This window comes from Pan troglodytes, chromosome 9 (assembly GCF_028858775.2).
Source record: "Pan troglodytes isolate AG18354 chromosome 9, NHGRI_mPanTro3-v2.0_pri, whole genome shotgun sequence".
NCBI classification, from domain to species: Eukaryota; Metazoa; Chordata; class Mammalia; order Primates; family Hominidae; genus Pan; species Pan troglodytes.
Genome location: NC_072407.2, coordinates 69,307,322 through 69,413,415, shown reverse-complemented (window position 1 = coordinate 69,413,415; position 106,094 = coordinate 69,307,322). Strand labels below are relative to the sequence as shown.

The window sequence follows — 106,094 nt, the reverse complement described above, 5'->3', positions numbered from 1 at the left end:
GATCCGCCCGCCTTGGCCTCCCAAAGTGCGGGGATTACAGGCCTGAGCCACCGCGCCGCCCGGCCAAGTTTTCTTTTTTTTTAAAAAATTATTATTATTTTTTGGGATGGAGTCTCACTCTGTCATCCAGGCCGGAGTGCAGTGGCTTAGTCTTGGCTCACTGCAACCTCTGCCTCCCGGGTTCAAGCAATTCTCCTGCCTCAGTCTCCTGAGTAGCTGGGATTACAGGTGCCCACCACCATGCCCAGCTAATTTTTGGTATTTTTAGTAGAGACAGGGTTTCACCATGTTGGCCAGGCTAGTCTCAAACTCCTGACCTCAGGTGATCCACCCGCCTCAGCCTCCCAGAATGCTGGGTTACAGGCATAAGCCACTATGCCTGGCCCTGGTTACCTTTTCATATAAAAATCAAGTTGTCGGCCAGGTGCGGTGGCTCACGCCTGTAATCCTAGCACTCTGGGAGGCCGAGGCAGGCAGATCACGAAGTCAGGAGTTCGATACCAGCCTGACCAACGTCGTGAAACCTTCTTTCTACTAAAAATACAAAAATTAGCTGGGCATGGTGGCTAACCCCTGTAATCCCAGCTACTCGGGAGGGTGAGACAGGAGAATTGCTTGAACCCGGGAGGCGGAGGTTGCAGTGAGCCAAGATCAAGCCACTGCACTCCAGCCTGGGTAACAGAGCGAGACACCGTCTTGGAGGAAAAAAAAAAAATACCCAGCTTGGCGGGCGTGGTGGCTCATGCCTCTAATCCCAGCACCTTGGGAGGCCGAGGTGGGTGGAGAAACCCCATCTCTACTAAAAATACAAACATTAGCCAGTGTGGTGGTGCATGCCTGTTATCTCAGCTAGTCCAGAGCTGATACAAGAGAATCGCTTGAGCCCGGGAGGCGGAGGTTGCAGTGAGCTGAGATCCCGCCACTGCACTCCAGCCTGGGTTACAGAGCAAGAATCCATCTCAAAAAACAAAACAAAAGAATAACAACAAAAAACAACCAGCTTATTGGGGTTTGTTTTGTTTTTGTTGTTGTTTTAGACGAAGTTTCCCTCTTGTTGCCCAGGCTGGAGCGCGATGGCGCGATCTCCGCTTATGGCAACCACTGCCTCCCAGGTTCAAGTGATTTTCCTAATTATCGCCACTGGGTTGGCCATAATGATCTGATCTTGATCAGACAATGAATCAATGTATCTAAAACCAGGGGTGTCATTGGAAAATTCAGTAAGTTTTTTTTTGTAAAACCTTTGTCCTGGTCCGGGCGTGGTGGCTCACACCTGTAATCCCAAAACTTTGGGAAGCCAAGGGGGGCAGATCACTTGACGGCAGGAATTTGAGACCAGCCTAGCCAACCTGGGGAAGCCCTGTCCCTACCAAAAATAAAAAAATCAGCCAGGTGTGGTGGTGTGTGCCTGTAGTCTCAGCTACTCTGGAGGCTGAGGTGGAAAATCACTTGAACCCGGGGGGTGGAGGTTGCAGCGAGCTGAGATCGCGCCACTGCACTCCAGCCTGGGCGACAGAGACCCTGTCTCAAAACACAAAAGAATATTTTAAATTTTTTAAATAAAAATAAAAATAACTGGGCGCGGTGGCTCACGCCTATAATCTCAGCATTTTGGGAGGCCGAGTCGGGCAGATCACTTGAGGCCAGGAGTTTGAGACCAGCCTGGCCAACAAGGCAAAATCCTGTCTCTACTAAAAATATAAATAAATTAGCCAGGTATGGTGGTGGGTGCCTGTAATCTCATCTACTTGGGAGGCTGAGGTGGGAGAATTGCTTGAACCTGGGAGGCGGAGGTTGCAGTGAGCCGAGATAGCGCCACTGCACTTCAGCCTGGGCGACAGAGCAAGACTCCCTCTCAAAACAACAACATCAACAAAATAAATAAACAAACAAACCTTTGTCCTGGATCCCCTTTAACAATTCTGAGACCAAATGTAGTGGATCACGCCTATAATCCCAGCACTTTGGGAGACCAAGGTGGGAGGATTGCTTGAGGCTAGCAGTTTGAGACCAGCCTGGGCAATATGATCTCTACAAATTTTTTGTTTTTTAGACATAGTCTCGCTCTGTCACTCAGGCTGGAGTGCTTGATCTTGGCTCACTGCAACCTCCGCCTCCTGGAGTCAAGCGATTCTCGTGCCTCAACCACCCAAATAGCTAGGATTACAGGCACACGCCACCACACTGGGCTAATTTTTATATTTTTAGTAGAGATTGGGTTTCTGCATGTTGGCCAGGCTGGTCTGGAACTCCTGGCCTCGAGGGGGATGTGCCTGCCTCAGCCTTCCAAAGTGCTGGGATTGCAGGTGTGAGCCACCATACCCAGCCTACAAAAAAAAATTTTTTTTAATTAGTTGGGTGGACGGGCGCGGTGGCTCACACCTGTAATCCCAGCACTTTGGGAGGCCAAGGCGGGTGGATAACTTGAGGTCAGTAGTTTAAGACCAGCTTGGCCAACATGGTGAAACCTCATCTCTACTAAAAATACAAAAATTAGCTGAGCGTGGTGGCACTTGCCTGTAATCCCAGACTCCATCTAAAAACAAACAAACAAACAAACAAATGGCCGGGTGCAGGGGCTCACACCTGTAATCCCAACACTTTGGGAGGCTGAGGCGGGTGAGTCACCTGAAGAGTTCAAGCCCAAAATGGCAAAACCCTGTGTCTACCAAAAAGACAAAAATTAGCTGGGCGTGGTGGTGGGTGCCTGTAATCCCAGCTACTCAGGAGACTGAGGCAGAAGAATCACTTGAACTTGGAAGGCAGAGATTGCAGTGAGTCGAGATCACACTACTGCACTCCAGCGTGGGCAACAGAGCAAGACTCTGTCTAAAATATATATATATATATATATATATATATATATATACTATTTTTAAATGTTTTGCAGTTTTTCTCTTACTTCTTTTTTTTTTTTTTTTTTTTTTGAGATGGAGTCTTGCCCTGTCACCCAGGCTGGAGCACAGTGGCGCGATCTCGGCTCACTGCAAGCTCCACCTCCCAGGTTCACGCCATTCTCCTGCCTCAGCCTCCCGAGTAGCTGGGACTACAGTCGCCCACCACCACGCCCAGCTAATTTTTTGTATTTTTAGTAGAGACGGGGTTTCACCGTGTTAGCCAGGATGGTCTTGATCTCCTGACCTCGTGATCCACCCGCCTTGGCCTCCCAAAGTGCGGGGATTACAGGCATGATGCACTGCGCCCGGCCTCTCTTACTTTTATTTATTTATTTATTTATTTATTTATTTATTTATTTATTTTTTTGAGACGGAGTCTTGCTCTGTCGCCAGGCTGGAGTGCAGTGGCGCGGTCTCGGCTCACTGCAACCTCTGCCTCCTGGGTTCAAGCAATTCTCCTGCCTCAGCCTCCCGAGTAGCTGGGATTACAGGCACGCACCACCATGCCCGGCTATTTTTGTATTTTTAGTAGAGATGGGGTTTCACCATGTTGGCCAGGCTGGTCTTGAACTCCTGACCTTGTGATCCGCCCGCCTCGGCCTCCCAAAGTGCTAGGATTACAGGCTTGAGCCACCGCGCCCGCCCTTTTCTTTTGTTTTTAAATGACAGGATCTTAGTCTGTCACCCAGGCTGGAGTATAGTAGCGCAATCATAGTTCATTATAACCTTGAATTCCTGGGCTCAAGTGATCCTCTCACCTCAGCCTCCCGAGTAGCTGGTACTACAGACACGTGCCACCCTGCCTGGCTGATTTTTAAAAAAATATTTTGTACAGATGGGGGTCTCCCTATGTGTCTACACTGGTCTCCAATTCCTGGCCTCAAGCGATCCTCCTGCTTTGGCCTCCCAAAGGGCTGGGATTATGGGCATGCCCCGCCATGCCTGACCTGAATTTCTGTTTAATATAGGATCTGAACCAATGAGAGCTCTTAAGAAGCTTCAGACATCAAAAAGGGCTTGTTAATTTCAGCAGAAAAGAGCCTTGTGGGAAGGCTATCTGATCACTCTGAGTCAGTGACAGGGCTGGGAGCAGGCCCCCACAGCCTGGGTTACAGACCACTGGACACTGTGGACCTGCTGTCCCCATCCATGGCCTGAACACATTGTTCGTTCTGGGACCATCCAGACTGGATTCAAATCCTAAATGTCCCTTGTCAGCTTGTGATTTTTGGACAAATTTTTTAACCCCTCTGCCCCTCAGCAGTTTTCTCATCTGTAAAATGGGGCTGCTGATAACTGTACCTACGTTGCAGGGTGGACATGAAGGTTTAATGAGTTAGTATTCGAAGTGTTGTTGCAGAAGAAATGAGGGTTAAAAATAATTTTTTTTTGAGTTGGAATTTTGCTCTTGTTGCCAGGCTGGAGTGCAGTGGCAGGATCTCGGCTCACGGCAAACTCCACCTCCTGGGTTCAAGCGATTCTTCTGCCTCAGCCTCCCGAGTAGCTGGAATTACAGTCACGCGCCACTATGCTCAGCTAATTTTTGTATTTTTAGTAGAGACGGGATTTTCCCATATTGGCCAGTCTGGTTTCAAACTCCTGACCTCAGGTGATCCACCCTTGGCCTCTGAAAGTGATGGGATTACAGGCGGGAGCCACCGCACCCAGCCTATTTATTTATTTATTTATTTACTCATTTATTTATTGAGACAGAGTCTTGCTCTGTCGCCCAGGCTGGAGTGCAGTGGTGCAATCTTGGCTCACTGCAACCTCTGCCTCCTGGGTTCAAGCGATTCTCCTGCCTCAGCCTCCCAAGTAGCTAGGATTACAGGCACACACCACCACGCCCAGGTAATTTTTGTATTTTTAGTAGAGACAGGGTTTCACCATGTTGGCCAGGCTGACCTCAGGCAATCCGCCTGCCTCGGCCTCCCGAAGTGCTGGGATTACAGGCGAGCACCACCACGCCCGGCTTTTGTTTTATTTGTTGAGATGGAGTCTCACTCTGTCACCCAGGCCGGAGTGCAATGGCGCCATCTCATCTCACTGCAACCTCCACCTCCCGGGTTCAAGCGATTCTCCTGCCTCAACTTCCCGAGTAGTGGGGATTATAGGCATGTGCCACCACGCCCGGCTGGTTTTTGTATTTTTTGTAGAGACGGGGTTTCACCATGATGGCCAGGCTGGTGTCGAACTCCTGACCTAAAGTGATCCTCCTGCCTCAGCCTCCCAAAGTGTTGGGATTACAGGCATGAGCCACCACACCCGGACTAAATATTATATTTAAAAAAAAAAAAAGTGTTGCACGGGGGCTCATGCCTATAATCTCAACACTTTGGGAGGCTGAGGCAGGAGGATTGCTTGAGTCCAGGAATTTGAGACCAGCCTGGGCAACACAGTGAGTCCTTGTCTCTCAAAAAAAAAAAAAAAAAAATTAGCCAGGCATGGTGGTATGCTCCTCTAAGTCCAAGCTACTCAGGATGCTGAGGTGAGAGGACCACTTGAGCCCAGGAGGTTGGGACTTCAGTGAGCTGTGATTGAACCACTGCACTCCATCCTGGACAACAGAGTGAGATCCTGTCTCAAAAAAGTGGCAGACATGTAGTAAGCGCTATATATTTTTTTTCTTGAGACAGAGTTTCACTCTTGTCGCCCAGACTGGAGTGCAGTGGCACCATCTCAGTTCACTGCAACCTCCGCCTCCCAGGTTGAAGGGATTCTCCTGCCTCAGCTTCCCGAGTAGCTGGGATTACAGGCACAGGACACCATTCCCGGTTAATGTTTTGCATTTTTTAGTAGAGATGAGGTTTCAGGCCTCGTCTTGCCCAGGCTAGTGTCGAACTCCTGACCTCAGGTGATCCACCCACTTCAGCCTCCCAAAGTGCTGAGATTACAGGCGTGAGCCACCGTGCCTGGCAGGAGATTCATTTTTACCACAAATCTTAGCAACTTCAGCTTTCGATTTTTTTGTTTCTTTAAGTTGAGAACTTTCACCTTTTCAGTGAAAGGAAGCTCTCTACAGTTTCTCTTTGGCATATCAGAATTGCCAGCATCACTACTCTTGTGCCCTGGGGCCACTGTTAAATACAGTAAGGGTTACTTGAAACCAGCACTGCCATACCACAGTGGATCCCAACCAAGCCAGCTACTAAGTAACTGATGTAATGATTCCACACTAACTAATAGGTAGTGTCTACCAGGAAGGATGGAGTGGGAATTGGGGAGATGTCATCACGCTACTCAGAATGGTGTACAGTTAAACTTACGGCCAGGCTTGGTGGCTCACGCCTGCAATCCCAGCACTTTGGAGGCCGAGGTGGGGGGATCACCTGAGGTCAGGAGTTTAAGATCAGCCTGGCCAACATGGCAAAACCCTGTCTCTACTAAAAATACAAAAAGTAGCTGGCCGTGGTGGCACATGCCTGTAATCCCAGCTACTTGGGAGGCTGAGGCAGAAGAATCGCTTGAACCCGGGAGGCAGAGGTTGCAGTGAGTGGAGATCACACCACTGCACTCCAGCCTGGGCGACAGAGTGAGACTGTGTCTCAAAAAAAAAAAAAATGAATTGTTTATTTCTAGAATTTTCCATTTAATAGTTTTGGGCCAAGGTTAACCATGGGTAAATAAAACTGTGGAAAAGGAAGGATAATTCATTTAGGAGGAGATCCCGGGTAGGAGGAGTGAGGGAGGGAGGGGGAGAAGGAAATGGGGAAAGAGAAGCTCACGTATTCTGTTAATGCCCTAGGTGAAGGCTGCGCGTGGACTCTGCTGAGACCCTCCAAGATGTGATCAGAGTGGTATGACTTCCTCCTGGATGGTGGGCCTGAGGACAGGGGGGAGGGGAGGATGTAGGTGAGGGGATTGGGAACTTTCAGGGAGATGGTCCTGGGGGATGTGATGAGTGACAAAGGTATAAAATATTCTTGGCAGGCCGAGCGTGGTGGCACACGTCTGTAATACCAGCTACTCCAGAGGCTGAGACAGGAGAATCGCTTGAACCGGGAAGGCAGAGGTTGCAGTGAGCCAAGATCTCAACACTGCACTCCAGCCTGGGCGACAGAGCAAGACTCTGTTTCAAAAAAGGAAAGAAAAAAATTCTTGGCCGAGCGAGGTGGCTCATGCCTGTAATCCCAGCACTTTGGGAGGCCGAGGTGGGTGGATCTCCTGAGGTCAGGAGTTCGAGACCAGCCTGGACAACATGGTGAAACCCCATCTCTACTAAAAATACAAAAATTAGCCGGGCATGGTGGCATGTGCCTATAATCCCAGCTACTGGGGAGGCTGAGGCAGGAGAATCTCTTGAACCCAGGAGGCGGAGGTTGCGATGAGCTGAGGTCGCACCACTGCACTCCAGCCTGGGCAACAAGAGCGAAACTGTCTTAAAAAAAGAAAAAAAAAAATTAGCCAGGCATGTTGGCACACGCCTGTGGTCCCAGCTATTCAGGAAGCTGAGGCGGGAGGATCGCTGCAGCCCGGGGAGTTCGAGGTTATAGTGAGCTAGGATAGCGCCACTGCACTCCACCCTGGGTGACAGAGTGAGATTCTGTCGCTAAAAATAAAAAATTCTTTATCAGGCCATTTCTTTTTTGATTCTCAACAGAGGTGTTGGGGTGGGGAAGTGAAAAGAACTGGAGAGCTGGGAGTGTCTGAAGAGGCTGGGCTGGGCCAGACAGAAGCTCCTGAGAGGTGTCACCTCTTGGCATTGTGGAGGCAGCAGCCCTTCGCTGTTGGGAGGACGAGGAGGAGTTCACAGCTCCGAAATGTTTCCCAGTGCCCCACACGGGGGCTGGGTCTCTGCATGGGTTTGTTCTCCAGCAGGAAGGTCCCGCCGGCCATCCAGCCTGCCCCGAAAGGTCCTCCAGCTCCACCCCTTCTCTGGCAACCCTCCAGGATTATTCTGGCCACACGCAGTGGGGTGTGCCCCCTGGTGCCTGCCCATAGCACCTCTCTTTCTGGGATCCCTCTCTCGGGGTTCCTTAACACTCTTAAGTATTTTGATCATCTCCCTGAACTGCGTTGCAAATTCTGGGGTGGGGTCAGGAGAGAACAGCAGTGGTGCTCTTACTGCGCTTCCCACGTTTGATCTCACTCCAGCCAGGCCCGCCTGACGCTTGACAAGAATCCTGCCAGTTGGTAGGTGCAGGGGAGGGATTCAAACCCGCATCTCTCTGACCTTAGAACCACAACTGATTCAGGAGAGCATGATTCTCTTTTGGGTCTTTCTAGACTAACTGAATGGTCAACTTACTCAGCCACTCTGAGCCCCAGTTTTATTTCTGTAAAATGTTGGTGGGGCGGGCAGGGCTCAGTGGGTGGGGCTGGTGGCACTTGTGTGTTGCTAAACATGCCCCAGGCAGGAGCGATGGGGCAGATCGCCACACCTTTCCCGTGGGCCTCGCGAGCAGTGGGGAAGGCACCTCTCCTTGGGCCCTGCTGCCCTCTGGTGGTCGAGGTCCAGCACCTGGACAGTACCCAGGGGAGGCCAGGAGCTGAGGCTGAGAGTTGGGGTCCTGTGTCCAAGCGCCCAGCTTTGCCACTCACTGCTTTTGATCCTGCCTTTTATCTTTCTTATTTTTTTCTGTTCCACTAATTTTTTTTTTTTTTTTGAGACAGAGTCTCACTCTGTCACCCAGGCTGGAGTGCAGTGGTGCAATCTTGGCTCACTGCAACCTCCACCTCCCAGGTTCAAGCAATTTTCCTGCCTCGGCCTCCCAAGTAGCTGGGATTACAGGTGTGCGCCACCACACCCGGCTAAGTTTTGTATTTTTAGTAGAGGTGGGGTTTCACCATGTTGGTCAGGCTGGTCTGGAACTCCTGACCTTGTGATCTGCCCGCCTTGGCCTCCCAGAGTGCTAGGATTACAGGCATGAGCCACCGCTCCCAGCCTGTTCCACTAATTTTTTAAAAATGTACCAGCCTTGGCAACATAGTGGACCCTATCTCTACAAAAAAAATTTTAAAATTAGCCAGCTGGAGGCCGGACACGGTGGCTCATGCCTGTAATCCCAGCACTTTGGGAGGCTGAGGCGGGCGGATCACGAGGTCAGGAGATCGAGACCATGCTGGCTAACACGGTGAAACCCTGTCTCTACTAAAAATACAAAAAATTAGCCGGGCGTGGTGGCGGGTGCCTGTAGTCCCAGCTACTTGGGAGGCTGAGGCAGGAGGATGGCGTGAACCCAGGAGGCAGAGCTTGCAGCGAGTTGCCGAGATCATACCACTGCACTCCAGCCTGGGCGACAGAGCGAGACTCCATCTCAAAAAAAAAAAAGAAAAAAAAAAAAGCCTGCTGTGGTGGTCTGAGCCTGTGATCCCAGCTACTCAGGTGGCTGAGGCGGGAGGATCGCTTGAGCCCAGGAGGTCGTGGCTGCAGTGAGCAGCGACCCTGCCACTGCACTCCAGCCTGGATGACCGAATGAGACCTTGTCTCAAAAATAAAAAATACTTTGTGTGTGTGTGTGTGTGTGTGTGTGTGTGTGTGTGTGTGTGTGTGGAGATAGTGTCTTCCTATGTTGCCCAGGCTGGTCTCAAATTCCTGGGCTCAAGCAATCCTCCCACCTTGGCCTCCCAAAGTGCCAGGATTACAGGCATGAGCCACTGTGCCTGGCCTAACCCTGTTTTAGCTGAACTCCTCCTGTTTGTCTCAATGGCAGGAGCTGGCACCCACACTTGTGGGCTGCTGAGTGAATGTTGCACACTCCCCTCCCCTGCTGGTTGTATCCACATCTGAGCTCCCACGGAGGATGGAAGATGGAAGCTTGGAAGGCAAGGACCACATCCTGCTCACCTCACCTCTGCACCCTGCATCCTGCGCTTGGTGCTCAGTAGACAGTGCCTAGAGCAGGGCCTGTGGTGGCATGCGCTGTGTAGTCCCAGCTACTTGGGAGGCAGAGGCAGGAGGATCACTTGAGCCCAGGAGGTTGAGGCTTCAGTGAGCAGAGACTGTGCCACTGCACTCCAGCCTGGATGACAGAGTGAGACCCTGGCTCAAAAAGAAGTAAAGGCTGGGTGTGGTGGCTCACGCCTGTAATCCCAGCACTTTGGGAGGCCGAGGCAGGTGGATCACCTGAGGTCAGGAGTTCTAGACCAGCCTGGCCAACATGGTGAAATCCCAACTCTACTAAAAATACAAAAGTTAGCTGGGAGTGGTGGTGGGTGCCTGTAATCCCAGCTACTTGGGAGGCTGAAGCAGGAGAATCGCTTGAACCTGGGAGGCAGAGATTGCAGTGAGCTGAGATCACACCATTGCAGCCTGGGCAACAAAAGCGAAACTCGGTCTCAAAAAAACAAAAACAAAAAACCATAAATAAATAAAAATTAAAAATTTTTTTGGTAGGAGCTGATACTACACATTTCCTAATCAGATGTATTCACATTGTCAGCCCTGGGCTGAGCACTGCTCAGTTTGGTGTGTCCCGTGCAAATAGGAGCCCTGGAGGAAATTCCAGCCCCATCCTCCCTGGCTCTGCTGAGGGTCCAGCCCGCTCCTGCAGGCCTGCAAACAGCAGTCGGCCTCATGTTCCATTCCGTCTCCTTGATGAAGCTTCCCTCTCTTCTCCTCCCAGGCTTGGTGACCCAGATTGGGAAGAAGAGGCCAGCATCAAACACATACATGCTTGTTTCTGCTTCACAGGCCCTGCAACAACCCGGCACAGTAAACAATTATCCTCATTTCATAGTTAATAGCTCTAGTTAGGAGTTAGCACTGAGGGAGTGAATAAGCACTATTTGCTCATTGAATCCAACCAATGTAGGAGGTCAGAACTACTCATACCCACATTTGACAAATAAAGAAACTGACACATAAGAAAGCCCTAGTGTCTCCTTCAAGGTCACACAGCTGGTAAGTTGAAGAGCCAGGATTTGAGCCCAGGAAAGTCCCCTTCTAGTCACAATCTGACCTTTTTTTTTTTTGAGATGGAGTCTCTGTCGTGCCTAGGCTGGAGTGCAGTGGTGCGATCTTGGCTCAGTGCAATCTCTGTCTTCTTGTTTCAAGCGATTCTCCTGCCTCAGCCTCCTGAGTAGCTGGGATTACAGGCGTCTGCCACCATGCCTGGCTAATTTTTTGTATTTTTAGTAGAGACAGATTTTACCATGTTGGTCAGGCAGGTCTCAAACTCCTGACCTCAGGTGATCCGCCCACCTTGGCCTTCCAAAGTACTGGGATTACAGGCGTGAGTCACCACGCCCAGCAATCTGGACCTATTAATCAGCAGCATTACCGTGGAGATTACGCCCTTGAATGCACGGGTGGGCGGTCAGCCATTCCACTCATTCGATGCTTACTGCCCTCAGCCTGGCCATATGCTTTGTCGGTTTCCTAACCAGCGGCTGAGCGATGACTTCCTGGGGGCTCTGAGTGGTTATCCTCCAAAGGACAGGACCCCAGGAGGAAAAGGAGGCTGGAGAGCAGAGGGTGGCCTGGAGTAGGGTGATCTGCTGGCCACCATCCTCTCCCTGTGTCTAGACATGGGATGGGGCCCAGAGTGCTGCCCCGGCACAGGGGGAGAGGGAAGCTCTGTGACTCACAGACAGTGTGTGCCTCACCCTCCTCCTCACCCTGAGGGTGTCAGGGAGTGGCCTGTCCTGGAGGAGATGACTTGAGGTCCCCACCCCTGCCCTCTGCCTTCCCAGCAGACAACCCCAAGGCTGGGCGGAGGCGGCATGGGGAAACGAAGACGGTGGTTTGTGGCTCTTGGCTTGCGCTGGCCTCCAGGCTGGGCCTTCCCCAGCTCCCACCCGTCTGGCCGTGCCTGCCCTACCAGGCTGGGTAGTGAGGAATTGAAAGAGGGGATTGTTGGGGGGAGAAGGAGGAGGAGAATAGTAATAACTCTGGCTCCTCACAGGTGTCTCCAAGGACCCCCCTGCCCCCCGCCCCCGTGCCCTCCTTGGACACTTTGGAGAGCTGTGTGTGGCGGGCTAGGCAGGATGGAGCCTGAAACAGGCGGGGCAGAGGGAGAGAGGCCAGAGTGAGAAAGCGGCCACCCAACTAAGGTCCCCGCCTCTCCCAGTGCCGGGTCTGGGAGAAGTGCTCGCCCTCCCCACATTCCTCCTGCCCCCCCCACCCCGACCCCAGGTGGGAGAGGCGTGCGTTCTTCCCTCCCTCCCAACGTCCCCACCCTTCCCAAAGTCCACCCTTGGTGCTACAGCTTCCAGCCCAGAAGTCACCAAGCCTTGACTTGTGGTGGCTTGTTTCTTGTGTCTGGACATCTGCAGCTCCCCAGCTGGTCTCCAGGCTCCCGCCTCCCTCCTCCCAGATAGCCCACCTGGTCCCACCACCAGACCTGTCATCTTAGGGAGTCTAACCTGGCCCTTCCCACAGCACAGGAAGAAAAGCCCAGTTCCTTAGCCAAGGGGCCCCGTGAAGAGAGATTTGGTGCGCACAGGCAGGCGTGCAGTGAAGAGGGAGAGAGGCGGCAGGCCCGGCCCACAAGCTTCCTGGAGAGGGTGGTGTCCCAGCTGGACCCTGAAGGATTTGGGGGAGGAGGGGAGGTTTGAACAGGCGGTGACTGGGAGGCAGGGCTTGCCGAGGTGGGGAAGCAGTCTGAGCGAAGGCTAGGAGGTTGGTGCTCCTTGGATGTGGCCCCTGGGTGTGGCCGGAGTGGGTGTGGGGAGGTGTCCTGGGGATAAGGCCCGGATCAAGGTGGGCTAGGGCCAGATACTGGAGAGCCCCAGGCCCCAACTGTGGACTCTGGCCCTTCTTCTCTGGGCAGAGGGGGCTGCTGAAGGCTTCTGTGCAGGGAGGCACTTATGCTTTGGAGGATGGCTCTGCCAGGGTGAGGAGGATGGAGGAGGCCGAGAGCCTGCAGGCTGGGAGACTTATGTGATGGTCCAAGCCCGAATGGATGAGGGTCTGAATGGAGCACGGATTCATGGCATTCATTAATTCATTCACTCATTTCTCACCTATGTATTTGGTGTTTACTCTATGCTAGGCATTGTTTGAGGCACAGGGGATTTCTTTCTTTCTTTCTTTCTTTTTTTTTGAGACAGAGTCTCGCTCTGTTGCCCAGGCTGGAGTGCAATGGCGCAATCTCAGCTCACTGCAACCTCCGCCTCTGGGGTTCAAGAAATTCTCCTGCCTCAGCCTCCCGAGTAGCTGGGACTACAGGCGCCTGCCACAATGCTCGGCTAATTTTTTCTATTTTTAGTAGATAGGGGATTTCACCATGTTGGCCAGGCTGGTCTCGAACTCCTGACCTCAGGTGATCCACCCGCCTCGGCCTCCCAAAGTGCTGAGATTACAGACATGAGCCACTGCGCCCGGCTGGCACAGGAGATTGCAACAAGCCCAGCCTGTGCTCTCAGAGAGCTGGCATGACCACGGGGAGACAGACAGGACCATTTCAGGTGGTGATGAGCTCTCAAAGAAGGAGAGGAGGGCAGCCCTTGGCAGGGAAGGAAAGTCCGATGTGTGTGCTCCTGAGTCCCACTGTCTCTCCCAGGAACTCTCTCCCCCGCACAGCAGGCAGGTGCCGACTTCCCTCCTCTTATTTGGTGGCCCCAGATGCCTCTCCCCAACTTCTGCACACCACTGGATCTTTCAGCTCCCCAGACCATCCTGTTTCTCTTTTGCCCACAGAGCTTGGTTCCTCACTGACCTTGATCTCCCAGCACGTGTCCTCAGTGAAGTGCCATGAGAGGCTGAGCTGAAGTTCAGCCCTACCTCTGGCCACATGACCCTACACAGACCACTCTCCTGCTTTGAGCCTTATTTTCTTCTCTGAAATGGGTCTAATAATGGCATCTCATCAATCAAGCGTCTGGCATGGGGTGGGAACCCAATAAATCCCAGCACCTGTTCCTTCTGCTGGGATCCTCAGGTGCTGCTCAGCCTGCTTCAGCGGGACTTCTGTGAGCTGTAGCTCTGCTGGTGTCTGGGTCAAACCACGTGGTCTTCACAGCCTTGCACCTGCCATGTTGCCCCCAATCCCTGAAAGACAATTCTAGGCCTTCTTGTCTCTGTAAACTCTGAGCTCCTTGGGGTCTGGAAATACTGGTACAAAGCAGGGGTCCAGGGCTGGGGGTCTGGGGAAGAGGTGACTCAGGACAGGGGTCCAGTGTAGTGGCTGACAGCCAAGATTCTGGACAGTCAGACTGTCCTGGGCTTAAACCTTGGCCCTGCTACTTCTTCTTCTTCTTCTTTTTTTTTTTTTTAGAGACGGAGTCTTGCTCTGTCACCCACGTTGGAGTGCAATGGCACAGTCTAGGCTCACTGCAACCTCTGCTTCCCAGGTTCAAGTGATTCTGCCTCAGCCTCCCGAGTAGCTGGGATTACAGGCACACACCGCCACACCTGGCTATTTTTGTATTTTTTGTAGAGACAGGGTTTCACCATGTTGGCCAGGCTGGTCTCAAACCCCTGACCTCGTGATCCACCCGCCTTGGCCTCCCAAAGTGCTGGGATTACAGCCTTGAGCCACCACGTCCAGCTGCGGCCCTGCTACTTCTTGAGGTCATGAGCATTTGACCGAGCCCTCTGTGCTTCCGCCTCCTCATCTGTGAGGTGGGTGTGTACCTGGTCCTAGCTCACTGGGGCCTGTGACTACTAAATGGGATACTTCATGGAAAATGACTAAGCACAGCACTAAGCACATAAGTGGGTCTTTTATTTATTTATTTATTTATTTATTTATTTATTTGAGACAGAGTCTCGCTCTGTTGCCCAGGGGGAGTGCAATGGCGTGATCCTGGTTCACTGCAACCTCCACCTCCCGGATTGAAGCAATTCTCATGCCTCAGCCTCCCTAGAAGCTGGGATTACAGGCACGTGCCACCACACACTGCTTATTTTTGTATTTTTAGTAGAGATGGGGTTTCACCATATGGGCCAGGCTGGTCTTGAACTCCTGACCTCAGGTGATCCACCTGCCTTGGCCTCTCAAAGTTCTGGGATTACAGGCATGAGCAGCCACGCCCAGCCTCAGTGAGTCTTAAGTCAATGTGAACTTATTAAAACCAATTCAGTGACAAGCCCACCCCATGATCTGCTCTCCTCTGTAGCACTTAGAACCCTGCAGGGGGATTAGCCAGGTGTGGTGGGCAACTGTAGTCCCAGCTACTCGGGAGGCTGAGGCAGGAGGATTGCTTGAGCCCAGGAGGTTGAGGCTGCAGTGAGCTATGATTGCACCACTGCACTCCAGCCTGGGCAACAGAGCAAGACCCTGTCTGTAAAAAAAAAAAAAAAAAAAAGAATCCTGCCGGGGCTTGAGGGGGAGGTCATTCCTAAGAGAGATCTTGGGGTGTCCTGAATCAGATGAAGTTTGAGCACCCCCACTGTCTACCCATCTGGCCAAGCCACAAGGTGAGCAGGGCACTTATGACTCCCCCACCACAGCTTCATTTCTGGCCTGAATGAGTAACTTTCTTATGCTCGGAGGCTCGATCTGAACCAAACCATGAACCAGCAGCCAAAGCTGCACTAAGCTACTCTATGGCCATGTGCTCTGGACTCAAACCCAAATATTCTCCAACTGTACTGTGAGCCTAATTAAAGCTCTTGGGAAGTTCCAAAACCAAACATGTATTTTCTTTTTTTTGAGACGGAGTCTCACTCTGTCATCCAGGCTGGAGGGTAGTGGTGTGTTCTCAGCTCACTGCAACCACTGCGTCGCAGGTTCAAACAACTCTCCTGCCTCAGCCTCCTGAGTAGCTGGGACTACAGGTGCGTGCTACCACACCTGGCTAATTTTTGTGTTTTTTATAGAGACAGGGTTTCACTATGTTAGCCAGGCTGGTCTTGAACTCTTGGCCTCAAGCAATCTACCTGCCTTGGCCTCCCAAAGTGTTGGGATTACAGGTGTGAGCCACCGCACCCAGCCGAACTGGACCATTTCTTTTGCGCTGATACACATGATCCTTAATGAGAACCAGCTGCTGACACCTGTCCCGGAAGTTTCATCAGAAACAGCTCCAGGTGAGGGACTGCTTCAGCAACGTGGGGCCTCACACCTCAGATTACAGGGCCGAGCTGCCGCAAGTGAAATAGTGTTAGGGGCCAACGTGGAAAACCCTACCTAGATTCCAGTCCCCACTGTGAGGTTTCTTTTTTAAAAATTTTTATTATTTATATATTTTATTTTTAAATTATTATTATTTATTAATTTATTGTTATGGTTCTTTTTTGAGACAGAGTTTTGCTCTTGTTGCCCAGGCTGGAGTGCAGTGGCATGATCTCGGCTTACTGCAACCTCCGCCTCCCGGGTTCAAGTGATTCTCCTTCCTCAGCCTCCTGAGTAGCTGGGTTTACAGGTGCCCACCACCATGCCCAGCTAATTTTTTTGTATTTTTAGTAGAGATGGGGTTTCAACATGTTGTCCAGGCTGGTCTCGAACTCCTGACCTCAGGTGATCTACCCTTCTCAGCCTCCCAAAGTGCTGGGATTACAGGCGCGAGCCACCACACCAGGCCCCACTGAACTTTTAATCTCACCTGCTCAGGGATGGGAAACAACTTTTCCCAGCTTCCATTTCCAGCCTGATTGCTCTTCCCCTAAGCATACCCTGCACCCAGAATATTCTTCCCTATTCTCCCCAAGCCTAGTGAGCTTAACCTAGCTCAGACAGCTCTCCTCTGTAACTTCCCTGTGTTCTTGGAGCCCTTGATGGGTTTTTTTGCTGTTATGCTTTTTATGCAGACTTCTTGCAGATTTTTCTTCTTGCACAAGCCTCAACTGCTCTGAGGTCAGAAATCAAGATCCTTTTTTTTTTTTTTTTTTTTTGACAGAGTCTCGCTCTGTCACCCAGGCTGGAGGGCAGTGGCGTGATCTCAGCTCACTGCAACTTCCACTTCCCGGATTCAAGTGATTCTCCAGCCTCAGCCTCCCAAGTAGCTGGGATTACAGGGACGTACCACCACATCCAACTAATTTTTATATTTTTAGTAGAGACCGGGTTTCACCATGTGACCACCAGGCTGGTCTCGAACTCCTGACCTCAGGTGATCCATCCGCCTCAGCCTCCCAAAGTGTTGGAATTACAGGCGTAAGCCAACACACCCGACCACTTTTTTTTCTTTTTTCTTTTTTTTTCTGCTTTGTAGCCCAAGCTGGAGTGCACTGGTACAATCGTGGCTGGGACAGGTGTGCCACAGCACCTGGCTACACCTTTTTTTTTTTTTTTTGAGAAGGAGTCTCGTTGTGTTGCCTGGGCTGGAGTGCAGTGGTGTGATCTCGGCTCACTGCAACCTATTCTCCTGCCTCAGCCTCTGGAGTAGCTGGGATTACAGGTGTGGGCCACCACGCCTGGCTAATTTTTGTATTTTTAGTAGAGACGGGGGTTTCACCATGTTGGTCAGGCTGGTCTCAAACTCCTGACCTTGTGATCCACCCACGTCGGCCTCCCAAAGTGCTGGGATTACAGGCATGAGTCACTGTGCTCGGCCCTGGCCGAACCTTTTGTGAGCACTTACTGCGTGCTAGGCACCTACTAAGCTCTTTGCGTGTGTTGGTCCTCATGACCCTCTTACTCATCCAAAAGTTCCATGGCTTAGTCTGTGATCCATTTCACAGGTGAGGAAGCTGAGGCCCAGAAGAACTTGCCCAAGGTCGTGGAAGCAATAAAGCTGGTTTGGATCCAAGCAGTCCCATCCCAGTGCCTAGATGGGGTGGGCTTTTACCTACCTTGGAACGTGTGTGTAAAGCCACCTTGAAACAAGAGGCATAGGCCGGGCGTGGTGGCTCACGGCTGTAATCCCAGCACTTTGGGAGGCCGAGGTGGGTGGATCATGAGGTCAGTTCGAGACCAGCCTGACCAACATGGTGAAACCCCGTCTCTACTAAAGAAAATACAAAAATTATCCGGGTGTGGTGGCGCGCGCCTGTAATCCCAGCTACTCAGGAGGCTGAGACAGGAGAATCGCTTGAACCCAGGAGGCACAGGTTGCAGTGAGCTGAAATGCGCCACTGCACTCCAGCCTGGGCGATAGAACGAGACTCCGTCTCAAAAAAAAGAAAACAGAAAAAAGAGGCAAGACACAATGATAAGTGATGTCGTTTTTCTTGTTACAGTTACCAGTATGACAGGTGGGAAGGGGCCGGGTGTGGGTTCTGGCCAGAGGGACCTAAGAACATTAGGTCCTGGCAGGTGCAGCCCTGGGAGCAGCCACGAGGGGGCATCAGGCTGCACAGGCGGCTCCAGGATGTTGGTCCGGGACCGGGCATAGGGGTTAGCGAGTGATTCTCGGGCACCGCAGGACGAGCCCTACACAGAGCAGGTGGGCCCAGGAACCCCCTTTCTCAGTCCAGGACTCCCAGGCCTCAGGGCCTGGCTTTGGTGGCGCCCGTCTGTTGCGGTGCAGTTCGGCGGTCACAGCCTAGGGACCGGGTCCAGCCCAGCCAGCTCAGCAGCAGGTCAGCGCCCTGCCCCTACCCGCGTCGCTGGGACGCCCCGAGCCGCTCAGGTCACCACGCAAAAGCCCTGGGTAATCCGCCGCCAGAAGTTGCGACCGCGGCTGCTGAGGGCCACCTCGGCGGCCTCCTGGAAGACGGCGTGGACGTTGTCATGGAGCCGAGCCGAGCACTCGAGGTAGGCCACCGCGCCCACGGACCTCGCCATCTCCTGGCCCTAGAGGGAGAGGTGGATGGGGCTGCGGTGAAGGGGGCACTGGGCAGGCCTCACGTTCTCGCTTCCTTTTCCCGGACAAGAGTGGAAGGTGGGGTCGGCGGAGCACCCACGGCTCCCGTATCCCTGCTTGCCCAAGCGCCCTCATGTACTTCATCATGTTTCTTTTTCTTTTCTTTATTTTTATTATTATTTTTTTTTTGAGACGGAGTCTTGCTCTGTCGTCCAGGCTGGAGTGCAGTGGTGCGATCTCAGCTCACTGCAGCTCCTCCAACCGGGTTCAAGTGATTCTCCTGCCTCTGCCTCCAGAGTAGCTAGGACTACAGGCACCCGCCACCACACCACTTGGCTAATTTTTTGTATTTTTGGTAGAGACAGGGTCTCGCTATTTTGCCCTGGCTGGTCTCGAACTCCTGACTTCAAGTGATCCACCCACCTCGGCCTCCCAAGTGCTGGGATTACAGGCGTGAGCCCCTGCGCCCTGCCAGCCTTCGTTGTTTTTAACCTCCGTTCTGGGCCTCTTTGCCTCTCAAGGCACCAAGAAATGAACTTCCCATGAACCCAGGCGTGTAGCGGAGAGGGACCCACGGTCTGAATATGTGGGTGCCTGCCTGGGCCCCCTCTCTGGGTCTCAGGCTGGTGGTGGAACTGACTCTGATATGCCTACTTCCTTGTTCTCCCTTTTGCCGGTGGAGGCTCCCAGAATATTCTAGGGACCATTTCCAAGTGCTGGAAGTTTCTGACCTCTGACAGCCTCTAAGACGACCCCAGCTCTGACCTACACCCTGAGCGTTCTGGACACCTGGTGCCACTGAGAGGCATCCAGAGGTCCCCTCACCCAGTCCTCCCCAACTCCCACCTCGGGCTGGGTTTCCTACCCTGTGGTAGGTCACAGGCTCCAATCCGTTTCTTCGGAGCTTGTTCACCAGTGATTTGTCCTTGCGCAGGTCAGTCTTGCAGCCCACGACGATGATGGGTACCTTCTTGCAGAAATGATTCACTTCTGGGTACCACTGCAGGGGGGCGAGGGGGCGTGTGGGGGGCATGTGTGAGCCCTGGAGAGTTCTGGCCCTCTCAGTGGACCACTCTCTTGCTCCCCAGCCTGAGCTCTGATATGGATAATCAGCAAAGCCAGCACCTAGTGAGAAACTATTTGGTACCAGACTCTCATCTAAGAATTTACACGTATGGACCCATTAATTCCCCGAGGCCCCGGCAGCAAGTTCACAACCAATCCCACTGTACAGGTGCGGTAACTGAGGCACAGAAAGGCGATGTAACTTGGCCTTGGCTGGAAATGGCAGGATTTGAGCCTGGGGGTGGGGCTCAGAGCCCTGCTCCTGCCCTTCTAGAATCTTTCCTCTCTGCAGGGTAAGGGCCCTCATGGACACCCACCAAACTAAGCAAAACATATAAGGAAGTAAGGGATCCTTTAAAAACAAATCTGGGCCAGGTGTGGTGGCTCACGCCTGTAATCCCAGCACTTTGGGAGCCTGAGGCGGGTGGAGCACCTGAGGTCAGGAGTTTGAGACCAGCCTGGCCAACAGTGAAACCCTGTCTCTAGTAAAAATACAAAATTTAGGTGGGCATGATGGCGGGTGCCTGTAATCCCAGCTGCTCGGGAGGCTGAGGCAGGAGAATGGCATGAACCTGGGAGGCGGAGGTTGCAGGGAGCTGAGATCGTGCCACTGCATTCCAGCCTGGGCGACAGAGTGAAACTCCATCTCAAAATAAATAAATAAATCAATTAAAAAGATAAAAATAAATCAATCAATCCATGCCGGGCTTGGTGGCTCACGCCTGTAATCCCAGCACTTTGGGAGGCTGAGGGCAGGCAGATCACCTGAGGTCAGGAGTTCGAGACCAGCCTGGCCAACAAGGGGAAGCCCCATCTCTACTAAAAATACAAAAATTAGCCGGGCGTGGTGGCGTGCACCTGTAGTCCCAGCTACTCTGGAGGCTGAGGCAGGAGAATCACTTGAACCTGGGAGGCGGAGGTTGCAGTGAGCTGAGATGGAGCCACTGCACTCCAGCCTGGGCTACAGAGTGAGACTCTGTCTCAAAAAAATAATAAATAAATAAATCTGCTCACAAAATGGTTGCAGCAGCTGTCTGCCTCAACTGCTTGCCTGGTGGAGGGAGGGCTGCTCTGCAGAATGTGAGGCCACCAGGGCCGAGTTCTTTCAGCCTGGACTACAGCTGGGGAGCCGGAGATCCCGGGAGGGGGCTTCCTATCTCCAGGAGCACTAAGTCGGGTGGTTCGGGCATCAAACTTGCCTGATAAAAATTGGCATCAGCCGGGCTTGGTGGCTCAAGCCTGCAATCCTAGCTACTCGGGAGGCTGAGGCAGGAGAATCGCTTGAACCCAGGAGGTGGAGGTTGCAGTGAGCCCAGATTGTACCACTGCACTCCAGCCTGGGAGACAGAGTGAGACTCTGTCTCAAAACAAACAAACAAACAAACAAAGAAAAATTGGCATCAAACTACCTCATTCCTGGAAGCAAATGGGGCCTTTGTGGGGTCCCTGGCAGATTCCCCACACCCCCGCATCCACCGAAACTGCCCATGAGAAAGGTTTCCTTGGTGGCTCCCACTGAACCCAGCAGTGAATCCTCTCTTTTTTGAGACAGTCTCGCTCTGTCGCCCAGACTGGAGTGCAGTGGTGCAATCTTGGCTCACTGCAACCTCCGCCTCCCGGGTTCAAGCAATTCTCCTGCCTCAGCCTCCCAAGTAGCTGGGTTATAGGCATGTGCCACCACGCCCGGCTAATTTTTGTATTTTTAGTAGCAACGGGGTTTCACCATGTTGGTCAGGCTGGTCTCAAACTCCTCAAATAATCCACCCTCCTCAGCCTCCCAAAGTGCTGGGATTACAAGGCGTGAGCTACCGCACCCGGCCACCATCAGAGAATCCTTAGCCCTGCTCCTACCGATCCCTCGATAACCCCGACCCTGGGCATCACTCCCTCCTACCTGACTGAGCCTGCACTTCACCCCAGGACCCCACTCTCCTGGCTCTCCTAGGTCTTATGGGGCCTTGCCCTCCTCCTCCTCTCCCTGGGGTTCAGCCTGTGGTCTTTCCTCTCCTCTAGCTGCTCTCCCTTCCTGGGCAGCCTCCCCCAGGCTTTACTGCACCCGTAGCTTCTAAATATGCAGCTGCATTTAGGCTGCCCAGCTGGACTGCCTGCTTGGAGGAACTGCAGACGCATGCATCGCACTGCCTGCCGGACACCTCCACTAGGATGTCCCACTCCCGAACCCAGCTTGCTCCTTGTCATCTTGGCCAAGGGCAACTCCACCTTCCAGCTGCTCTGGTAAAAACTCCTCCCAGGCTAGGCGCGGTGGCTCATGCCTGTAATCCCAGCACTTTGGGAGGCCGAGGCGGGCGGATCACGAGGTCAGGAGATCGAGACCATCCTGGCTAACATGGTGAAACCCCGTCTCTACTAAAAATACAAAAAATTAGCCGGGCGTGGTGGCGGGCGCCTGTAGTCCCAGCTACTCGGGAGGCTGAGGCAGGAGAATGGCATCAACCTGGGAGGCAGAGCTTGCAGTGAGCCGAGATGGCGCCACTGCACTCCAGCCTGAGTGACAGAGCAAGACTCCGTTTCAAAAAACAAACAAACAAACAAAAAAACTCCTCCCTCCCACCCACATCCAATCCAACAAGAAACTCCGATCATCAGCAAACTCCGCCTTCTAGACCGATTCAGAATCAGCCCCCTTCTCGTCACCCCCACTGCTAGCACCCTGGCCCCAGGCACCACCATCTCTCCTGGTACCCAATGCCCAGAACAGCACCAGAACGAATGTGCTCAATCATTCGTTCTGAATGAATGGGCGGAGCAGCCTGCCTGGGTTCAAATCCCAGTGTTACCACTTTAATAGATGTGTATCTTTGGATGAGTGACTGGATCTGGGAATAATAATACTCCATAAGGTTGGCTGAGGGAGTAAATGAGTAAATACATGCAAGTACCAAGAACACTGCCTGGCACGTGGTCAGTCCTTAAAATTGTCACTGTTGTTGTTGCTGTTGCAAATACTGTCATGGGCTGTACCCTGCGGAAACTTGGAGGCCCTGGCAGCAGTGGGTGAGGGGCTGTGCCATGGCTAAAGGCAGCTGGAGCAGAGGAATTCAAGGGGCCACATCCCTGATGCCCATGAGCAGCCTCTGAGAACCAGCAGCCACGCAGAGCTGCTGGACTCTGACTTGACGGTTCATGCACCTTGGGCGGGCACAGGCTGGGGAGATGCAGCAGCCTCTGGCTCACCCAGCAACCTCAGGCAGAGACGCCGTGGAAAGAGCCACAGTGTTCAGAGTCTGCAGCATAGGGTAGGCAAGGAGCACTGTACTGGGAGTCAGAAGGGCAGATGCTGCCACCAAATCCCTGTGCCAGCAACCCTGGGCAAGCCACTGCCCCACTCTGGGCCTCAGTTTCCCCATATATACGCCAAAAGCTCTGGAATCAATATCATTTCGGGCCTGCCAAGCTCTGACAGTCAGCTGGGTCAAGGGTGGGTGGCAGAGTGGAGTGGCCTGGCTATGGGGGCTATGCCTCCCTGCCCCCCAGTACCTACCCGGTTAAAGATGTTGTCAAAGCTGTTCGGGCTGGTGACATCGAAGCAAAGCAGCAGGACGCTGGCATCAGGGTAGAACAGGGGCCGCAGGCGGTCATAGTCATCTTGCCCTGGGCAGAGTGGAGGTGGTCACTGCCTTCAGGGCTCCTGGCCCCTGTCAGCACTGCCCCAATGTCAGGAGGTCACCTCATCAGATGGGGAGCTTCTGGGGACAGGGCCTAGTTTTTTGCCTCAGAGTTTGGCACAAATTTGGCTCTGAGGTGGCTACTCCATGTGAGTGCCCCCTTGGGGCAGTGCTCACCTCTGCCTGTGGGATGTCTGGAAGGGATGACGGGCAAGGCAGAGGCCAGTCCTGGCACCGCCTGGAGGAACTGGGGCCAATTGCTCAGAAGCCAGCTTTGCCCTGAGCTTAGGAGTGAGAAATAAGGGGTAGGTGGGAACCTGGCAAAGACATCTTAGCCCGTCCAACTAAGAGGGCTGCTAGGAGGCCCTGAGTTTAGCTTAGAGCTCACCCTGGTATAGGCAAGGTCAGGAGGCTGGAGGGCAGAGGCCACGGACAGACAGATCCTACAGAAACTAAAAGCAGAGTGGAGTGCTCAGAAGGCCAGGAACAGTCCTGAAAGCAAACTGCTGGACTCCCGCTTGCCTCCAGGACGTAGCGGGCGACCCTGGGGTGCTGGGGGTGCAGGAGACACTGCTGCAGAGGCAAGGAGGGCTCAGACTCCTGGGCCCACTCCTGGTCCACACCTGTCCCTTGGAGACTGGCTGGCCTCCCTGGTTCAGAAGGAAGCAGAGCGGAATCTGTCCCAGGCATCAGGGGCCCACGGAAGCCCCTCCCACCCTGCCCCACCCCTGCACACCCACCTGCTGTGTCCCAGATGTGGAGGTGCACAGGTTTGCCTTTCACTTGCAGGTTGACCATGTACCGCTCAAACACCGTGGGGGTGTAGCTCTGAGGAGAAGCAGGGCGGGGGAGGGTGTGAGGAGGCTTCGGAGAGGCACTGGGGACTTGGTCTGTCCACAGCGCTGCTCCCTCCTTGGGGGTCAGTGGAGTGTAGTTGTTTGTGAGAAGCCTCCTCCTTGGCCTGCCTGGGGTGGCGGCCTAGAGCCTGTCTGCTTTTGCAAAGTCCTGAACCTCCCCAGCTTTGTTCTCAGTTGTGAAATGGGAATATTAAAAGTCCCTACCAGCCAGGCACCATAGCTCACCCTGTAATCCCAGCACTTTGGGAGGTTGAGGTGGGCCTTGAGGCCAGGAGTTCGAGACCAGCCTGGCCAACATGGTGAAACCGTCTCTACTAAAAATACAAAAATTAGCTGGGAATGGTGGGCCTGCCTGTAATCCCACTACTTAAGAGGCTGAGGCACGAGAATTGCTTGGGACTGAGGTTGCAGTGAGACGAGATCGCACCACTGTACTCCATCCTAGGTGACAGAGCAAGACTCTGTCTCAAAACAACAACAACAATGAAAAGGCCGGGTGTGGTGGCTCACGCCTGTAATCCCAGCACTTTGGGAGGCCGAAGTGGGCGGATCATGAGGTCAGGAGTTTGAGACCAGGCTGACCAACACGGTGAAACCCTGTCTCTACTAAAAATACAAAAATTAGCCAGGCGTGGTGGCACATGCCTGTAATCCTAGCTACTTGGGAGGCTGAGGCAGGGGAATAGCTTGAACCCGGGAGGTGGACGTTGCAGTGAGCTGAGATCGCGCCATTGCATTCCAGTCTGGGTGACACAGTGAGACTCCGTCTCAAAAAAAAAAAAAAAAGTCCCTACTGCAGTGCCGCTATAAGGATTCAGTGAGATATTCCATGCGGAGCCCTTAGCTCAGGGCCTGGCATAAAATAAGCACATCTACATGCCAGCTACTGTTATTTTTATCATTGCCCTCTGGATGGGGGCAGGGGACTCCTGTTTTTCTTTTTTTTCACAGACAGGGTCTCCCTGTGTTTCCCAGGCTGGAGTGCAGCAGCTATTCACAGGCACCACAGCTCACTGCAACCCCAAACTCCTGGGCTCAAGCAATCCTCCTGCCTCTGCCTCCCAAGAGCTGGGACCACCGGCACACACCGCTGGGACTCCCATTTCTGAGCCTTCATTCATGTTGTCCCCCCTTCCTAGAACAACATTAACCTACATGTTTATTCATTCCTTGCTTTGTTCATTTGTTCATTCACCTACTCATTCAGCAGCATTAGCACCTTCTCTAGGCCCAGTTCTGGACACTGGGAAGCAGGCACCAAAGACTCAATACCTGCTCTGGGGAACTCGCAGCTTTGTGGGGTTCCTCCTTTGCCTCTCAACCTCTCACAATCCAAACAAGACCACTATTAAATGCTACCTTCACCTTTCTGGGATGCCTTTCCTGATCCCTTACCAGAATGCCCCAATGCGCCCCTCCACCGTTTTTTTTCTTTCTCTTTTTCCTTTTTTTTTTTTTTTTTTGAGAGGGAGTCTCACTCTGTCACCCAGGCTGCAGTGCAATGGCATGATCTGGCTCACTGCAACCTCCGCCTCCCGGGTTCACGCCATTCTCCTGCCTCAGCCTCCTGAGTAGCTGGGACTACAGGCACCCGCCACCACGCCCGGCTAATTTTTTGTATTTTTAGTAGAGACGGGGTTTCACCGTGTTAGCCAGGATGGTCTCGATCTCCTGACCTCGTGATCCGCCCGCCTCGGCCTCCCAAAGTGCTGGGATTACAGGCGTGAGCCACCGCGCCCGGCCTTTTTTTTTTTTTTTTTGAGACGGAGTCTCACTCTGTCACCCAGGCTGCAGTGCAGTGGCGTGATCTAGGCTCACTGCAACCTCCGCCTTCTGGGTTCAAGGGATTCTCCTGCCTCAGCCTCCCGAGTAGCTGGCATTACAGACATGTGCCACCATACCCGGCTAATTTTTATATTTTTAGTAGAGACGGGGTTTCACCATGTTGGTCAGGCTGGTCTCGAACTCCTGACCTCGTGATCCGCCCACCTTGGCCTCCCAAAGTGCTGGGATTACAGGCATGAGCCAGTGTACCCGGGCTTTTTATTTTTTATTTTTATTTTTGAGAGAGAGAGTCCTGCTCTGTCACCCAGGCTGGAGTGCAATGGTGTGATCTCTTGAGTCAATGCAACTTCTGCCTCCTGGGTTCAAGTGATTCTTCTGCCTCAGCCTTGTGAGTAGCTGGGATTACAAGCACATGCCAGCACACCTGGCTAATTTTTTGTACTTTTAGTAGAGATGGGGTTTCACCATATTAGCCAGGTTGGTCTTGAACTCCCGACCTCAAGTGATCCACCCGCCTCGGCCTCTCAAAGTGCTGGGATTACAGGCATGAGCCACCACGCCTGGCCTTTTTTTTTTTTAAAAAAAAAAGATAGGGTCTCACTCTGTCACCCAGGCCTGAGTGCAGTGGTGCGATCTTGACTCACTGCAACCTCTGTCTCCCAGGCTCAAGTGATTCTCCTACCTCAGCCTCCCGAGTAGCTGGGATTACAGGTGTGGGCCACCATGCCTGGCTAATTTTTCTTCTTTTTTCATAGAGACAGGGTTTTGCCATGTTGCCCAGGCTGGTCTTGAACTCCTGAACTCAAGCAATCCACCCACCTTGGCCTCCCAAAGTAATTTTTTGTATTTTTTGCAAAGATGGGGTCTTGCTATGTTGCCCAGGCTGGTCTTGAACTCCTGGACTCACACGATCCACCTGCCTTGGCCTCCCAAAGTGCTGGGATTACAGGTGAGCCACCATGCCCAGCCCAGTGCCCCATGTTTGGGCCTTTCTTCTTTGTCCTGCCTGGGCTTGGGAGGAGGTCACCCAGGACAGAGGCCCCTTACTCCAGCCCTGCCCAGCCTAAGCTCACTGCTGCCTTTCCATGAAGGTGAGATGAACGGGCAGCAGGCCAGGTTTTGTACACAGATGAAAACGCAGGAATGAAGAGGGAGCTTTTGTAAGATGGGTTTGCAAAACTCTGCCACAACCTGTGCCCTCTGCTCTGAGGGGATGCTGGGCCGCCTGCTCTTGGGTCCCTAAGCCTCGACTGCCTGCTCAGGGCTGGTTGATGGGGCCATAGTCTGGGGGGCCCCTATCCTCTTCCCTTCCCATGCCGGGTGCGGCCCACACCTGCCCGTGACTCAGGAGAATTTCACGCCTGCCTGCCCGCTGGCCCTCTGAGTCAGGCCCTGGCCAGCTGGGAGGGGCAGCACCTGAGCAGTGGGTCAGCACCGTCCTCCAGGGAAGCTGCAGGGAGTGGGGTGGGGAGAAAGGCAGGTCCCAGAGTGGGCAGCTGAGGAAGATGGAGAAGTCTGGATAGCCTTGAGGTAAGGGCTGGCCCCACCCCAGACTCTAGACATGCTGTCACTCCCTCTACCAAAAGGAACCAACAGGAACAGACAAGGGCCTCACCTACCTCTCCATCCCCCCTTGCCTGCTCAGGGTGCCCTCCCTCAGGCCCTTTGCCTTTGCCAGGGCAGTGTGATCTGGTAGCTAGGAGCACTAGCTTTAGGTTTAGATATGCCTGGCTTAAGACCGGGCTCCAGCACTCACCTGCTATGTGTCCTTAGGACAGTCTCCTCACTGGTTAAAGGGGGAGAGTGTCATGCCATGATGTGGGAGGGAGGATGGACTGGCAGGTGAGGCCCCAGCATAAATGCTCACCACCAGGGAAGCTGGTGGCCAGGGGCAGTGTCCACACGAGCCCCCATCCATCCTTCCAGGTGGTGACACTTTCTCCAGTGATATGGATTGGCTGTGTCCCCAAGCAAATCTCATCTCGAATTGTAATCCCCACGTGTCAAGGGAAGGACCTGGTGGGAGGTGATTGAATCATGAAGGCGGTTTCCCCCATGCTGTTCTTGTGATAGTGAGGGAGATTGTTTTTTTTCGACGGAGTCAGGCTGGAGCGCAGTAGTGCAATCTTGCTCACTGCAGCCTCTGCCTCCTGGGTTCAAGTGATTCTCCTGCCTCAGCCTCCTGAGTAGCTGGGATTACAGGTGTGTCACCACGCCTGGCATATGTGTGTATATATATATATATATATATATATATATATTTTTTTTTTTTTTTTTTTTTTTTTTTTAGACAGGGTCTCGCTCTGTCGCCCAGGCTGGAGTGCAGTGGCCTGATCTTGGCTCACTGCAAGGTCCGCCTCCCGGGTTTGATTTTTTTTTTTTTTTTTTTGAGACAGAGTTTCGCTCTTGTTGCCCAGGTTGGAGTGCAATGGCACGATCTCAGCTCCCCACAACATCTGCCTCCCAGGTTCAAGCGATTCTCCTGCCTCAGCCTCCTGAGTAACTGGGATTACAGGCATGTGCCACCACACCCAGCTAATTTTGTATTTTTAGTAGAGATGGGGTTTCTCCATGTTGGTCAGGCTGGTCTCGAACTTCCGACCTCAGGTGATCCACCCGCCTCGGCCTCCCGAAGTGCTGGGATTACAGGTGTGAGCCACCACGCCTGGCCAATAGTGAGGAAGTTCTTACGAGATCTGATGGTTTAAAAGTGTGGTGCTTCCCCCTTCTCTCTTTCTCTCTCCTGCTGCCACATAGGAAGTGCCTTGCTTCCACTTCACCTTCCACAATGATTGTAAGTTTCCTGAGGCCTCCCCAGCCATGCAGAACTGTGAGTCAATTAAACCTCTTTTCTTTATAAATTACCCAGTCTCGGGTAGTTCTTTATAGCAATGTGAAAATGGACTAATACACCCAGCCCCTCCGCAGCTTCTGACCTTTGTCCTAGAGTAGGGGCCTGTCATTGTGAAGGGCACTGGTGCCCTTGCATCTGAGCTCCCAGCTTGACCACCCACTCAGTCACCTTCTTGATCTGAGCTGCAGCACAGCCTGCTGGAAATCTCTTGGGAGACATGTTTCAGTGCTTTGCAAATGCCCATGGTAATGACACCATCACCCACCATTCTCTAAGGATCTTCTGTGTGTGGCTGTGTACTGGCACCATCTCCGATCCTTGCAAGCTCGGAACGTCAGTACAACCTTCACTTTCTGATGATGCCCAGAGAGAGGAAATGACTTGTTCAAGGTGACACACTGAACAGCTGGCTAGTGACAGAGCCAGGTCTTTGTGGCTGCAGAGACCAGGCCTTGTCCTCAGCCACCTGCCTTTCCTGAGGTTACCAACTCCAGTTCCCGGAGACGGAAAGGGGCTGGGTTTCCCCTCTGGCTTATAACTGTCACAGCCCTTTCCCCCACTCGGGACGTCATCCTAGAGACTCTGTCTGTACCTTTTGTTGTGTTGTTCTTTGACCCCCAGGCAGGGTCACCCTCTGTCCATGGGATCAATGGCACCTAATCTTATCTGTTAAGCCGTCCTCAGCCAGAAAAGAAGGACTGGGCCTGTGCTGGACCAGGACGGAGATGACTCAGGCTCAGGTCTGCCCTCCAGGGGCTCACAGACAGAAAATGGATCATTACCAAGATGGGGGACCTGGCTCAAGAGGGAGTGTCGGGGCATCCCTGGTTAGGACACCCATGGGAGTCCAAGTGCGAACCAGGAAGGACCCAGGGGGCTCTAGCCAGCAGGGCCGGGTGCTCCCTGCCACCTCCTATCCCCATGCTGGTGTGGGGGCTGCTAGGCTTTGAACCTGTGGGAATGGTTGCAGCCACAAATGCCAGCCAGGACTGGGCAGAGGCTGGCACCCCAGCCTGGGGCTTCCCCCTGTCCTAGGAGCTCTCTCCACCTTGCCCTCCCCTGCTGCCCTGAATCCAGGGTTGGGTCACAGCCAGATGAGGGTCACTGAGGTCCCTCCAAATCCTCAGGCTGCTCTCAGCCCTTTGCTGTGTGCAGGAAGTCTGGGAGATGGGACTCCAGCCTCCTGGCTGCTGGCCCCTTGGGCTTCGAGGGCTGCCTAGAGGAAGAGTCTGGTGCTAGGGACAGGGGCAGGAGGAGGCTGGGTCCAGCAGGCAGAGCACTGGGGGCTGTGGAGAAGGCCCTGGTCGGGAGGGGGAAGACGTGGGCTCTAGATCAGTGCTGCCACTGCCGGGCCATGTGCCCCCAGGTAAGCCTCTGGGTTCTGGACTCAGTTTTCCCATCTGCAAAATGAAGCCTTTCCAACTCTTACACGTTGTGGGTTCTTTTAATTAATTTATTTAATTACATATATATATATATATATTTTGAGACAGAGTCTCGCTCTGTTGTCCCCGAGCTGGAGTGCAATGGCGCGATCTCGGTTCACTGCAACCTCTGCCTCCTGGGTTCAAGCGATTCTCCTGCCTCAGCTTCCCGAGTAGCTGGGATTACAGGCGCCTGCCACTATGCCTGGGTAATTTTTTTTGTATTTTCGGTAGACATGGGGTTTCACCATGTTGGCCAGGCTGGTCTTGAATTCCTGACCTCAGGTGATCCACCCGCCTTGGCCTCCCAGAGAGCTGGGATTACAGGTGTGGGCCATTACGCCCAGCCCATTGTGGGTTCTTTAAATGAAGAGGACTCTCCTGCTCCAGGGAACTCAGAGCCCCCAGACGGGAGGAGCCTGGACAAATCCAGCCCATTTTCCTGGTGATAAGCATGCCCTCCCCCCATTTCTGGCCAGCCCCAGCATGTCCTCCCCCCATTTCTGGCCAGCCCCAGCATGTCCCTCAAAGCATTCACATCTTATCAACTGGAAGAGGCCCATTTCCACGTCATAACTCCTCTGAAGTTGGGATGGTCTCGCCATCAAGGACATCTCAGAGCTGGTGGTGAGGCATCAGCCCTCCAGCCCCCGCCCATCAGGTGCCTTCCCCTGGGCCTGGGCCACCTGTCCCTGTGTGGTGCTCTTCCCCGGGTGCCCTCATTGTTGGGTTCCCATGGGAAGCATCTAGGGGCCCAGAAACATGTTTCCCCCAACTTAAAAAAATGTATGACTGGTCAAAGGAGGTGACACCAGCTCCACAAGCTACTAAACAAAAGTGGCTCAATGCCACTGCAGCAGAAAGCACATGGGCCAAGGGTGGGAGACAGGCAGACAGACATCATCCTGATAAGAACTACAGTGTGATAAGAACCAGGGTAGGCCCGACCGTCCTGCTTGTGCTCAGATGCCCCAGCACCTATACAACCCCAGGGGCTTAGAGGATGCTGGGAAGAAAAGGAGGAAGAATGCCAGTTGCGGTGGCTCAGGCCAGTAATCCTAGCACTTTGGGAGGCCGAGGCGGGCAGATCGCTTGAGGCCAGGAGTTCGAGACCAGCCTGACCAACATGGCAAAACTCCATCTCTACTAAAAATAAAAAAATTGGCTGGGTGTGGTGGCTCACACCTGTAATCCCAGCATTTTGGGAGGTCGAGGCGGGCGGATCACCAGGTCAAGTGATCGAGACCATTCTGGTCAACATGGCAAAACCCTGTCTCTACTAAAAATATACAAAAATTAGCTGGGCACGGTGGCACGCGCCTGTAGTCCCAGCTACTCGGGAGGCTGAGGCGGGAGAATCGCTTGAACCTGGGAGGCAGAGGTTACAGTGAGCCGAGATTGTGCCACTGCACTCTAGCCTGGCGACAGAGCGAGACTCCGTCTCAAAAATAAAATAAAATAAAATAATTTAAAAAATTAGCCAGGCGTGGTGGTGGGCGCCTGTAATCCCAGCTACTTAGGAGGCTGAGGCAAGAGAATTGCTTGAACCCGGGAGGCGGAGGTTGCAGTGAGCTGAGATTGTGCCAATATCACTCCAGCCTGGGTGACAGAGTGAGACTCTTCTCAAAAAAAATAAAAATAAAAAAAAGAAGAGATGCTGGAAGCAACTCCATGGACTCCCAGGACAACAGGGCTGAGAGGCGGCAGAGCAGGGGCCGCCTGGTGCCCGTGGAGTCTGCCTGGGCAGTCAGTGAGCATGTCAGGAAGGATTAACGGTGGGCATGCCTACAGCGCCAAGGACATGCCAGCTACCGCACGGGAGCTGCCTGTCAGCCTCCCCTGGGCTCCACCTCACCACTGCCCTACAGTCCCTCTACCCCATGGGGTTGTTGTGAGGAAACTGAGGCTCAGAGAAGCTAAGCAGGTTACAAAAGGGCACGGGGCTCAGAGGAGAGCAGAGACACGGGCCCAGCAGCTGAGGCTACAGCTGGCGTGCTCCCACCCTCCAAGGCAGAGCCCATGGCATGTGCATTCCAGCGGCAAGAGCTGGAGGGGAGACAATGTTTCCCAGGAGCGACATGTGCCAACTCTCCGTGAGTCCTTCCTGTGCACCGGCCGGGGCTGAGTGCTTGAGGTCTATTAACTCTCTGTCACAGTGACCCTGTGCGGTGGGCACTGTCACTCACCTGTGATGTAGTGAGGGACACAGGCACAGCAGGGTTAGGGGACTTGCCCAAGGGCACACAGCTATAAGAGGCAAAGCCATAATTTGAACCTCGGCAGTCTGGCTTCCAAGCTCTCAGGCCCTCAGCGGAATTGTGTGGCCAAGTGCTGTCTTAGGATCCTGTGTGCACCCAGGTCGCCTCACTCAGTCCTTGTGACACCTCTCCCCGGTAGATGCCATTCCTCCGGCTTTACAGATCACATCACTGAGGCCTTCATTCCCAAAGGCTGGGGCGGAAGAACTCTGCCCTGGACCCCAGGCCCCGCTGGGACACCCCTCGGAGGCCGGGTTAGGCGCACAGCCTGGGCCGCTCCGGCACGGACCTGTACACCCGGGCGCGCGAGCGGAACCGGGCGAGGCGGAGGCGCGGGGCACTCACCTCGGGGAAGGCCCCATCGGCGAAGACCATCAGCAGCGACGTCTTCCCGCAGCCGCCGTCGCCCACCAGGACCACCTTGACGGACCGCACGCCTGGTGGCGCCTCCTCACCCGCGGCCTGGGCCGCCGTCATCCCGGGGCCGGGCGCTGAGCGGGCGGGCGGGCGGCTGCGGCGCAGAGACCCAGACTGCGCGGGGCAGGCCCGGCGGGGCAGGAATGTGGAAGGGGCGGGGCGGCGGGAGGAAGTGCGAGCCGGGCGCCCCGAGAGCCAGGTGAGAGGCCCGGGCGGCTGGGCTGGGGCCCTTCCTCTCCAGGCCGTCTAGGTCCCTGAAGAAACGCTGCCCGAGCACCTACGGTGAGCGGGCCGCGCTGGGGCCACGGGAGGTCGGAAGGGAGAAGACAAACAGCGGGACCATGACAGTGGGGGCGGGGGTGTGCTCAGGGGCTGGGTCCCAGATCTCAGGCAGGAGCCAGTGACCTTTAGTGAATGAATGAATGAATGAATGAATGGTGCATTTCCCCAGGGGTCTCAGGACGCAGCACAACACAGGCGTTTCATGCCAGGTGGGAAGGGGATGACCCCCTTCACTGGCCCCACCAGGCCTGGCCTGCCCCCTCCGGCAGCACCAGGAAGCTCTGCTGCAGGTGGGCAGCCACCTGACACCGTGGCTGGCCACGATCTAGGGAAAGCGATAGAACCTTCCCTCTGTAAAGTGTGAGTGTTTCTTATTATTGCACCATGAGATGTCCCCCTGGTGCCCAAGGGCCCGGGGACCCTGAACTGTTTAAGACAAAATCCAGGCCCTGCCTTGAGAAGCCCACGGCTTAGAATGGTAGACACGCAGGACATCAGTGTGATCAGAACTACAACGGGAGTAGGGACAGGCAGCGGGACGGGAGTAGGGGAAAAGAGCTCCTCGCCCACGTTGAGGGAGTCAGGAAACCTTTCAGAGTCTTGAGGAAAAAGTGAGACACAGTCAGATGGGGGAGGGAAAAGGTGTTCCACCGGAGACAGCGGCACATGCGAAGCTGCGGAGGCCGGAGCGGAATGCTGCCCCCCCACCCCGCCCCCGCAGAGGGTGAGGCTCGCTTGCACAGTGGTGCAGCATGAGGAGCTGGTGCTTGCCCAGTGGAGCACGTTGGATGCCAGCAGTAAATCCAGCATTGAACTGGGAACTCATTGTCACCTGATCTCTCCACTTCTCCTAATGGCCAGAGTTGAAATCTTTTAAAAATGGGCACAAGGGTCTTCCCAGATCTTGGACTGAGTGTTTCTATTGAAGCTTAAAAGAACAAGGGGCAGACGTCATTAGGTTCCCCCTAATTTATGCTGGTCATGACATCCCCCCTCATGGAGTTCCAAGTCAGGCAGGTGAAAAAGCACCTTCAACCTCCTTTAAACTCACTGTGGTCTAAAGAGGCAGCCAGGGCAGGAGTCACTAGGTGGAGAGGCAGAGCCCAGCTCCTTGACTCCTCTGCCCAGCTCCCGCTCCGGGCTGTGGTCTACAGGCTGGATGGAGCCCCACTTGGAGGGAAGGATCCTCCCCAGCACAGCTCTGCCTTTCCAGGTGCCCCTTCCTCCCCCAAACTGCCACAGGGCTCGGCAGTGACTTGACACTGGGCTGGGCAGGTAGCTCCAGAGCAGGGCTCCCCGCCCCAAGGAGTGGTGAGAGGGGCCCCACCCCCTCGGATCAGCTGTCAGCATCTTCCTCCCAACTGCTGCTGTCATCAGGCCTTGGGTGGCAAGGCTGGAAGGCAGGTGGGGCCAGACTGGGGGTGGAGGGAGCCGAGAGTCAGGCAGAGGCGTTTGGCCTTGGTTGCTATAGGGATAATCTCTGTAATGACACACTTGATGTTTGTCATGCTATACAGTTTCACTGAACATTTCCTAATAATAACAACACCCATTAGTGGATTGCAAGCCACGTGTAGGCACTGTTCCCTAGGAGGTAGGGACTCTTAGCTCCATTTCACAGATGAGGAGCCTGAGGTCCAGAGAGGCTAAGTTGTTGACTAACATCCACAGCTAGTAAGAGGCTGAACTAGAATTTGGATCCAGGCGTGACCCCAAAGCCAAGTGGTCTCCCTCCATCATGCCTCATCTGCACAATTGCAATTTCATTTAGCTCTCAGACCACGAGGTAGACCAAGCAGATGACCTGCTTCCTCCCATTTTACAGATTTGGGAACTGAGCCTCAGAGAGAGGCAGAGGGGTGTCTTAGACCAGCAGGACACAGCAAGGATTCAATCTCCTGACGTCAAGCCCCAGCCTCCGCTCCCCCACCATGCTTACGCTCCTGCGAGAGGGAGCTTAGTCACCAGGCCACAGAAATCGGCTCTGGTTGGCAGGGAATGTCCCTGAATCTCAGACATTGCTGGACCTGGGACCATACTGTTTTCCTGGAATTTATTTTTAGAGTGGTGGCCCAGGTCACACAGTCTGCCTGGCCAGGGTACTGTTTACTGTTTTAGTGTTTACTGAGGCTTCTCAGGACTTGCAGCCTGTGGGAGACTTAGGCCCCTCGAGGCCCCACCAACCCCAGGCCCAGATCTGTGGGGAGCCCAGCACCGTGGCCTACTGCCCTGAACCCTTCAAGGGCAGGGGCCAAGGCTCACCGTATCCCCTAGAGGAGTGCCTCTCTCAGGCTGGCACCCAGCTGTGGCTCAGGACGGTATGTCCAGTTGATCTCCTGGCCAGACAAACCAAAGGGACAAGAAAGAAAAAAACAGAGTGAGAAAGAGAGGAAGGAAAGAAGGAAGGATGGACGGAAGAGGGGCTGGCTTACAAGAATAAACAAACTGAAGAAATGAATAAAGGAACAAATGCTTGCATGGATGACGAATACCACATGTGACATGAATGGGGAGTCTGTGGACAGGCAACCACTCTCCAGCCTCCGCCTACTCCAAGGCCCCCTGGCCTCACCCCTCTCCCCATTTTCTCACATCCCACCCCCATCCTAAGGCCAAATCCTATGCGGTCCTGATCGAGTCTCCACTGCCCTCATGTGGTCGCTCAGCTCCCTGCACAGTCATCACCTGGGGCTGCCTCCCTGCTTGGGGTTCCTGGCTTGGGGGTGTGGGGTGTTTGTGGATGGCTGAATGAAGGGGAGAGATACAGTCTTTCCCCTTGGAGTGGCTTGGCAGGGTGCACGGGCCCTGGTGTGTAGCTCCCGAAGCTCTTGGTTCCGCGTGCATCCCCTGTCCTCTGCTCTCTCTCTTTTTTTTTTTTTCCATGGGGAGTCTTGCCCAGGATGGAGTGCAGTGATGTGATCTCGGCTCACTGCAACCTCCGCCTTCCGGGTTCAGGCAATTCTCCTGTCTTAGCCTCCTGAGTAGCTGGGATTAGAGGCACCTGCCACCACGCCCAGCTAATTTTTGTATTTTTAGTGGAGACGGGGTTTCACCATGTTGGCCAGGCTAGTCTCAAGCTCCTGACCTCAGGTGATCCACCCGCCTCGGCCTCCCATAGTGCTGGGATTATAGGCGTGAACCACCGCGCCCATCCCTGGCCCACATTCATCTGAAATACTGGATCCTAAGAGCCTTTGCCCTCAGCCTGAACTCCTCCACCCAAAGCCTTGACCTCGCATTTACTGAGCACCTACCTGTGCCGGACACTTGGCACATGTCATTTCATGCCATCCTATGAAGTATGTTCAATTCTTATCCTCCTTTGACAAGTGAGGAAACTGAGGCCCAAAGAGGTTGGATAATTTGCCCAAGGTCCCGCAGCTAGTAAGCAGAGAAGCTGGGATTTGGACCCAGGCCCTTGGGCTCCGGAGTCCATACACACAGAATCTCCAAAAGTCAGAGGTACAGGGCTCTTTAGAGGCCATCTTATCCAACACCCCCATTCTTCAGATGGGGAAACTGAGGCCTGAGAAGGGAAGGAACTTACACAGCAAGTGAGCAGCAGACTCAGCTTTACGCCAGGTGGAAACCAGAGGGCCTCTGCTCCCAAGTTTCTTTTTGTCTAGCCTGCCCAGACAGCTCCAGCCTGGCTGCCATCTAACTGGAGCCCCAGGCCACGGGGACGTGCCCTCCTGCCCTGGCCTCCTCTCCCTGCCAAACCATTATTGATCTTTCAGGTTGGGACGGAAGGGCTGATAATAGGGTGGGAGGGGTGGAGAGAGAGGAAGTCTGGTGGCCCCATCCTGGTGCTTATTAAGCCTTTTGATTTGTCCCTTTTGGGGGTCTGCAGGCACAGACAGATGGGAGAGAGGAAGGGAAGTTTGGAGCTTAGAGCTGCTGCTGACCGTGATGCAGTGGCTTGCTCTGCTTCTCCCACATGCAGGCCTAGCCCAGGCAATGCTGCTGGGCAGGTCAGAGACCTCCACACCTGTCCTCTTCGGTGGGGCTCCCAGACAGAGGGGGCCTGGGACCCTGGAGGTGTGTCCTTGGGCCCAGGGCTGGAGGAGGGGAGATGAAGGGGTGGGGAGAGATGGGACCCTGGATGTGGGGTGGCCTGAGAAAGGAGGGAAATAGGTTGGGAAGATTACAAGAGAGAAGAAGGAGGCAAGACAGCTTCTCAGAGCCTGGGTTGTCCCAGCTTCTCTCCAGGATGGCACCTCAGTTTGAGTCCTGCTGAATGAACCCAAACCTAAAGGCAGCTCAGAGGCCTCCTGCCTGCCCCTCCTGCCACTCACTGGCGAGGGTAACATTCACTGATGTCCCTCTGTGTCACCTCCAAAGCTTCTTAGAGTGACCCCTCCCTCCCTTGGACCTGCTCCCGCTCAAGACCCCACCATGGCTCCCCACTGCCAGCAGGACAAGGAGCTTCTCCCTGAGCTTGGACACACAGCCTCCACAGCCCAACCCCACCTGGCCTCTCAAGCCTCAGCCCAGCTGTGTCTCCCCAGACACTGTGACACCTTTGCTCAGGCAGTTTGAGACCCCTCTCCCTCCTCCATGTGTACAGTCCCCCTGCTGCAAAGCCAGCTCTCATGCTTCTACCTCCTCCAGGAAGCCCTCCCTGGTCTCTGCCCCTCTTACCGGCTCCTGCCACAGCCCGTCTCATTGGTTGCCTCAGAAGCTCTTCGGAGTCAGTCCCTGTGGTGGACAGGCCTCCCAGGAGCTGCTGGGAATTCTCCATCAGCTCATCCTTATCCATGCTGGATGTGCCACGCTTGTGATCTTCCAGGGGTGGGGAGGGGAAGGCAGCAGCCTGGGACCCAGCGGGGGTTTCTCTTATGCCCTCAGCCTTACATTCAAGGAGCTGGGGAAGGGGGCGTTGTTGCTGAGTGATCCAGAGCACTGGCTCTGTAGCAAAGACAGGCCGAGCTTGAGTCCCAGCTCTGTGACTTTCTGGCTGTGTGGCCTTGGGCTAGTTACCTAACCTCTCTGAGCTCTTTTCCACATCTGCAAAAAAGGGGATAGCAGCAGCACTTACTTTGAAGTGTTGCAGGCTGGACACCAGCACTCGCTGAATGTGGAAGACCCTTCTACCCTTCAGAACTCCCCCTTGGCTCCCTTCTTCCCACCCTGCTCACTCCCTCCACCATCCCCCACTTTATTCTGGCCAAATGGATACACTGGCCAAGTTTTCGCCCCCTTGTGCCCTTTTGTATATGGGGTTCCCTGCTAGGAATGCTTCTCCTGCCGTGTCTACCTGATCTCCTCCTTCTGGCCCTGAAGCCTCAGCTGGGTGTCACCACCAGGAAGCCTTCCTTGATACTCCCCATCATCCTACTCTCTCCTGCCAGAGCTGGCTCAGTGGCCCCTCCTCTGAGCTTCCCAAGGAGTCTGATGCATTGGTCCTTCCTTTTTTTTTTTTTGAGACCTTTTTTTGAGTCTTGCTCTGTCGCCCAGGCTTGAGTGCAGTGGCGCGATTTCAGCTCACTGGAGCCCCCGCCTCCCAGGTTCAAGCGATTCTCCTGCCTCAGCCTCCCGAGTAGCTGAGATTACAGGCACATGCCACCACACCTGGCTAATTTTTGTATTTTTAGTAGAGATGCGGTTTCGCCGTGTTGGCCAGGCTGGTCTTGAACTCCTGACCTCAAGTGATCTGCCCACCTCAGCTTCCTAAAGTGCTTAAATTACAGGTGTGAGCCACCATGCCCAGCATGCATTGGTCCCTGTGATGGTCTCCCCAGCAGAGAGAGGCCTCACTCCCCTCTGGGCACCCGGTAGCAGGAAGGAAGGTGCACAGTAACACATAGGAGGCCTGAGTCCCTGATTCCTAGAGAAGAGACGAAGGTGATTCAGGGCCGAGCAGGGCTCCCTGGAAGCCCCCTCTTCCTGCCCCAGCTTTATTTTGGTTCTAGAATCATTCCAGTTGGCATACCCGGTCCCCACCACGGCTGTCCTGGGCACACAGTTAACATGTCATGCAGTTAGGGGGAGGGAGAGAGGGGAGAGGGCAGGGGGGGAGTCAGTGGCCTGAACCGCACAGCCACTGGATTAGAGAAAGTCGGGGTCTCCCAGGCTGCAAAGCCTTGTCCAGCCATGTGTCTCCTGGCCCTGGGCTGACCTCCTGCTGTGGCCATAGGGTAGACAGCCTGGCCTTGGGGCTGGGCCATGGCTGTGTCAGGTGGGGAAAGCCACCATCCTGCCTCCAGTCCCCTGGGCCCTTGTTCTAGCCCCTCCTCCCCCCATATCACTGGGGATAATTTGTTGGCCTGGGTCTCCATAGCTCACCAGTTATGGACCAAGGAACAGGGGCAGCCAGCCTGAGGGTCCATGCTGTCACCTGTGGGTGGCCCCACTGAGCAGATGATACCCCACCTGCTGGTCTGGGTGAGCTCAGCCCTTCCCAGCACTCAGCCATGAAGGCAAGAAGCGGCTTCCTGGGACTGCGGGACACCAGGCTGGGGATGACAAGCTCTGCCTGCTGTCCTCCTACTGGGGCTGGGGGGTCACCAAAGACTGATGCCAGTAGAGGTGCAACAGCCCAGCCCCTCTGCTTCTGGGTGGGAGCCCCCAGGGTGCCCCTCGCACTCCAGGCCCCTGCCCCCACAGCGATCAGGCCAAGGCAATGGATCTTGAAGCCACACTTGCGTGGCTTCCTCCATCCAGCCTGAGCTCCCTTTCTTGATCTGGTAAGTTTCTCTGAGAACACTCACCCGCAAGAAGCTACTTGCCCCAGAATCCCCCTCTCAGATTCCGCTTCTAGGGAACTCAAGCTAGGAGACCCGGTGTCGGGGGCACCCACCCCGTGATCGAGAGCCGCCTCCTTCCTAGCCTGGCATTCAGTCTTCTCCTGGCGTCCCTCAAGCCGCCCTTCCACCCTGGCCTTCCCCGGCTTCCCATCAGGCCTCAGCCACCTGGGCTGTCCTTCCGCTGCCACCCCTCCAAGGCCCAGCCGGAGAGCCTCCTTGTCCACCACATCTTCGCAGGCACGTGCAGCCCACCAAGACCTCTGCTGTCAGTATTCTCTCTGCCCCACCCCTGCCACCCCCAGGCTGAGACCTGCCTGAGGCATCTTTCTCCCAGTGGGCCTGCAAGGGCATCAACAAATGCTTGCAGGGTCCGGGCCTGGTTTGCGCAGGACTGAGCACAAGGACCTGGGTCTGGGCCTCTTTGGACCTCTGGTTCTTGCCATGGTTGAGGTCCGGGGAGTAGATTTGACAGAGAATAACTCCGGAGCCAGTGTTCCACGTGGCCGGTAGGCTGCTGCCCGGGCCTGGTCTCTTGGTCTCTTCTCCGGCCCCGAGAAAGGCCCTTCCTTGTATCCACTGCAGTGGGCTGAGGACTGCATTTGCGATGGGGAAGTTCACATCCTGCCATTGCTCAGGCTGGGCCCGCTGCCTGCGACATGCTCAGTTCTTTTCCTGCCCCTCCAAGCACAGCTCCTACCTTGTCAAAGAGACCCTTCCTGTTTCCCTAGCCCTCAGAGCCCCCTGAGTCCACACAGCTGGGCTGCCATCAGCACTGAGCAGATCCTCCGGGGCAGGGGAGCTAGTCTTCCTGATGCCCTGAGGGCCGGGTCTTCTTCGTGTTACCCTTGCTGGTGCCTAGCACAGTGCCTGGCCCCCAAGATTCACTGGGTTCCAGAACATAGCCCGGCTCGGCAGCTGGCCTGCCAGGAGGAGCAGGGTTGAGTCCTCTGTCCTGGCCCAGCCACAGCTGGTCCTCAGCAGGAGCAGACCCTGGGGCCCTGGACACAGAGCCACGCCCACTCCTCTGCTGCAATCTGGACAGAGAGACCAGGATGGGTCATGAGGACTCTGCCAGGGGACCCCAGTGTTCACGGCTCCAGCTGGGCTATGGAGAGGGCATCAGACAGAGCTGAGTGGGTACCGGGCTCCAGCAGCTCCATTGCCCAACTGGCCCGCCCTGGTTGCTAGTTTCGCCGGACAGCGTGCCACATGGACACGGGCCTGCGCAGCGTGGCCAACATCTGGTTCCAATGTGTGGTTCCCATGCCACTGGCTGACGGCCCAATGATGACATGGCCCACGTTGTCCCCACGGCCGTCGCTGCTGCTCTCAGCCACCGTCACGCGGAGAGACAGGTCCTGAGGAAGAGACAACATGGGTGCTGAGGACCAGGAGCAGTCAGAGGTACTTCTTGGCCTCTGGGTTCAAGGTTACAAATGTCAGGCCCCAGTGGGGTGCCAGGCACAGCTCCCTGAATCCTCACCTCTGATCTAAGAGGTGAGGAGACTTGCCCCAGGTCACTCAGCAAATAAATGGCAGGCAAGAGTTTGAACTAGGCCTGCCTAGGCCCTCAGGTTTCTCTTGCTGCCTCCCTCCACAGTGGCAGCACCTGCCTGCCAGGTTTCAAATGCTGGCCTCCCCAATTCCCCCTGATCCTTTTTTTTTTTTTTTGAGACAGTCTCACTCTGTTACCCAGGCTGGAGTACAGGGGCATGATCTCAGCTCACTGCAACCTCCGCCTCCCAGGTTCAAGCAATTCTCCTGCTTCAGCCTCCCAAGTAGCTGGGATTACAGGCGCCTGCCACCATGCCTGGCTAATTTTTGTATTTTTAGTAGAGATGGGGGTTTCGGCCGGGCACGGTGGCTCACGCCTGTAATCCCAGCACTTTGGGAGGCCGAGGCGGGCGGATCACGAGGTCAGGAGGTCGAGACCATCCTGGCTAACACGGTGAAACCCCGTCTCTACTAAAAATACAAAAAAAAAATTAGCCCGGCCTGGTGGCGGGCACCTGTAGTCCCAGCTACTTGGGAGGCTGAGGCAGGAGAATGGCGTGAACCTGGGAGGCGGAGCTTGCAGTGAGCCAAGATAGCGCCACTGCAGTCCAGCCTGGGCGAAAGAGCGAGACTCCGTCTCAAAAAAAAAAAAAAAAAAAAAAAAGAGATGGGGGTTTCATCATGTTGGCCAGGCTGGTCTTGAACTCCTGACCTCAGGTGATCCTCCCACCTCAGCCTCCCAAAGTGCTGGGATTACAGGCATGAGCCACCATGCCTGGCCTCCACTTCCTTGCTGTGTGACCTTGGGCAGTGACTTGGGCTCTTGCTACCTCAGCTTCTCCATCTGTGAAATGGTGATGATAATATTTGTTCTGGCTGGGCATGGTGGCTCACATCTGTAATCCTAGCACTTTGGGAGGCCGAGGCAGGCAGATCACCTGAAGCTGGGAGTTCGAGACCAGCCTGGCCAACATGGTGAAACCCTGTCTCTACCAAAAATACAAAACTTAGCCAGGCATGATGGTGCGTGCCTGTAATCCCAGCTACTCGGGAGGCTGAGGCAGGAGAATCACTTGAACCTGGGAAGTGGAGGTTGCAGTGAGCCAAGATCACTCCACTGCACTCCAGCCTGGGTGACAGAGCAAGACTCTGTCTCAAAAAAAAAAAAAAAAAAAAAAAATTGGGGGTGGGCACAGTGGCTCACACCTGTAATCCCAGCACTTTGGAAGGCCGAAGTGGGCGGATCACCTAAGGTTGGGAGTTTAAGACCAGCCTGGCCAGCGTGGTGAAACCCCATCTCTACTAAAAATACAAAAATTAGCCAGGTGTGGTGGCAGGTGCCTGTAATCCCAGCTACTCAGGAAGCTGAGGCAGAAGAATCATTTGAACCCAGGAGGCGGAGGTTGCAGTGAGCTGAGTTCACACCATTGCACTCCAGCTTGGGCAACAGAGTGAGACTCTGTCTCAAAAAAAAAAAAATTGGTTTCTATCTCATAGGGCTGTTTCAGGAACAAAAAGAGTGAACTGTGTAGAACGGCACCTGCGCACAGTCAGAACATGCTAGAGGTTGCGTTGCTATTACTAATATCACCACGTTGCACTCACAACTGAGGACGGGAGAGACTGCTTGAGATGAGAGCGGGAGCTGAAACTCAAACCCAGCCCGATCTCTCTCCTCCCCCACTTCCCCCATGGTCCCAAGAAGTCTCTTGCTTTTAGAGGCTGTGGAGAAGTGGCACTATGACACCCAGGGAGAGGCAGAGGACACATGGGCAGCCTGCTCCACGAGGGTGGCAGGTGAAGGCTACGATACCCAGGATGGGCCAGAGATGCTGGGGTGTGCCTGGGTTAGGAACACTCAGAGTGAGGCAGATTCTGGGCCTTTACATGCTGGCGGGGTCCCCGGGTTGGGGGAGATTAGGCGGGTTCTGTACAGCCCTGGGGCTATGGAGGCAGGTTTTGGCTCAAGGCACAAAGGACTTTCTCATTGTCAGGAGTGCCGAGGAGGGCTAGAGATAGTGAGGGAAGGTGGTGCGAGCCCCATCCTCCGAGGCATGCAAGCAGGGCCCAAGCCCTATCTTCTGCAGTAGGATGCAGAAGATAGGCCCAAGCCCTATCTTCAAGCCCCACCCATGGTCTGTGATGTCCCTGCTGGGAGAGGTCTCCCTGGAGCATGTCACCTTCTGAAGACCACACGAACTTGGGGAGTTCAGCAGAACCCTGAAATAGAGCTTGGGAGATTCAGAGCAGGAACTCTGGGTGCCTGGCTCACCCCAGCTCCTCTCCAACCCTCTGCAGTTCCCTCCACCAGGAATGGTCCTCCCTCAGAGCTGGGTATCCCCTCCTGCAGGAATCCCCCCTCACCTGAGGACACTCTTAGTGGATTAGGGACTCTCCTGCCTGTCCCTTGTGAGCACCGAGAAAGCCGTGCCTGTGTCCCCAGCACCCACCCTAGGGCTGGCCCCAGTGGCACTCAATAACTGCTAGAAAGTGATGGCTGGAGGCAAACCACTACCCCTGCAGGGGCCCTGAGAAGTGAAGGTGGAGAGATGCGGCAGCCCCAGAGCCCTGGGGTGACCTGGCCCCTTCCCATCCCCCAGCCCCCCTCACCTGGAGCACAATGGCTGGCACCGAGAAGATCATGGCTTCGTTGAACACCGGGTTGGGGTCGTCCCTCTTCACGGCTGTCTTCTTTTTGCTCATCTTCCTCCCATCCTGCAGCAGGTACACCTTGACGAAGGGGTCTGTGGGCAGGCGGACAGGTGAGGGCCAGCGTCACACTCACTCACCACAGCCCTGCCCAGTTTGGCTCCACCCACCGACTCCAAACTCCCCAATGCTTAACTGTTGCTGTGACCTCCTGCAGCCCTGCCATTCGTCCTTTATTATTTTTCCCATTTCACAGATGAGAAAACTGAGGCTCACACAGCACGTCAGGTGAGGGCTGGGCTTTGTGCTCAGGCAGCTGCCTCACAGCCCACGCGCTCCCCTCCTAGGATGCTCTGGGGAACTCAGCAGCCCCACCGTGTTCCTTCTATAAATGGCCCGAGTGCAGACGTCAGCCCTGAGTCACCGGGCACCCGCACAGCAGAGCCTGACTCAACCGTGTGCGGCTCTGAAATAACAACTTGCCGTCTGCCTATCACCTATTGCCCACGGGGTGTCCTTGCCGCACCTGCCTGGAGCTGCCCCCCCCACCTACCCCCGCCCCAAGGCTTGCAACTCCCAATAGATCAGGCTCCCCCAGCCCCTGGTCTTCAGTTCTCTAGAATACAGCTGCCTCCACGGTCACTGCTTTGAGAGGGACTGGGGACTCCTGCAGACCTAAGGCATCGGGTCCTGCCTAGCACCCACCCCAACCCCATGGCCCTGGTCCCTTTTTGGAGTCTGGGATACTGCCCTGTCTCTGGGAATGGAGTCTCCACCATGAATTCCAGTTCCAGGGAACAGATGCCCACCTTGGTTCCCTGCCCAGTGCCCCCAGCCCTGAGTGCGGCCTCCTGCCCTGAGACCCCCGCATCACTCTGACCCCCTTCACTCTGCCCTCACAGGGGCCCCTGCCACCCTCCAGGGATCTCATGTTTCCCCGGCTGGATTAATTGTCCCCATGCCACCCCCTACCCATCTGCATGACTTCTGGGCTCAACAAAGCTGAGGGGGACCTTGGCACTGTGTCTCACACCTGCCGATGCCTCCAGGTGCCCACAGCACAGCAGCTGGGCCACAGCTTCCACTGAGCCACGTGGAGGAGCCGGGCTGCCGGTTGGGCCTTACCCGCTGTGGTCTTGTCGTTGGTCCAGATGAGGTTCTTGGCCTTAACCACGACCACGGTGAGGCGCTCGGCTGTGGGGAGGTAGCTGAGGGAGAGCAGGATCTCCCCTACAGCATCGGCGGCCTGGGGGATAGACAGGTGGCTCAGAGGGCTTCTCCCCACCCAACTTGAGGGGTCCAGGGAAAGCCTTGGTTGCCAGGGAAAGGCTGGGGCTTCCTTCTCCATAGAGAAGTGGCTGCACTGGGGGCCCCTTACCACAGGGCTCCAGGCAGGCAGGGACAGCCTGGAGAAAGGGACAGCCACCCACCCCCCGCCACTGCATGGAGCATGCCCCACTCCTCCCTTCCACCGGGAGGGTCCTGCCTGGGGCAGAGGGTCAGAGGCGGCCTGTCAAATGTAGCTATCAAATGTAGTTTCGTTCCCTCATTGCAGGCCAAGGAAAACACTGCGGTAGTAATACACAGCGATCAGAGTGGAATGGAATTAGATTCTTTGATTAAACAACAATGATGTTCTGTGAGCATTCCTACAATTATAAAACTAAAGTGCAGCTTGGCGTCTGTCTGAAATCATCCCCTCTAAGGCTAGAGGAATGTTTCTCTAGCAGAAGCTCAGTAGGGGTAGAACCTCTGAAGCTTTGGTGGCAAAGCAGCAGACGAGCTGTAAACAGTGGTCGGGATGTTTTTGAAATTTGCCTGCAGCAAGCAGTTTCCTCGGATGTGGCTCAGGTCTTCTTCTCTGCTCTCCTAATGATGATGGGGCTCAGGCTATTGCAGAGGATGATGAGGATGATGGAGTCCCTTCCTGGAAGTGTATGTGTGTGCACGCTCTTCCGAGGTGGACGAGCAGGCAAGTCACTTACCTTGTTCTGGTCCTGTAAATAGAGCCAGCCACTGAAGGGCTGCAGCGGGAGGTCAAGCACAGAAAGCTTCAGCTCCACCACCCCCGTGCTGACGTTGCGCTCATCCTCATCAATGCCAAATACAGAAAACCGCAGGCTCTTCTCCAGGGCTGTGGGATCCAGGGGGATGGAGAACTTCTCATCAAAGAAGATGGAGTAGGCATTTCTCTGGATCTGCAGGAGAAAAGGCCATGGAGGGCGCTAGGGGCCTGAGAGGCCACAGCAGGGAGACAGCACTGGACAGGGAGTCCAGAGGCCCAGGCTAGAGTCCTGGCTCTGTTGTCTTGACACCCTCAATGCCAATCTTTCCTTTGGTGGCTCAGCCTTGAAGGTTTAAAAGCCTCCTGTCCTCTCCTCAGTGGCGGCCAATCTAGTGGCCTGGCGTTTTAAGCTCCCACAATCTGATCCCAACTAATTTCCGTCCTCAGTGCCCATGGCACCCCAGAACCCTCAAGATGCCCTGGACGAGCTGGTCTCCATCTTTCTTGCATCTGCTCGAGTCTAGCCCTAGGCCAGGCAAGCAGTGGAGTGGGACAGTTGCCTGTGGAGTCACGAGCCACTGACGTCCCAGGTTCCTGCAGAGCCTGGCCCAGGACTGTTTGAACACCGTAGGCTGGATGGGTGGATGGAAGGGAGGACTAGGCGAGGTTGGGCCAACTCGGTTTCCAAGCCCAGTCCTGCCTGGTGGGCACCACTGGCCTCCTCCCAGGAAGTCGTGGGCAGGCCCTCTGGAAAGGTGCATTGCGGGCACTGTCTCTGGGGAATAAGGGGGATGCTTTAGTCACTGCCTGGTGATATTTAAAGAAAGGCGCTCTCATCCCTGGACCCTGCCTGAGGCTGGGGGGCTGCCTAGCCTGGGGGCAGCACCCCCTGGTGGGATTGCCCAGGCTGTTAAGCTGGGAAGCTTGCCTTCCCTGGAATAAATCCCCCAGCGCCACCGGCCACCATGACCACGCTCTTCTGTCACTGCCTGGGTGTGGGAAGGCTCCTCGCACAGTGCTCACGTTCCCTACACAATCCCCTGCTCTTGAAGGGCTCCTTGCCCCCAAGGGATAAAGCCCACCTGGCCTCCTGACCTCGGCATTTAGGCTCTTCATGATCTGGCTCTGCCTCTCCCTCCTTCGGCTAAATTAGCCTCTCAGCTGTCCCCTGCTCATGGGGGCCTGGGCTCCCCAACCAGCCATTCTCTGAGCGTGTGCTTTATGTGCACATGGGTGGAGGAGGATGGAACCCTGGGTTCGAGTCCTGGACCTCCTGCTTCCTTACTGGCGTTGTCTTGGGCAAAGCACTTTCCTGAGCCTCGGTTTCCTCATCTGTAAGATGCCCTAACAATCCATCCTGTTGGCGTCAGGGGCTAATGAGAGAATCATGGATGCACTGGGCTCTGTGAACCAGGTTCTCAGCACACATCAGGCTGTGGTGGCTGCTGTCTGCCAATGTCTCTCCTCAAGGAATGCATCCCCAAACCACAGGCAACATGGCTGGGCACAACAGGAGCTCTGCACAGTCCTGAGAGCCAACCTGCTAGGCACTGATCCAGGCTGGGCTAAGAACTTCACATACATTAACCCATCTCTTCCTCAATAACCATGATGCCCATTTGACAGATGGGGAAACGGAGTCATGGGGTACTAAACTGACTTATCCAAGATCATACTGCTAGGAAGAGGTGGAACAAGGATTTGAACCCAGGCAGTCAGGCCCCAGGGTCCTGCTCCTAATCGCCCACTATACTGCCTCTCAGAAGCTGGGCCACCCCAACTTGATGCCCTAAACACGCCCTCCTCGCACTCTGCTCACAGGCTATCCCCACCCTTCAGCCCAGATGTGGCTCTGTTGGCTTGGTTCTGTGAGTTACAGCGATGTGTGGAGGGTAGCCTAAGGGACTGGGCACCTTCCCTGCCCCTCACGCTTTATTCTTCACCCTTCCCCACTCTGCTCTGGCCCTGAGAGTTGACCTCCATGGGCTGTGTCAACAGGTTCCCTTGGCCTTTGGCTTCTGGTTGGGTCAGCCAGTGGAGGTCACCAGAAGGAAACTGGAGGGGGAGGGAAGTCCCTCTCTGCAGTATTGTTGCAGGATGACCATGTCCCTTGGCCAAAGGGCAGAGCTTCCACCAAGGTAGCCCTCTCCACACAAGGTGGCCCTCTATCCTTTTGGGCCCAGTAACCTCACCTTCCCCTCACCCCTTCAGATCTAGAGTGGGACAGCCCCTCCTGTTATGCCCTTCCAGGGTACCATGCCATCCCTGAGGCTGCCCCACACCCCATCTGCGCCACTCTAAATGGTCTTATTATTTTCATTTTTAAAATTTATTTATTTATTTATTATTTTTGAGACGGAGTCTCACTCTGTTGCCCAGGCTGGAGTGCAGTGGCATGATCTCGGCTCATTGCAACCTCTGCCTCCTGAGTTCATGCAATTCTCCTGCCTCAGCCACCTCAATAGCTGGGATTAGAGGTGTGCACCACATGCCCTGCTAATTTTTGTATTTTTAGTAGAGATGGGGTTTCACCATATTGGCCAGGCTGGTCTCAAACACCTGACCTCAGGTGATCCACCTGCCTCAGCCTCCAAAGGGCTGGGATTACAGGTGTGAGCCACTGCACCTGGCCCTATTTTTATTTTTTGAGATAGGGTCTCATTCTGTCACCCAGGCTGGAGTGCAGTGGTGCAATCGTGGCTCATTGCAGCCTCAACCTCCTGGGCTCAAGTGATCCTCCCATCTCAGCCTCCCAAGTAGCTGGGACTATAAATTAGCTGGCACTACCACAGCCAGCTAATTTATTTTATTTTATTTTATTTTTTTTGGTAGAGAAGGAGTTTTGCCATGTTGCCTAGGCTGGCCTTGAACTCCTGGTTAGGCTCAAGCAATCCTCCCACCTTGGCCTCCCAAAGTGCTGGGATTACAGGCATGAATCACTGTACCTGGACAGTCCTGTTTTATTTTTATTTTTATTTATTTTTTTTGAGAGAGTCTCGCTCTGTCGCCCAGGCTGGAGTGCAGTGGCACGATCTCGGCTCACTGCAAGCTCTGCCTCCCGGGTTCACGCCATTCTCCTGCCTCAGCCTCCCGAGTAGCTAGGACTACAGGCGCCTGCCACCACGCCCGGCTAATTTTTTGTATTTTAGTAGAGATGGGGTTTCACCGTGTTAGGCAGGATGGTCTCGATCTCCTGACCTCATGATCTGCCCGCCTCGGCCTCCCAAAGTGCTGAGATTACAGGCATGAGCCACCACAACCAGCCCCAGTCCTGTTATTAAGCCCTCCCCAAATTAGCCTTCTTAAGCATGTCATCCCTTTTCTGCCGGGACCCCATGTTGACACAGGGCAGATGTGGACAACGACAGTTGCCACATTCTGTATTCACCTGGTGGGACCGCTAAGAACTCCACACAATGGGAGCCTTCAGGTGGAGCCCCCCACCTCCCAGCTCTGTACAGAGCTCCCTCTACAGTCTGAAGCTTCAGCTCTGGGATCAGCATCCATACTTGCACTCTAGTGCCTTTCTGGGATCCTGCCGGGCCCCACCGCCCTGCCTGCCTGGGAGGCATCTAGTGAGCCCAGAGCACCCTTCTGCCCCGCCCTGAGCCCCACTTACCCGAGAAATGCCCACGATCTGCTCGTCCGGCAGCAGGCTGACGCGCATGAAGCAGGACTCGAAGCTGGCCTCCTCCCGCTCCAGGAGGTCCTTGCCCTGCATCACCGCCACATGCAGCGTGTGGGAGGCAGTGTGGTACTCCATGCTCACCTCCACCTGGCCCAGTGTGAAGTCCTGCCCAAAGGTGTTGCTCACGGAGGAGATGGAGTTCAGGGAGTCGGCCGACTGGGACTTCCGGAGGGTCCCATAGGGGGCCAGGTCCAACTCCCGGCCCATCAGCTCCAGAGGCCCCAGTTCACTGATGCTCTCAAAGGTGTCCTCAATGCTGAGACTGCCTTTGCGGCTGGGTGGTCCCCGCGTGCTGGCCCGCTGGGCATTCCAGGCAGGCACTCTCTAGGGGTGAGAAAGAGGGACGTGGGAGCATCATGGGGGCCATAGGCAAGGTCACTGGGAGACGGCAAAGAGATGAGTAAGGCCTGTTCATTCTCGAATCTCCAAGTTCCCCTTTCACAGAAGCCCTGCATCCCTTAGCTAGGAAGGTCGCTGTTTAATATTATTTCATGTCACTTATTTATTTACTCATTTTTTTGAGATGGAGTTTTGCTCTTGTTGCCCAGGCTGGAGTGCAATGGCGTGATCTCGGCTCACTGCAACCTCTGCCTCCAGGGTTCAAGTGATTCTCCTGCTTCAGCCTCCTGAGTAGCTGGGATTACAGGTGCGCGCCACCATGTCTGGCTAATTTTGTATTTTTAGTAGAGATGGGGTTTCTCCATGTTGGTCAGGCTAGTCTCGAACTCCCAATCTCAGGTGATCTGCCCACCTACCTCGGCCTCCCAAAGTGCTGGGATTACAGGCGTGAGCCACCGTGCCCAGCCTAGGGGTATATGAAACATTTCTTTTTTTTGAGAGAGTCTCACTCTGTCACCAGGCTGGAGTGCAGTGGCGCGATCTCCATTCACTGCAACCTCCACCTCCCGGGTTCAAGCAATTCTCCTGCCTCAGCCTCCTGAGGACCCGGGATTACAGGTGCACACCACCACGCCCGGCTAATTTTGTATTTTTAGTAGAGACAGGGTTTCTCCATGTTGGCCAGGCTGGTCTGGAACTCCCGACCTCAGGTGATCTAGCTGCCTCGGCCTCCCAAAGTGCTGGGATTACAGGTGCGAGCCACCACGCCTGGCCAACTATTTATTTATTTATTTATTTATTTATTTTTTGAGACACAGTCTCGCTGCATCGCCCAGCCTGGAGTGCAGTGGCATGATCTTGCCTCACTGCAACCTCTGCCTCCTGGGTTCAAGCAATTCTCCTGCCTCAGCCTCCCAAGTAGCTGGGACTACAGGCGCCTGCCACCACACCCAGCTAATTTTTGTATTTTTAGTAGAGACAGGGTTTCAGTATGTTGGCCAGGCTGGTCTTGAACTCCTGACCTTGTGATCCGCCTGCCTCAGCCTCCCAAAGTGCTGAGATTACAGGCGTGAGCCACCATGCCCAGCCCTTCAACTTTTTCTTAATATGTATATTTGTAGGGACAGAATTCCATACATCAAGTTGTCAATTGCAGTGATGTTTAGAAAAAGGAAAAGCAGCTAGCAATCTAAGTGTCCCAGAAGAAGAATGGGTAAGAATATCAGAAGCCAGCTACTCAAGAGATGATGGAGCAGCCACAAGGGAAGTTTACAACACAGGAAGCTTTCATGTTGGGTGACACTCACCCAAATATTAATTTTTTTTTTCCCTTGGCCAGGCACGGTGGCTCATGCCTGTAAAACCAGCACTTTGGGAGGCTGAGGTGGCGGATCGCCTGAGGTCAGGAGTTCAAGACCAGCCTGGCCAACATGGTGAAACCCTGTCTCTACTAAAACTACAAAAATTAGCCGGGTATGGCGGCATGCACCTATAATCTCAGCTACTCAGGAGGCTGAGGCAGGAGAACTGCTTGAATCCAGGAGGCGGAGGTTGCAGTGAGCTGAGATTGCGCCGCTGCACTCCAGACTGGGCGACAGGGTGAGACTCTGTCTCAAAAATAAATAAATAAATAAATAAACAAATAAATAAATAAATATTTTTATTTTCCCTAAATTGACCTTGGGATTTGAGAAAACAAGAACCTTTTATTCCATAAGCATCTTCCATGCCTTCATTACCATAATCTTTTTTTTTTTTTGAGACAGGGTCTCACTTGCCCAGGGTGGAGTGCGATCACAGCTCTCTGCTGCCTCAACCTTCTGGACCCAAGCGATCCTCCCCCCTCACTCTCCCAAGTGTCCGGGACCACAGGTGTGACCTACTACACCTGGCTTTTTTTTTTTTTCTTTCTTTCTTTTTTTCTGAGGGGGAGCCTCGCTCGGTCGCCCAGGCTGGAGTAGAGTGGTGTGATCTCTGCTCACTGCAAGCTCCACCTCCTGGGTTCAAGCGATTCTCCTGCTTCAGCCTTCTGAGTAGCTGGGATTACAGGCATGTGCCACCACGCCCAGCTAATTTTTTGTATTTTTAGTAGAGACGGCATTTCTCCATGTTGGTCAGGCTGGTCTCGAACTCCCAACCTCAGGTGATGCCCACCTCAGCTTCCCAAAGTGCTGAGATTACAGGCATGAGCACTGTGCCCATCCACACCTAGCTAATTTTATTTATTTATTTATTTATTTATTTATTTATTTATTTATTTTGGTAGAGATGAGATCTTGCTTTGTTGCCCAGGCTGGTCTCCAACTCCTGGGCTCAAGCGATCCTTCTGCCTTGGCTACCCAAAGTGCTGGGATCACAGACATGAGCCACTGCACCTGGCTGCTTACCATAATTTTCATGGTTCCCCAATTTTCCATTGAGCAGATAATCATAATTTAATTTACCCTTCCCCACCGTTGGACATTTATGTTGCTTGTACTTTTTCAGAAATACAAATACTGCAGTACTGAATAGTCTTCTTAAAATCCTGGCTCAGAGGACACAGTCCCTTGAAGGTTTTTTGTTTTTGTTTTTGATGGAGTCTCACTCTGTTGCCCAGGCTAGAGTGCACTGCCACGATCTCAGCTCCTAGGTTCAAGCAATTCTTGCGTTTCAGCCTGCTGAGTAGCTGGGATTACAGGCGCCTGCCACCATGCTCAGCTAATTTTTTTGTTTTGTTTTGTTTTGTTTTATTTTGTTTGAGACAGAGTTTTGCTCTTGTTGCCCAGGCTTGGAGTGCAATGGCATGATCTCAGCTCACTGCAACCTCCACCTTCTGGGTTCAAGCCATTCTCCTGCCTCAGCCTCCCGAGTAGCTGGGATTACAGGCATGCGCCACCACACTTGGCTAATTTTGTATTTTTAGTAGAGACCAGGTTTCTCCATGTTGGTCAGGCTGGTCTCGAACTCACGGCCTCAGGTGATCCACCAGTCTTAGCCTCTCAAAGTGCTGGGATTACAGGCATAAGCCACTGTGCCCGGTCAATTTTTGTATTTTTTTTAGTAGAGACAGGGTTTCACCATGTTGGCCAGGCTGGTCTTGAACTCCTGACCTCAAGAGATCTGCCCGCCTCGGCCTCCCAAAGTGCTGGGATTACAGGCGTGAGCCACCACACCAGGCCTGGAAAAATTTTTTCAAATTTACATTCCCCCAACAGTGTGTGAGATAGTCCCCCCAGACACCCTAAGTGAGTGAACATGAGGGACTCTAATCTGGTAATAGATTCTGGCTGTGCTCTCTGGAACTCTACCTGACATTCGGAAAACTCTCTGCCATGTGTTAAATGATAAAACTTTCAGCAAGGTATAGTGAGAGCCCTAAGAATGTGTGTGCCCCCAATACAGCAGTATCCAAAGCACACTATCCCAAATGAAGACAAAGTTTTACCTACAGAACATCCACTGCATTATTTATCATGACATTTAGTCAATCATGGCACATGTACAAAAAAGAATCTCATACAGCCATTAAAATAATGTTTATGATGTGTGTTCAACAGTATGTCAAAATGCTTCAGCTACAAGGGAGGTGAAAAGAGAAGGACCTGGCACGGTGGTGCATGCCTGTAATCCTAGCACTTTGGGAGGCCAAGGCGGGCAGATCTCTTAGCCCAGGAGTTCGAGGCCAGCCTGGCCAACATGGTGAAACCCCGTCTCTACAAAAAATAAAAAAAAAAAATTAGCTAGGCATGGTGGCTTGGGCCTATAATCCCAGCTACTCAGGAGGCTGAGGTGGGAGGATTGCTTGAACCCAGGAGGTGTAGGTTGCAGTGAACTGAGATTGTGCCAGAGCACTCCAGCCTGGCTGACAGAGTGAGACCCTGTCTCAAAAGAAAGAAAAGAAAGAAAGGAAGGAAGGAAGGAAGGAAGGAAGGAAGGAAGGAAGGAAGGAGGGAGGGAGGGAGGGAGGGAGGGAGGGAGAGAGAGAGAGAGAGAAAGAAAGAAAGAAAGAAAAGAAAGAAAGGAAGGGCCGGGCGCGGTGGCTCACGCCTGTAATCCCAGTACTTTGGGAGGCCGAGGTGGGCGGATCACGAGGTCAGGAGATCGAGACCATCCTGGCTAACATGGTGAAACCCCGTCTCTACTAAAAATACAAAAAATTAGCTGGGCATGGTGGCGGGTGCCTGTAGTCCCAGCTACTCAGGAGGCTGAGGCAGGAGAATGGCATGAACCCGGGAGGCGGAGCTTGCAGTGAGCCGAGATTGCCCCACTGCACTCCAGCCTGGGTGACAGAGGGAGACTCCGTCTCAAAAAAAAAAAAAAAAAAAAAAAAAAAGAAAAAGAAAAAGAAAAAAAAGAAAGTAAGAAGAAAAATATATCAGGTTACTCTGGGCACTTGGCCTATGGGGTAGCCCTGCTCTGCAAGGAGCATTTTGAAAAAAAAAAAAAAGAAAGAAAGAAAACGTTAGTAGTTAAAAAGCAGGCCAGGTGTGGTGACTCATGCCAGCACTTTGGAAGGTCGAGGCAGGTGGATCACCTGAGGTCAGGAGTTCGACACCAGCCTGACCAACATGGTGAAACCCCGTATCTACTAAAAATATGAAATTGGCCAGGCATGGTGGTGCACGCTTATAATCCCAGCTACTTGGGAAGCTGAAGCAGGATAATCGCTTGAACCCAGGAGGCAGAGGTTGCAGTGAGCCCAGATCATGCCATTGCACTCCAGCCTGGGCAACAAGAGGGAAACTCTATCTCAAAAAAAAAAAAAAAAAAAAGTTGAAGATGTGAAAGGGGAAGAGGGAGAGAGGGAGGTCTACTCCCCTTTCAAAGGAGGACATTAACCAGGAGGAGGCGGTGACGGAGGGAGAGGGGCTGAAGACTGATCTGAGTGGATGGTAGGGGCATGGGGTTGCACTCGCTGTGCACCTGCAGGAGCAGAAGCCTCACCTTCTCCCTGGCCTCTGCGCAGCTCTCGCCGTACTTCTGCTGAAGGTACCTGTAGTCGTAATTGGGGAACGGAGAGGGGCTGGGGAAGCTCCCCGACGTCCAGAGCTTCCACAGGCTCACAGCTGCGATTCCCAGCAGGGCCAGGGCCCCTGCAGCATAGACACCCACCTCCCAGCCAGGGGGGCTCTTGATGACTGCAAGGCAAGGGCAGCCTCTCATTAGGGCTTCCTAGTGGATACAGACCCCCACCCGGGGAGCAGCACCGACTTCTTCATTGAATGGATATTTATTGAATGCCTACTATGTGCTAGGTGCTGGAGATCCCATGTCGAACAAGACATACACTTTCCTGTGTTGCTTGGGACCAGAAGTGTTTTGGGTTTCAGATTTTTTCTGATTTGGGGATATTTACATTACACTTATAGGCTGAGCATTCCTAATCCAAAAATCTGAAATCCAAAATGCTCCAATAGACATTTCTTTCAGCATTATGTCGGCCCGCAAAATATTTCAGATTTTGGATTTTGGATTTTTGGATTTAGGATGATCAGCCTGTGTACATAATATCCAGAAAAGGCAAATCTATGTAGACAGAATTGACACCAGTCTATACAGTAGATTAGTGACTGTCAGGGGCTGGAAAGTTGGGAGAAATAGGGTTTCTTTGGGGGATGATGAAAATGTTCTAAAAATAGATCGTGTGGTTGGTTGCACAATATACTAAAAACCATTGAATTGTACACTTTAAGTGGGTAAATTGCTTGGTATGTGAATCTTCTCTCTCTGTGAATCTCTTACCAAAACAAACAAACAACTCAGCCACAAGTGAGAGGTGGCTGCAGGCTGTGCAGGGCTTGGAGACAAATCCAGATGCTCAGAGGCTTTTGCTCTGCTGATGAGTCAATAACCTTCTCTCTCTGAGCCTTGCTGCCCCCGAAAACGGAAATTAACAACCTCCTCAACTGTGGCAGGCGAGTCCTCCCCAGCATCGCGCTTGGCACGCGGCAGGACCATACACGTTCCAAGGTTTTGCCTCCCTCTCCCAGGAAACCTGGCTCTGCTTCCCCAAAGGAAGCCAAGGAGACACTGGGATTCATTGTGCAGGTCACAGTGCTGGCAAATACAGTTCTCTAAACTGTTCTTAGTACTGCGTCTGTCTCAATTCAAGTGAGGAAACTGAGGCACAGAAAGGCTAAAGAACTTGCCCAAGGTCACAGAGCCCAGAAGGGGTGGTGCTGGGACCCCAACTCTAGCAGCCAGACCCCAAAGCAAGTGGGGTAACCACTGCCCCACCCGGCCTCAACCCCGCACAGTTCCCTCGAAGCAAGGTGGGGAGAGGTGCGAAGAGCACCTCAGGGCTGGAGATTCATCACTGCACATCCATTGAGCACCCATCCTGGTGTGCCAGCAGCCTATGGGCATGGGTAGCCAGGGTTGAGTCAGCCCCAGGCCAAGTCCCTGTCCTTAAGTAGCTGGCAGTCTAGGGGTGGGGTGGGGCAGGCAAATAAATAGACAGATCAGGGTACTGGGAATGGGAGCAGCCCAGGAAGGCCTCCTGGAAGAGGGACATGTAAGCTGAGATATGAGGAGGGGCAAGAAGTGTGCCAGGCCACGGCAACAGGAGCTGGAAGTCAAGGGCGGGAAGAATAGAGGGGTATAAAAAGCCCAGAGTGGGCAGAGTGGCCGGGGGAGGGAGGGAGGGGACCCGGGGCTAGAGGAGTTCCTCATCACTGCTGCCCTGAAGCCCGGCCACACAGGAATGGATCACACAGTGGGGCAGCCCCTCTAGCCTGCCCTGCTGTCTGCTGAGCTGCCTTTGGCCAGAGTCCACAGCACTGACTCACTGGCCTCCAGCCCTGACGCCCTCCCAGCACTGAGCACCCTGTAAGGCTCTACTTTCTTTTCTTTTCTTTCTTTTTCTTTTTTTTTTTTGAGATGGAGTTTCACTCTTGTTGCCCAGGCTGGAGTGCAATGGCACGATCTCGGCTCACTGCAACCTCTGCCTCCCGGGTTCAAGCGATTCTCCTGCCTCAGCCTCCCGAGTAGCTGGAATTACAGGCGTCCACCACCATGCCCAGCTAATTTTTTGTATTTCTAGTAGAGACGGGGTTCCACCATATTGGCCAGGCTGGTCTCAAACTCCTGACCTCAGGTGATCCACTCGCCTTGGCCTCCCAAAGTGCTGGGATTACAGGCGTGAGCCACCGCCCCTGGCCAAGGCCCTACTTTCTAAAAGAGGAAAACTGAGACCAAGGAAGGGTAATGAGCACATCTGTTTCTCCACTCAAGGCCAGCGGTGAGAAACGGCAGAGCCGGGCACCGGTACCTTGGCTTCCAGGCAAGTCACCCAGCACCTCTGGGCTTCATACTCCGTTTGGAAAATGCGGATGACAAGAACATCCCCCATCCAGCGGTCCCACTCTGGTGAATTTATTCTAAAGGGAAAATCCCAACAGGTTTTGTGTCTGGGATGAGTCATCGAGGCTGTATTTATAACAGCAGAAATCTGGAGACAGCCTGAAGGTCCCACCGAGGGGGCCAGTGAGGGCTGGTGGCTCTGTCTTGGGAGGAAATGTCACTGGCCTTCGAGAATGACAATTGAGGTCATTAGGATGGCACTGTGGCAATGCAGAGACACATTTCTGGCTTTGTTAAGAGAGGAAAAAAATGAATCCCCAACATGGTCTAATCACGCAATTGTGTGACGTGCGCAAAAGTCACGCAGCACATAGTCACGGGCTGGGCAGACCAGGGAAAAACAGAAGGAATGGGTAACGACGGTGGAAGGGCTGTGAAGAAACCCTCCTTCCTCCTGCCGCTGTTGACAGAATGTCACCTGTGGGCTACGTATGCCCATAACAAAGAGATCCATGGAGGCTCCCGGGCCCCGCCCTGCCAAGGCTTGGCGTATTCTGGGAGTCCTGGGAACAGGGTCACAGCAGGGCTGGGTGGTAGCCGGGGGTTGGCTAGAGGGCAGGACCAGAGGCCCAAGGTCTCTAAGCAGGCTGTGGGCACAGCCAGGTGGCAAAGCAGGTTCAGGCTCCCCTGTGCCTGAGGCTCTTTGGGAGCTGAAGGGTGGAGCCCATGCCCGGGGTGGCAGAAAAGGGGGCAGGGCTGGGGGCACAGAAGGAAAAGCCCCAGGAAGGTGACATGAAATGACAATTCGCATTCGTTTATTGATTTTATGGAATACCAGTCTTGGGGTGATATTGGAAGTGGGGTCTAGGCGAAGACCAGAAACGAGTGGGATGAGGAGGAGGAGGAATAGCTCCCCTTATGAAGCACTTACTATTTATGATTTGCCAGGCCCTGTTCTAAGCACGTCACGTATATTAACCCATCAAGTCAAGGCAATCCTGTGAGGTTAGTTCTACTGTTTTCCCCATTTTACAGATGAGGAAGCTGAGGGACGGAGGAGAGATCTGCCTCCAGACAGACTGGGTCCAGATCTGCACCTATAACCCCACCACCAGGCGCCAGGACTCAGGCAGGCAGTGGCAGAGGCAGGGAAGGACTCCAGGACAGGGGAACAGCGTGTGCAAAGCGCTGCCACTGAAAGAGTGGCGTTTGCACCATGCTGGGCGCTGCACAACCATCAGCTCTCTAAATCTTCCCAACAGCCCTGAGGCAAGCCTCATCTTTTGCATTTTACAGATAAGTAAGTAGAAGTTCCGGTTTCACCACTTGCCCAAGGCCATACGGGTAGGGGGCAGGGTGGGGGGGGGGGGCAAGACCTGTGAGCCTGAGGGTGAAAAGTGCGGCTCCCTGGCTCACTTTTGGGAAAAAGTGATGGGAAAGGTGATTCCCGGGCACACCCTTCAGATCAGCCCTGGGCTCCCCAGGGGCTGCGTTAGGGTAGGGGCTAGAGTGATGGGGAGCACGGGGCTGGGAGTCAAGAGACCTGAGTGCACATCCTGACCCCGTTACTCTCTAAGCCTCACTTCTCCCATCTGTGAATGAGGAGAGGAACAAAGGGAGAAAAGACGGCTGGTATGTTTCTTCTCTGACCCCATCTTCTCTGACGCTGTCCATGGGGAGGGCTGCAGGAGTATGTCTGGAGTCTCGAGGCATCTCCCAGCCAGCTCCCATCTCCCTGCTGAGGCATAGGGTGACAAGGTGGGAGCCATGGCCCTGGACTGGGTGGCCTCTTTTTTTTTCTGATGAGACGGAGTCTCACTCTGTCGCCCAGGCTGGAAAGCTGGAGTGCAGTGGTGTGATCTCAGCTCACTATAACCTCTGCCTCTGGACTGGGTGGTCTCTGAGTTTAACGCCCCATGAATCTAACCTTGACCTTCCTGGGTTTATTTTCCCTTGGCTACTTGACAGTCTCCACAGAAGGCCTCGGTGAGTGGATTCCGAGTCACAGGCTCATCCCCAGGGTGCAGCAGGATGAGGGTCTCCCCGGGGACCCTTTCAAGTGAAAGAGAGAAAGTCACTTTAACAAGAAGGAGCCACTTGAGTGGCAAGATGAGGAGACCCCAGACTGGGCCAAGCTTGATGTCCCCAGGGCTGTCTGACCTTGGGCAAGTCACTGACTGTCCTTGACAGTGAAGACATTAATGGCAAGGACTAATTATTCATGTCCCACAGACACCTCCCACCCAGGCCTGGTGTAAGGGTCTCGCAGGCGTGATCCAGGAGGGGTTTGCCCTGGGCACTCACCGCTCAGATGATATTCTGCCACATCCACAGCCATGATGTCTGCTGCGGTGACTGTGACTGGAAGGGAAAAGAGAGTGAGAGGAGAGGGCTGCAGAGAGTCAGCGTCCCGCTCCTAGGTCCTGGCCTCCTGGCACCCACGTGCCTGTCATCCAGAGCTTACACTCAGCTATAAGGGGAGTGCCACCAAAGGGAGGCTTGGCATTTTAAGAAATGATGTTTAAAGCTCTTTTCAAGCATTCTAAGACTCTTCTCAGGATTGCCAGATAAAACACAGGATGCCCAGTGGCATGTGAATTTCAGATTTTGTTTTGTTTTGTTTTGTTTTGTTTTGTTTTTTCAGATGGAGTCTCTCTTTGTTGCCCAGACTAGAGTGCAGTGGCGCGATCTCGGCTCACTGCAGCCTCTGCCCCTGGGTTCAAGTGATCTCCTGCCTCAGCCTCCCAAGTAGCTGGGATGACAGGCATGTGCCACCCCACCCGGCTAATTTTTGTATTTTTTGTAGAGATGCGGTTTCACCATGTTGGCCAGGTTGATATCGAACTCCTGGCCTCAGGTGATCCACCAGCCTTGGTCTCCCAAAGTGCTGAGATTACAGGTGTGAGCCACAGCGCCTGGCCAAATTTCAAATACGTTTTTAATATGTGTGTCCCAAATATTCCACAGGACATACTTACGCCAAAATCTTTTCCATTGTTCATCCAAAACATCAATGCTCCTGGGTGTCCTGTTTTTGTATTTGCCAAATCTGGCAACCCCAGCTCATTTCCATCCTAACAACATCAGGCTGACCAGCGGCGACGCAGTAGGTGACTCAATAGAGCAAGGCCCCCCTGGTTTGAGCCAGAGCCTTCCTTCAAATGCTTCCATTTCGATTGGGAAGGAAAGGCTGCGTGTCTGCAATATTCTATTATCAGTCCTTTCACTGCTTGGCATGGTTTCTTCCCCACCCCATCCTCCACCCCCAGCTTTTAGGAACGACTGAGGCTTAAGTTGTTCTAGAAAGGTCTGGGAGCTCCTACAACCCATTACCTGAACCTAGGTGACTGCTCATTGTTTTATTAGTGTGCTAAGAAGTAAATCTGGCTCACAGATGTGTTCTAAGTGGGTGTATGTGGGAGTCCTGGAAAAAGGAATTTGGGATGGGCTGCACTGATCTCAGGTCAAGGGCACCGAGGGCCAGGATAATGCCCACCCCAATTTCTGGATTCCCTTGTAGTTCAGAGAGGTGGTTACACATAGTAAGCCTGCAGGCCTGGTGCAGGGTGATAGGGCAAGGGGAGGGGGAGGTAAGAACTGCAGAGTGATGGCCTGGCCCAAGGGCAGCTGCATTTTTGCCCCAGCAGGAATGCCAACCACCGTGGCTTGATCTTCTGGCACTTTAAAGAAAAGCCAGATACCTGAATTTTTTATGTGCCATTTCCTGAGTTTTAAAGGTAGCAACCAATTTGCAAAAAAATGCAAACACCATTCAGGCGCAGTATAAAAAGTCCTTGGGGAGTGTGACCCACCAATTCCCAACCCCTCGGAGCATCCTGTAGGTTCCCTTTGGGACTGGGGTCGAATCAGAGGGTAAAGCTAAGGCCCTCCACATTTTCAAGAATTCCGGGGTTCTCCCCAGTCTGTGGCTTTGGAGTCAAGAAGCTGGGGTGCCATGCTCCAGTCAGGGTTATCCAGCACATTTGGGGTGCCATAAGTCCTAGTCTACCCCCTTAAGTCCTGGAGGTGCCCAGGAGCCTCTAGAAGCAGGTCAGATAAGGTGCACAGCCAGCTCCTGGCTCCCAGTTCTCCTGATGCTGCCCCCACTCCCACAAGGAGATGTGCGTTGTCATGGTGATGGAAGGGTGGTGCTAAGCCAGGAAGGGCTTCACCCATCCTGACTAGAGTGGAAGCTCATTCCTGGGCCTGGGCTGGAGATAATGATAGTAATAGAGAACCTTGCCAAGCCCTTCTTACACATCAAGCGCCATTCTAAGCACTTTGCATTTATCTGACCTCATTTAATTTGCCTAACAGCCCCATGAGGTAGGTACTATTATTATCTCTGGTTTGCGGGTGAGAGTCCCAGGGCGTAATTTGCCCCAGGCCACACAGCTAATAAACTGTTCAACCCAGGCCAACTGGCTCCATGCTCCTAACCACTGTGTCTCACTGCAAGTGGGCATATGGTTTCCAAAAAGTTTCCTAAGAATCTGCAGGTCAAATGGGTCACCATGTACCTGCCCAAGGTGGTCCTAGCTCCTGGCGGAAGCTGGTCTGGATACGCTGAAACACATGCTAATGTACACACACGCACCTCCCAGCCTGCTTCTGCCTTGCCGGGAATCAGATAAGCCATCGGCTTTTTCCTGCTTACCTGGCACAAGCTGACTTTGCAAGAGTGGGGCCAAGCTGGGACAGCCAATGCCAGCAGCACGCGAGCAAGGTATGCATGGCAAAGTACACCCCACAGCACAACAGGCGTGGTACGGGACAAAGCCTCAAGCTGCATCTGGCCTCTGGCTGTCGGGGGCCCCATCACCTCCATGGCTGGCCCAGCTCAGACCCCAGACTCCCACGCTGTCTGTTCTTTCCTCTCCCTTTAACACGACATCCTTTCCCAGGGAGCTGAGATTTCAGTGAGGGTGTGAATGACTGCTAGGCACACCCCAGACAGAAGTTCCTTTTTTTTTTTTTTTTTTTTTTTGAGACAGAGCCTCACTGTGTCACCCAGGCTTGAATGCAATGGCGCGATCTCAGCTCACTGCAACCTCTGCCTCCTGGGTTCAAGTGATTCTCCTGCCTCAGCCTCCCAAGTAGCTGGGATTACAGGCATGAGCCACCATGCCCAGTTAGTTTTTGTATTTTCAGTAGAGACGGGGTTTCATCATGTTGGCCAGGATGGTCTTGAACTCCTGACCTCAATGATCCTCCCACCTTGGCCTCCCAAAGTGCTAGGATTACAGGCGTGAGCTACCGCCCCTGGCCTCCAGACAGATGTTCCAGCCTGGTGCCCTGTGAAGGCAGAGCTCATTTGCCTGAGTGGAGGGAGAAGAGAACTGGGAGAGAGGTCGAGGCTCCTAGAGGGTGTCATCCTGAGCACAGGGTTTGTAGTCAGCTGCACCCAGCTCTGACTCCCATACCTGCCCCTGGCTAGCTGCAGTGGCCTTGGGTAATTTTCTTAGTCTCTTAGAGCCTCAGTTCCCCACCTGTAAAGCAGATGTGAGGCTGCCAGGAGGGTGGAATGAGAAGGTACGTGTAGTCAGGCTTGGCACATATTGGTTGCTGTGGTTAGCAGCCTGGTGATGGCCCATACAGACCCCCTAACCCCTAGTCTGGGCAGTGTGGGCAGCACTGCCAGCCTACAGATGTGTTTATTTGTCTTACATTTAAGTGAGTTGCCAACATTTTAAAATTGAAAAATTTAGCTGGGTGCAGTGGGTCGTGCCTGTAGTCCCAGCTACTGGGGAGGCTGATGTGGGAGGATCTCTTGAGCCCAGGAGTTCAAAACCAGTCTGGACAACATAGTGAGACTGTGCCTCAAAAAAAAGTGTGTGTGTGTGGGGGGGGAATTTCCCATTAAAAATTGATTAAAAAAGGATTTCCAGCTTCCCTTTGAAAATTAGAAGATCTGGCCGTGCGCGGTGGCTCAGGCCTGTAATCCCAGCACTTTGGGAGGCCGAGGCAGGCGGATCACCTGAGTTCGGGAGTTTGAGACCAGCCTGACCCACACGGAGAAACCCCATCTCTACTAAAAATACAAAATTAGCTGGGCTTGGTGGCACATGCCTGTAATCCCAGCTACTTGGGAAGGCTGAGGCAGAAGAATCGCTTGAACCTAGGAGGTAGAGGTTGCAGTGAGCCAAGATCGCACCATTGCACTCCAGCCTGGGCAACAAGAGCAAAACTCCATCTCAAAAAAAAAAAAAAAGAAAAGAAAAGAAAAGAAAAAAAGAAAGTTAGAAGATATGGGGACAATGGGTTTGCATCCCCCGACTCCAACAGGAGTTGGAGCTAAGTCGGCATTGCCCCTTCCCTGGCTGCTCCCATCCTTCCATTCACTGCTAGAACCTGTTGAGCCCTGGAAGCATCCCTGCTCATAAGCCTGGTAAAGTGGACTTTGAATGAGCTACTTTTTTTTTTTTTTAAATTAATTTATTTTTTTGAGACGGAGTTTCGCTCTTTCACCCAGGCTGGAATGAAGTGGTGTGATCTCACCACGCCCAGCAAAGTTGTGGGAGATTAAGAGAGGTTAAGTGACTTGCCCAAAGCCACACAGCCAGCGGTGGTAGAGCTGGGCCTGGCAGTCATTCCTGTAGCCCAGTCCAGCCCCTCTTCCATTAGCAGTGACAACCCTCATGCCATCTTCCCCATCACCCGTAAGACCCATGGGGCAAACCCTGTTACTACCCCCTCCTCCACGGAGGAGGAGAGGGAGGCTCAGAGAAGGGCAGTGAATTGGCCCGAGGTCACCCAACCAGTGAGGAGGAAGCTCAGACCAAGCCGCAAGTGCTGCTGTGTAGCCAGTGCCCTTCTCAAGGGCTTTGCTCACTATCCCCGAGACCCCCTGACTCTGTCTCACCTGGGACCACCTCAGTGGGCTCCCGCTGGCAGCCTGGAGGTCTGCCAGGCAGAAGGACTGTGGCTTTGGCTAGAAGAGGATAGCAATGAGGTACAGTGGGACCAGGGCAGCCTGTGACCAGAGCATCCCCGGTGTCCAGACACACAGCAAAGAGCATAACATGGGGGACCAGAGTGGCTCCAGACCCTCACTGAGCTCCCAGACTGCACATCCCTACCTCTGCAGCACCTCTCCCCATCTGACCAATTCGTTCAGTCCCAAATCCCCAGACCCTAAACTGCACAGAGCTTACTCATTGAAAACAGCTCTAGGTTCAAATTCCAGCTCGATCATACCTACCTAGCAATATCTCCTTACTGCTGCATGCATGTGGACATAACATGTGCTAAGTGCTTAGCACTGTGCCTGGTTGTAGTAGGTACACAATGTGGACATGATGATTCAATGGATTAATGGATCCCCCTTTTATAGATGAGGAAGCTGGGGCCCCAGGTCACCTAGCATACAAGTAGCAACACTGGGATTGGTGCCAGGGTGCAATGGATCTGGGCCTGGGCTCTTGGCCACCATGCTGACTCCTGAACAGGCAGGCCTTTTGGGGTGGGGAGTTGGAAGAGCCCCCCACTTCCCCCAGCTTTGCTGGAATCAGACCATGGCAGAGGCCCCTCCTGGGCTTGTCAGAGAATTGGCTTTCCATGAACGTTGTGCCTCGGCAGGGGAGAGGGGCCCTCTGTCCCTGCCTTCTGCTCCACCCCACCTCCTTGCCCAGTGTCCTCACATCATTCTCTGGCTAGCAAGGCAATGGGAAGGGTCGGGAGTTGGGCCAAGGAGAGCCTCATCCTTCAACCTGTGAGCCTCTTCAGGATCTTTAGGTTGAAACCTTTTCAAGTACCCCTCCTCCGCTTTCTGAGATAACCACATCCTGCTGCCATCCCCCAAACAGCCCACAGAAACCGCAGGACAGACTGGCTGGGAGGTGCTGGCTGGCATTTCTTGGGCACCTACTGTGTGACTTGCCCTGTGTTATCTCAGCACCGCAGCCCTCTGAGGGGGCTGCTACCCTGCTCCTTGTACTGGAGAGGAAACTGAGGTGCAGTGTGGGCAGCGCTGCCAGCCTACAGATGTGTTTTATTTGTCAGTCAGTCACCAGAGCTGACAAGTGGCAGAGTCCGGGTTTGAAACCCAGGCTGGGAGCCCCCACTCTGCAGAGCTGCTTAGGAAAGCTTTCAGACTTCAGAGTAGGGAGGCTGGGGGCTTGGGGACTTGTCCTAACCCTTCTTCACACTGGCTGTGGTAACTTCGGTGGGTCTCCTGCCCTCTCTGAGCCTCAATTTCCCCATTTCTAATAGGAAGCACTATTGCTGCTGCTCTCTAAAACTGTCATCCCCTGACGGGGAGAAGGAGCTGACATTCCATGGTGCAGCTTTCCCAGGCTTTTGGGAATGGAGGAGGGTGCACACAGTCTCTCTGCAGCCCCTGGAAGAGGGCTCCCAGGATGGCCAGCTCAGGGCCTTCCACCCACAGGCCAGGCTCCCGGCCCCCCACCTCCCTCCCCCAACTTCAGCCCAAATCTACAGCCTTGAGGCCCTGAGTCTGGGCAAGCTTCCTCCCCTGCCCCGCCATACCCCTCTCCTAAGCTCTGGAAAGCCCCCCACTCAGGCTGGTGCCACCGGCGGCTGAGGGTCATATCTGGCTCTTCACACGGCCAGGGCCTCCTCGGGCTGGGGTGCAACGTTCCCCTCCAGATTGGTACGGTTCCTGCAGACCCAGCGCTCCTGCCTCGGGAACCTCCAGGGTGTATGGGGACCGGAGTGTCGGGAGGGGGTGCGAAGCCAGAGCAGGGACAGTGAGGACAGTCAGGGCGCTGAATGCGAAAGTGAGGGGCGTGTGTGCAGCGTGGGCGCGGGGAGGCGTGTAAATGGCGGGGTGAGCCGCGTGTGTGCACATGCGGGGCGTGCGATGCGATGCGCACTGCGCGGAGTGGCCGGGCCGGGTAAGGGCGCCCAGCGTGCGCGGTGCCCGGCATTCGTTCGTGTGCAAGCGCGGCGCGGAGGTGCAGGCGCGCGGAGTGCGCGGGGCTCTGGGGTCCCGGGCCCAGGGCCCGAGGAGGGGGCTGCGTGCGTCCGCGATCAGGGTGCGATCCCGGCCGCGCCCGGGGGTCGGCAGGGTGCGTACTCACCCGGGCTCCGCGGAGGGGCCGCCGCTCCGGCTGGGCTCCAGCTGCCGGCCCGCCTCCCGCAGCGCGCACGCACCTGCGCTTAGCCCGGCCGCCGGCGGCAACGCCACCCCTGCAGTGTCGCCGGGCTCCCGCCTCCGAGGAGCGCGGCGCGGGCCGGGGGCTCGGCCGGGCCGGGGCGGCGGACCGGAGCTGCGCCGCAGTCCGGGCACGCTCCCAGGAGCCCGCCGCGCGCTCCCTCGCGCTCGCCCGCTTGCCCGCCCGCTCCCTCTTGAATTTAAAGTGACAAGCTCGAGCGCTGTCTCTGCTCCTGGGGTCCGAGCCGGAGATCCCCAGGCGAGTCCGGGATCCAGGGACGCCCTGAGGCCAAGCCCAACCCCTCGCTCCCACGCCTGGGGACAGGGGTGGGTGGGGACGTGCCCACAGGCCTCTGAGAGGCAGGCCAAGCACTGGACTCAGAGCCAGCTGGCCTGGGTTCTAGCCCCAGCCTCCGCGCCCTGGGTTATCCTGTTCCCTTTCTAGGCCTCAGTTTCTTTACCTTAAAAACGGACCCGATACTGCGCACCTCCGGGAGCCAAAGAAAACAGCGACAGGAGGCGCAGCGGAAAGTTTCCCCTTTTCTGAATGGATAATTACTCCCTCCCACCACGATTGAGCTGTAGGTCAGCTCTGTGCTGGTGCCTTACAACATCATCTCAGTCCTCACCGTGGCCTAATCTGGTCGTGGTGACTCCATTTTTTACATGAAGAAACAGGCTCAGAGAGGTGACCAAGGTCACAGAGCCAAAGGTCAGAGCCAGAATTGAACCCAGGTCTGTGTGACTTCAAACTCCATACCTTTAACCACTAAGGGGTCATGCTTTCTCTCCCAAAGGAATGAATGAATCATTCAGGAGATATTTATGACGCCCCCGCAGGGGCTGGGCACAGTGCCAGGTGTGGGCGATCTTCCATCTTCCGGGAACAGGGGACAGGTCCCTCCCTGCCCGCGCAGTCTGGCAGTGAGGCACGGCTTGCACTGGGAGGGGCTGGGTGCGGGGGAAGGTGCCACATGTTGTGGGCACAGTAACCAGGGGAGCAGGCTGGGTGGACACCTGGGGAGACCTCTCCAACGGTCTGGGGTAGGGGAGGAAGAGGGGCGAGGATCCCAGATGGGGAGCAAGTGTGCAAGGGTGGCAGTGCTTCCTGGCTCATCTACACTCTGGGCCTTTAGAGCTGAGGGCAGCCTGTGGGCACTGACCTCTCAGTGGAGGCTGGGTCTGTGCTGGCTTGGTGCAGTGTGGGCATCCTTGGTCTAGAAGACAGGATGCTGGGGAGCCCTAGAAAGAGAGTTGCATCTGGCTAACACGGTGAAACCCCGTCTCTACTAAAAATACAAAAAAATTAGCCAGGTGTGGTGGCGGGCGCCTGTAGTCCCAGCTACTCGGGAGGCTGAGGCAAGAGAATGGCGTGAACCCAGGAGGCGGAGCTTGCAGTGAGATCGCGGCGACTCCGTCTCAAAAAAAAAAAAAGAAAAGAAAAAGAAAAAGAAAAAAAGAAAGAGAGCTGCATCTTACCTTCACCCACAGGGGGCGCTTTTGTCTTCATTTCATTTCCTGGACCTGGAACAGAACAAAGAGAAAGGGCATTATCATGGGGCGGGGGGCCTGGGTAATGGGCCCTGAGCTTTCACTGCCATTTCCCATTTAACTCAACCTTCACAGCCAGCTGCAGCTTTGGTACGATTGAGTCCATTTGAGTCCATTTTCTTCGCAGGACACCCAGGCCTGGGGAATGAATGGCCGAGTTTCTGGTTTGGAAGGGAGTTGGGAGTCAGACACATCATCAGGGCGTAAAAGGGGCCAGACTCTAATAGGGTATTCTACCCAAGCAACAAAAGACAAAGTTGAGGCCAGGCACAGTGGCTCAAGCCTGCAATCCCAGCACTTTAGGAGGCTGAGGTAGGGCGGATCACTTGAGGCCAGGAGTTCGAGACCAGCCTGGCCAACATGGTGAAACCCTGTCTCCACTAAAAATGCCTGTAGTCCCAGCTACTCAGGAGGCTGAGGGAAGAGAACTGCTTGAACCTGGGAGCATAGGCTACAGTGAGCCGAGGTTGGCCTGGGCAGCAGAGCAAGACTCCTTCTCAAAAAAAAAAAAAAAAGCAAAGTTGAGGCTGGTCCAGTTCTGGTGTCACACTGGGGAGCTGATGCAGGGGCGGGAGTGAGCTTGAAATGAAATGAGAGATCTTGTCAATTTCATGTTGAACACCCTTCAATGATCAGAAAAGCGTACACGGGTGCACCAAAAGACAAGGATAGAATGTTGACAGTAGCCCCAAACAGGAGACCACAAATGCCCATTATGAATCAAATGCACAGATGCATTGTGGTGTAGTGACACAATGGAAGACTGTGCCACTAAGAAGAGAAGCAAAACTACAACCACTGATGAAAGGCGAGTGAATCCACCTTTCAGGCTCACGCCTGTAATCCTAGCACTTTGGGAGGCCGAGGCAGGTAGATTGCCTGAGCTCAGGAGTTCGAGACCAGCCTGGGTAACAAGGTGAAAGGCCGTCTGTACTAAAACATACAAAATTAGCTGGGCGTGGTGGTATGCACCTATAATCCCAGCTACTCGGGAGGCTGAGGCAGGAGAATCGCTTGAACCCAGGAGGTGGAGGTTGCAGTGAGCTGAGATCACGCCACTGCACTCCAGCCTGGGCGACAGAGACTCCGTCTAAAAAAAAAATGGTGGGTGAATCTCACAAACGTACTGCTGAGCAACAGAAGCTGGACACAGAGAACGCTGCTGATGGGTGCATTTATAGGAGGTTCAAAGACAAGCAAAACTACTCTGTGCATGGGACTCTGGTCCCCATGGGGGTGGTGACTAGAGGGGCCTACGGGAGGATGCTGGGGTGCTGGTCACATTCTGGTTTTGATCTCAGTGCCCATCTCCTGGGTGTGTTCACTTTGTGAAAATTCATGGCATTGTACACTGATGATTTGTACACTTTTGTGCATGTGTGATATGCTTCTGTACAATTTACAAAAACAAACACATCTCATGTGGCTGCATGCTGCACTGGAAATGGAAGCCAAACTCCTTTCTGGGGCCTACAGACCCTGCTGGCCTCTCTGAACTTTCATGCCACCATCCCTGTCACCTGCTGAGCTCCTGCCTCCTGGGCCTTCTGGCCTTCCTGACGCCTGCCAAGCCATTTTCCGCCTCAGGGACTCTCCCTTGCTGGTCCCTTTGCTTGGAGTGTTTTCCCTGCTCTCACCAACAGCTTCCTCCGTCTTCTGTGCATCACACCCTACAGAAGTCACCTTCTCCGAGCAAAGCCCCTACTCATTCTTCCTTGACCTCTGGGACCTTTGGGACCAGTTCCTGAAGAGCAGTGCGCCTCAGGGGAGGCCCCACCCTGAGGTTGGCCTGAAGGATGCTCCATCTGAGCATCACAGAGATGCTGTGCGTGGAGTCAGTGACACTTAAAGGTGAAGAGACTAGAAAGAAAAGGCGCCCAAGGCCACACAGCTGGGCCCCAAGACTAGTGCTCCAGCAAGCGGCTCGCCACTTTTTTTTTTTTTTTTTTTGAGACAGGGTCTCACTCTTTCACCCAGGCTGGAGTGCAGTGGCACAAAGACGGCTTACTGCAGCCTTGACCACCCAGGCTCAGGTGATCCTCCCACCTCAGCCTCCTGAGTAGCTGGGTTACAGGCTCATGCCACCACGCATGGCTAATTTTTTGTTTTGTAGAGACAGGGTTTTGCCACGTTGCCCAGGTTGGTCATGAACTCCTGGGCTCAAGTGATCCCCCCTCCTCGGCCTCCCAAAGTGTTGGTGATACGGTTTGGCTGTGTCCTCACCCAAATCTCATCTTGGATTGTAGTTCCCATAATTCCCACGTGTTTTAGGAGGGACCCAGTGGGAGATAATTGAATCGTGGGGGGCGGTTTCCCCCGTACTGTTCTCGTGGTAGTAAGTCTCATGAGATCTGATTTTTTTTTTTTTTTGAGATGGAGTTTCGCTCTTGTTGCCCAGGCTGGAGTGCAATGGCACGATCTTGGCTCACTGCAACCTCCGCCTCCCAGGTTCAAGCGATTCTCCTGCCTGAATCTCCCGAGTAGCTGGGATTACAGGCATGCACCAACATGCCCGGCTAATTTTGTATTTTTAGTAGAGATGGGGTTTCTCCATGTTGATCAGGCTGGTCTCGAGCTTCCGACCTCAGGTGATGTACCCACCTCAGCCTCCCAAAGTGCTGGGATTACAGGCATGAGTCACCACGCCCGGCGATCTGATGGTATTATAAGGGGAAACCCCTTTCACTTGGCTCTCATTTTCTCTCGTCTGCCACCATGTAAGACGTGCTTTTCGCCTTCTGCCGTGATTGTGAAGCCTCCCCAGCCATGAGGAACTGTGAGTCCTTTAAACCTCTCTTTCTTTATAAATTGCCCAGTCTTGGGTATGTCTTTATCAGCAGCATGAAAATCGATGAATACAGTTGGAAGAGTAGGCGTTGAGCCACTGCACTTGGCCTCAGTTCTCTGCTTTCCAGGCCCCGGCTCAGCTCATGAGGCACCAGCCACTTGTCTGCCCTGTGCACCCCACAGGCCCAACTCTTTCACTTTTGCACTTTTGTTTTCTTTTTCTTTTTTTTTTTGAGATGGAGTCTCGCTCTGTCGCCCAGGCTGGAGTGCAACGGCGTCATCTCAGCTCACTGCAAGCTCCGCCTCCCAGGTTAATGCCATTCTCCTGCCTCAGCCTCCCGAGTAGCTGGGACTACAGGTGCTCACCACCATGCCCGACTAATATTTTTGTATTTTTAGTAGAGACAGGGTTTCACCATGTTAGCCAGGATGGTCTCGATCTCTTGACCTCATGATCCGCCTGCCTCGGCCTCCCAAAGTGCTGGGATTACAGGCTTGAGCCACCGCGCCCGGCCTCTTTTTCTTTTTTAAGAGACAGAGTCTTGCTCTGTCACCCAGGCTGAAATGTGGTGGTAAGATCATGGCTCATTGCAGACTTGAATTACAGGGCTCAAGCCACCCTTCCACCTCAGCCTCCTAAAGAGCTGGGACTACAGGCACATGTCACCATGCCCAGCTATTTTTTTTTTCTTTTTCTTTTTTGGTACTGCTCCTTGTGGAGCAGGGCTACCCCACAGGCAGTGTACCCAGAGTAGCCAGCCCAGTTATTTTAAAAAAAAATTTTTTTTTTTTGAGACAGAGTTTCGCTCTTGTCCCCCAGGCTGGAGTGCAGTGGCACGATCTCAGCTCACTGCAACCTCTGCCTCCCAAATTCAAGAGATTCTCCTGCCTCAGTCTCCCAAGTAGTTGGGATTACAGGCACATGCCACCACGCCTGGCTAATTTTTGTATTTTTTAGTAGAGACGGGGTTTCACCATGTTGGCCAGGCTGGTCTCGAACTTCTGACCTTAAGTGATCCACCTGCTTCGGCCTCCCAAAGCATTGGGATTACATGTGTGAGCCACCGCGCCCGGCCTTTAAAATTTTTTTTTCTTTGATATGTAGCCTCACTCTTGTCCTCCAGGCTGGAGTGCAATGGTGTGATCTCAGCTTACTGCAACCTCCGCCTCCTGGGTTCAAGTGATTCTCCTGTCTCAGCCTCCTGAGTAGCTGGGATTACAAGCGCCTGCCAACACACCCAGCTAATTTTTGTATTTTTAGTAAAGACGGGGTTTCACCATGTTGGCCAGGCTGGTCTCGAACTCCTGACCTCAGGTGATCCACCCGTCTTGGCCTCCCAAAGTGCTGGGATTACAGGTGTCAGCCACTGCGCCTGGCCTTTAAAATTTTTTGTTGTGGCTGGGCGAGGTGGCTCACTCCTGTAATCCCAGCACTCTGGGAGGCTGAGGCAGGCAGATCACAAGGTCAGGAGTTCGAGACCAGCCTGGCCAACATGGGGAAACCCCATCTCTACTGAAAATATGAAAAATTAGCCGGGCGTGGTGGCAGGCATCTGTAATCCCAGCTACTCAGGAGGCTGAGACAGAAGAATCACTTGAACCTAGGAGGTGGAGGTTGCAGTGAGCCTAATTCGCACTACTGCACTCCAGCCTGGGCGACAGAGCAAGACTCCGTCTCAAAAAAAAAAAAAAAAAAAAAAAAATTGTAGAAATGGGGTCTCCCTATGTTACCCGGGCTGGTCTTGAACTCCTGGGCTCAAATGATCTTTCTGCCTCCGCCTCCCAAAGTATATGGATTACAGGTGTGAGCCACCATACCCGGCCTCAACTCTTTCACTTTTAGAGAGGCTCAGCCTAATGCTATGGGGTCAGGAAGACATGAACTTGAATTACCATTCTGGACCAATGGCTTTCCTTCCCTGAGCTAAATGCCTTTCATCTGTAAAATGGGGATGAAGCTGTTCTCACTCATGAGGTTGGAGGACGATTAAAGGAGCTCATGCCTGGTATAGAGCAAGTCATCAGCAAATGAGAGCTGCAGCTATGACCCTCCTCACATCTTTTCTTTGAAATAACAATAATTACAGAATTTACGTAATATTTGACATTGTGCAAAGTGCTTTCTTATTTACGACCTCATGTAATCCTCACAGCGCTGGTGGTGTTGAGGCAGATGATCCCACTTTATGAGACAACTGAGGCTGGCCACAGAGAACTTTCCTGAGCTCCCAGGCAGAGCTGAAGGTTCCTCTGGGGCAGTGCTGGCTTCTAGGGGGAAGTGTGAAGAGCTGAGGGCCTCTTGGGAATGGCTGCATGGGCACGAGCATAGCTCCCAGACACCCTCAGCTGAGACCCACAGTTCCAGAGCTGGGTCTTGCAGCACCGCGTCCCATCATGCCAACTTCTACTAGGCTCACAGAATAGGGCATACGGTTTCAGAACAAGACCACCTTGGAAAGCTTTTGGGAAACTCTTTTTTTGGATAATATACACACTTTCAGGCTCTGTTTTAGCATATTTAAAGAAACACCAGTCTAGCATGTAAACTGGCCGAGAAGTGATTTACATCTTTCTGAAGCCTCTCTAGAAAATGCCAAAGAAGTGCATTCATAACCCCTGGCAAGCATCCTTTCTTCCCATAGTCTCTTACCCATGTCTGCTGCTCCCCAAATTTCTCTCTGCCCCAGCTCCAAGCTCCTTCCCAGGCCCTCAGTTCACGCCTTCTCAGCAGCCCACTTCCCTCCCGCAACATCTTTTATTTATTTATTTATTTATTTTCTTAATGAGACAGAAATCTCACTCTGTCGCCCAGGCTGGAGTGCAGCGGTGCGATCTCGGCTCACTGCAACCTTCATCTCCTGGGTTCAAGCTATTCTCATGCCTCAGCCTCCCAAGTAGCTGGGATTACAGGTGTGTGCCACCACTCCCGGCTAATTTTTGTATTCTTAGTAAAGATGGGGTTTCACCATGTTGGTCAGGCTGGTCTCGAACTCCTGACCTCAGGTGATCTGCCCACCCCAGCCTCCCGAAGTGCTGGAATTACAGGCGTGAGCCACCATGCCTGGCCCTCCCATCATCTTTTCGTGTATGATATTTTTCTCTAGCATGAGCCCACTGGCCTTCCCAGTGTGACCTGGCCAGGCCTCTGGCTTCTCAAACCCCCTTCCTCCTGCTCCCAGCCTCCTGAGATCCAGAGTCCTCCTTTCCAGCAAGGGAGGAGGGAGAGGCTGTGGACCCTCCTGCACTCACATGGCTTCTGGCTATGAACGTGAAGGAGCTTTACGAAGATCCCAGAGTTTACCATATGAAAGGATTTTAGCAGTGAAAGCCACAACAGCTGGGAAGTGTCACACATGTCCCAAACCCTCTCCATATTCATTACCTCCTTGACGCCATGAAGGCGATGCTGTTTCTAACTCTTATTGCTAAGGAGGAATCCACGTCCAGGACAGCGAAAATCCCTGGGCCTGGCCATGTGCAGCCCACCAGTCCTGGCTCCAAGTCCTGAGCGCTTTTCTCTCCCGAGGAGAGAAAGCCCTTCCCTTTCCCTTCCCTTTGTTCCCAGCTGGGACTCCCATCATGCCACAACCCCCCACCACCGCCTCCACACCAGGGTAAAGATGTGGCCCCTGGAAGCAGTTGTCCATAGCACAGATCATTGGAGAGCAGCCTGTGGGGTGCAGAGAGGATGCTGAGGAGCTGGGCCTGCATTGGGGGCCAGCACTCATGGGGCCAGGCTGAGGCCAGCAGGGGTGGCAGGGACTTGCTCTCCCAGCACTGGCCTTGGCCTCCCTGCCCTCCTGTTGCGACCCCCTGCCCAGGGACTACTGGTCTCTACTTCCACAAGACACCTGCGCTGCCTTTCCACCTGTCACCGGGATCCCCTTGGTTGGGGGAAGCTTAAGAAGGAGCCGCAGCTCTGGATGCAAGGCAGGGATCTCCCATTGTTGTGGGAAAGTAAGGGGCCAGAGAGACCGAATTGGGTGAAGGAGTTTATTTAAGGTGTACACCGGCTCAGTGGACTTGCATCTAGAAAGTTTGGCACTAGACAAAGAAAGCAGCTGTCTTTTAAGTAGTTTGTGGCGGGAGCTACATGATGCAGGAACATTTTACTGTGAAAAATAATTTTTTTTTTTTTTACTTCATTCCAGCCACCCTGCATATACCCAAGGCAGCCTGACTGCCACCAGCCTCCAGGGAGCATCGAGAGTGGCAGTGAGGAGGCCACGAGGATCCCTGCTGCCCTGGAGGGCAGGACAGGGAACCTGGCCAGGTATGTGGGCCACGGACAGCCAGCCAGGGCACCTAGGCCCCTCTGGGTTCTCAGACCCCCATGCCATGCCTCAAGGCTGCCTCCATATCAGTCAAAACAGCCTTGGGGCCTGCCTGCTACCCCCACCTCCACCCCAGTCCTACCTCCACTGTGATCCCTCAGCCCCTTATTGTCCAGTCTGGGTCTCGCCCACAAGGCCCCAAGCTCCCAGTTGCTGGGTCCCCTGCCTGGCTCACAGACCGGCCTCAGTGCCTGGCAGAGGGCAGCCCGGCAGGAGCCGCTTCTCCAACCCTCTCCAGAGAAGCTGGTGCTGGGTGCGTCAGGGAAGCCAGCCCTTGGATCTGTGGGTCCTCGCCTGTTCCCCGCCCTCATACTCAGCTACCCCAGGCATCTGCTCTGGGCGTGCTGCTTGGATTCACAGTCATCAAACCCATTAACAAGATCTTCACTCCTTCCAATGAGCACTTTCCATGGGATGTGGAGGTGAAGGGACACCCTCCCTGATCCCGGACACATCTACACACATCTAGGCTGATGGGATGGTTGCAGCGAGTTGACTTGTGACCCCCCCAAAAAGATACATCTGAGTCCTAACACCTAGCACTTGCGAATGTCATCTTTTTTGAAAATAGGGTCTTTGCAGATGTAATTAAGTGAAGGATCTCAAGCTGTAATCACTTTAGATTTACAGTGGGTCCTACATGCGATGGGTGGTGTCCTTATAAGAAAGAAAACAGGGACATCTCAGCCATGAAGGCACAGAGAGAAGAAGGCCACGTGGAGACAGAGGCAGGGGCTGGAGTTATGAAACCCTCAGCCAAGGAATATCAAGGGTTGCTGGCAGCCCCCGGAAGCTGGGAGAGAGGCCTGGGATGGATTCTCCCGGAGAGCGTCTGGAGGGAACCAGCCCTGCCAACACCTTGATTCTGGGCTCTGGCCTCCAGAACTATGAGAGAATTAATTTCTGGTTTTGTAAGCTGCCAAATTTGCAGTAATGTGTCATGGCAGCCCCAGGAAACGAATGCAGACGGCATTAGCCCCAGCCTGTGCTAAGGGCGCTGAGCAGACTGCAGCCAAGTGGAGGGCAGGGAGGCCCTGCGCCGGGGGCCACACTTGACAGGGGCCTGTAACCTCCTGAGAAGACACACAGACAGGGGAGGATCCATTCAGTAACAAGGTAACTGGCTGGTGGGATCCCGGCCCAGGGAGGGGGCTTGTGGGCCAGGAGCCTCGAAGGGTGAATGGGATGGGCTCAAGGACTAAAGGCCTTGACTGTCAGGGTTGGGGGCTGGGACAAAGAGGAGAGAGGCAGGAGCCCTGGCTGAAGACGAGAAAGGCCCAGACGCTCACTCAGCTCCTGGAAGGGCTGCAGGGAGAAAGGGGAGAAGGTGCAACCCTGCCAGGCCCTGAGCACCAGCGCCCTGAGGACCAGCAGCCTGAGGAAGCTGCAGGGAGGCAGGTATCAGCTCGGCAGACACAAGAGCTTGCATGGCCAGGGCCCCCACAGTGAAAATGACCCCGAGTTGGGGCAAGCTCCCCATCAAGGGAGATAAGTAAATAAAAGTGCCTGGTAGGGATCCTAGCCCCAACTAAGTTATGTTATGGGTGGTCCCTGAAGACCCCTTTGCAACCCGAGACACTACATATTGCCTGGCTGAGCTGCTCCTCCCCACTCTGTGTGTCAATTACACTGAATTGATCCGGCTCAAGCCACTTATACCCACTTTCCTTCCGGACTCTGGGGCCTGCACCTGTGAGGACAGGGACTCACTCCTGGAGATCCGGAACTCAGGAATGACGGGCAGATTCCCAACCTCCTCCCAAAGGAAAGGATGACCCCCCAGGTTTCAAAAGCCTTCTCTCTTCACAGTCCCCTCCATTTGAAGGAAGAAACACAACAGCCCCCTTTCAGTGCGTGGTTACTTCATGCTAAATCTCTGACACAGCACGTGTGGTTAAGAACACTAAAGTCACTGTGTGATCTTGGATTAGTTTCTTACCTTCTCTGTGCCTCAGTTTCTTCAACTGCAAAATGTAGTTAATAACCGTGCCAACCTCCTAGACGAGTGAGACGCTGAAATGAGACCCTGAAATGTGACAGCTCTTAGCATTTTAAGGTGGATACAGAACCAGCCCCAGTGCTGACTTCAAGGTTCTTTTGCCTCGTTTCCCTGCTGATATTTATAAGCACTTACATTTTAAGAGGGATGCTGGTCTGAGGGCCAATGAATGAGACAGACCCTACCCTCTTGGACTCATAATCTGATGGAAGAGGCCAACTCGTAGCCAAGAAGTTACAAGGCAGTGTGATGTGGCAGCACAAAGTTGGGATAGCTCAGTCAGTCTGAGGTGGGAGAGCTTCAGAGAGGGTTTCTTGGAGGAGGTGACTTTTATTTATTTATTATTATTTTTAAAAATTTTTTGAGATGGAGCCTCACTCTATCACCCAGGCTGGAGTGCAGTGATGCAATCTCAGCTCACTGCAACCTCCGCCTCCCGGGTTCAAGCGATTCTCCTGCCTCAGCCTCCCCAGTAGCTGGGATTACAGGCACACACCACCACGCCTGGCTAATTTTTGTATTTTTAGTAGAGACAGGGTTTCGCCATGTTGGCCAGGCTGGTCTCGAATTCCTGACCTCAGGTGATCCGCCCGCCTCGGCCTCCCAAAGTGCTGGGATTATAGGCGTGAGCCACCATGCCTGGCTGGAGGCGACTTTTAAACCAAGACCTGGCCCGGGCGCAGTGGCTCACACCTGTAATCCCAGCACTTTGGGAGGCCGAGGGGGGTGGATCACAAGGTCAGGAGTTTGAGACCAGTCTGGCTAACATGGTGAAACCCTGTCTCTACTAAAAATAAAAAATTAGCCAGACGTGGTGGTGGGCACCATTAATCCCACCTACTCGGGAGGCTGAGACAGGAGAATCGCTTGAACCCGGGAGGCAGAGGTTGCAGTGAGCCGAGATTGTGCCACTGCACTCCAGTCTGGGCGACAGAGCAAGACTCTGTCTCAAAAAAACAAAACAAAAACCAAACAACAAACAAAAAACAAAACCAAGACCTGAAAGATGATCAGGCATCAGCCAGGCAAGGTGGGTGGGAAAAGACAGTCCAAGCAGAGGAAACTGGGCAGATACCAAGAGCCTCTGTGGAAGCGTTTTCATAGCCTACTGCCTCAGACCCAGTGTGGAAAGAGCCGGCAATGCCTGCCATCTGGGGACAATGATTGGCTTCCAAATAAGAAAAGAAAATCAGGCCGGGCGCAGTGGCTCACGCCTGTAATCCCAGCACTTTGGGAGGCCCAGGCGGGCCGATCACCTGAGGTCAGGAGTTCGAGATCAGCCTGACCAACATGGTGAGACCTCATCTCTACTAAAAATACAAAAATTAGCCGGATATGGTGGCACGCGCCTGTAATCCCAGCTGCTCAAGAGGCTGAGGTAGGAGAATTGCTTGAACCCAGGAGGTGGAGATTGCAGTGAGCCAAGATCGTGCCATTGCATTCCAACCTGGGTGACAAGACCAAAAGTCCATCTCAAAAAAAAAAAAGAAAAGAAAATCAAAGTTAATATACATACACTTTATTATTTCATTTCATTTTGTTAGAGATGGGGGTCTCATTATGTTGCCCAGGCTGGATTCAAACTCTTGAGCTCAGATGACCCTCCCCCTCAGCCTCCCAAGAAGCTGGGGCTACAGGTAGGTTCTACTGCACCTAGCTAAAGTTAATATTGACCGTGCACAAATATGTTGTCAACTAGAATACTGCACCTGAATATAGTGTGATAAAGAATTCTACTTACTGTGAAATATGATGTGTGTTTGTGTGTTATGTGACATATTTGTGTGGCGTGCTGTGGGTTGAGGCCTTTAGGAGAAAGAAGACCCAGGCCCTAGGCAAAGTCTTAAACGGCTCTGACCCCAAAATTCTTTCTCCACTTTCCCAGGTCTGGAATTCCTTTGGTTCAACTTGTTCTAGGAGTCAAGACAAAAAAAGGTGTGGGCACCATCAGCGACAGACGCCTGTTCACACAGGACAACCAGAAGAACCACAGGAACGCATCTCCTGACCCCTCCCCAGGCTCTGAGCCACATCTGGAAGCTGCCCTTTCCCAGGCTGCCTAGGGACAGGTCCCAGGGCCTCACTGGCATAAGCAGGATGTAGGGCAGCCACAGAAGGCATTTGGAGGTGGTGGCAGGTGTCACCAGCAGGGTACTGGGCAGCCAGTTAACACGCAGCTGGAACAGGCCTGGCAAGATGAAGGGGCATGAGCTCAGGGTTGGGCACAGAGCCCAGGGAGGGGTGGGGGGACCCGAGGGTTACTGGGGCTTGGCTACATCATGCTGTCCACTGTCTGGACACTACCCCTGTCTTGGCTGCAATCTCTCCTGCCTGGCCCTTGGGGCCCAGCATGTTAGAGCTGGAGCCTGGACCTGGGCAAGGTGGCTCGCTCCAGAAGTCACACTGTCACCACCCGGCTCACCATGAGGGAGTCTGGGAGAGAAATGGCACAGATGTTGCTGTGGGGCAGAGTGGATGAGTGGAGATGCTGCTTCAGGGTAATCCCTAGGACTCAGTTCTGTCTTTTTCTAGCCTGGGAGGGACAAAACCTTTTCTCTACATGTCTCCGTAAAGCCAGAAATCAAAGGTCAGATGGTTTCAGTGTTTTCTCACCTGTCACTTCAGCTTCTTGTCCGGCTGTCACTGTCCACGGGCCATACACTTTAAGCTTCTGCCACCACCATGCCCTACTCACTGTTTCTCAAACACACCAAGCCCTTTCTTGCCTCCATGCTTTTACTCGATGCAGTTCCTTTTGCCTGGAATGCCTTCTATTTGCTTCTTTCCAGAGGATGTAAACTCTTCATCCTTTCAAACTCTCTCCCATGGAGCTGAGATCGCGCCACTGCACTCCAGCCTGGGCGACAGAGCGAGACTCCGTCTCAAAACAAACAAACAAACAAACAAAAAACTCTCCCATGAAGACTTCCATAAATGCTCCAGCAAGCCACTCACTCCCCTTTCCCACAATAGCTGGACTCTCCTTCTAACACATTTATAGTGTCTGTCCTGGAATTATTTGTTCCTGTGCCTGTTCCTACTAGATGCTGGGAACTTGAAGCAGACATGAGGTGTCTTACTCATCTCTCTAGCCTTCAGGCCCAGCATATAGCAGGTGCTTTGTCAGTATTTAAATCAAGGGCTGGGGCTGGGCACAATGGCTCCCGCTTATAATCCCAGCACTTTCGGAGGCTGTGGTGGGTGGATCACTTTAGGCCAGGAGTTCGAGACCAGCCTGGCCAACATGGTGAAACCCAGTCTCTACTAAAAATACAAAAATTAGCCAGGTGTGGGGGCACATACCTGTAGTCCTAGCTACTTGGGAGGCTGAGGCATGAGAATTGCTTGAGCCTGGGAGGTACTGGTTGCAGAGCCAAGATCGAGCCACTGCCCTCCAGCCTTTTTCAAAAAAAAGAAAAAAAAATCAATCAAGGTCGGGGCACAGTGGCTCACGCCTGTAACCCCAGCACTTCAGGAGGCCAAGGCATGGGGATCACTTAAGCGCAGGAGTTCAGGACCAGCCTAGACAACAAAGTGAGACCCCATCTTTACAAAAAATACAAAAATTAGCTAGGCGTGGTAGCACATGCCTGCGGTCTCAGCTACTCGGGAGGCTGAGGTGGAGGATCGCTTGGGCCTGGGAGGGCGAGGTTGCAGGGAGCCAAGATGCACTGTACTCTAGCCTGGGCGACAGAGCCAGACCTTGTCTCAAAACAACAACAAAAGCCCCAAGAACCCACATGCATGAAGTCCTTATATACCTGGCACCATTCTCAGTGCATTACACATATTGGCTCATTCAATCCTCCCAGGACTCTTTATCACCAAGGTTCCTTTATCAGCCCACAGGTTACACATTCGGAACCTGAGGTACAGAGAGGTTAAGAAATGTAGCCAGGCTGGGTGCAGTGGCTCACGCCTGTAATCCCAGCACTTTGAGAGGCTGAGGCGGGCGGATCACATGAGGTCAGGAGTTCATGACCAACATGGTTGAAACCCCGTCTCTACAAAAATACAAAAATTAGCCGGGCATGATGCCGCATGCCTGTAATTCCAGCTACTCAGGAGGCTGAGGTGGGAGAATCACTTGAACCCAGGAGGTGGAGGTTGCAGTGAGCCAAACTCATGCCATTGCACTCTAGCCTGGGCAACAGGGTGAGACTCTGTCTCAAAAAGAAAAAAAAAGAGAGATGTAGCCATCTCACACCTGTAGTCCTAGATACTCTGGAGGCCAAGGTGGGAGGATCACTTGAGCACAGGAGGTTGAGGCTGCAAAGAGCTATGATCACGACACTGCACTTAGCCTGGGCAACAGAGCAAGAACTTGTCTCTAAAAAAAAGAAGAAATGTAGCCAAGAATAAACACCAGCAGGTGACAGAGGTGGGATTCAAACCAATAGTAACAAGTAATAGTAAAGAGTTGATGAAGTAGCAGTGAATAAAAGAACTGAAAGGAGGAAAAATCAGATTAAGAAGGGCTTCCTGGCCGGGTGCGATGGCTCAAGCCTGTAATCTCAGCACTTTGGGATGCTGAGGCAGGCGGATCACGTGAGTTCAGGAGTTCAAGACCAGGCTGGCAAACATGGCGAAACCCTGTCTCTACTAAAAATACAAAAATTAGCCGGGCGTGGTGGCACGCGCCTCTAGTCCCAGCTACTCGGGAGGCTGAGGCAGGAGAACCGCTTGAACCCGGGAGGCGGAGGTTGCACTGAGCCGAGATCAGGCCATTGCACTCCAGCCTGGGTGACAGAGCGAGACTCTGTCTTAAAAAAAAAAAAAAAGTTAGGGCTTCCTCAGGATCAGGAAGGAAGTGCTCCTTGTCAAAAATGAAAAGGAAAAAACCCTCTTTCCAAATCCACTTTTTAAAAAATAGGCCCGGGTGCAGTGGCTCACACTGTAATCCCAGCACTTCGGGAGGCCAAGGAGGGTGGATCACCTGAGTTCAGGAGTTCAAGACCAGGCTGGCCAATGTAGGGAAACCCCGTCTCTACTAAAAATACAAAATTAGCCGGGCATGGTGGCACATGTCTGTAAGCCCAGCTACTCTGGAGGCTGAGGCAGGAGAATCGCTTGAACCCGGGAGGCGGAGGTTGCAGTGAGCCGAGGCCGCCCTGTTGCACTCCAGCCCGGGCAACAACAGTGAAACTCTGTCTCAAAATAAACAAATAAATAAATAAAAAAGAAAAGAAATATACGAATTCCTCCTCCCCACCCACTCCCTTTTATTATTGCCTCCCACTCAGGAACTGAGAACTCCGCAGATAAAAATAGCAAACCTGAAGGAGTTTGAAGGAAGTGTTCAGTGGAGCACCCCACACAGCTGTGACCCCTGGGTCCTGCAGAGCCTGAGAGGGAGGCCCCTGGGTAAGGCTGGGGACAGGCCATGGTGCAGTCCCTGGGAAGGCCCTTCGCCCACGAGCCCGACGCAGGGTATGGGAGTTCCTCAGTCTCAGGCTTCCCTTAGGGATGAGTGTCTTCTGGGCTTCCCGTCCCAGCCCCTCTGGGCCAGGAGATCTGGAGCCCTGCTGTGGTTCCTTCGGCCTCCTACTCACTGGGTAGCCTACCCTGCCTCTCCATCACCCCAGGTCTTGGCCTCAACTTGCCTCCCAGGTGTTCAGGCGCCCTTAACCCCATCAGGAAGTCCACTCCCTCACCATGAGGCCCACTCCCGTAACTTGCTCATCCTTCAGGACCTGACTCATTTTCCCTTTGTCGGCTAAGCCTTCCCAACCCCTAGCAAGTAACAGAAACCCGCTCAAGCTGGCTGAAGCAACAGAGGTGGCTTTAACAAAAAGATAAAGCATTGCAAGGCACCTCAAGGCAGCAGCGCTGCCAAATGTCCATAAAGGACAGGATCAGGGTTGGAGAGACCATTATGAGCCCAAGTGCCCTTCAGCTTCCTTTTTCCTTCTCTGCCAGCCACAGCTCCCCCAATTAACATTTTCTAGAACTTCAACCTGAGCCAGTGTCAGGAGAGAGCTCTGATTGGCTGACTTGGGTCAGGTGATCAGCCCTCCTCCAACCCACAGTGACCGAGAGAGGGGGTCACGTGATACATACGAACATGGCTGCCGAAGCCTGCCCTTGACAAGGGGTAGAGTGAGGGATAGTGACAGCTAAGAATGCATCTCTGATGGCTGCTCATTCTTCACTTCGCTTTTCCTGTCTCTGCTTGTGTTCTGCTTGCTGTTTGAACTGGTTATATGCGTGCCTACCTCTGTGCATGAGCACATATGAGGACTCCAGCCTGCATTACGCACGGACCCCTGACCTCTGTATCTAGTTCAAGGCCTCCATCCTGAACCTCTCTTTAGGGTTGGCTTCACAGGTGTAAAACCTGAGCTTGCACACAGGGCCCAGTACATGGTTAATGCTCTGCTGTTGCTGTCTTAAAATTCTCTCTCTCTCTTTTTTTTTTTTTTTTTTTTTTTGTCGAGACAGGATCTATCTCTGTTGCTCTAGGCTAGAGTTGAGTGGCGCAATCACCGCCCATGGTGTTACCGGATATGGGTCCTAGTCCAGACCCCAAGAGAACGTTCTTGGATCTTGCACAAGAAAGAATTTGGGATGAGTCTATAAAGTGAAAGCAAGTTTATTAAGAAAGTAAAGAAACAAAAGCATGGCTACTTCATATGCAGAGCAGCCCCAAGGGCTGCTGGTTGCCCATTTTTACGGTCCTTTTTTTTTTTTTTTTTTTTTTTTTGAGAAGGAGTCTCACTATGTCATCCAGGCTAGAATGCAGTGTCACGATCTCGGCTCACCGCAACCTCCGCCTCCCGGGTTCAAGCAATTCTCCTGTCTCAGCCTCCTGCGTAGCTGGATTACAGGTGTGCACCACCATACCTGGCTAATTTTTTGTATTTTCAGTAGCAACAGGGTTTCACCATGTTGGCCAGGCTGGTCTCGAACTCCTGATCTCAAGTGATCTGGCTGCCTCGGCCTCCCAAAGTGCTGAGATTACAGGCATGAGATTAGTTCTTGATTATATGCTAAACAAGAGGTGGATTACTCATGCCTCCCCTTTTTAGACCACATAGGGTAACTTCCTGGCATTGCCATGGCATTTGTAAACTGTCACGGCGCTGATGGGAGCGTAGCAGTGAGGACGACCAGAGGCCACTCTCATCGCCATCTTGGTTTTGGTGGGTTTTTGCCGGCTTCTTTACTGCAACCTGTTTTATCAACAAGGTCTTTATGACCCGTATCTCGTTCCGACCTCCTGTCTCATCCTGTGACTAAGAATGCCTTAACCTCCTGCGAATGCAGCCCAGTAAGTCTCAGCCTTATTTTACCAAGCCCCTACTCAAGATGGAGTTGCTCTGGTTCAAACACCTCTGACAATTGCAGTCTCAACCTTCTGGGTTCAAGGGATCCTCCTGCCTCAGCCTCCTGAGTAGCTGGGACAACAGGTGCGTGTCACCACACCCAGCTAATTAAAAAAATTTTTGTAGAGATGAGATCTCACTGTGTTACTCAGGCTGGTCTCAAACTCCTGGGCTCAAGTGATCCTCCTGCCTCAGCCTCCCAAAGTGCCTTGAAATTCTCAATAATTTTTGAACAGGGAGTCCAGCGTTTTCATTTGGCACGAGGCCCTGCAAATTATATACCTGGTCCTGCCTTTCTCCTTGAGCCATCTTGAGTCATTATTCCCAACCTGACAATATTAGTCTGCTGGGGCTGCCATAACAAAACAGCGTGGACTGGATGGCTTACACAGCAAAAATCTATTTTCTCACAGCTCTGGAGACTGGAAATCTAAGATCAAGATGCCATCAGGGTTGGTTTCTGCCCTCTTCCTAGCTTGTAGAGGGCTGCCCTCCCCTATGTCCTCACCTGGCCTTTTTCTCTTTGCCTCGTGGAGCCTCTTCCTCTTTTTTTTCTTTTCTTTTCTTTTCTTTCTTTCTTTTTTTTTTTTTTTTTTTGAGACAGAGTCTTGCTGTGTTGCCAGGCTGGAGTGCAGTGGTGCGATCTCGGCTCACTGCAACCTCCGCCTCCCTGGTTCAAGTGATTCTCCTGCCTCAGCTTCTTGAGTAGCTGGGATTACAGGCACGAGCCACCATGCCCAGCTAATTTTTGTATTTTTAGTAGAAACGGGGTTTCACCATGTTGGCCAGGATGATCTCGATCTCCTGACCTTGTGATCCGCCCGCCTCGGCCTCCCAAAGTGCTGGGATTACAGGCGTGAGCCACCGCGCCCGGCCGCCTCTTCCTCTTATAAGGACACCAGTCTTGTTGGATTACAGCCCCACTCTTATGACCTTGTTTAACCTTAATTACCTCTGAAAAGCCTTATTTCCAAAAATAGTCACATTGGGGTAGAGCTTTAACGTGGATTTTGGGGGACACATGAAGTCCTAACACCGACCTTGTACCCTGTGCCTCGCCCGGTGCCCATGCCTTGGATCTCCCTGTTGGCACTGCCCTTTGGGGTTGACCTCTGGTTACCTTGCTTTGGACACTTGCCTGCCCTACCCAGTCTATCATGGACCTTGTTTGACACAGCATTTTAGGGCAAGCCTGGAGGAGGATGGGGCTACACCCTGTACTCCACTGGACAGGGAGATCTCATGCCCTCCAGAACTTTGTCATCTGCCTCGATAGTGCTTTCCCCATCTGCCTAACTCATACTCAACTCGGCTGAGACCCCTCTTCATCTCACATGCCATTCCTACCCACTGCCCGTTGCCCCCATGGCTGGGTTCAGAGTCCTTTATATATGCCTTTATCTTAACCAATTAGAGCTCCTACCATCCCCTATCACAATGGCCAACCTTGTGCCTGTTGGAACCACTAGTCCATTTTTGATGTCAGGGGCATTCAGTAACATTATTTATTTATTTATTCGTTTATTTATTTTGAGACAGTCTTGCTCTGTCATTCAGACTGGAGTGCAGTGGCGTGATCTCAGCTCACTGCAACCTCTGCCTCCCGAATTCAAGCAGTTCTGTGCCTTGGCTCCCGGAGTAGCTGGGATTACAGGCACCTGCCACCACTCCTGGCTAATTATTTTTGCATTTTTAGTAGAGACAGGGTTTCGCCATGTTGGTCAGGCTGGTCTCGAACTCCTGACTTCAGGTGATCTGTCCACTTTGGCCTCCCAAAGTGCTGGGATTACAGGTGTGAGCCACCGAACAAGGCCAGTAACATTTTTAAATTACAGAAGTAATACACTTATATCCTCACTGTGCCAAAAATCAAACAAATGGCTGTAGTTTAAGATCCTAAAGATAAGAATTGGTATGAAAAACGTAACCTTTCTAACTCTCTAATAACCAAACTCATCTCACCAGCCTGACCTACACAGAGACTTTTTGTAGTCTTTGAGAAAATTTTTCCCATATTTTTGGCCTTGACTAACAGTGGGAAATCCAGTGCACTTTGAAACCAGCACAACATTTAATCAATAATCATGTAGCAAAAGTTTCATAAAGTAATACTCTGTTACTTGACTTGATTCTATTGTATTTTGTCAACCCACTGAATTTCATGAAACCAGTTTTTCTCCCTGCCCCTTATCCTCTTGTCCCAGGGCAGAGCCAAGCACCGCAGGTTTAAGTTGGTCCTAGCATTAGGAAGGGGGCACCTAGTCCCCACACCTTTCTCTGTCCTTCCCCTGAGGGCCTCTTGCCTCTCAGCTCCTGGACATTGGCCTTTGTCCCTGCTGGCCAGGGTCTGACGAGACCTCTGTTAACAGGTAGGCAGGCCACATGAGGGCGGGCAGCGGCCTCCCCTCCTGGTGCCAGGTCCTCTAGTCCTGCAACCCTCTCCCATACTTATGAGGCTCGAGAAACATTTAGAAGCCCTTCCGTCTCCATGGGATACAAGGGTGGTGGCAGGGGTCCCCCTGCAGTTTCCTGAGGCCTGAGGACCCAGACTCAGCCTCCTGACCTTTCTGGTTTTATTTTTTTATTTCTGGTTTTTCGGGCATGGCTAAGTTATTCTCCCAGGGGCTTGAAGGCACTCAGCACTCCCGGGGGCAGGGCCCGGGGAGGTGAGCATGGAGAGAATGTCGGGTTGGGGCAAGGCCTCAGGCTACCTCAGAAACAGGAAAATGTGCCTACCTGCCCCCAGCTTCTTCTATTCCTATGTGGCTGCTGTACACCTTTGGCTGTGAGCCTGTAGCTCTTTTCTCAACAAACCTCTTCTCCCTCAACAGCCCAGCCATGAAAGGCTCCTACATGGGAGGCTTGTTCTCAAGGCCATTGTTCCTGCTGTGGGCTTTGAAAAAGTCTAATTTGAAACGCATAGCTTAGCAACGACTTCTTTGTTCCCCTGCATCCGCCCTCCCAGGAGGTAGTGCTGGGAGAGCTGGTCCAGTGGCCAGTGTCTCTGTGCTGCGGGTGGGGCAGCTGCAGGGAAGAGAGGAATGAAAGGAAAAACACAAAAAAACCCCACAGAATCAAAATAATACTCGTTCATGCAGATCCGGTCAAAGTCTTATCCACTCCCCCATCCTCCCGCTTTGCCCTGGAAAGGTAAGATGCTTATCAGGTTGCTGGGCTGTGGAGACCTTTCAGGTGTTGTTTATGTATTTGCATATATGTAAGCATATGCACACGGATTTGAGTGGGTACGTGTGTGTGGGTACGTGTGTGTGAGTACGTGTGTGTGTGTGTGTGTGAGTGTATATAGTTGGTGGTCGTGGTTTTTATTTTTATTTTTGTGAGACAGGGCCTCACTCCATCACCCTGGTTGGAGTGCAGTGGCGTGATGATAGCTCACTGTAGCCTCGAACTCCTGTGTTCAAAGGATCCTCCCTCCTTAGCCTCCCAAGTAGCTGGGACTACAGGCATGTGCTACCATGCTCGGCTAATTTTTTTTTTTTTTTTTTTTTTTGTAGAGACAATGTCTTGCTATGTTGCCCAGGCTGGTCTCAACCTTCCAGGCTCAAGAGATCCTTCTGCCTCGGGCTTCCAAGTAGCTGCGACTACAGGTGTGTACCACCATGTCCAGCTAATTAAAAAAAAATTTTTTTTTTGGTAGAGATGGGTGTCTCACCATATTGCCCAGGCTAGTTTTGAACTCCTGGACTCAAGGGGTCCTCCCACCTTGGCCTCCCAAAGTGTTGAGATTACAGGCCTCAGCCACTGCACCCAGCCTGTTGTTGTTTAAGCAGCTTACTTGGGTTCAAATCCTCACTCTGCTATTTATTAAGTGTGCAATCTTGAAAAAGTTACTTAACCCCTCTCTGCCTCAGTTTTTCTCATCTGTAAAATGGGGATAATAATAGTAATTAACTCACAGAGTTGTGAAAATTACATTTTGAGAGAGGCTGGCACATGAGTGCTGCACAGTGTTAACGGGGATCATTGCTCTATTTGCACTGTAAACGCACCTCAGGCTTTTTTGTCATTCGCAGAGTATTTCATTGTGTATGTGCATCCTAGTCTCCTATTGATGGACTAAGGTTGTTTCTGGTTTTTGTTATTACAAATAATGCAGCAAGGAACACACTGGGTATGTGCATTTTTATCTTAAAAGTCATAGGCTGGGCGTGATGGCTCATGCCTGTAATCCCAGCACTTTGGGAGGCTGAGGCAGGTGGATCACGAGGTCAGGAGAGCGAGACCAGCCTGGTCAACACAGTGAAACCCCGTCTGTATTAAAAATACGAAAATTAGCCAGGCATGGTGCAGATCAGGTCAAACCCAAAGCTGAGCAATGATTTCTTTGGTCCCCTTGTTGCTTGGTGGCACACTCCTATAGTCCCAGCTACTTCAGAGGCTGAAGCATGAGAATTGCTTGAACCAGGGAGGCAGAGGTTGCAGTGAGCCAAGATCGTGCCACTGCACTCCAGCCTGGGCAACAGAGCAAGACTCTGTCTCACAAAAAAAAAAAAAGAAAAAAGAAAAAAGAAAAAGAAAAGAAAACTTATAGCCAAATTGCCTCCTCCAAAGGTGGTACCATTTTATCTGCCTACACCACTCATCTCCCCACGCCCTCTTCAACACGGGACGTCATCAATTTTCTCTAACTTTTACCAATCTCATTGGGAGAAATGATGGTTTATTGTTGTTTTCATTTGCATTCTTTGATGACAGGGTGGTCAGGCATCTCTTCATGTGTGTATTGACCTGTTTGTCTTCTCCTCTGTGAACTTGCCATTTCCCTCCTTTGCCCATTTTCCTGCTGGATTGTTTTCTACTGGGTTAAAAAAAAAAATTATAGGCCGGGCGCAGTGGCTCACGCTTGTAATCCCAGCACTTTGGGAGGCCGAGGTGGGTGGATCATGACTCAAGAGATTGAGACCATCCTGGCCAACATGGTGAAACCCCGTCTCTACTAACAATACAAAATTTAGCTGGGCGTGGTGGCGGGTGTCTGTAATCCCAGTTACTCGGAAGGCTGAGGCAGGAGAATCGCTTGAACCCAGGAGGCGGAGGTTGCAGTGAGCCGAGATCGTGCCACTGGACTCCAGCCTGGCGACAAAGCGAGACTCCATCTGAAAAAAAAAAATTATAGGCATTCTTATGTTTTCTGCCTATAAATGCTCTCCTCACTGCAGCCTCAACCTCCTGAACTCAAGGGATCCTCCCACCTCAGCCTTCTAAGTAGGTGGGACTCTAGGCGGATGCCACCACGCCCGGCTAATTTTGTTTATTTTTTGTATAGATGAAGTGTCCTTGTATTTTCTCCCAGGCTGTCTCTTGTCTGTTTTCTTTTTTAGTATATTATTTAATTTAGAATAGTTTTAGATTGACAGAAAAATCACAAAGATAGTAGACAGTTCCCATATAGCCCACACCCAGCTTCCTCTATTATTATTTTGTTATTATTATACATTTGTCACAGTTAATGAACCAATATTGATACATTATTGCTAAGTCCGTAACTTATTCTGATTTCCTTAGTTTTTACCTACTGTCCTGTCGTGCCTGACCCCTATTGATGCCAATAGCGATGGCACTGTGTCCAAGAGGCTGAAGAAGAGACCTGGAGGCAGGGAACGAGACATAGGGTTTATTTATTTATTTATTTATTTATTTATTTTTATTTATTTTTTTGAGACAAGGTCTTGCTCTGTTGCCCAACCTGGAGTGCAGTGGCATGATCACTGCTCACGGCAGCCTCATCCTCCTGGACTCAAGTGATCCTCCCATCTCAGCCTCCCGAGTAGCTAGAACTACATGTGCATGCCACTACACCCAGCTAAGTTTTTAAATTTTTTGTAGAGATGGAGTCTCACTGAGTTTCCAGGGCTGGTCTTGAACTCCTAGGCTGAAGCAATCCTCCCACTCAGCCTCCCAAAGTGCTGGGATTATAGGTGCGAGCCACCATACCTGGCTGAGACACAGGGCTGATTGAGGGGGACTTACATACGAGGACAGTCCAGTGGCAGCAGGCTGGACAAGAGAACTGCTACTGTTTATAAACGGCATGCAGTTTATATAGCATTTTTACTTAGCAACCTCCACCTAACTCAAAGCAAAAGGGCCTTGACCCTGTACATGACCTGAGTTCCAAGGGATGGGCCAAGGGTTCTTCATAGATAAGGGGTGAATCTCTAGAGTGGCCACTCTCAGATTCCTTAGCTCAGGACCGTCACGTGTGTTTCTTACGTCTTTCTCAGGGTATGCTTACATTATTGGCGTCAGATGCATCTACCACACATGTCCTTTTTCTGTCCCAGGGTCCCCCCCAGGACACCACATTACATTTACTCATCATGTCTCCTTAAGCTCCTCTTGGTTGTGACAGTTTTTCGGCTATCCTCATTTAAAACCTTTTTTTGGTTTTGTTTTTTGTTTTGGGTTTTGTTTTTTGTTGTTGTTGTGTTTTTGAGACGGATTCTCCCTGTGTCGCCCAGGCTGGAGGGTAGTGTCACAGTCTCAGCTCACTGCAACTTCCACCTCCTGAGTTCAAGCGATTCTCCTGCCTCAGCCTCCCGAGTAGCTGGGATTACAGGTGTGCACCACCATGTCTGGCTAATTTTTGTATTTTTGGTAGCAACGGGGTTTCACCATGTTGGCCAGGCTGGTCTCAAACTCCTGACCTCAGGTGATCTGCCTGCCTGGGCATCCCAAAGTGCTAGGATTACAGGCGTGAGCAACCACACCCAGCTTTGGGTTTTTTTTTTTTTGAGATGGAGTCTTGCTCTGATGCCCGGGCTGGAGTGTAGTGGGGTGATCTCGGCTCACTGCAAATTCTGCCTCCTGGGTTCCATCAATTCTCCTGCCTTAGCCTCCTGAATAGCTCGGATTACAGGCGCCCACGACCACGCCAGGTTAATTTCTGTATTTTTAGTAGAAACGGGGTTTCACCATGTTGGCCAGGCTGGCCTCGAGCTCTTGGCCTCAAGTGATCGGCCCACCTCAGCCTCCCAAAGTGCTGGGATTACAGGCATGAGCCACCGGGCCAAGTCTAAAACCATTTTAAAATTTTACTTATTTTTTATAGATGAGGTTTTGCTATGTTGCCCAGGCTGGTCTCAAACTCCCAGGCTTAAGTGATCTTCCCACCTTGGCCTCCTGAGTAGCTGGGATTACAGGTTTCCTTGTTTGTTTTTTAAATGACCTTGACAGTTTTGAGAAGGACGGCCATCTGTTTTGCAGAATGTCCCTCAATTGGCATTTGTCTTTCTCATGATTAGGGAAGGCTTATGGGTTTTAGGTGAAAAGATCATAGAGGGAAAGTGCCTCTTTCATCGTAACCCTCATGTTGCTGGTGTCGGCCTTAGTCACCTGGCTGAGCTAGTATTTGTCAGGCTTCTCCACTGTATTTTTATTTTTTTTCGAGTGGGAGTCTTGCTCTGTCACCCAGGCTGGAGTGCAGTGGCACAATCTTGGCTCACTGCAACCTCCACCTCCTGGGTTAAAGCGATTCTCCTGCCTCAGCCTCCCAAGTAGCTGGGATTACAAGCGCCCGCCACCACGCCCAGCTAACTTTTGTATTTTTAGTAGAGACCTGGTTTCACCATGTTGGCCAGGCTGGTCTTGAACTCCTGACCTCAAGTGATCTGCCTGCCTCAGCCTCTCAAAGTGCTGAGATTACAGGCGTGAGCCACCGCGCCCGGACTTCTCTACTGTAAGTTACTCTTTTATTCCCTTGTCTCTTGTCTTTTACTGTGTTTATGGTGCCTTTCATACAGAAATTTGACATATTCAGTCTTGTTAGAACTGGACATCTGTCGTCTAAAAGACAGCAGCTGTGGCGGTGGCAGCCCCTAGGTTTCAAGTGCTCCTGGCACACCTAGCCCTGTGCTAAGAGCTTCCAAACGTCACCTCACTGATCCCTCAGGACAACCCATAAGCTTGGTCCCGACATTGTCGTAGATGAGACATTTTCAAAGATGAGAACACAGGATCTTCCAGCCATGAGCCACACTGGAGCTGGCAAGTGGCAAAGTCAAGATTCATACCCGGGTCTGTGTGACCCTGCACATAACAGCTGAAATGTAGAATCAAAGCCCAGAGATGCTTGTCCAAGCTTTGCCCAGGGCCCTCCCTATGGCCAGGCCACCTCTGGCACCACTGAGTCTGCAGTTAGTTCTCACCCACCACGCCCTGCCTGACCTCAGTGTCTGCTTCAGGCTGCCCATTCCTGACCCTCCTCCAGCTTGTGTCCTTCGGCTGCCATGGCTTCCAGCAGCCCCAGGGGAAGAGACCCAGACTTCCCAGCAAATAAACACCGCCCACAGATGTCCAAATATACAGAGATAAGTGCTCCCTCTTGCCACAGCTGAGACTGGCTGGAATTCTAAACATCTCATTTAGCTTCTGCTTCTCCTGGTGATGGCTCTGGGTCCTGAGTTCTCATTGGAACAGCACGTGGCCTCTTCTGTATGGTGGAGGTGATACCTGCACCATGAGGCATAGTCACCATCAACAACGGCAGTAATAGGAACTAACAGCCACAGTCCTGGTTTGGATGCATTTTATATTTATTTATTTATTTATTTTTAGGGACAGGGTCTTCCTCTGTCACCCAGGCATGAATGCAGTGGGACCTTGTTTTGTTATTGTTATTATTGTTGTTTAAGGCAGGGTCTTGCTCTGTCGCCCAGGCTGGAGTGCAGTGACGCGATCTCAGCTCTCTGCAGCCTTGACCTCCCAGGCTCAAGTGATCCTCCTACCTCAGTCTCCCAAGTAGCTAGGACTACAGGCATGCACCACAATGCCGGGCTACATTTTTTGTATTTTTTGATGGGTTTCGCCATATTGCCTGTGCTGGAAGTGCCACCTTCTTAGCTCACTGCAGCTTCGAACTCCTGGGCTCAAGCAATGCTCCAGCCTCAGCCCCCATCCATGAGTAGCTACGTTTTATAGAACAATTGTGAGCAAAGTCTTCACAGACATCTTGGAAGCATCTTCACCATCAGATGGAGCCCCTTTGTGAGTTTTGGAACAAGGCTGTTGTTCCTCTAGTCCCAGCTACTCAGGAGGCTGAGGCAGGAGAATTGCTGGAACCCGGGAAGCAGAGGTTGCAGTGAGCAGAGATCACACCACTGCACTCCAGCCTGGGTGACAGAGTGAGACTCCGTCTCAAAAAACAAAAACAAACAAAAAAACCCACTCTATTTTGAACATATACAAAATTAGATACTCCCAGCCCCACCCAGCACCCAAGCTGATCTTGCTTCATGTACATTCTCGTCCATTTCCCTCACCTTTGAAGCAAATCCCAGACATTAGATTATTCCATTCATCACAAGGAAAATAATCTAAAAGATGAGGAGTCTTTTATCAGCGTAACTTTTTTTTTTTTTTTTTTTTTTTTGAGACGGAGTCTCGCTCTGTCACCCAGGCTGGAGTGCAGTGGCGCGATCTCGGCTCACTGCAACCTCTGCCTCCTGGGTTCGAGCGATTCTTCTGCCTCAGCCTCCTGAGTAACTGGGACTACAGGCGCTTGCCACCACACCCGGCTAATTTTTGTATTTTTAGTAGAAATGGGGTTTCACCATATTGGCCAGGCTGGTCTTGAATTCCCGGCCTCATGATCCGTTCGCCTTGGGCTCCCAAAGTGCTAGGATTACAGACATCAGCCACCGTGCCTGGCCTCAGCATAACTATTATACCAAGCAAAAATAATTTTTTTAGGAATAAATAAGGACTGTACTTTCAAGGATCATTTCTATAGTTTATTACTAAAGAAGTTTCTCTGAACATATAAAGCAAAACATTTTTTAAGAAGAAAAAATAGACCAGATGCTGTGGCTGACACTTGTAGTCCCAGCACTTGGGTAGGCTGAGGTAGGTGGATCACTTGAGGTCAGGAGTTTGAGAACTGCCTGGGCAACATGGTGAACCCTGTCTCTACTAAAAATACAAAAATTAGGCCAGGCGCGGTGGCTCACGCCTGTAATCCCAGCACTTTGGGAGGCCAAAGTGGGTGGATCACGAGGTCAGAAGTTCAAGACCAGCCTGGCCAACATGGTGAGACCCTGTCTCTACAGAAAATCCAAAAATTAGCTGGGCTTGGTGGCACGTGCCTGTAGTTCCAGCTACTCAGGAGGCTGAGGGAGAATTGCTTGAACCTGGGAGACAGAGGTTGCAGTGAGCCAAGATCGCGCCACTGCACTCCAGCCTGGGTGACAGAGCGAGACTCTGTCTCAAAAAAAAAAAAAAAGTTAGCCGGGCATGGTGATGCACACCTGTAATCCCAGCTACTTGGGAGGCTGAAGCACGAGACTCGCTTGAACCCAAGAGATGCAGGTTAGTGAGCCGAGATCGTGCTACTGCACTCCAGCCTGGATGACAGAGTGAGTGAGACTCCATCTCAAAAGAAAAAATAAATTGTTATATCATTTTTGCTCCTAAAAAAAGGAATAGTTCTATAATATCAAATATCTGGTCAATTTCTAGTTAATGTTCAAAGTTCCAAATGTCTCATAAATATTTTCTTTATTTTTTTTTTTTTTGCAGTTTGTTTGAATTAATATCCAAATAGAAATAATGCAATTGGTTAATAGGTCAGGTTTCTTTTCATCTAGAGCTTTCCCATCTCTCTTTTTTCTTCATAATTTATTTGTTGAAATAAAGTGGCCGGGCGTGGTGGCTCATGCCCATAATCCCAGCACTCTGGGAGGCTGAGACAGGTGGATCACCAGATGTCAGGAGTTCGAGATCAGCCTGGCCAACATAGCGAAACCCCGTCTCTACTAAAAATACAAAAATTAGCCAGGTATGGTGGCGGGCACCTGTAGTCCCAGCTACTCGGGAGGCTGAGGCAGGAGAATCGCTTGAACCCGGAAAGTGGAAGTCACAGTGAGCCGAGATTGTGCTGCTGCACTCCAACCTGGGTGACAGAGCGAGCGAGAGTGAGACTCTGTCTCAAAAAAAAAAAAGTTGGGCTGTTTGTCCTGTAGGGATCCCCACACCTGCATTTTGCTGGTTGCAGCCCCATGGTGTGATTTGATATGTTTATCCATCGCCAGGGGTTCTTGTAAATTGGGGTTGGATCTAGAAGCTTGATAAAATGCAGCCTTGACTTATTTGGGCAAGCATGTTTTATAGATAGTACTGTTGCTCCCATCAGGAGGTACATACTGTCTGGCTACCTCTCTTTTTGTGATATTATCATATTGCTTTATTTTCTTAATTTCTTATTTTGTTTTGTTTTTTTGTTTTTCTGAGACAGGGTCTCCCTCTGTGGCCCAGGCTGGAGTGCAGTGGTGCAATCTTGGCTCACTGCAACTTCTGCCTCCCAGGTTCAAGTGATTCTCCTGCCTTAGCCTCCTGGTTAGCTGAGATTACAGGCGCATGCCACCACACTCCGTTAATTTTTATATTTTTAGTAGAGATGGGGTTTCACCATATTGGTCAGGCTGGTCTCGAACTCCCGGCCTCAGGTGATCCACTCACCTTGGTCTCCCAAAGTGCTGGGATTACAGACATGAGCCACTGCGCCCGGACTTATTTTGAAAAAAATTTATACCTACGGAAAGTTGCAAGGGTAGTACAATGTATGCTCATATACCCTTCAGCTTGATCCACCAATTTTTGCCACATTTGTTTTATTGTTCACATTCTTTTATATGAATATGTAATATGTGTATATGTGTATATATTTCCTTAAAATCATTTGAGAATAGGTTGTAAACATTATGTCCCTCACCCCTAAAAACTTCATTCAGCATGCATCTCGTAAGAACTCCCTTACATAACCATCAAATTTGGGAAATGTAATGGTGATACCATTCCATTCTTTAATATCTAGATCATATTGCAATTTTGCCAATTATCCTGTGTTGCTTTTTTTCTTTTAAGACGCAGTCCTGCTCAGTTCCCCAGGCTGGAGTTCACTGGCATAATAATCGCTCACTGCAGCTCCATCTCCCAGGCTTAAGCAATCCTCCTGTCTCAGCCTCCCCAGTAGCTGAGACTACAGACATGCACCACCATGCCCAGCTAATTATTTTTTTAGCAGTAGACATGAGGTCTTGTTATGTTGCCCAGGCTGGTCTCAAACTCCTGAGCATGCCTGTAATCCCAGCATTTTGGGAGGCCGAGGTGGGCAGATCACAAGGTCAGGAGTTCGAGACCAGCTTGGCCAACATGGTGAAACCCCGTCTGTACTAAAAATACAAAAAATTAGCCAAGCGTGGTGGCAGGTACCTGTAATCCCAGCTACTTGGGAGGCTGAGGGAGGAGAATCGCTTGAACCTGGGAGGCAGAGGTTGCAGTGAGCCGAGACTGAGCCACTGCTCTCCAGCCTGGGCAACAGAGCGAGACTCAATTTCAAAAAAAAAAAAACAAACAACTCCTGAGCTCAAGTGATCCTCCTGCTTTAGCCTCCCAAAGTGCTAGGATTACAGGTATGAGCCGCCATGCCCAGCCCTGTGTTGCCTTTTGAAATGAACTTTAAAAGACTTATTTCCAAAACATCTAATTCTGGCAGCCACAAATTCATGGCCTCATAAGTAATTTATAAATCTATGTTAAATCTATTATTTTATTTTATTTTATTTTATTTTTTTTATTTTTATTTTTTTTTTGAGACAGAGTTTCACTCTTGTTGCCTAGGCTGGAGTACAATGGCGTGATCTTGGCTAACTGCAACTTCCGCCTCCTGGGCTCAAGCAATTCTCTTGCCTCAGCCTCCTGGGTAGCTGGGACTACAGGTGTTAGCCACCACGCCTGGCTAATTTTTGTATTTTTAGTAGAGACGAGGTTTCGCAACGTTGACCAGGCTGGTCTTGATCTCCCGACCTCAGGTGATCCACCCGCCTCAGTCTCCCAAAGTCCTGGGATTACAGGTGTGAGCCTCTGAGCCTAGCCTGATTTAAATTTTTATCAAAGCAACCTATGTGCTTAGTTTACAAAATCAAATAGTTGAATTCAACCTGGGAAAGCTGATTTCCAAAAAAAAAATCAAATAGTTGAAGACTTAAGAAAACCAGCAACACTTGGCCCTATCCCATGCCACCCCCAGGGCAGCTGCTCTGGGAGGTGTTTCCTCTGAGATTTACCTCTGTATTTCTAGATTATATGCTTGCATTGCAATTTCTAGGGTTTTCAAATTTGGACACTATCTATTGACTTCCTACTATGGAAGATGAGAGCTTAGCTCTTCTATCTCCCTCCCACTCCCCACATACATACACACCTATCCTTTCTTCTGGCCCTCCCAACAGAGTTCCGTCGTGATTTTTGGTTAAATAAGTATTTGTTGATTACATTATTTTTACTATGTAACTATCATTTACAGCTGAGCCGCTTAGTGTTCTAAGTGTTCATTTCCATTCTTGTATTTGTTTTTTTTTTTTCATAGCTACAAGGCTGGGGCTTGATTGTTCTGGGCTCCCAGAGTCCTACCCAGAGCAGAAGTTGGTACACATTTGCTGAATGAGCGAATGAGGCTTGAGAGCTGAGCATGGTGGCTCATGCCCATAATCCCAGCATTCTGGGAGACAGAGGCAGGAGGATCACTTGAGCCCAGAAGTTCGAGATTAGCCTGGGCAATATAGCAAGACCTCATCTCTACTTTTTATTGAAAAAAAAAAAAAAACAACTGGGGGCTGCGCGCCATGGCTCATGCCTGTAATCCCAGCACTGTGGGAGGCTGAGGTGGATGGATTACCTGAGGTCAGGAGTTTGAGGCCAGCCTGGCCAACATGGTGAAATGCTGTCTATACTAAATATACAAAAATTAGCTGGGCATGGTGGTGCATCCCTGTAATCCCAGCTACTTGGGAGGCTGAGGCCACTCACTTGAACCCAGGAGGCAGAGGTTGCAGTGAGCTGAGATCACGCCACTGCACTCCAGCCTGGGCGACAGAGCAAAACTCTATCTAAAAAACATAAAAATAAAAATATAAATAAAAAATATTTTTTTTGAAAAGAGAGTCAGGGCAGACATGTGCCAGTAAATTCAAAAGATTAGAGAGGGAACCCCAAATTCTCAAGTTCCGCTACCTGACCCAAGTAAGCCTCCTTCCATGAAGTTTCCTAAACTCTTTTGGATGCTGAAACCTCATTCAATAAGTCATTCATTCATTCAAGTCAGTTAACAACTTTTTTTTTTTTTGAGGTGGAGTCTCACTCTGTTGCCCAGGCTGGAGTGCAATGGCATGATCTCGGCTCACCGCAACCTCCACTTCCCAGGTTCAAGCGATTCTCTTGCCTCAGCCTCCCAAGTACCTGAGATTACAGGCATGCACCACCACAACTGGCTAATTTTTATATTTTTAGTAGAGATGGGGTTTCTCCATGTTGGTCAGACTGTTCTCAAACTCCCGACCTCAGGTTATCCGCCCACCTCAGCCTCTCAAAATGCTGGGATTATAGGTCTGAGCCACCATGCCCGGCCTCAGTTAACAGCTATTAAATGAGCATCTATTAAGCACCAGGTATTGGGAATACAGCAGGACACAAAACATATCAAATTCCTGTCTCATGGAGCTGACATTCTGGTGGGGGAGACGATAAGTAAATGTCAGCCAGAATAAACAGGTAAGGAACAGAGAGAAAGGATGGGTTGGGGAGAGCTGGGTTTGTTGTTGTTGTTGTTGGAGACTGAGTCTCGCTCTGTGGCCCAGGCTGGAGTGCAGTGGCACAATCTTGGCTGACTGCAACCCCACCTCCCGGGTTCAAGCAATTCTCCTGCCTCAGCCTCCCAAGTAGCTAGGAATACTGGAGTGTGCCACCATGCCAGGCTAATTTTTGTATTTTTAGTAGAGATAGGGTTTCGCCATGTTGTGCAGGCTGGTCTCGAACTCCTGGCCTCAAGTGTTCCATCCGCCTCAGACTCCAAGAGTGCTGGGATTGCATCTGGAATTGGTGGGTTCTTGGTCTCACTGACTTCAAGAATGAAGCCGCAGACCCTCGCAGTGAGTGTTACAGCTCTTAAGGTGGTGCTTCTGGAGTTTGTTCCTTCTGATGTTCAGATGTGTTCGGAGTTTCTTCCTTCTGGTGAGTTCGTGGTCTCGCTGGCTCAGGAGTGAAGCTACAGACCTTCGTGGTGAGCTCCTAAGGCGGTGCGCCTGGAGTTGTTCGTTCCCCCCGATGGGCTCATGGTCTCGCTGGCTTCAGGAGTGAAGCTGTAGACCTTCGAGGTGAGTGTTACAGCTTATAAAAGCAGTGTGGACCCAAAGAGTGAGCAGTAGCAAGATTTATTGCAAAGAGCAAAAGAACAAAGCTTCCACAGTGCGGCAGGCGACCCGAATGGGTTGCCGCAGCTAGCTCCTGCAGCCTGCTTTTATTCTCTTATCTGGCCCCACCCACATCCTGCTGATTGGTAGAGCCCAGTGGTCTGTTTTGACAGGGCGCTGATTGGTGCCTTTACAATCCCTGAGCTAGATACAAAGGTTCTCCACGTCCCCATCAGATTAGTTAGATACAGTTTCGACACATAGGTTCTCCAAGGCCCCACCAGAGCAGCTAGATAGAGTGTCAATTGGTGCATTTACAAACCTTGAGCTAAACACAGGGTGCTGATTGGTGTGTTTACAAACCTTGAGTTAGATACAGAGTGCCGATTGGTGTATTTACAATCCCTGAGCTAGACATAAAGGTTCTCCAAGGCCCCACCAGAGCAGCTAGATACAGAGTGTCCATTGGTGCACTCACAAACCTTGAGCTAAACACAGGGTGCTGATTGGTGTATTTACAATCCCTGAGCTAGACATAAAGACTCTCCACGTCCCCACCAGACTCAGGAGCCCAGCTGGCTTCACCTAGTGGATCCCGCACCGGGGCTGCAGGTGGAGCTGCCTGCCAGTCCCGCGCCGTGCGCTCGCACTCCTCAGCCCTTGGGTGGTCGATGGGACTGGGCGCCTTGGAGCAGGGGGTGGTGCTCGTCGGGGAGGCTGGGCCGCACAGGAGCCCACGGAGGGGGTGGCAGGCTCAGGCATGGCGGGCTGCAGGTCCCGAGCCCTGCCCCGCGGGAAGGCAGCTAAGGCTCGTGAGAAATCGAGCGCAGCGCCGGTGGGCTGGCACTGCTGGGGGACCCAGTACACCCTCCGCAGCCGCTGGCCCGGGTGCTAAGTCCCTCATTGCTCGAGGCCAGCAGGGCTGGCCGGCTGCTCCGAGTGCGGGGCCCGCCAAGCCCACGCCCACCCGGAACTCCAGCTGGCCCACAAGCGCCGCGCACGCAGCCCCGTTCCCGCTCGCGCCTCTCCCTCCACACCTCCCTGCAAGCTGAGGGAGTGGGCTCCAGCCTTGGCCAGCCCAGAAAGGGGCTCCCACAGTGCAGTGGTGGGCTGAAGGGCTCCTCAAATGCCGCCAAAGTGGGAGCCCAGGCAGAGGAGGTGCCGAGAGCAAGCGAGGGCTCTGAGGACTGCCAGCACGCTGTCACCTCTCAGGATTACAGGGATGAGCCACCTCGCCCAGCCAAGACCTGTTTTTGGTAGAGGTCAAGGAAGGCCTCTGTGATGAGGCAATTAATGAGCAGAGAGGCAAGGAAGTGAGGCAGGCATTTCGGGGAAGGTATTTCAGGTAGACGGAAGGGCAAGTGCAAAGGTCCTGAGGTGGGATGTGTGTTGGGTTCCGGGAACAACAAGGGGCCAGGGTGAGTGGAGCTGAGGGAGAGGCCTCCTGATGAATTTGGAGGCACCCAGAGGGTAGAGTGTCATGGGCCGTGGAATTTACTCTGCATGAACAGGGAAGCCATTTCTGAATTTTGATCAGAGAAGTGCCTGGACCTGACTTTTGTTTTGGACCTTGTGTGGTAAGTAAATGGCAGAGGGTGAAGCTGAACATGGGCCACCAGCTAGGAGGCTGCAGAAATTATCCCAGTGAGAGATGACGGTGGCTCAGCCCAGGGCTGTGTTGCTGAGGGTGAGGGGAGGAGCTCAGAGTGTGGATATATTTTATTTTGAAGATGGGGCTGACAAGGTTAGCTGGTGGATGTGGATGTACAGTGCCAGGAAAAGCGTTCCCTGCTTGCTTCGCTGCTTCCTCCATTAGTGCAACCGAGCAGCCCCATTTTCCCTGCAAGATGTTTATTTCCATCTCTCAGGCCTTGTCCTCGCAGGAAGCTCACGGGAAGCTGAGGAAGGTGTCTGGTCAGGCCGAGAGTCACACTGGTTTAGGAAGTGGGGCCTCCGTTTAATCTCCCTCATCTCACTGCCCCAGTTAGCACTTAACTCTGTTCTGCTTCGTGGCAGAGCAACCAGTCTGGAAAGAGTCACCGACCATGGAGGTTTCCATCCTTCCAACTGTCTCTTGTCTGTGGACATTTAATGTCATCACACTAACTAGACATTGTCTGTTGTCTATGTTCAGGAGGTGACAACCATGAGAGTGAGGGTGGGGAGGTGGGACCTGTGGCTCCAGCTTGGGCGCGGGGACAGAGCAGGGAAAGGCCCAGGAGGCGTCCCACACAGGCTCAGGCAGAAGCAGGGGCGCAGGCATGCCACCAACCATCATTGACACATCCGCCTCCTGCTGTCAGGGCTGATGGCCTTGGCGGGGGAGGGGAGGCCCAAGTGCTCCTGGCCTCTGGGAGCAGCTACTGGGGGAGGTGGAACTCGGGCAGGGGGAAACAAGACAGAAGGTAAAGCTATGCCAAGGAGGCCAGATGGGGTGTTGGGTATAGGGCACTCAGCTGTGTGTGGCCCAGTTAAGCCCGCCCCTCCCTCTGAGCCTCTGTCTGCACTCCTCCCAGTGGACCCCACCCAACCTCTGTGCTCACATGACCACAAGGAATCTTTCTAAGCTGCTGCTCTCCCTCTTCTACTGAACACTCTGCAATGGCTCACTCGTGCTCCTCAGGCCAAGTTCAAACTCTTGTTCTTGTCTTCCCAGTCTTTTTTTTTTTTTTTTTTTTCCTTTTTTGGGACAGCATCTGGCTCTCTCTCTCAGGCTGGAGTACAATGTCGGCTCACTGCAACCTCTGCCTCCTTGGCTCAAGCGATCCTCCCACCTCAGCCTCCCAAGTAGCTGGGACCACAGGTGTGCACAAGCATGCCCAGCTAAATTTTTTTTTTTTTTTTTTGAGAGGGAGTCTCGCTCTGTCCCCCAAGTTGGAGTGCAGCGGCATGATCTCGGCTCACTGCAACCTCCGCCTCCCAAGTTCAAGTGATTCTGCCTCAGCCTCCTGAGTAAGTGGGATTACAGGTGTGTGCCACCGCGCCTGGCTGATTTTTGTATTTTTAGTAGAGATGGAAGTTTCACCATGTTAGCCAGGCTGGTCTTGAACTCCTGGCCTCAGGTGATCCACCCACCTTGGCCTCCCAAAGTGCTGGGATTACAGGCGTGAGCCACCACGCCAGGCCCTTCCTGGTCCTTTGAGCTCTGTCCCTTGCCAAACTCTCTGTCCTCACATCCCCCAGTTCCACCTTTTCCCCAGGAAACTGAGTTTGCCTTGTTCTCCCAATATTCCAGCTGTTCCATATCTGCATGCCTTTGCACCTGCTGTTCCCTCTGCCTCATGTGCCTTTCCAACTCTTCCACTGGGGTAGCCCACACTCAGCTCTGCCGGCCCCTCCTCAGGAGGCTGTCTCTGGTGCCCACCCTCCAAGAGCTAACCTTGCCTTTCCCAGGGCACCTTTGTGCTGGGATGTGGGCTCTACCTGGCTGGACTTCAGTGCGCAGGCGTGACTCATCTTTGCTGAAGTCCTCGCCCTAGCAGGGCCCTGAGTGAGCCTTGCCAACTATTGACTAACTGACTGCTTGTACCTGAAGCTCAGAGAAGGGAGACATGGCCTGGCTGGGGTGGGACAGGGAGGGTTCTTTGGCAGCCACAGTGGGAGTAGGGGGCCGGGAGAAAGCTCCTTCCTCCCAAACCCACGACCATGCAGGTCACTAAAGGACAGCCTACCTCCTGGGAGGCCCCAGGGTGGCCATCTGGTCTGGGGCTGGACCCACTTTCCCAGATCCTGATGGCCCTTCCCTGCTGCCCATGGGCCTGCCAAGGCCAAGACCAGCCAAGGTGAGCTGAGGACACACTGGGCTCCAAATGCCAGGCTTCCGAGGCACTCATTGAGCCGGCGCTTCTGTGGGCTGGCCCTGGGCTCAGCACAGTGTGTGCCTTGGCCCTGCTCCATCCTCCAGGTCGCCTCCAGCCAGGTGCTATTATTAACATCCCCATTTTTCAGAGGAGGCTGCTGAGGCTCAGAGATGAGACCTGCCCTGGGTTGCACGGGGAGAACATCCTGGAACTGGCTCCTAAGAACCAAGGACCAACTGCTCCACGTGTTTTACATGTATTAACTCAACAATCTTGTAAAGAGGGACAGCCAATTCGAGGGACAGAGAGGTTAAGTGGCTTGCCTGATGTCACCCAGCTAGCAAGTGGCAGAGCCAGGATTCAAACCCGGGCAGTTTGACCACAGAGCTTTTACTCTCTAACATGATGAAGAAGGTGGTGAGGAGCGGGTGATGGTGGTGTTGCCTCTCTGGACAAAGCATCTGCAATTTGCAAAGCGTTTACAACACTCGGCATCTCATCTGCCCTTCAGCCCAAGGGAGAAACAAAGATCAGGATCCCATTTTACGGAGGAGAAAATGAAGACCAGTGGTGTCCCCAGGGTCACTCAGCAGGCTAGTTGCAGGGTGGAGGCTTGGACTCAGACTTCCACCCGAGCCTGAGCCCCTCCTGGCTCTCCTGACTGGCTGGGCACCCTGAGTTTGGTGCCTCCCGGGGAAGGGGGCTTTGGATACCCAGTGCAGGCAGAGAACTCTGGGCTGGGAGGTAGGAGTTCTGGAAGGGGACCCCCAGCATTGCCTCTGGTTTGCTGTGGGAGCCTCAGTTTCCTCATCTGTAAAATAAATGGGCTGCATCTGTTGGACTCCTAGGGCCCTTCCAGCCTGAGTTTGCAGTCTTCACTCAGAGGTGGGTGGGGGCACAGTGTTCCCTGCTTGCTTCGCCGCCTCCCCTATTAGTGCAGCCGAGCAGGCCCATTGCCCCTGCAAGATGGTTTTTTTCTACCTCTCGAAGGCTTTGCCCTCACAGGAAGCTTGCAGGAAGCTGGGGAAGATGTCTGGCCAGGCCCAGGATGTCACACTGGTTCAGGAATGGGGACCTCTGTGTGACCTTCACCTTGCTGCCCCAGTGAACACTTACTCCATTCTGCCTCGTAGCAGAGCAGTCAGTTATGTGTCTGTCGGTCTGTCTGCCTCTCCAGCCACAGTGAGCATCTTGAGGGAAGGGGTCATATGCGCAGATCAAAGCCTGGTAAGTAGTGAGCTCCCCAGCCTGGGAGTGTGAGGAGAGGCTGGGTGAGGGATGTTGGGATGTTGAGCAGGAGAGAGTGGAGCTTGGTGGGGTGGGACTGAGGGGGTCACAGGCTTCTCCAGATCCTGTCTGTAGGACCCCATGAGGAGTACCTGAGACCATATGGCATGGGAGAGGACTGGATTGCTCTGCCCACTGGGGGCAGCTGAAATAGAACATAGAAATGGACTCGACTGCCAGGCGCTGTGGCTCACGCTTGTAATCCCAGCACTTTGGGAGGCCGAGACGGGCGGATCATGAGGTCAGGAGATCGAGACCATCCTTGCTAACACGGTGAAACCCCGTCTCTACTAAAAATACAAAAAATTAGGTGGGTGTGGTGGCGGGCGCCTGTAGTCCCAGCTACTCAGGAGGCTGAGGCAGGAGAATGGCGTGAACCCGGGAGGCGGAGCTTGCAGTGAGCCGAGATCGCGCCACTGCACTCCAGCCTGGGCGCTTCCTCTCACCAGGTTTGAACCCAGCCCTGCCATGGCTCTGGCCCAGCTCAGTGCGTTCCACGCCTCCTCCAGTCACCTCACCCCGCCCTAAGAGCTGGCAAGGAAATTTATCATCTCCCTTTGACAGAGGAGGAAATGGAAGCCCAAGGGCATGAGTGTGTGGGTGGCAGTTCCACAGCCTGGCCTGAGGCCCAGTCAGTGTCTTTCCCAGCCACCCACCTGCCCCATGACCGTGAAGTTCTTATGTGCAGACAAAACCAGGATGGGCAAGACCTGAAGAAGTCTTGAATGGGGCAGGGAGCAGGGAGAGGAGATGGGGAATCATTTGCAGCAAACGTGTGCAGAGCCTGGGCCAGGGGGCATCTGCTGTGTCCTAGACCACGGAATGGGTTGGCACTTCCCAGGTGAACTCTGTTCTCTCCAGCCTCTGGACCTTTCCCATGCCGCTCCACCTTTCCCTTCACATGAAAGATTGATCCCCTCCCTTTATCTGGCCAACTCCTGCTCATTCTCCAGGTCTCAGCCTCAATGCATTCAACAAATGCTTCTTCCTACAATGTGGCGGCCACTGTGCAGGGTGGGCTGCTCATGGTGAGTGGGAGACATGGTCCTGCCCTCAAGGAGTTTCCAGTCTCCTGAGGGAGCCACGTGTTACTAACATGGAATGAGTCAGGGTAGGCTCATGACTATAAAGAGCAGCCCCCAAATCAGTGGCTTAACATGATGAAGGCCTATTTTGTACCCAAGACATAGTCCAAATGGGAGGCAGGGGACTCTGTTCCAGGTGAATTCTACAAACACACCTTGTGAGTTTCCTGTGGCTGCTGTAACAAATGACACCAAATCCAGCGGCTGAAAGCAACAGAAATGGGTTCTCTTGCAGTTCTGGGGAACAGCAGCCTGAGGTCAAGGTCAAGGTGCCAATGGGGCCACACTCCCTCTCGAGGCTCTAGAGGAGGGTCCTCCCTTGCCTTTTGCAGCTTCTGTGGTGTTGGCAATCCTTGGCTTCCAAG

At 52.9% G+C, this 106,094-nt stretch overlaps 2 protein-coding genes and 1 pseudogene across 8 annotated transcripts; 1 reads left to right on the top strand and 2 right to left on the bottom strand.

Moving 5' to 3' along the window:
• Window positions 1–17,877: 17,877 nt before the first annotated feature.
• RHOD (ras homolog family member D) lies at window positions 17,878–32,899 on the bottom strand. Of its 2 annotated transcripts, XM_508584.7 has the most exons (5): window positions 32,685–32,899; window positions 23,902–23,989; window positions 23,038–23,147; window positions 19,336–19,470; window positions 17,878–18,460 (listed from the first exon to the last, which is right to left on the bottom strand). In XM_508584.7, the coding sequence occupies exons 1-5, from the start codon at window positions 32,814–32,816 to the stop codon at window positions 18,293–18,295; spliced, it is 633 nt and encodes a 210-aa protein (XP_508584.2). In that variant the 5' UTR covers window positions 32,817–32,899; the 3' UTR covers window positions 17,878–18,292. The 2 variants fall into 2 exon arrangements, with proteins under 2 accessions (XP_508584.2, XP_009421823.1); XM_009423548.3 differs by lacking the exons at window positions 23,038–23,147; window positions 23,902–23,989 and having other exon boundaries at window positions 32,685–32,893.
• A 5,983-nt stretch (window positions 32,900–38,882) lies between these two features.
• Window positions 38,883–82,947, bottom strand: SYT12 (synaptotagmin 12). Of its 6 annotated transcripts, XM_016921331.3 has the most exons (10): window positions 82,306–82,947; window positions 79,643–79,886; window positions 67,838–67,882; window positions 59,548–59,604; window positions 54,886–55,079; window positions 49,552–49,944; window positions 45,913–46,125; window positions 45,053–45,173; window positions 43,889–44,022; window positions 38,883–41,142 (listed from the first exon to the last, which is right to left on the bottom strand). In XM_016921331.3, the coding sequence occupies exons 3-10, from the start codon at window positions 67,866–67,868 to the stop codon at window positions 40,969–40,971; spliced, it is 1,317 nt and encodes a 438-aa protein (XP_016776820.2). In that variant the 5' UTR covers window positions 67,869–67,882; window positions 79,643–79,886; window positions 82,306–82,947; the 3' UTR covers window positions 38,883–40,968. The 6 variants fall into 6 exon arrangements, with proteins under 6 accessions (XP_016776820.2, XP_063640267.1, XP_016776822.2 ...); XM_063784197.1 differs by lacking the exons at window positions 67,838–67,882; window positions 79,643–79,886; window positions 82,306–82,947 and adding exons at window positions 59,171–59,295; window positions 66,820–66,953; XM_016921333.4 differs by lacking the exons at window positions 67,838–67,882; window positions 79,643–79,886; window positions 82,306–82,947 and adding an exon at window positions 66,820–66,953.
• An 11,127-nt stretch (window positions 82,948–94,074) lies between these two features.
• On the top strand, window positions 94,075–94,222 carry LOC112204951 (small nucleolar RNA U3; annotated as a pseudogene).
• The last annotated feature ends 11,872 nt before the right edge of the window (window positions 94,223–106,094 follow it).

What these genes read in the sequence shown, in the direction of transcription:
- SYT12 (XM_063784195.1), bottom strand. Translation starts at nt 64,487, where the DNA reads ATGTTATGTCCACATGCATGCAGCAGTAAGGAGATATTGCTAG. An exon ending in GCGCAGAGGCCAGGGAGAAG is followed by an intron (nt 49,945 to 54,885) that starts GTGAGGCTTCTG and finishes TCTCACCCCTAG; the next exon opens with AGAGTGCCTGCCTGGAATGC. An exon ending in AGATCGTGGGCATTTCTCGG is followed by an intron (nt 46,126 to 49,551) that starts GTAAGTGGGGCT and finishes TTTCTCCTGCAG; the next exon opens with ATCCAGAGAAATGCCTACTC.
- RHOD (XM_508584.7), bottom strand. Translation starts at nt 32,816, where the DNA reads ATGACGGCGGCCCAGGCCGCGGGTGAGGAGGCGCCACCAGGCGTGCGG. An exon ending in CCGATGGGGCCTTCCCCGAG is followed by an intron (nt 23,990 to 32,684) that starts GTGAGTGCCCCG and finishes GCTTCTCCTCAG; the next exon opens with AGCTACACCCCCACGGTGTT. An exon ending in AGCCTGTGACCTACCACAGG is followed by an intron (nt 18,461 to 19,335) that starts GTAGGAAACCCA and finishes CTCTCCCTCTAG; the next exon opens with GGCCAGGAGATGGCGAGGTC.